The 118,661-nt window shown below is 37.4% G+C and overlaps 3 protein-coding genes across 17 annotated transcripts; 1 reads left to right on the forward strand and 2 right to left on the reverse strand.

Annotated features, from left to right (window-relative positions):
- Positions 1–2,971: 2,971 nt before the first annotated feature.
- Positions 2,972–97,218, forward strand: LOC138140334 (latrophilin Cirl-like). Of its 11 annotated transcripts, XM_069061288.1 has the most exons (16): positions 2,974–3,493; positions 31,785–31,867; positions 52,004–52,103; positions 87,716–87,908; positions 89,693–89,799; positions 91,259–91,588; positions 91,639–92,298; positions 92,531–93,123; positions 93,176–93,341; positions 93,392–93,606; positions 93,661–93,764; positions 94,025–94,069; positions 94,252–94,420; positions 94,490–94,705; positions 95,183–95,449; positions 95,701–97,218. In XM_069061288.1, the coding sequence occupies exons 3-16, from the start codon at positions 52,016–52,018 to the stop codon at positions 96,445–96,447; spliced, it is 3,900 nt and encodes a 1,299-aa protein (XP_068917389.1). In that variant the 5' UTR covers positions 2,974–3,493; positions 31,785–31,867; positions 52,004–52,015; the 3' UTR covers positions 96,448–97,218. The 11 variants fall into 11 exon arrangements, 9 of the variants coding, with proteins under 9 accessions (XP_068917394.1, XP_068917389.1, XP_068917387.1 ...); XR_011162487.1 differs by lacking the exon at positions 31,785–31,867 and having other exon boundaries at positions 2,972–3,493; positions 94,490–94,850; positions 95,701–95,899; XM_069061286.1 differs by lacking the exons at positions 31,785–31,867; positions 89,693–89,799 and adding an exon at positions 89,475–89,581.
- A 295-nt stretch (positions 97,219–97,513) lies between these two features.
- Hcf (Host cell factor) lies at positions 97,514–111,225 on the reverse strand. Of its 5 annotated transcripts, none has more exons than XM_069061296.1 (13): positions 110,801–111,225; positions 109,509–109,657; positions 108,833–109,388; positions 108,156–108,301; positions 107,970–108,107; positions 107,306–107,504; positions 106,508–106,687; positions 105,843–106,447; positions 102,162–102,351; positions 101,172–102,112; positions 100,955–101,113; positions 98,573–98,765; positions 97,514–98,512 (listed from the first exon to the last, which is right to left on the reverse strand). In XM_069061296.1, exons 1-13 carry the CDS (start codon positions 110,958–110,960, stop codon positions 98,421–98,423), a joined length of 3,708 nt encoding a protein of 1,235 aa, XP_068917397.1. In that variant the 5' UTR covers positions 110,961–111,225; the 3' UTR covers positions 97,514–98,420. The 5 variants fall into 5 exon arrangements, with proteins under 5 accessions (XP_068917397.1, XP_068917398.1, XP_068917395.1 ...); XM_069061297.1 differs by having other exon boundaries at positions 101,172–102,100; positions 102,162–102,357; XM_069061294.1 differs by having other exon boundaries at positions 102,162–102,357.
- Positions 111,226–112,965: 1,740 nt separating this feature from the next.
- Positions 112,966–115,307, reverse strand: LOC138139766 (elongation factor 1-alpha). Its single transcript, XM_069060232.1, has 3 exons — positions 115,149–115,307; positions 113,918–114,681; positions 112,966–113,758 (listed from the first exon to the last, which is right to left on the reverse strand). Exons 2-3 carry the CDS (start codon positions 114,668–114,670, stop codon positions 113,123–113,125), a joined length of 1,389 nt encoding a protein of 462 aa, XP_068916333.1. The 5' UTR covers positions 114,671–114,681; positions 115,149–115,307; the 3' UTR covers positions 112,966–113,122.
- Between the last annotated feature and the right edge of the window lie 3,354 nt (positions 115,308–118,661).

Genomic DNA, 118,661 nt, shown 5'->3' on the forward strand with positions numbered 1-118,661 from the left:
TTGGACGGAATTGAACAGTCAACATGTGTACTTCTTCTGTGGAGGGCTAAATCAGAAAGTTTGCCGTCACTATTAACTCTGTTGGGAAAATCGGGCCTTGATTTGTATTAGGGATGTTCAAATCCTAATAATAACAATAAATGTAACAAGAGCGTCCAGGTGTTGTTGAGTATCTAGATCACGGATGCAGCGTCTCTGGAGGACCTCCAAATTCCCTTATTCCCACTTAACCTGCCGTCAAGAGTTAAGGTGGATATATTAAAGAGCGTAAATGTCGCAAATATCGTCTGACACGTGTTTGTTGTGTCTTTAGCGTTCTTTCGAACAAAAAAGACATGTAGAACATGCGAACAAGAGTAATAATAATACCCAGGAATAAATAACGTTAGGGCGGATTTGTGTGCACCTAATGAAATATGTTCGGGGGTCGGATTTGCATGTGGTTTTTTTCTGGACTAGCATGTTGATTCGTGCGTGTTCGGTTTAGAATGTAACGGATAGTTGTTTATGGACAATGGCAGCGGTGTTGTGTTGTGATTTAATTTTTTAAAGTAGGCGTTCGGGTCTAGCATTTAATTATTAATTTAACGAATCCCCGTCGTGGTAATAAATAATTACCGAGACAAACCTCCTGAGTTTTCTCTAATCTGTTGTATTATGACTAATTGCAAGAGCAATAGGGAAACAGTTATTCGGAAAAAATCGACAACTCTGAGGCAAAAACGAAATTAGTTGTGATTAAGCACCTACATTAGGGCGGCGCGATCATATTTATAAATTATTGTCCTAATAAGAACTACTTAGAGATTTTCGCAATTGTTAACGGCACATTCACAAGTTCGAATTAGTGCTTCTAACTCGATTACGATAACGTATAGGATACGGTTCCCTAATTGTCCCCCTACTAGACTACTTCGAATGGCTCTCTCGATACTAACTTCACTTGCCATTTTACCTAACTAGCGAGCTAACCCCCGACTCTGCTGCAAATTTTAACAATTTTCTCTCGACCGTTCTGCTTCTACAAAAATATTTAAATCGATTGACAGAACGAGACACATTTTCTGAACTATTTTCGAACACCAGACGGATGTTTTCCAAAATGAAATTAAATTGTCTTCCATCATTGTTTAAATTAATATCGAAAATTGTAAAACTGATTGGGGAGAATTAAATCGATTGGAGCGGAGTGCCCTATCAAAAATTTTATCCAATGAGGCGTAAGCAAAACTACGCATTAAATATAATACAACAGAATTTAAATCGATGATGAATTTATGTACTCATAAATGGGAATATGTTTTGTACATAAATAGTATTACAGTATTGTGAATTTTCTATTTTAGCTCATTATTTAAAGCTGCTGATGTACGAAAACAGTTACACTGTTTCGTTTGTTTAAATATCAACAGAATTTGAATGAACGCATTGTTAGTATAGTTTAGCAAATTTGACAAAAGTGGAAATTAACAACAATTTAAATAAAATCTCGCATTTTCATGTGGACTATTTTATGGAAAATACGAAACTAGTTTATCAAATACAAACTAAAATGTATTACTCTTTGTACACACAGATATTGTAGAACAATATTAGTATATTATTGACAAAGTAATTTGCATTTGAAAATATTTTTTCTCCGACTTAAAAAAACTGTACCACTTTAGTGAATTTAACTCGAGCATTATGCAAATACTTGCAGCAAACAATTTAAATAGTTTCGCGATCTAGACTTTAGAAACATCAAATTTTGAATTTATGTTTTGATGATGCTTGTCTTTCTAATTGTAGAAAAAAATATTGTACGGAAGTCGTGCATAAAGTGCTTTTTTTCACTCATGGGATTGCCGATTGTAAAACTTCCCATTCGTGAGAAAAAGTACTACTTCATGCACTTGTTGCATAAATTAAAATTATTTCATTTTCAATAAGATAACGATACAAAGTATTCGCCCTACTTTACGCGATGGACGTCGGAATCAACCGATTTCGTCCCTACAGAAAACATTTGGTCTAATAAAGAACAAAATCAGACCATCTAGCAATTCCAACAAATCTGACTTTACTACGTTCACTACTAAAGATAAATAATGTCCCTCCGAATGAATGAAAGTGTGCGTGCACTTATCGGAGTCAAGATTCGGTGATCGATAAAAAAAATGCAACACGATTGGAAATAATGTGATATCCTGATATCTGTGCGTACATATTTTATATTTAGTCGCATTGTTCTGTTAATCTGCATAATAAGTTAGGCAATTGTACATTTGATATAAATGTAAAATAATAAATTAAACGTAATTGTTTTAGAGATTTATTGTTTTTTCTCGATTTTCATATTGCTTATAAATAATCGATTCTGCCGCAAATTCGGCCAGTTTATTATTTATTGTTGAGCCATAACTAACCGCAAAAATTTGTATTTATTAAGTTACGACATGAAAAAACGTGTTAAATACAACCTTAAATTCCACTTGCTCATTCACGGATTTACTGGTACGTAAAGAACATCGAGCAACATGATTTTATCCGTTTCGAAGGACCACATAAAAATTAATTGAAGCAGCCAAACATGCATGATGATGATATTTGTTCAGTTTACGCTATTTTCGGCCATTGTTGTCAGCTTTATGTTTTACACAGTTTATGGCGCTACTAAAATTCAGTCGATTATGTATTTTCCACCGTTTGAAAGAACAGCATCGCGAAAGAAAAAGTGAGCGCATTTCTACAAGTATAGTCTATTTGATAGACTATTTGGGGCGGTGTAATCGCCAGCGTCGAACCGAGTGACAATTAATGTCGACGGCTCGAACCGCGAAGTGGTCGATGTTTCGCGTGATTTTTGTTTTCGCTCGAATTATCAGCCACAATTATTTTTACGTAGTTTATATTACGAATTTCCCGGTTTCCCTATTGGAAGTGGTGACGTAGTAGTCGTGCGCAGTTCGGCGCCATTCGTTGAGGGAATCCGATTTGTGAGATGTAGTTTTAGTTGAGTTCTTGCCGCCGCTGCAGTTCGATGTAAAAGCGTCCAGCTCGCCATCAGTTCCAACTTGAACGCAACATTGCCAACATTTGCACAGAAAAGTGTTTGAACTCGAACCGACTGGAAATTTTTCACAGAAACGACACTCCACACGGACACTCTACTCGATGTTTATATGACAGCATAACATAAAACAATTGTACCAACGTTGTTTTTTAGTTTTTGTGGTGGCAGCGAGTGATCATCCCCGAAGTTTACAAAACTTATTTTTGAGTTGCGGATTGTAGCGGTGGTTATAAATGGGGTCGTATTTAATTGTGGTTGTTTATAATGGATTGTTTGCTGAGAAATAGTCGGCAAATGGAACTCGCAGCGAAGTTTTTAAATGCATACATTTAGAGAGTGTTTTCGGTGGTTTTCAGTGTTTTATGCTGTGCCTTGTGATTATATACAATATGTACACGAGAGTGTTTGTGTGATAAGTTGCCGAGGACTATATTAAAGGTATGTTTACGTTTCGTCTTTGCCGGTGCTCGTCTCAGCTCGAAAATCGCCGAATTCTCGATTCCGTCTGATTGACGAAAGCAAGCCGAGGCTGCACCCAACAGGACAGAAAATTATAAAAATTACCGTTCACGAAAGTTCTGTTGCCGGCATCGAGTCTTTCAATAATGGGGAAAACTTCTTTTAATCTCATCATCAAAGCGGTAAAATGGCTGCCGTCGGATGGCTTTACCTCAAGCAAAACACTTTTCTTTCCAACTTACCAACCTTTTGTCCCACATTTTCGAAATTACGCAAATCGCTTACCACTCATCCATTGTTGAACTTCAAGCTTTCTCACTCTCGTCGCTCAAAACAACGACTCTATTGTCAAAAAAATATGTTCAAATCACTAATGAAACTTGTATGTCATTATTTCTAGTCGTTGGGCAATTTAATGAACGTGTTCGAATCTTTTAGATGTTGGTGGTCCCTTTTGTTTGTATCCGAGAAAGCTCATAACATCATATAATTAACATTAAATATTGCGGGACATGATATTTCTTCCACTCGCATTAGAATCAATGACAGTCACATTAATTTGGACAATTTTTCGTTTTCTTTTTTTTTACTATCGTCACGAGGGGGCATTTTTATTTGTCACAAAATCCGAGAGGCCATAAATATGAGGCATGGCATGGCTCAATATTATTTTAATTCCCAATTATTTTTTTGTTTCGTCATCAGTTATCCTCGCGTCCCTACACCAATTACAGGAAAATATACAGATACGAATACCGGAAGTTGAGATAAAAGTTTTATATTTTTTTAACCGGAGATAATTACATGATGAGGTTAAATTAAGGTATTTTTAATTTAATCAAGGCAATAATTTGATAGTTCAAAGTAGAAACATGTTCTATCAAGCTGGGATCTACATAGAATGGTGCAGACGTGGTTGAGATCAAGCCGATGTGGCAACACAGCTTCAGACGCATCGCTCTTTTGTTTTTGATACAGGTAGTCTCACTTTCTTTTAATTTTTGAATTGATTTTTTTTTAACACATTTTAATATCGTCCGGGATACAAGATGGTGGTTCAGTTTCGACGCCGGGTACCTATTGGAAGTCGTTCCAAACGAAACAACCCTAATAATTTTGTGAGTTAGTCCAATTTATTATTCCGTTTGCGCAAGGAAAAAAGATCAACATTCTTATTGTGAAAACACAGGGGTACGTAAGATTTAGAGTCAAGAAAAAAGACCAACAGCAACTCGTGAAAGATCCACCAAGTTGATTCTGGTGGATCATAAAATAAACAGTAACAAGGGGTTGAAAAAGTGTGTTTGCTTTCTTATTGATATACCAATTAAAGACACTCCTCTGGGAAAGCTGGAATGTCTGTTTAGTCGATTTGAGTGGATTTTGATATTTGCTGCAAACGTGAAAAGTGGGGTTATCTCTTGATTTTATCATGTTTTGTGGGGAGAGGGCAATAAAATTGTCCCAACACGTTATGATAATATTCGGCACATGATGTACATAATATTATGAAAAATTTTAATGATCTACCGAGAATTCAGACAGGTAGCTTGGCAAGTCTTGTATGGACAGAAAGAAGCGCTATTTGTATTAGTATTTAGTAGTAAACGATCGTGCATCAAAGGGGTCGTAATTGCACGATAGTCGTTTGAACTTTTTCCATTATTAATTGTTCGTGTGTGTCAATCTCGTGTGACATTTGTGCGTAGAGTTGTTTTTTATTCAAAATAATCTCTATTAAATATGATTCGGGCCGAAGTCGCGTCTTCCATTACAAAAATAGAATGGCGACGTGAGGGTATAAATAACACAGCAGACATCCGAGAACGTTCTCAATTATTACTACTGTTAAATGCACTTTTATAAATTATTCCAGCCGAGAATCCTCCTACCGAAATTAAAAGCAACGCAGTCCGACCTCTTCACATGATGGAAATCGCGAACCGGCACACAGACCACAAAACGGTTGGAATTCTACCTATGTGGAGTGTCGAAAAAAAAACTACCATGGAGGATTCGAGGGCGAAAAGAGGACGCCCGCCGCACTTGGAGTGGCCTCCAAAGTGCACAATTTGGAAATACGCACTGGCTGGCTACTCACTCCCGTTTCGATTTTTTCTTGGAATATTTATTATTTACGCGTCGGCCATTCTCTTTGTTCCTCTTGCGGCCGGTTGTCGTAAACGTATTTTCACGTGCTCAGGACGTTCAATAATGTTGTAGGGTGGCGGCGAGGGTGCGACGCTCTCCCGAAAACTCCCCAAGGAGGAACAATTATTGTCACTTTCATAATTTCAGCAGTGGAAAAAAGTGCGATTCGACTCCCCAATAAGTCGATTGAAGAGTGCCGGTGGGTGGTTGAATTATAGATCATGGTCACCCGATACTCGGCGCAAATAGCATCCGAAAGAGCTATTGCACAACCCGTCCGTGTTAATAAATCACCAATAACAACGTCTTTACTGAGTTATTAGCTGTTATACAAGAAGAATCGTTTCGTAAGGTGACAATAAATTCCGTGATCCAAATTGTGTAGGTTTGGAATAGTTCTGACTGGCTGTTCTTGCAAATTAACCGAATTTTGCGCTCCGGCTCAGGAATATAATATGGTCATTCGGTACTAGGCGCTTAATCTGTTACGCAATCTTCGCGTTTTAATAAATTGCCATTAACAATGTCTCCATTCAACTATTGATGGTGTTTCGAAAAGAATTGTTTCGCAAACGAACAATAACTTCTTTCATGCCAATCGTGTGGGTCGGACCGTTTTAATAACTCATTTCGGAAAAATTAGTATTAAAGGACAAGTCGCGATCAGTACCTGTTTGGAACAAAAATTCGTCTAGTACTAGTTGTTTATAATAATAATAATAGTGAGGTTGTACCAACTTGTCGAAATTAATTAATAATTCAGCATTAACAGTGTCTCTACTGAAATCTTGACGATTTTAATTCAAGGATCATTTTACAAGTTGACAATAAGTTTCTTTCATCAGACTGCGTAGGTTGGAACAGCTCTAATAAGTTGTCTTTGTATTAAACAAGCTTTAATTAGAGCGCTTACCATTTCGACTACATTTTTTGCTATTGCTCGTTTTGTACAAGCAATGAAAACAAATTATAGCATTTCCACTTGAAAATTCTTTCGAATGCAGTTTTTATTATCCAGTCCAGACCATCGATTATAAATCATGGTCGTCCAGTGCCGGGTGTTATTAGTACCGGAAAAGAGCCATTGCACAACTTGTCGATATTAATAAATCAGTAATAGCAGTGTCGCCGATGAAATTCTAATCGTTTCAAAGAAAATATTTGAATGATTTGAATAATCACACACAGGTTGTGATAATTTTTGTTTTGTTTTGAATAAAGATTTTTGTGTTGGTTCATAACGACGACACGGTCAAATCATGATAAGCAGTAGGAAAAGAATGTTTAGTTTAAAAATACAAACAGTAGAAATTACACAGAATGCAATAACCGAAGAGTAATAAAAGTGAGATGTCTTCTGACAGTCGCAAGTTGGTAAGTAATTTTGAAATGTTGGTGTATTTAATTTGCCTTGAGCATTTTGAGTTGGTGTTGTTTTTGGGCGAAACAGTTGACCGTTTCGTAATGAGAGCATGTTTAGCTGTTTACATTCGATACGCGAAGTACTGTTGTTAAAAGCGTCCAAGAAAAATATTTTGCATTCGCACATTCGAGACCGTAAAGGTAAAAATTCATATTTCAGAGAGTTAAATTTTATCTTGAGGTTGATTGCATGTATTGCGCTGAAATTTAAATATTTACATATTAAATACACCGTGGTGATAAGAATCAGGAGTACTTTACCTATAAGTTACAAGTTGTAAGTTAAACCGCCATTCTTTTTCTTGTTACAGTGACAAATGATTTTGTTCTTGTAAATTTGAAACAGTAATTCAGGCATTTTTCGTTCGATCGGATAAAGAAATTCTTGAGTCATTTCGTATAAAAAAACGAGCTGCCATTGTGACAAGTAACGTTAATGAAATTCGAATTTATAATCCGAGGAAAGACAAGGATATAAAATCAAATTATAAGTTTATATACTTTTTGAACCTCATTTACCAACTGTCGTACTGTCGATGGCATTCTGATGTTTGAATCACCGAACTAGTGGAGAATTTTCTGGTGATTTGCATGCTTTTAATGGCGCTATAGCACCTGTCGTTCTCCGACGTCTTTAAGGTCTTGTGCATATTTTTGCGAATTTTCGACCGTCAAATTCGGTAAATAGCGTGTCGATAATATGCGTCGAAATGAAATATTCGACGTTATTTGTTGGTGGTGTCGGGGAGCGGATGAGCGAAATTTGAAGGTGGTGTAAATGGCACCGAGGTAAACGACAGTCACATAGATAATGATTTTATTATTGTTATTGGTTCGATTTCGCAAAGTATTTATGCGCGCGTGTAACAAAGCAACAAAAGCAAAATGGTGAAATTTTATCATTGATTTCTCCTTCACTGATTTGAATGTATACTAATATCATCTTTCGAATGAGTTGGCATAACTTAAACGTGCATATCTAGGCAAGAATCGATTTTTGAGGCGTTTTCTTAGGACGGCGATTATAGGTGTTGTGAAAGGCGAATTCCTTGTAGCGCATTGATATCAAATTAATCTTCAATAGACGTATTGGTTTGCCGCCGGTAGCGCCGCTTTTACCACATGCACGACCAAAAAGTACACATCCGACGAAAAAATCGACGAGGCTCGCTTTTTCCTGAAAAATCGCTCACAATTATTTATTTGTTCTAAGGGGGAAGTCCTCCGACGAACAAAATACCACCATGTCGAAGCTTTCCCGACAAATATTACGTCATTTACGTAATCTGAACTGAGGCTGCAATTATCATGATGTAACGCGAATCGAACATCACCCGCAATTTGCATCCATGTACCATATCAAGACGTAATTATTTTTTGACTCGTCGATACTGGTATCAACGATTTTTGCCTTCTGAGTGACAGTTATTGTTTGTTGATCCATTGAGCGTCGACATTTCGATTTCCAGATAAAATTTTATCGTTTATTCAACTTCCATATTTTAAATAAATTTTCTGACACGCATTCTATTGATTTTTACGTTCGGAGTGCAATTTAGATTCTGCTTTGCCACACATTACGGTTTTCATTTTATAGCATTAAATTTTTATTCGTTTATGTATGTCACAGTTTGCCCAACAAAATGCCAACGCGGTCAAAAATTTTTAGTAAATAGTTCAAGCTTTCCACCAGCGTTGTCAAACAAATTCGATTCCATGCGAGAATTTTTTCACTCGTCCAAATAAATAAAAATCAGATGGAACCAAGTGTGGAGAATGAGAAGGATGCATCAATAAATCTGTTGCCCTTGCCATAGAAAGATGGTGTCTGTTTTGTCTTACAAAATTATTTTACTCTTTTATAATTCAGATTATCTATACCTACATAGAAGTCCAAATTCTTAAGCAACAAAATTAGTACAATTTGGGAATTCTACTTTATCATATAATCATTCTCCATAATACGTTCTGTGTTTTTAAAGGTTTCGAAATATGTATGTATATTAAATACAATTGGGGCTTTACGGATACTTAAAATATATGTATACATATATGTAATACGCATACAACGTTCTTTATAATGAACATATTGTCAATTTGATTTTTATTTTCTTCTACGATAATTGTTTTTATATTCGTGTTAACGTATTATTGTCTGTTCAATTTAAACTTATATAGTTTTTTTATGTAGTTGTTATGACGTTGAGTAACTAGACTTCGGCACCACTTTATTTTTTAAATAAATAATTATCTGTTATAATTTTTTTTTATATACATATTCGTATATTCGTGTTCGCGCCAAAAGTTCGGATGCGTTTATTTCTGGTGTTTTTAACCTTACAAATTTGAAAATCTAAGAGTAAGCGGCACACATAGGTAGACGTAATTTAGAATAGATGTCACGTCATGACTCCGCTTCCAGCTACCCCAAGGCACCCACCCCCACTTCAAGATTTTAGTAAGAGCACATCTTTTTGGTTCGTCTGTGTAAAAAAAGCGGCAGGTTACAAAGGAAAGTTTGCGAGATATTATACTTTGAAGTTTAAAAAAATTAATAATTTAATCGATCAAAAAATTAAGTTCACTTGGTTAGAGCAAAGAAAATGAATTAATAAAAGCCTGAAAGCCTAAATAGGACAGAAACATGTATTATTATGTTGTTAAGAATAACAAACAAAAAATTAATAAGATTTTTGTTACAAGTTCAATATACAAATTAGGTAATAAATGTTGGAATTTTAATGGTATTAAATGTTGAAAATTGTCACCGTTTGATGTTAAAATAATAGTAGTCGATTCTCAAATTTATTTTGAACATTAAAAAAAATCTGGTGTTAAATTGGGCCAATTTCATTTCTCAAAAAGTCCACAAACAGATTCACTTTTTCAAAGTAAAATGTCCCAAAACCTTTTTTACAGAAAGGTACTAAAAATGATGTCGTGTTTCATAATCCGTCATTAAAAATGTAGAGAATTTCAAATTTGTAAGACATATAAACATATTGGAACTTTTTGCAAATTAAAAAAAATGTTTATACAGGGTGATTCACGAATGGTGTCTGATTTATTTACAAAAATATAATTATTTTGACACGTTTGATTGACACTCTTGTTTCATTTTTCTGAAATCGGATTACTATGATCACAAAATTTTATTCAAATTGAAAAACAGCGAAGTATTCTATGAGAGAGTAATTTATGTTGCAGGAATAAAGGCGCTAAATCAGACACTATTCGTGAATCACGTTTTACTTAGGAAAAAAGCCTAAAGCCTAAATGTTTTTTTCTACTTTGGGTCTATATGAAAGCTATTACGACACGCATTTTGCGTGCTATAATAGAAATTTGCGTATCGAAACATACTAGTGCAATTTACTTTTTCAAGGTTGGCATGACGAAAATCAAATGTCAAATAACCGTCAAAACAAAACGAATTTTAATGTAAGTTGTTGTTTCCGTGGAATATACAATTGTTGCAAACATTAAATGTGTCTTGGCCAGTTAGACTAATCCCTGGTAAATTGCTGTCCACAACATTTTGGTGAAAATTGCTTTTACCGCGAACTATTGTGCTTCTTTCTGGTCGTGTCGTCGAATGGCGCCTTGAATCTTTCAAACAATGACATTTATTTTGTTGCCAACCACTACAAAATTTCCCAAATTTGAAAAATGGTTCATTTTCGCTTAAAAATGGTTTAAAAGGTGCAAAGTAGAAAAAATAGTGTATGAATGATATCTCGTTTATAAGGCATTTTGTAGCACTTGCTCCTTTATGGCACTCCTTGCAAGCTCGTCTTGCCCTAAACTCGTGCGTGCTACAAAATGCTTCTTATAAGATTCATATCATAATATACTACTTTTTTGAAATTATTTTTATTATCCAGAAGAAGCCATCTTCTATAAAACGTTTATAAACAAAGTGTTGTCTTGTTTCTACTTACGACAAAAGTCTATCAATATTTCAGTTAAAACTAACGGGTTTCCAAATGAAAAGTTCATCAAGTTGGCTACGATGATTTTTTGATGAAAGAAGAAGCGAAAAGGGGATGATGCTTGCTTTGACAGATGTCAGTTGTGTTTTGCGAGTGTAACGTTTTTTTCTGTGGAATTATAATAAATCAACTGCTCACAAGTAAACAACATTGGTTTTTTTTTTTTTAATTTCACGATGGTTTTCATTGTGAAACATAAAACTTTTTTAATCGAAAGTTATTTTCGAAACGGTACCAAAGTTGGGGGAGTTTGGGTTTATTCGATGCAAAATTGTATTGAAGAATTTTAAGCTGAATTTCCAAATTTTACTGTAGATTCATAGAGTTTAAGAAAACTTTGGACAGAGCTGTAAATTTGTTTCGTGGAACTGGTCTTGTTTGGCGAAAACCAGGCAGTGAAGCAGTTCGAAAATCCACATACGAAATTGTTGCTAATGCTCAAGATATAATGGAAAATGCCCCAAAAACATCAACATCTACAGTGATTTTAAAATTGTCTTGGTGTCCATTTAATGCTTTCAACATAAAAAACACATTTAACCTAAAATTTTACAGATTATACATCGCTGCGACTTCCGTCAAATTAAGAGGTTTTCTCAGTGTTACCAAACATGTACAGTTTGTCCAGCGAGAGATTGGTTGACATAAAAATCACTAAATTCTACGTAGAGAAAGTGGTACCTAACGCACGTAAAATTTGAAATACATATATCCTTCAAGCAGTAAACATTTTTGCCCTGAAAGTATGCGCTAATTAATGTATTCTAGTGCATTTTGTAGTGTTGGGTTACAAGCCTACAATTTTAAATCTCCCAATCTCTCGCTGGACGAAGTATAGCTAGAGACATGTCCTTCTCTAATTATAAACCTTTTTGATAACCTAGCACTCACATTACATATAAAATAGATTTAACCAAAATGTCACTTCTTAACGTGGTCCTAACCTAACCTTTGTCATTGATCTTCTAAGCTAAGACATATTTCACAATGTGAAAAATTCAAAGGCATTGATTGATTGATTGGTTACTTTTCATTTGAACACTCCATATTGTAACTTTATGGAAATAAAGAATTGACATAACCTATCTTGTCAAGTTGTATTACAGAAGCGCCTTTTTCTTTCAACAATTCAACAATTTTCAATAAAAATTATCATCCGTTTTTTTTTCACTTTTTTTCGAAATTTTTTTATGTCAAAAAAATATGGACTAAAACTGAAGTTGAATTGAGTGTGCACTCAAATATATAAAAAATTTAACCAAATAAATTCACAACACAGCAAATCTTACTCCAAATAGAAATCTGTAAAGATTAGCCAAAAAAAAATTTAAATACTCTGTTGAAAATGATAATTTTGGATAATGCACTGATGTGACACTATTTCGTAAACAATTTTGAAAATTAGAATTTTATGAAGACTTCAACAAAAACATTAGTCCAACCAAGGGGGTCGGAATTTGGGGAATTTGTTGAAAAAGGCCCAAACAAATATTTATTTTCAAAAAGTCATAATTTATTTAAATTGGTTAAGAAGTTTTTTACGAGAATTTATTTTCTATTTGTCATAAAATTAGACAGGAACGAATCGAGTACATAACTTTCATTTTTTATTATGTTAATTGCCTTGCATAATCCACTATATTCCAATAGTAATTTTCAACAATCCATTGTATTGATTAAGTTATTGATTTCGTAAAAATAGAATTGTGGAAATTGTTGAGTTTTATATGGTTTGCAGCACTTGTTCCCCATGTTGTACTCGTCGCCTTTGCTGCACTTACTGCTCACGTTGTACTCCTCGATCACATTTAACTGGACGTGCACTGTTAACGGCGTTTCGTTGTTTTTCGATGCCGCTTAATGAAAATAGAGAAATAAGAATACTCGAGTTAAATTTTTTAAATCTAACACCGATAACACAGTTTTGTAGAAGATTCGATTAAGCCGTGAATTTTTTGTGGACTATACATTGTATGTGTTTTGGTAATACTCTGTGGGGAAAATGGCTGAATGTGAGGTGAAAATTAAAAGAAGAACTGAAAGGAAAGAAAAGAGGGAAACGGATTCGCGTTAGCAGGGTGGATTGGGTGCATTGAAGGTGCGAGAAGGGAGCTAAGAAAAGAACAGCTCTAATTAAAGATTTAAAAATGAACAAGGAGGAATGCAAAGAAGGGGTATGAAATGCAAAATGACTTAAAGAGTTAGGGTTAGGGGTAGTATGAAAATTTTGTTGTGGAATATTCATCTGGTCGGTAAAATTGTGGAAGTTGGGACGTTGAAGGTGGTTTGGATAATAGACCGGGAGCCCGAACGAGGCATTATGATTAAAAAAGTAATATTTCAAGTTAATGCGGCTTAGCTTTTGTCGTGGTGCATTATGTATCAGATGCAGTTTTGGAGAATTAAGAGGGGTTGGCGACCGTAATAAAACGAGACGAGTTGCAAGTTGGTCTTTGACGGAGCACCACCATCAGCAAGAGCTAACGCACGAGCTCTTAGCATTATGGATAAGGTTTTCCAGATTTTATACGAAAACGATCAGGATGATAAAAGGAAACGACACAAATTCGAGTCGGAGAAAGAGATAAACGTATAAGTAGGCGTAAAAGCCAGTAAATGAGATTCGTTAAAACAAAACTCTGAAATACACGAGCCATCAACTCTCGTGATCTACAGCATTAATACAGGCTAGCCTTTCAGCCCATATCCATTAATAAAGGTAGTGCTATCAATTTTAAATGTACGCACACATTAAATACAAAACTCGAAATTTTAATCTGTTTTTGATACCTGTATATGATTCGAACAAGCGAACAGCATTATGCTATCTCCAACTCCATTAATTCTGTCGAGGTGAGTGTTCCGACTCTGCCAAAACACGTATGGGCGCGGAATGTGCGCCCAAGGCACTGACACTCAAAATACAACCCTGACAGGCCCAGCCCCGCTTGCAGGATGCGCACCCACCCCCAACGACAGTCCGCGTTTGGGAATTTTTCAAACCGCAACGATCCACCGCGGTTTTCAAAACAACACGAACCACCGCCAAAACCTCCAAGTTCAACCGACCTTAGATAAACACAAAAGAAATTACACGCAAAGAGTATGTTTTCGGCCAGAGCTGATCCCGCCAACGTGAGACATAAAAGCTACTCGTTTTTGCACTCGAATCGTTTAAAACTCGAATTTTTTCGCTGTATTATTTCAGTTTTATAATCATGCTAATGGCTTAATTTTATCGAGAAAAAACTTACACGAAAATATATATTAAACTGAGATTAGAGTGCGGCCTTGGACACAAAAGTTGTCGCTAGTTCACTGTCCTGGCCGAAATTACCGACGTTTTTATTAATTAGTCGGTGATAAATTCTTACAAAATTTAATTGAATTGTTTCCGAAACTGACGTTTCGAATTTAAGTAGCAATGCATGTGGTCTTGAACCGCTGAAATATAGCACTTTTAGTTTTGTTTACAATTCATCGAATACATGTTTGTTTTAAACACATTTCCTTTACAACTGACATAAAACGAATTGCTTATATCACTTGATAATCTCACCATGAAACTAAACTTGATGTTGTTTTCTCCATAACTGATGCTTTTCTATCGGTTAATAACAGTTATGTCACAAATATTTTATGATATACGTCCCAAATAAAATGTTCACCATATTTGTGTTTGTAATGTATTTCAAATCAATTCTGTTCGTTTGTTGCACACAAAGAGATAATTTTAAAACAATGTTCAGCTAGACTGAAAGATATTGAACGAAACAAAATTACCACTCCAACGAACGAATCGGAATTTGCTTTTTAAAATTTTATAAAATTCTCAAAACAATTACATATATTGTATCCAATTTGATGACACACATTTCATGTCCATAATATTATTTTTATTTATATAACAATTATTATCGAACGACGACAAACTCGAGTAGATAACCTCTACACTTTCATTTTGTACCCTTCATATTAAAGCGATCTAAAAAATTCGCCGGACTTATTCTGCATGCTGTACTTACTGTCGTCGCTGCACTTATTGCCCGTACCGTACACAGACGTATGTACACGCAATCGATCGCATTTAATTAAATATGGATTATCTATCATGTTCCGTTGATTTTTTTATAAACCTGACCGGAAAAAATCTGAGATAAGAATTTAGATATTTATATAAAAATGTGTATTCGGCGAAGTGAACATGTTGTGTGTTGTACGTAATTCATTTGAAATATGACAGTTCGCGTGTACATTAGCAATGTTTAATTTCGCATAAAAGTGTGTTTAGTCATATTGAATTCCTTGGTTGTCTAGATTTCGAGCTAATCACGAATAAAAGCATTGCTTTTAGTTAAAAATTGCGATTTAGAGAAATTAAAACAACTTTTAATTAATTACGTCCTCCCACGCAACGCGGATCTCATTAACAATCCCCATAAAAAAATATTACTAAATAAACACTTATCTGGGGGCCCCAAACTTTTAACGAGTTTGCACACGCCTCAAAAGTGAACGCTTTTATACAGGGCGTTGAATTTTTTTTTTTAATTGTTTTATTTCTCCACGACCGGATTGCGGACAAAAGTAATTATTTGTGTATTAAATAATTGATGAGTGAAGAGAGAAAAAAAAATGGATCGACTTGACAGGTCGGGGTCCGTTATAAATAATTTAGGGTAATCACCGGTTAGAAGTATAAAAAGCAATTTTCACATGAAGCTCTATTAATTTCGTCATTTTTTCAGATATTGTTTGCAGATTGTTTAGTCATCATCAGGGTCATCACCGTGTAATACAATTTGGCCGGTGAAAAAACTTAATATCTGTAAAATAAGTTTCGAGTGAAAATTTTTCATCCTTAAGCAGGCTCCTGTCCTTAACGCCATTTTTTTATTCGATCGCTGAGAAGTCGATTCCGACCACCTATGTGTCAATAAAGGTCCTGGAAATATTACCCGTGGCGTCTTCGTGTTGCGATAAATAAATCATAAGTCGTCCACAATTGCACACCCTCTTATCTGGTAACAGAATTTTTATAGAAAAATTTAAATTTCCCCCACCGAACCACTTAAAAGTTTCCATTTATTTGAAACATGTACAACTCCGCCAACTTTATAGATTGTAAAAGTTTCATTTTTACTTGCGAGATTACACAGTAATTAATTTCGCTAGAAAGGGTTTACGTTATGACGCGATTTATTCTCTTGTAGACTTCAAAATGTGATCTTTAACTTCGAGAACTAGACCGAGTTTGATTGGAATCGTGTCGCAATTTTGGGCAGAATGAGTTTTGAACTCTTGCAAAAATCACCACACTATTTCCAACTTTGCTAGTTTTGTCATCTCGACGAACTTCTTCTCGTCTAATTCGCGTTTTTGCGATCTGATTAAATTTTTTGTCGATTGATGTTTGATCGCGTTTAGACTTAGACAACTTCTAATTCAATAATGCGTTGTTTAATGGAATACCCCAGTTTCGCAACAAAAACCAGTGGCATTCTAACTTTGACTTGATCGATAGTTGTTGCGACTTGTTTTACAACTAATTAGTTATTTAATTGATATAACATGCCTTTGACAACTTGTTACTACCGTATATAACTTTGATCTAATTTTAGGATGGGGTAGTTGCACGATACACCGCGACTCCGATAAAATTGCGTCTAGTGTTATAAACTCGGAAAAATTTAATAGTCAGGTGAATGAAAATTCCGCCTTTTATTCTCTTTGAGAAAGAATATTGTGAATAAAATAGGATTACCCGATGTATTTGGACTTGATTTTAGAAGTTTCAACCACAAATACTCTTTTATTTTGTCGTTTTCCCTCTTGTACTTGAAATGGTATTTTTATCACTCCTGTCTAAAAATGAATTTAAATACATCTTTCTACGACGTATACGGAAAAATGCAGATCTGTTATTGTATCATCGTACCAATATATTCAGTTTATTATTTATTCAACAAATGGGAACAGATGAAATTTCGTTCAATAATGAAGTAAATGTTGGTTCTAAGTGCGGGGGGCGTAGTCAAGTCCACCTATCCATTTCAGGCCAACCTAATAATTGAATGAGTCGATACATTCACGGTTTTTTTTCCGAGAAAATATCAACTTTTTGTCTTGATGGCTTAAATCTGAGGCGTACTTTGAGAGAAACCACTTCCGAATTCATGAAGTAATGTCAGTTTTGAAATCACCAAACATCACACAAATAATTCGTGGAGCAGTGCAAGTAATTTTGAAAACTCCTACCGGTTGCAGTGTACTTTCTCAATTAGTTCACATCAAGAATGCTCTTTCAAGGAGGAAATTAGTAGAAACTTAACTCTAAATCGAAATGTAATTGCCAACTAGTCTGAGAACAGTTTTAAAATTAACGAGATTAATAAAGAGAGACATCTATCTAAAATGTGGAGTTACGCACGGAGCTGAACTGGATCCAATTTTGTACGTTGTAAACATGTTAATTGTTACAAGAGTGTTGTTTTTATTGGTGGTGAAAATTTCATAAGTTCTGTATAAAAATACATCAGGATGTATTTTTAGAAGTAGGCAAGAACGGTCTTTCAAAACGGTCTCATCTCAAAACAGCTGACACCAAGAGTAATTTGACAAATGTAAAACGTTCTATATTTCAAACTACATATTTCATTCGGTTTGGTGTGTGTCATAACTGTTTCAAAATCAAGCGCGTTGTGAAAGGTACTGATAGCTGATAGAGTACTTTGCATCTTTAATTTCTTGTTGTTTCTGTCTGATTGGAAGACAAAAACTGCAATACCAGAGAAACTGGTTTGTGGAGTAATTTCAAATTTTTGATTTTTTTAATCGGCCGAGTACCGTGGTACTAGTCATCAAGGTTCGTCGTCTAGGAGATTTCTTCGTTTTCTGTCGGTACAGTGGCCAGTAGACAATGTAAAAGTGTACTGACCCACGAATTGTCCGAGTCTCGCTTGATTGGTACTTTTTCGGTGACGATAGACCCACGTGGGGGTGGATTCGCCAGTGACCTAGAAGTTCCGACACTAGGCAATAAAAATATTGTTTATTCGATATTGATGAAACAAAATGATCGGTCACTTTCGGACGTTCAACTCTCATTTGAGCCGACTAACCGGGCAGGTACTACGTTAAGTTGCAAGGCCGTTGAAGTGCGAGAGTCTCTCTCTTAAACCTCTTCCATTCCGCTTCGCCAACATTCCATCGGTGAGGCAAAGCAGAAAACTGAACTACCACTAATCAGGAAACATAAATAATGCCGTGAAATTTCAACCAAAACGTTTTTATTTTCGGTACTACAACAATTCTTCACTTTGTGCAAACTTCATTTCGTTACAGATTTTTTTCACCTGGTCGCTCTTTGTCTTACGGCAATCGGATTTGACTCACATACGTAGGAATGTGAATTTTTCGGATTTCATTTTGACAAGTACCGATCGGGATTTTGAAAAATGTTTCGTGCTCGTATTGTTGTCGATAAAACTGCTTTTCGGTGCTCGCAGACGCGGTCTCGTTTCGTTTCGAGATTTGACCGTTCCGAGTCGGGAAAAAGAGTTATTTATAAACGGTGGCGGCGCTACAAAGGACGATAAAATTAAAATTAGGCCTAAACGGTTATCTTGGGTGAAGCCCCATATGGACTTATCACATTTTTGGGGTCGAGCCACGGGACCGTGCCCAACGATGTGTATTAAATAAACAAACAACCGATAAGTTTCTACATTATTATTGACACTGTTCATCGATGACGAAAATGCATTTCCCTGACATCGCTATTGATATTTGCCCGATAACGTGACATTTAAGTACACAAATATGTAGGTGCCGGTTTATTTTCAAGATTATTTTAAAAGCTTTACAGCGTATTCTAACGCCCACACCTTTTTCGTTAATATATAAAAATTACCGTGAATTTTATAGAACTCGCCAACTTATTGATTTATTATGGCCGTTGCATAATTTACATAACCACGATAAGATATGACTCTTTGAAACGGTCCACCAAAATTTCTGACTCCCAAGTGATCCGTTACAAAATCCGTTGTTTCATCTCGACAATCGTTCCTCTCCACAAATACAAATTTAAAAATTACACCGACTCACTTTTGCCTCACCAGTTATACTCTCGTCAAAAACTGGTAGAAAGTGACATCGGTCATAAATCTTTGGACACGGCTCTAAGAATAGACTTCTGAGAATGTAGGTGCACGTGCTGCGACCCTTAAATCCAAGGGATTCGGTTACTATAACAAAGTTATTTTGCAAAAATATGAGATCACTTCAATTTTGTCCAGATTATCCTTCAGCACATTATCGCAGCGATATCATTGGACATTTAACGGTCCTTTTACAGTTTCTTAAAGACCATAAAAATTTTCTTATTGACGACGTCATATAACTAGAGCACTTCATCCCTTATGTGCAGATCTTTGGTTTGAGATCGGAGTAAACGACTCTTGTGACAGTCTCGATTCACCTCTTATTGATAAATCATAAATTGCTTGTCATTCCTGAATCTTGTGTGGTTAATTTTTGTCATCACTACCACTTTTATACATTCACTTATAATATTAAATTGTGTAATTTGCTAAAATGTTTGTTTGTCAATATTTGTCCGCAGTGCATCAGTTTATTTGTCGACAAACAATTTTGTTCTACCTATGTTAATCCAGGAGAAGATTAGATTTTGTCGATGGACGATTTGCACTTTTGAATGAGCTCATCTCGAGTCGTCACACCAGACCATAATACCTTTGAGTCAAGATTCAGAATAACTTTGATGCGCAAACGGCATGCTTAAATCGCATGTGACAACTCCGCACCATTATCTTCAGCATTACCTGTTTCCACATTAGAAAGAGAAAGAAACGGTTGCGGCTGTATTGAAGCGAACAACATTCTCATCGGAGGTTCCAGAAATTTCAAACATTTAATCCTACTTCACAGACACATTACTAACATTTCTGTGTTAATAAGAAAAAAAGTTCGTTTTGTGGTAAATTAAGAGCGAGAGGCTTCACTAAGGCGTAATTTTGGCAGAGTTTTTTAATAACGGAGGCGGGAGTTTAATGATTGGGCTGGAAGTTATCGCGATGAACTCGTATGTCGTGTTGTTTTATGAAGTAGTATTGTTTTTGCAATAAAACGAATCAATTTTACGATCAGGGGAGCGGTGTTTATTTAGGGGCGTATCAGAATGATTTTTCGATTGAATGGTGACGGGGACCCTTAGGTCCTGGAACAACAGATATATCTTCGCAGTGAGAAGATTTCGGCTTCATAATATATACATATCAGCCATCCTCGTCTATCAGACCACCGACTTTGCATTGGCACGTCTTCTAACAAGGCGACTGGCTTTGGTCGAATTTCGTTGTGTTAAATGCCAAAACACGGCAGCAATAGATTTTGACAGGTGGATGGAAATTGTGAAAAATTTTTACTCCACCAACCCGGAACTAATTTAGTAGACGTGCAAACAAAGTTAATTCACCCTTATTGACACCGCATAGATATCTTGCCGATAAGCGCTGATATTGACATGTGTGCATAATCAGTTGTTTTGAAAATAAATAAGTAGCGATGGAATTTCATCCAATTTGAAATAAACGAGACACAGTATCTGTAGATACCTGACGGTTTTCAATATTTAAAATTTCCTTTTTAGATAAACCGTTCTGTTAGATTGCGGTTCAACAAACCATATAGGATCTGTATCACCACGGTCTGGTATTTTAATACCTTATCGATCATGCCTCATCTCAATTCCAGATTTTCTCAATTATGTAAAACCATGCAGTGACGTCCTTTCACCATAACGCAAGCCGGTCAATTATTTTAAGCATATCTTTGCGTTTCAGGCTAATAGGCATTCATCATAAGCGACTTTTTCGCATTTAGATCAGATGAAAGTCCGTCTGATTATTTTCGCCCATTTCGAAGACCAGGAAATGTAAAACAAACATTCAGGAACCATAAAATGGGTTTTATTGGACGTGTAAGAAGCGCGAGATGCCGAATGATTTATGCGGGACAAAGACAAAAAATTGTCGACGAATGTTTTGAAATGTTTTTCGAACAGATGAAAACCGTAAAATTAATTACGTCTGACATGAATGTATATTTAATTTCAACTTTAAACTAATAATATTTGTAAATTATCGACCTGTTTTAATATCTTTTAATTACTTGGATTCCCCACGGTACGACTGAAATTCTTGTCAATGTCTCCACTTCCAGTTGATGTTTATTTTTGTATTATGCCACGAACAGTTCGGAGTGAAGGAATTGTGTTGTAACTCGCATTCGTACAAAGGAAACCCTATTCTAACCTGGAATGGTGCCGCCCATGTAATAATAACTTAACACTCGTAGGACATCCTGTTATTTGGGCTCAATACAAGCACATTGCGTGCCATTAGCCAAAAAATGGCCGACGACAATCCAGATTAAAGCTTATTTAAAAGCATGCCTTAAAAAATTACACACTTACACGCCTCTTCGGTTTTATTATTTTGATGCTTGCCAGCTTCACCACTTTTAATTGGTCAAGGAGCGGAAGTACTCTATTTTCTATTTACAACCGCACCAAATTGAATAAACGTATCGTTTCCGTTTTGGCCAAAATTCAACCAAAACTGTTACAGATTCGACGAAACAAAAATCATAATTTATTCGCAAACATTCCACATGGATTTTCTCGTGTGACACTGAAGAAAGTGACACTTTCCAGTTTTTGTGTTACAAATAGTCACACTCGAATTTATTCAATTAAAGATTGTAATATGAGAAGTCGTAAAAAATAAACGCTCGACACGGGCGAGGTCTTCTAATAAATTTTTTTATTATGCAAATTTTTCGCCAACATAATTTAACGATTTGTTCGGTTTTTACTTTTTTATAATCGAAAACGAAAGTCGCAAAAAAGTTGTTGGAAAGTTGGACGTCGAGTCGACGACACGACCATCCCAAAATCGAATTCTTTTCCAAACGCACGCTAATTTCTACAAAATGCGATTTGATTCGAAGGCGGAATTGATAAATTCAGAGGATTTTTTCTTGGCCGGCTCATCGATAATTTTGCGAAGGGTGCGATGGATGCATCACTCGTGGAAGTGCAATCAGCAAGTCTTATTTAATTTAGTCAATTTTATCGCATTCACATTCGAAATGAGTCGGAAGAACTGGCGCCAATTTCTTTTATGACATATCGAATCGTTCGTATAACTTATCCGAGACAAGAGGGAGGATCCGGTAATTCGATTTGCAGGTCCCGTTTTAAGGGAGCCTTTGAAAAAATAAACCGAATCATACGTACATACAATTTTGTGATTTTTAAGGCCCCCCCTCGCGTCCGAAGCGGTGTCAAAATCGATGTGAAACTGAAGCTCAAAATGCCAAAGTAAGTTAGCAGTGGGGCAGCCGAAATGTCAATTTAGAGCGACTCTTTAGAGCCGGAGCATCCATAAGAGGGTCGGCGGCATTGTGAGGACTTTTATTTATAGTCGTAGTAATAAAATTTGAAATATGTTGTAGATTTTGTTAAAAAACGACGTGAAGAATCACGCGAGCACGTGTGTACCTTTCGGAGCTCGGCGACAAACTAGATCAGTTATCGATCAGGACGGTGATGTGATTAATCATTCATAAAATGATAGATTCAATCGGCGATATTTAAATTTTTCTCCGACTCTCCGAGATAATGCACAAGTAGAAAGTTCTTAATCTTCGACGAGATAGATGTATCCAGAGATATAAACGATTTCTCTTTTCGCATTCTTTTATTGTCTAACACCCGGAGGAATAAAATTTGAAATGTGCCGTAAGTATTGTTTGAAAAAACAATACCAAGAAATTTGACTCGAATTCCAGATGGCGTCCGACATATTAGATCACGCCACTCGTCAAATTACAATTTTTCCGATATCCAAAAATCCGCCAATTAAAATCGTAACGAGGTGTCAAACAGCAGAGGCGACATGAAGGGAGAGAAATTATCAGAACGATTATTTAATGAACACTCTGCTTAATCTGTGAGTGGATAAACCTGTCCACTTCATTTTAAGAGAAGCTAAGAAAATATTGATAAGTTAAAAGTCAAGGGAAGATAAATTTTATGTCCGAGAAAACACAGATAATGGATATAACGCTCAGCTAACTTTAGGGATTGACTCCTTAACTGTGTATTTTTGCGAAAATTAAATTTCACTAATAAAAAATACTCTCCAGGTCGATTTCAACTGAAGGATTTCGAGAGAGCTTTTTAAGTGGTGCGCTTAACTGTAAATTCACATTTCCGCATTCTTGTTGCATTTGTTTATTGTATGCAAATTTCTGATTCACGAATTAACAAAATCTTACCGCTTTGCATTTTTCCGATTGGAACGATCAAATCGAATGGCCCTGCTTTTCGAAACACAAATTTCGATCGTGAAATCAATACATTTAAATCGGGCTGGGAGTCCAAACCAAATTCCCACCCCTTGTTGGGACCCGATTCGAATTTAAGTTTTTTTTGCTGTGTCAGTTCGGTTCCCTTTTATCATTACACGCGGTAGCGTTTGAGTATATAATTTAATACCAGAGAGTACATGCAATGCAATAGCTATAAAAAATCATCTCCTGTTGGTTAAACACCTACATGCAAAATTTTAAAACGATACTGTTCTATTTGGCAACATCGTAATCAACTCAGTTTTTCATCGTGTCTGGTGTTTTTTCGAAATACCTCCATAATTAAATATCAGAAAATCCTATTAACTTGCGCATGCCGAAAGAGTATTAAATTAAAACTGCGCATGCAATCTAATATCGTTGTAATGAAGAATACAACATACATTTTATAACCAGTGTTATTATTAAGACAAACATGTTTGTTATGTTACACTAAGTACCATAAGATTTTGACAGTCTAAACAATCTCGTGTTGAGCAACATCCAATAAAACATGTTCATTTATTGAGACTAGAGCTGATCGAAAATATGTAAACACGGCGGCACCAATTTTGTTGTAAATTTATTATCGCACCAGTGTTTATGCCGACGTGACGTTAAATTATTATTTTTATTTAATTTGGATGGACTGGGTGTGTTCTGAACGACCATGTTTTTGCCATTGTCGAACCGGTGAAAATTTCAGAGGGTGAGGTAGAGGAACGGCCTGAAGAAGACATAAAGCAAAGTACTGTTATGTATTGTGTATTTTATGCGGTCGGGGCACCGAAAATATATTTGGAGTGGTTAGTATAAAAACGTTGGGGATGCAGGTATGTCGGTGTACCTGGGACAGATAATACCAGAGCTAAGACTTTCAATATCGGCTGGTTATAGCTCAGATAAAAACCGCAGGGGGCACTATCTACCCTACAGGAGAATTGTAAACAAAGCCAAATCCCGGTCAAGATATATTGTAATACTTTCGACAACCTAATTTACCCTCGACAAATGGGAGAAGTTGAGGGATGATAGTTAGTCGAGAAGCTTCTTGTCGCTTAATTATTTTTAAGTCGCGTTTGATAATTTCCAATCGAATAATTGCGATTCGATTCGGTGAACGGATTTGAAAGAGAAAATGCCTTTTAAGCAACTCCACTATCGAGGTCCTTTTAAAACCCGGACAATATGTTATCGTCTAACATATTTCTTTAATGAGCAATTTCGAAAGCATTACTTATCTCTCCAAATTCCTTTTTAATGGAACTCGACCAAACCTTCACATTATTAAATATCTGGACGAGGCTTTTATTCTTTCTCGTTGAAAATCTCGATACTGCTGCTACCATTATTAGCAAGAGCACTTGTTAAGAATTAATAACAAGCACACGACGCGTTTTCCTCGTTCTGATCAAATATGCACACAAAATGGACACTCACAGTTGCGACAGCTCCACACTCTACAGTTTGATATTTTCGGATAACAAAATATTTATCAATTCTAAATTCATTATCGCACCTGTCGTACTGCAGCAGGTTGAAATTTCACTTAATTTTAAAAATTTGTGTGTCGTTAAATCACATAATTGCACAATGTGACTCTATTAGCCTGATAATCGAAGATAATCCTGAAAAGATGTGATTATTACCGTGCGTAGGTGTTTACCACGCTGAGAAATTTATTTAGAACCCTGGTCGATACCTCGTTGACTCGAATAAAATATTAAATATTTATTAGTCGTAGTGCAAGAATCCAGATAATATCAACGTCAAAAGTGGAGTAGAACCCTAACCTTAATATTTAAACAACCCCTGCAAATTTAATGTAGCCTCGTTTTTATAATTGAACCGGTAATTTATTACAACTTTGCCATAATATATTTTAGCGCATTTTCGTGTGGAGCACAATTACTGTTTGTAAAACTGGAAATGGTATTTTTAGTTCACTTTCATCGTTCGTTCGAAATTCGAATAAATTTTGCGGGAAACTTTCGTATTTTTGGAATGACACCGAAACTGTGCCGCACAAATAGACTAATCCTGCACAATTGAAATAATCATATTTGTGGAAAGATTCCCATCTGGCCTTAATTTAATCAAAACGCCGCATTTCTCAGTTTTCCGCTTGCATACTTTGGCTTCCATTACAATGCTTTGACATTAAAACCGATTTTATGACATTACCGACGCAATCTAATTCCATTCTAACTCACGTGTATGCAAAACAATTAAAACACGACATCGCTTCAGCGGTGGTATTCGCTCGTCAATTAAAAAAAAAATCCCACAAGTGGGACATTTACTTAAATACTTAGTCGATTCGCTACACCTTGATAAATAACGCCGTTAAACTTGACAAATGTACAACTATGGACAAAATTAATGGCGATTTGCCGGTGATTTATCTTCGATATTGCAAGTGCTACTGTTGGAGGATATTCGTTTCGTTCAGATCCATAACCCTTTTTTCATCCTCCCGTATTTTTTAACCGCCGCATTTTTCATATAATAAGACCGTAGAATTTTCGCGATCAAAAATATTTTTAGAAGTGAATAACGCGAAGAGGACAAGCTTCAGTTAAAAATAATTCGAATTTTTCCGAGTGTCACTCGACTTTTTTCAGATGTGTTATGCGAGTCAAACTCGTCTGTTAAGAGACAAAGTTAAATTTTCTGTTTGAAATAGTTCCATTAAAACTACACCTAAAAGGATAGCAGCATTTGTTTACTATTATGGCTAGAAGAGGTGGAGTTTCAGTTGACAGTTGGTGGAAGCCGAACAGACGTGTCACATGTCCAAACAATATGACGAAGGTTTCTATGCTAAAAGTTCATTTTTAGATTACACAGACCAAGAGTTTTAAGACGTAAAATTAAAATGAGATAGTGGAATGTGAACGTATTGATTTGTATAAATGCAAATAAATAATATGTATGTATCAGGATGTGGACAAAATCGGATCAAAATCGTGGTGTTTGTTTGAGTGTGAGTGAAAAATTGTCGTTATTACCGTTATTATTATAATTAGTTATATTATTTCACGTCACGTGCATACATCGTGTTTACATTTTTTTAATGCTGCTCCAGATTGGAAAACTCTTGTGCTTTGATAAAAGCGACTTTTCGCTTTGAGCGGATCAATTAATAAAATGTCAGAGAATCAATTAGGTGTTTCAAAAATATAAACTCGTGATCATTTGTCATAAAGGGGTGGAATCTTTGAAGGGAAAACGTATTTTATAAATCTGACTAACGAGTTCTGGAATGATATGAGCGGGAGAAGGGGTTTGGAAATCGTGTTTTTCCAGTTTATTATTGATGGCGTAATTGTTGGAAAAATCTATCCCGTTGGAGATTAATAATTCTGACAAAAGCATTGTGTTTTGGCGTAAATCATCGCCCCGAGTTGTGAACGTTCGAAGATCGAGCGTAACGAAAAACGGGGATCAAATCTGGAAGTTTTGACGCCTCGTCAGAGGTGAGGATAAGACGTTCCTTCGTCAAGGTTCATTAGAAATATTTTATTCTATAAGAGCGCAAGTTTGGGGTCTTGTTGAGTGTTTCCTCTTATAATGCCCCTTTCATTATTAACTAATCCGCTGACGTGCAGTCTACGAGAGATGGAGAAAACCTGAAACCCCGTTTTATTTCACCACGATCAATGTGCCTTGCCCCCGTGTTCAACATGCCCTATATCTCCGGCGTCAGTTTGGCCGTATTGATTTTTCACACAATTTTTATTATTATCATCAACCCCCACTCCGTATTGTTGAGCGAAATTTGCAAACTCACCCTCCTCTCCTCGATCTAAAAATAAGAATTACTCTCTCGTCCCGCAGAAATAAACCTGACATTCTCACATTTATACACTTTTTAGTGTATTAATACGTTGGTCAATTGCCCAATGTATTAATATCCATGCCAAGTGGTACGTGGTACCACTTTTTCAATGAATTAGTAAAAATTACTAAAATAATTCTAAATTAACTCCGAAAAAGCACCGACACGGTCTTATTTTAACTTTGCAACAACATATAAATCTCAGTGTCCTAAACAATATGGTGCGGAAAATGCCGGGAAACATCGAGGGACTCGGTGTGACCCCGGTTTTGTGCTACATTTTTATGTCGCTCTATTTAACTTCGTTCTCAATTTATTATAAAGCTACATTTTTCCCGAAATAATTTTACAGCTTTTTTAAACCCTCCGGCTAGGACAAATTCACCACGATTTAAACAGGAACGCTGTATTGTTGCATTTATGACCCAAAACACTTTTTATTCAAATAGTCACACTCCTTTTTGGTCTGCTTCCTTTAATCGCTCCCCTAAAATACGACCGCGAACTTCTCTTTTTCAACTAAATTACTTCGAATAATTTTTTGTTTGCACATGAGCCAGAAAATGGGCAATAAAGATCGTTAAAATAATCACCTACACACGAAAGGAAATTTAATCTCTACTATTTCTGGTTAAAATATAAATGTTTCCTCTGTTCTTCTCCACCGTTTGTCCAACACACCAACAAATTTCTCATCACCATGCAGGCTTATCTGAATTTAAAACGAAAAACAACGTGGATGGTTTTTCTTGTACATATGTACATTTTGGAAAAATTTCAAGAAACGATCAGATTAGTTGTGCGAGGGGAGGGAGGAAAATTTAGTGGTGTGATGGTATTGATGTGCAAATTTCTTTTCATCTGGAGGGATTGGGTAAAAAGTGAGTCGGTGTAGACACGTGTGGACAGGGTTGTTGGTTGTGAGTGTTTTGTATGTGAGAAAGTGAGGAGTCTGCATAAAAGGCTTTTAAAATGAGTCTGAATTGTAAACCGAGAAGAATGGTAAAGGAATCGAAAGGTATTAGGTTAAAATATACATTTTTGCGTTAGAGCCGTGTAAATATGTAAATGAAGCGAATCAATATTCAGTCGAAGCTCAAGAGCAAGGAGGGTAAAAATCGTAATTATAAGGGAGCCGAGCGCATACAAGTCGGTGAAGTTCCCGATGCAGGCCATTTAATCCGCAATATATTAAACTCGAATGTTCACCAGCGACATAAACCCTCGCCAATTCCGCTTTAAAGTCTCGCAACCCCAACGTTGCAAGCCGAATTTTGACAGCTCAAAGAGTGCACCGACATTTGATGAGACGTCGGAAAAACTAGAAAATTAGGATTACGCCCGGCCGACCCGGAAATGGTGTCTGGAGGGGACGGTAGGGGTGTAACGGCCCCCGAACGGCCATATTTTAAGAAAAGCATGCAGTCGAGTTCGCGCCACATTAGCCACTTATCTGGCCATCGCCATCTGCTCATCTGGCGAAAGAATATAAGACAGCGGTGGCCGTCGCTATTGAACGGAAACTACGAGTAGCCGAAGGGCTGACTACCCTCCACTCGAAAACCTCGACACCATCCGACGTCACCGCACTAATCTAGGTTTATAGTCTAATATGGCCCTGGCCAAGGGCGCTTACGCCCATTCCCTGTTCATCTGTCGCACGGAATTTGATTTGGGAATTGGTGAATGCTTTTAATTTTATTTTTATCTCGCCCTTTCGCGCGTACTATCGAGTTAGACTGGTTACCCTCCCAACTACTTTTAATCTGATTTTCCTTTAAAACACATCCGACAATTAGAAGCGCAAACAAAAGTACTCGCAGGACTTAAATCCGTTCCCAGATTTTCGCCTACGCCTCGACTAACCCTAATTCAATCGACGAACTACCAAAAAACACACTCAGCTGATTAGTTTCAACCAACCACTTCAATACCTACCCCCACATTTGTCATTTTACACGTTCAGACATCGCGCACCAGGTGACATGCCCCATACATTTTTTTATATACAATTAATGCCCCTTTTTTCTCTCCAAACAATAATCATTACAACACTACTGAAATATGCACAGAAAAAACATACATACATACGTACATACGTAATCCTCCCTTATCTACTTTTTACGGTGTCGAAGAGCGGAGTTAGGATTTTCTCCACTCTTTTCCGTCTTGTGCTTTAACTTTAATTTCTCTCCAGTTCTTATCTCTTTCTTCCAATAGTCCCCCAATGTCGTATTTCCACGTTCTTGTAGAGCGCCCTCTTTTCTTTTCTTGCCGCTTCCTGCCTTCCATATTGCTTTCATTTTTCTGTTATTGTCTATTCTTGTTATATGACCTAGCCAAGATAGTTATCTTCTCTCAATTTTTTCTTGTATTGGAATCACGTTTAATTATTTTCTGATGTCCGTGTTTCTTTCTAATACGGTCTCTTCTGAGACGACTGAGAAGGACCTACTACACAACAAACTAAACGTCCAAAGAAAAACACAAGGAAACATGTACCGGTACAATAAAAAAATAAAACAATCAGAAAATTTTAAGTACCTTGAAGCAATACTGAACGCGCAAAATAGCTTGGAACCGGAAATATTCAACAGAATAAATAGTGCCAACAAGCATGAAAAATGTTTTTGCAAAGAAGAAAGAAGTATTAGCAGACACAAAGATTAAAATATGTATACGTACCGGTTTTAATGTATGGTTTTGAAACATGAACAATGAACGAAACCCTAAAGAGCAAAATCCATACATCCGAAATGAAATATCTAAGAGCAGTCGCAGCTACGCAGAAAATATAAAACCAAAATTGAAAAAATTCCAAAAATAATTTCACATTTTCAGGCATGAATACGAATACATCAAAAATTAATTTCAAAGTAAGTTTCCAAAATATTTTATTCAAGTATTTAATCTGTGCACTGTTTGTTTCAAAGATTTTTATTATTTGGTATCCAGTTTGGATTTTTTTCTGACTTCCTTCAAATTTTCTAACTTCGATTTTTAAAATAAACATTTTTCGAACCGCTTTGGAAGACAATGTTTTTGAAAATAGTTATTTGTGTATCAAGGCCAAAAAGTGCATCTTTTTGCCAGACTCGGACAAAAGGCACTTTTTGGCCGAGGTGCACATTAAATTTTTTAGGCAACCGCACGAACTACAAAGCAAAAGATATCCTTGAAAAAATTACAAATTCATTATAAATAATAATTAGTAATACATACATTTTAACTACAATGGTGCAACAAGAAGAAAATAACTAAATACATACAGTGAAAATGTCTTACTTGCTTTCTTTTCACAAAAAGTGAAGAAATATAAATGTCGACTTTATGGTCGACATTTTCAATGTTATACAGGTCTCCAGATTTTTTCGGAAGCAAGTCTTGTTCTGCAGCTCTTGTTTCGTCTGTAATGTCCGGCGGCGTATCAGTCATCGGTTCGTCAATTTCACTGTCGCTATCGACTCCGTCAACGTTCATTTTCTTACTTTTTCCACCAAATGACCACTACCAGAAGTAAACGATACAACACTTGCAAATAAAACAATTTGGTTAGGTAAATTTAACTGTCAAATTTTCGGTTTCGTTGTTAACTTACTAAGTAGACCAACAGATGGCGCCACGGTCCATGCCTTGAAAAGTGCGTCCGAAAAAGTGCATCCGAAAAAATGCGTCCGAAAAAGAGTTACTTCTTGTCCGCATGGGAGTACGTAAAATCACCCTTTTCATTAAGGATGCCTAAAAATTAATGTTTATACCACTTGGTAAAACGGTGGGGGCATTTAAACCGAGATTAGCAAACATGGATTTGTCAGTGCGGTTAAGTTGTTAATTTTAGTAACTCACTCGAAACCTTAAAGTATTTTGTAAACCGAGAATACCAATAATGTGTAAATAATTGTTTCGGCATAATCCGCAAAGCGGAATGCTAAATCAGAAAGTGTCCCCAAAGTAAACTTGTGCATCTGAAGAGAGAAAGCAGAAGGATGGAAAGTCAATAATCTCTCCTTCTATGCGTATATCTCTTAGTTGTTATTATATTTGGGAGTTTCTCGATGCGTTTGTCGTCAGTGAAAATGCGTTAATTTCTCTCGAAGAAATTTTGTAAACGATGTTGTTTTCTGAACCGATTTGTGTGTTCGACTGTCATGTTTTTGCGTCTGCGAATTTATGGTAAATCGGACCAGAAAACTATTCATGACAGAAACACAAAAGTCAAACTGATGTTTATCTGTGTCAGCTAGGAAGTGATGCTGGAAGGTGCAGAATACGAAGCGATTTTCGAGAGTCGACAAATAGACGAGTCTGTCTATAGATATCATTACATATTGTGTTGCCTTATTTTGCTTTCTGCATTCGTTGACCTTTGCAAAAAAATCTCCTTTTTCTATTGTGAGCTGTGAACTAAAGCGGGCGTGTTTTTCAGGTAAACCCAGCATCATTAGCGGCACGGCTTGAGGAAGGCTCCATGTTAATTGTTATGTAAATTAATAGGAAGTAAATTAAAAGGTATCGTATAAAATATTTGAAATTTATAAGTACGAATTGTTTCCACGTACAGATGTGTATCATCGGTGTAGATTTATCGTGGCCGATTTTTTTCAAAGTAATGATATTTAATTATCGTGGCCATCCGGATTGATTAATGGAGTCGTACACTCGGCAAAAAGCACGATATAATTATGAAAGCACGGAGCGGAACTAAAGTACGCCACAGGATTGTTTATCCGAGTGTGGTTCTTAATGCATTTTTTCGCAAATATGCGTCGTCTTGCCGTTGTTATTTTTCGGCGTTTTGGTGTAATTAGGGTGTCATTAATTTCGGCGATGGCAGCAAGCTTCTATTTATTACGCCGACCACATGTAATAATGTGTAGCGTGTGTGATGCATGTGGTGCAAGAGGCGCAATAAAGATTATCGAAAAATTCCAACATCGGGGAGGGTCCCAGCGTGGGAAAAATTTTCGAAACGAGATTTGCCTTTTCTTGTGTTTCCCCCGGTCGGATGGGACGTGTGCGGAAGTCGGTATCTGCACGACGACTCCGAAGTTGGAGCAATCGTCGCGTTCGGAAGTTGCGGTTGAAAAAGTGTCGCCGATAAAATTGTGTATCGAAGAGCGTTAATCAATATGGAAATAGATAGCTCGTGTAATAATGCCTTTACATGACTAATCCCTATTGTAGGCCAGTTAAAGCGGGATCTGAAATGGCCTTTGTTAAGCCCGAGGGAAGTCGGTCTGTAATGGATCCAACCGCATATTCTGCAATTTGAATTATAATTGTGTGCAAATGCGAACTTTGGATGTTTATACGAAATTGCGAATAATACCACAAAACAAAAACAATATTTACGCATAATTAAGCTCCTCTAACCCAAGTTAAACACTACACACAATCGAATTGCCAACTTATTTCGTCGCTAATCCAATTTTTAAACGCTCAAATTCACTTTGCCGACTCGTATTAAAATTTTATGAATTCTTCACTCCGACGCTTCCGAGCTTTCGACTCGCCACGCTTGTTTCCGGGAGTACAAGGTTCCACAGGCCGGTCCCCCAGGTACCTATTCTTTAATTGTGGGCCAATAACTTGCACACCGTCCTCACGGTTCCATTTTTATTGGGGTTGTATTTCTTCGCGTACGCACCCGTCCGGTGGACTCCCGCCTTAAGCTCGAAAGCTCCTTCTCTAAATCGTTCGGCTGTGATTGAATTATCGACGTGCTTAGATTTTAACCCTGGTGGAATTTTTTGGCTTATCGATTTCGCGTTGAATGACCCTCTTTAGCCTTTCTTTGTGTTCAAGTACCGAAAATATTATTTTATCAATACTTAAATTAATGTTCTGTCTGGCGGTCGAGCGATCGTGAAAATACATGTGTCGGGGAACGACTCGCCTTGCCCAGCCTGGAGGATTCTTATTAAGTCTTCGCACATACATAAATAGTGTGCAGGTGCAGGTGTTTCCTAACAGGTACGTCGGACGTCGAAGGGTTCTGTTTGTGCGTGGGGGGTGGGTTTGCGGTGTCGGAGGGCGTTATTTTGCGCGTAGCTCGTGCCAGGCTATTTAGTGCCGAAAACTTGTTAACAAGGTTATTACAAGTTTTCTCTTTGGAAGTCGATTTAGTGATTTATAAGAAAGTGGATACATATAATGAAAACCTTTTCTTTCATAAGGTAATGTAATTGAAAAAGTCCAAAGCTTGACAGTATAAAATATAAAGGTATTAAAGCAACCGGTTAGTTAAAAGAGGCCTTAATGAATTTGCCTCGTATAAAGCTCGCCATAAAACACATCCTTTTAATAAGTTATACGTGCAAAACCAACCCTGCGAATCTTAGTCTGTTGTATTAATATTAGCTCGCTTGCAAATTACAAATACGTGTTGTGAATTTCCCTCTTCATTTTTGTCTCTTCGCATAATTACAAGCAAATTTTCTTGAGTTGGGGATCTGCAATATTTGCTTTTTCAGAATTCGCATTGCTCACTTCCGATTGTAAAAATGCCGTAAAACCCTCCACAACATCTGGAGTATTACAATGTTATCTTTATAGTAAGCTGTTAAGGATTAACCAACAAATTCGTGGAAACGATTCAAAAAGCTCGCCTCGAAGGGCTCCTCGCCCGTTCAGCTAAATAACGAATTACAATATGAAAAGAACGAACGAGACTGACTGTTCGTTGCATTTCGTAAAAAATGCACGAAACGTTGCACGACTATTTGTTTCCATCGATCTTTTCGAAATTATTCAGTCTAGATTGATTGAACTAAACTAGAGCGGCAATACAGAACCAGTAGATGTACGAGACAGTCGTTTAACAACAATTTTCATTTAATTCTTAAGCACTAATTCCGTCGCACTTTGGATTTAATGCAATTTTAGTTGACTATCCGCATTGTGGAACATTAACCGCTTAATGATAAGAACTTTGCAAGTGGTACTCGGTGATCATTAATTAGAATTAAGTCGGAACAAGTTTATACACCCTTTTCGATATACTGTCAGACATTTATTAAAAGAACCATTCGCGTTGTAATCGGAATTCCAATAAACCCAAAATGTCCTCAAATCACTCGATAGATAATATATTTCAATTAGCTAGTTGTTTGAGAAATTCCGCTTTCGGTTTTGACCGATCGCAAATGAATTCTGCTCTTGACGTTGTATTTTCTGCGACCACACTAAATAAATGTGCAAATGTATTTTCCGTGTTGTTTCGAATCAGCCTTGACTAATTATTAGCTCATTAGTAGTGTGCGAGTTGGTGGATGATTTTTTTCAACTCCTGTTTGCTCACTGTGCGTGTTTAATGTGTCCGACCACTTGGAGGAATTTATTATTGACAGGAGTAAATAAAATCGCGGATGTTTCCGTAAGATATAAATTATGGTCGGTTTGGAGGGCGAGAACTTACCCTAAATTCTGTACATATGTCGTCCCCTAAATGACAGAAGTGTCCATAAAGAGCACGTTTCCCCGAATCCAATATCAATATGCAGTATCCGAAAATCGGCATTAATGGTTCTTCGTAAATGACGTGGTCATGATAATGCCGTACTCCCTGTAGACTTACATTTAAACCTCTCCCGTTCCGAAGCCATTACCTTCACCGGAACCATCGGCAAAATAGAAACGGAAATAACACTGGAAATTAAATGGACACACTTAGGGAAGAGGTATTTGCTCACGAACGGTACAAAAATAATTGTAATTGTAATTATTGGCATGGGAATATAGAATAATTCGGGAATAAATCCGGCACGTCACAATGAAACAAATTCCGTAACTCTTCCGGGATTTTAGGCATTTTCCAGAAAGTAAACAGCCTAATGGTATGTTCAAATTCTCTCCAGCTTTCATCTCTTCAATCATTTTTTCATGAACTACTTCATCTCTGCGTTTCATAAGCTCATATATCGAGTGCGCGATTGTCACACTATACTGAACACGTTTAAAATTCATTATGTGACATTAATCTTTTAAGAGTGATTCTGTCACATTTTCAAACCTGTCGCCGCCCCCAGACCACTCTTATTCCGAATTCAGACAAAAACTTGGCGGAAAGTTACGCCTGAAAAATCGACTCATTACATCTAATATAAGGTCCACATTGTACACCGCGATATTAAACTAACCAATCATAAATCAGTTCGAGCAGCAGATCGCGATGAAAATATTCCTTTTTTCGAGTAGAATTCGAATGACTTCGTGTTTTCTGTAACTTCGATTACTCTCGAGGAACTGTATTTAAATTTGTCGAGTACCAATACTTTCACGTTAGCACAAAGCCAATAAGAACGAATTTTGAAAGCGAAATAAATAATTTATGAAATAAGTATGATTGTTGATGAATAATTTATAATATTTGTGGATACAGTCGGATTTATAGATTGGTCGACCGGTGACGCACTCTAACGAAGAATAAAGTCGTGAATCATTTTTCGAATAATCCATAAATACCGGTCGTGTTATAACTATCATTCCGGATAAACTTGTCTCAAAATTAGAACAAAATCCGTGATTCCATCCCCACGTCTAGTGTGTTATTAAAATTCGAATGAAAATTGTCACCCTCGACGAACCGCACCCTCTTTCACTCCTTCCACTCTGAGGGTGTAATGATTTTGAGACGGAGGTCAGCATAAATATAGTTGGCCCGACTTAATCCGCGGGATCTATCCTGCGGTAAATGGCCAGTGTCCTTCATTCCTTTGCACCAATAACTCATCAAAATTGCCACTTTTCGGCCGACGCCACTGGTAATTTTTCTAAATGGTTAAGCTTCTTGACACAAACCGATAGTGCGCTCTCTACCGGCATCATTCGAAACTTACGACCTGGAGTATTATTTCTGCAAAAACTCCACACAACACTCTGTCACCGTATTTGTATCCACGCTCACCAAAGCTTCTTCGCGTCCGTGTGGGTCACTTTTGACCCACGCGTAAAGTCCGCGTTTTGGTGTCACGTGTCACGCAAAAAGTGCAGGAATACTCGTATGTCCGATCTGAAGCTCAGTTATGGTTTTCTTCGGGTGTTGGTAGGGGTGGGGTCGATCTTGACCCCGCACTTTTTGAGAATAAATTAGGATCGTTACAAATTAATGTGTGACACGAAAATCTGTTTTTGTTGTGGAAAAATCTTAGGTTTTGGTGGGTTTGTTACTAGGCGGTGCGGCTGGCGTTGTGTAGCTCCTAAATTATGAATTATGTACCTGAGCCCACAAACGTCATTAATAATTACGAACAGTCGTCTTATCCGATTAATTAACCAGCAATATAAATCCGTCGTAATTCGGATCGTTCGTGTTCCTTAATCCGCAATTCGAATGTGTCGGGGCGTCGTATTTTTAGCAGTTTCGTTTATTGTCCGAGAGGCGTTAACCCCGATCTGCTTTGAAGTTTCGAAAGTTGAAATTTTTTCTCACCTAACCGAAATGTTCAAAGTTTTTAATCGGCGAGCATTAAGTTTTATTAGCCAAACATCATAATACTGTCTTGTTACAAAATGTTTACAGACATAAAAGCAAATATTTAAAATTCACTGTTATTTCACGCAAATGCGAAATATTTCGTTATTCACAGCGTTCGCTAATTGTCCCAAGTGTTAATCGTTTTTAGGCTATTATTAATTCAAGCAAGCGGCAACCGCATCATTTCAAGAATAACAAATCCAATTACATCACCGACAGAATTTTGCCAAACCGTTTATGTCAACCCATTCAACTGTAGTTCGCTTATGCTCGAAATGGAGTCACAAACGTTGTGACGACTGACGCACTCTTCACTACCCTTATCCTATTAATTCTGGTTTGTGCTGCTACTCTTTCCAACAGGAGTAGGATATCTGAATTTAACAAACAAGAGAAATAAATATATACCTAGTAGTGACTTGGAGGAAACGTCCAAGTGTCCATCTGTTGAATGAAGGTTTTGTACCGAAATAGATCGAAGCTGGCGTATTCAATGGAGCCGTCGTCGCCATCGGTCAGAATTTGGAGTTTAGAAGATGGTTTGCAAAACTAGTCAGATCCAGACAATACAAATGTGACGAGTTGTTAAACTAAGATTCGTTTGGCAGTATCTGTTTATATTGACCAGGTTGTTGGCAAAAAGAGGTGCGAAATGTGTAACCCTTCGGCGGAAGGTGGGAGCGAAACAGGACAATAAAGGATAAAAAGGTGATTTATGGTTATTTCCTTGGTAATTAATTAAGGAGTCGTGTGGTGGATGTGCCATAAATTCGGTCATTTTTCGGTGTATAATCGTCGATGAGCGGGCAAGTTATCGATCAGGAGATAATTGTTGTAATTAAGAGTGTTTTTTAATGGAGGCGCGGAATAATCGCGAGTCCTGTCCCGGAATGGATTCGTCTACGAGGAGCAATTAAGCACCGGAGCGAACGAGTTGAAAAACGTTCGCGAAAAGAGTTGAGTGTCTATTATGGCGCTATCTGGAGTCGCAGGCAGGAGTAGTGTGTACGAGCAGGGAAGAAAAATCTAAAATTACCCCAATTCGAGTGACTAACAAATATAACAATCGGCTCATTCCGGGCCTGAAGCTTATCAATGCGAAACAGCGGCAAGGAGGGAACCTTTATTATTCGCATAACAATGCACGGCGCGCCATACTGTGTCTAGGGCGACGATTTATGTAAAAACTACAGGAGAATGGATATCAACCCCTATTTATCTTTCGAATTATAACTGCATATCATGTGGTGTTAGTCATACACGTGCGGGGACTGTAAGATTATCAAGAACATAATGTGTTTATTCGCCGCTTGTCATCCAACGACATGCAACATATGGCTTCCCGTACACGTCGTTAACCAATTCCTCTTTTCTCGCAAAAATTCAAACATCACACCGACACAAAACCAACACCGCCCCCCTAATCGCCGAAGAGACAATTTACGTCGCCGCCATTTTCGAGACGAATCTGCACCGTCCCGGTCATAATTAGAAGCCTCGGTGGAAACAATCTCGGGAAACGAACAGGATATTTAAATAACACGTTTATCGAGTAACTCGGACGAATTCATTTTTTTAAACGTATCCTTTGAACGAGTTCCATCCATATAGAGCATTACGAGATTCATTACGTCTCGTGCAGCAAACGACTAATTACACTTTTCTTGGTGGAGAAACGAACCGGATAAGCACTTTCGGATTCTCACCTTTTTTGATCGCTACAACAGATGAACAAGTTTTTTAATTGAATCGCGAAATTAATTTGTTCTTCACGAAATAACAATCGCCCTTAATGCACAACCTAATTCAATAAGCACGCGCAATTTTTATCTTCCTCTCTCGTATTTTAACAAATTTGACTTACAGAGATGTTAAAATTGTACACGCACAATCGATCGAAGAATCGAAAAATTAACACGATTCAACTTTATGCAAAGTTGGAACGAGACGAAATTGTACACCTGTCATGGTAAAATAAAATCCAAATTTGATCGTTGTCTGGAGCGTAGATAGTGCGACTATAGTATGGCAGTGTCTCCGTATTCTTGTTCTTAATAAGTTTGGTCGATTTTTTGTGTCGTAAGTTAAATAGAAGTTTTAATACGACTTTTAAAGTTGGACCTTTATGAAAGAAGCAGATTTACTTGTAGGATGGTGGAATACTTGCTTTTAAAGAAATAAAATGATGTTAAAATGTAAAAGTTGTTAATAACGTTGAAATGAAGGAAGTTTTTTTATTTTGTACAAGTTGGTATAACTAACTTGCCAGACCAAACAGGTCTGCAGCTCACCCCACGAGTTGGACGAAGGATCGCTTTACATAGTGATTTTTTCCGGAGTAATTGTCGGTTTTTAATTTTGTTTCCTAGTTTCATCAGACTTGCAACTGCTCACCGACAGGAAGTTAGTTGGTGGGTGATAAAATCAAGCTCGGGTACAACAAGGGTGGCGAGCCGTGGGGCGCCGAACAGATCTCCGATTTATACTTACCTCTGACATATTTATGGCAATCCTGAATTATCGTCGAAAAGTAGTTTGTTCATCTGGCGAAAAAGTGAAAGTATCGAACGGCGACGGTCCGGTTGTCGGATACGCCACTGGTTGGACGTCGTCCAATAATTTGTTAATCCCGTCCTGCATAAACTATAATGTTCGTGACGCCATTGTTGTTTTTAGTCGCTTAGTTAGCGCCATTGTTTGATGCCGAATGAAATGCGTCGTAAACGAATTCATTTCCGGACGGGAATCGTTGAAAATTCGTGCAAGAGCGACGGCAAAGAATCGAAAATGTGTACAGACGGGCCGTGAAACTAACACAGGTAGATTCAGAAGGTTGGAATTTGAAATTCCATCCACCTGGAGGCGCAGTTATCGTCTTTCTCCGTTCGGTTTACAAGAAGATGGTTCAGGTTGGTGCGGTTGAGTCAGTTCTTGTTGTCGTGCTGTAAAGTGTGCTTCGGCTCCGGTTGTCTGGTGCTGACTTTGGTGATTTAATATTGTTTTTTATTTTTCGTTCATTTAATATGGATAATGCTTTATAAAAGTAAGTTGTCGTTGTAATTTTCATATTTTTGCATAAATTTGTGTAATAAGAAAGCGGTATCGCGTTACTCCGACGCCGTCTTGCCACTTAATGACTTTATGATAGATCCCTCCCTTAGTTAGAGAAAATTTTGGCGTTATATATATTTAAGACAGTTTAAATGCATCACCCTTTTATCTCGAAGAAGGCAAATATTAATTATCTCGACGAGCACCAGATATTTAATTAACATCTGTTATAACACTCAAAGAGTTTTCGGGAATTTTCGCGAGGTAAAGCCGTGCTTCGGTTGACCACAATGTTCTGCAATAAGTCAATTTAAGTTTTGCTCGAGAATTTGTATTTGCAATTTGCAATATCCTCGCGGCGCAATTACCGAATGCAGATGCTCCTTTAAGGGACGCTTTAATACTCACACCCCACACCATCCGCCTCGACAACCCCAACATGAGCGTCGCTTTGTCGCCGAAATATTACAAATATCGTTTCATTATCGAATGAATCACCACCAAGAATAACTCTACCGCTTACATAACCGACTCTTCATACTTACACACAATTAACACAGCAAAAGCCAGGAACAAACGTAACAAAACTACTCGTAAATTACAATTCGCCGGTGCGGCAAAAGGTCACCAAGACTGTCGTCGAGTCTGGTGGTTTTTTTTTCGTCGTTTTCGAATAGAATTTTGCCGAGACCAGAACAAACAACACGGAAGATAACCTATTGAGTATAAACAAAGAGAATCGGTGAAGCTTTAATTCAGATGAAAGTTGGTTGAGCAGCGTTGCGCTGCTGAATCAATTTATTCTTGTATCTTGAAGATTAAGCGTTTCGATGGCAAAAAGAAAAGTGTGTGCGAGGAACATTTAAGATAAATTCAGGAGTAAGACAATACGTATAAATCTTGCAGTTTAAATCTATTTTCTTGAGGAACAACAAGAGAAGTAGCACGTTAGCGATGTGTTTGTTGTGCAGACGAAAACTAGAGACGTTCATTATTTTGACGACGGCGGCGGTTAAACAAGTATTTCTTCAATTCGTGGGGTACCGGTGAATGGAACGGACGAAGAATGCCTTGGCACCGGTCCAACTCGACAAGACAAGGGCGGAAAAAGAGAATAATACTAGAAAAAATAAATCACGATCGTTAATGAATCGGTCGGTCATTAGCTCAGCTCATTGTTGCTTTGGAAAATCGAAAATGAAGAGATGAAAGGGGTAGAGTAAACGCGAGATAAAAGGCGCCGCTAATGTCCACAATTGCAAGGATTGCATGTATTTGCCAAGTAATAATAGCAATACTTGTGTCCTGGTGTTTTTGCACATGTCGACATTAAAAATCACTTTGTGGAGTTTTTACGCGAAAGTTGTGTAAATTTTGCATATAAGTGCGAAATAATGCCTCGAAATTTCCCTAATTATTATAATAATTCGATTATTCTATATGTGTGCGGAGAAAATTACTGGATATGTCTACATGGCGTATATAAGAAATTATTAGTAAGTTAATGGTCGCATGGCACGCCGAGGTGCATGTGCACAATCATTTGCCAAACAATACACGAATAATTTTCTTCCTGTTGGTCGTTACTTTGATTTTTAAATCGAAATCCACCCCACGAGAGCTGATGAGCCATTAGGAGGGACCGGCTTGATGGAGGGAAAGTGGAAATTAAATAGTAGCCACTTGCCGGCTGTCCCACTATCGTTATCACTTGTTTGTCCTGGTAATATTGACGACACTTTGTGAACACCCCGTAATGAATGCCCTGCTCGCTTTTATTTATTTAACTATTCACCCCAGTGCGTACGGGGTTCGATCCCTATCGATCTAATGCTCACCCACTTCACGTACTAAAACATCCTGAATTTTTTAAGATCGACTTGAAAACATGCCTCGAACGCTGTCCTTTTTTCTTATCTGATAATTTCATTTGTTCCCGTAGTTTAACAAGCACGCGTTTGATTCTCACCCTGAACCGTCAAAACGTTTCCCAAATTTTTCTTACGACGGTTTTGGTATTTACGGCACCACTAAAAAAATAAAAGAGATGTCGAACAGTTGTTGCTTACTCGAGCAATTAGCGTTAGCTCGGTACTGATGGGGCTTGATGTGAGCTGTCTTCAGATTGGACATAAGTGGTGAGCCAAATGAGATTGATAAGTGTACACGAGTGGAGTGCTAATGTTACCACCGACAAGGACATATTATCGAATAATTAGACGGAAAAGATGTTTTGGGAAAGAAAGTGCTAAAAGTACAAAAAGGACACACAAAACTGAAAAATATGTACAAAGTTGAAATTTTTGAAAGAGAAAGTAAATTTCGAAAAACTTTCAACGAAGAATTGAAACAGAAACTGATTTTTTTTTTAATTGTAAAATGCTCATTCTGTTATGCGAGTAATAATAGTTATGATAATAGTATTTTTATTGCCCGAAAAAACATGTAGGTTATTGTAATACAAATAAACAAATAATAATGTAATCATAATATTAGACAATAAAAAATCGACATGGGATGTAATCACGTAATTACATTGGCAAATATGAAGTAGATGATTAGTTGTAGATAGACATAATGCAAAAGTTATTGTGGTTGAAATACAAATGGAATATAAAGGATGTTTTTTAAATTTGGCATCGAAGTTGGCGTTGAAGAGTCGATTGTGAATGAACCACTCTTCTGAAAAACACCGATTTTTCAAATTGCAGATTAAAAATACAAACAACGCAAAAAGTGAGGTTAGATTTAAACAGCTGATCAGAGTTGTAATCCGGTGGTGCGTTCACAATCGACTCTTCAACGCTAACTTCGACGTCAAATTTTAAAAAACACCCGTTACAAGCTGTAATAAAGAATACATATTATTAATGCTTGCTACCGATCAGCACCAAAATTATATTTTAGCAGTCGTGGGTCATACCGGACCCGGATTGGATAAAACTATGATTTACATGAATGTGTTACACAAATATGTTAGAAAAAACTATCATGCTTCTGCGAATATCAATATTGAGAAATATTTCGGCAATAACAATAATATTGATCCATAAAAATAACAACAAAATTTTTGAAAGAAAATGTCTTAGATTGTGTGACAACCGGCAAGAAAAACAACAAGCGAGATGAAATTCTATTTAAACCAATATCTTGAAATTCTACACTCATATCTTTTTGGTACATTTTTTCACAAATAAAATGATTTTTCGTTGAGAAATAAAGTTGTTTTCGTTTTCCTGTCAGGATTCTTGGAACACAAAGCACATTGTTTTTTTTTGCTGTTAGTTTTAAAATCTACTTTATAAAACTGTTTACTATTGAATATTCAGTATTATTTTTGATAGCGAATTGATAATTTTTGCAACTAGATACACATGTAAGCAAAAGATCAAGTTAGGTTTTATCATAAGTGCTTATTTTAGGGACAAAACGTAACTGAAATTTAAGTGATAATTTTGGAGAGCTCCAAAGGCAAATAAATATTACATGAAGTTCTTCACCTGGTGTAGTCTATTCGTACACCAAGGGTGGATAATAAAGTGTGAATGTGTGCTTCAAGAACTCTTCACAATCGTTATTAAATGAATTGTTGGGAATAGGAAATGTCAAAATTTAACTTTTTGTGTGACCGGGGTCTGCAGTGACCCAAAGTGGGGGACGAGTGTTAAAATTGGAATGAATAAAATGTGATGCGATTTGGAACGCTGTGTGACATCACGTGTGAGTCTTAGATGTACGTACATTCTTTAAGGTGGAAGAATTACAAGGGTCAGTTGATAGGGATAAGGAGAAGTTACGACGTGGGGTTACTTTCCGGTGTCCGTTCCGCGTGCGACCGTAGTAGTAGTCGGTCGAAATGGGAGTTTTTCATGTGATAAGTGCGCGGTAAATATGTATAGCATTTGTAGGTCGTGGCACAAACAAGTTGTTGTGTTATAAATATGTACAAGGAAGCGTGAAGTTTTTGTTTTGCTAATAAAATTTATGCATTTCGCGTGTTCATTCATCCGTCGGTCCTGTCCTGGCGCAGGACCGGCACGTGAAGGTGTCCATTCGGTTCGATTTTTGTCAGTTTGTAAACGTGTCGTCTCCTTTCACGATTATCGGATTATTGATTGGTAAAATCGCGGACCGAGGCGCAGACTACACATTGTTGCCAATTTACACAAATCAGATCGCATGCTCAAGCAATATTAATCACGGCACCTCGACGGCCTCCCACCTCCACTAATACCATCCCCCCACGGTTGATCGGCCACCCCTCGACCGCGTGAAACAATTTCAGCTCCCGCACCCCCAACGCTTTTTAAGTTCATTGATCAACCTGAAATTTGAAATAAGCAAGGGTCGCGTACTCGCGTCAGAACGATGAAATATTGCCGTACACTGCGGCGGTATCGACGACGCGTGTGGAAGTGGTGGAGGGCGCTGTGGCGATTGTATTCATGTAGGTTCGAATGTAAACCACCTACTAGACGATAACGCACCGGTATAAAATAGAACACGGACTCGTTACAGATTTTTCCGTGTATGATTTAAGCCCAAAGATAACTTCACGTTACACACTAGAACGAATTTTAATCTGTCGTCGGACGGTTCGATCGCGTTTTACCCAATTTCATTTCAACAACCGCGCATTTATTATTCATATCGTTTCGATGCTTCAGGGGGTTGTAAACAACAATTAATCCCTAACTGGACTAACCTTTTCCGTCACGGATGCCGTTTGACCGCAAGAACTCTTCCCACACCGCAACATTTTTAACCCCATTACTCTTACTTTTCGCACACATTTTTTTTTACATCTTGCGCATTTATCCCATCACACGTTACATCACCCCCCGCACACGTTACGTTACCACCAGGTTTCTCTTATACTCATTAATCACCATCCATTTATTAACAACTCCCAAATATTTTACAGACTTGTCACCAATCACTCTTATTGCACTACACGAACTGTCTCTCCCTCACTACATCATTTTAACTCACGAAATACCCCTTCTGCATTATTTATCACAAGTTTAACTATCTAAATCCATTAGGACAGCCATGACAAGTGTACACACAGTCGATTTTACTCATATTTCCCTCGATACTAACGACATTATGTCGTGCTTGTTTGGTTAAATTGTCCACTTTGAAGTACACACTCGTCTCCGTCCACTACTACTCTCAAACTCACTCTCCACAAGTGTTTTCAGACCTCAGGACTTCAATCACCAATTTTTCTTATCCCCAAGTAGTACGTATAGTATTTGCGACACGCCGAGAAATACTGCATTTCTCAGCATTTCAAAACCACTATTCCTACATATTTTTTTATGAAGGTGGAAATTTATTACAGGCAATAAATAATAATGCAGCATTTACCGAGTTTTTCACGTCGAAGTGTTAAAAATACAATAAAGATAATGACTTTTGGTATGCTAATGAGCCCGAAAATCGGTCAGCGCACTGTGAATGAATCTTCCTTTCGGTTATTGTTCCTTTACTATTTTTTGACAAAGTACAAAGTATCTGCCGTCAGTATAATTGTCGTGCAGCTTTGTATTTAGGGAAAACAATTTATAAACGAACAATGGTGAGTGTTTATAGTTTTTATGGTTATTTTTTGTGTTGAGAAGAATGAAATTTAATGAATGCCGCTAGCGTCAGAAATAAAATCAAGATGTAATAATAGCTTAATTTGGGAGAAGTTTGAGAACTGGAAACGTTTTATGCGACCTGAATATTCCATGTTTAAAATGTGGAGAGCAAGATAATACAATAAACTGATAAAAATATAAGACGCTCTCGTCGAGTGGAGGATGCGAATATAAAAAAAAAGAAGTGAAGGGAGTGTGGATTTCATATTTTTTCAAGTTGTTATGTATTTGTCTGGAATAATTGAAACAAAACGCTGGAAGCAATATTTTGTTTTAATATGGGAGGCCCGGCACGTAAGGTTTTGTTTTGATTAAAGTCGCATTTCGATTTCAATTACGGTTGCGAATTATTGAGAGATGAGTTTGAACGTTTCTATCGAGTACAATTATACCCAATAAATTCGCGACATTTCCACTAATTTCCTTGTCTCTGATTCGAAATATGACAAGCATCGTACGTGACTCGTCGTATCTTATTCTAGTGGAAATTGCTAATTGACCCTAATTAAAATCGGTGTATTCTCGTCTCGTGTGCAGGATATTTCTTAATTGTTTCAGTACATCATGGATATAATTAACCGCTTTTTTTGGCGGCACCGGCGGGAATGCCGAAACGAGGAATCGATCGAGGAGATGTTCGCTTAATAAATAGTTGATAGGAAACCGTTTAGGAGAGTCGAAGGTGTTAAATAAGTTAATATTAGTTGCGTGAAATCGAGGAGTTACATGTGCGTCTTGTCGTTACATGCATTATAAAGCGCGTTTGTTGAACCGCTAAAGTTGAATAAAGTAAAGTTGCGATTGCGAAGAAATGAATGTATGCTTTTTATCGACAAGATCGTCGAAGTTGTATAAGAGTTTCACTAGAGGTAAATTCGTATGAAAGCCTCTTTGAAGAATGGCTTCACTTATTCTCGAGAAAGCGCTTCAATATAAAACTTCACTGCTGCTTTTTATCATGTATCCGTTAATTTATATACTTCACACCCCACACGCTAGACACTGCCTCCCATCTACTACATCTACTCTACATTTTTCATATTTCAATTCTTAGGAAAATGGGGACTCCTTTTTCATTTTTTTCCGTTTATAATTTATTCATTTAAAATTGACTAATAGCTGAAGCAAAAATTTGTCTCGTCTGGTGTACACCCAACTCAACCGAATTGGAAAATAGTTGCGATCAATGAACTTGAAAGTTATCTTCTGTGACTCATCTATTTTTTATTTGGTGTAGATGAAAATCGTTTAAAGAAATGTATTACAAAATTCCAGTAAAGCTACATCCATACAGAATTTTTTCCTGAAAAATTAAAGAAACATTTGTATGTGAAAAATCTATTCCATGTGACTACTATACAGGTGTCCTCGAAATGCATGTCAAAAAAAATCGGTAGTTGGTGACGAAGAATAGAAGTTAAATACAAAATTTTTTTCTACTAAGTATTTTTGTAAGGCATTGAAAATTTGCTCGAAATTTCCAGTTTCTTTTTTCTCAATTACTTCAACTCACTGGCGTACTGGAAATTTCCAGCAAATTTTTAACGCTTTACAATCTCAAAAACAAAAACACTTTTACTAGATTTTTTATTTATGGTTACCTTCTATTCATCGTCACCAACTACCGATTTTTTAAACATGCATTTCGAGAACACCCTGTATATGTATTAGTATTTAAAAACTAATTGAGGGTAAATTGGTTGTATTACACATTTCAGCTAGAAGCTATATTTTTTAAAATTGTGTTCCTCATTTAATGAAACTGAAAATCAAATGTCACTTTCTGACCGAGTTTTAGAAATTTCACTTTCAAGAAAACTGTAATTTTATATTTCAAAACAATTTCTTATCAGTTCTTTTCTTGAAATAAAAAGGAATGTTTTGAAAGGTAAATTATTCTTAAGTAATACTTTTAACTGGTCGTTTTTCACCTTTATTACTACCATTTCAACTAACGTTCACTGGATAGAACTTGAGCTGAGTGCACATTTAATTTTTTTTAAATTCTACTCCCTTAGTAGGTTCTTAAAGACAACAGTTCAAGCTTCAACGAAGCAACGTTCAATTTATATGTATTTCACTTGCTTTTTTGCAAGTTGTTTGTTTTCTGGCATTAAAAATTATAAATAAACAATTTTAACTCGATTTTTAACAAAGCCGAATTCGTTTGTCATTTCAATACAGATATTTATTTTTGTTTAAACAAGATACCCTTCAATTAATAGCGTTCTGTCAGTCAGTGTTAGTGATCTACTATCATTTCAGCTAACATTCGCGCGGCCACGGTGGCAATAGAACTTTGGTGGAGTGTCCATTTCAAGAGTTTCTTTCACATTCAGTGTCTTCTTATTCTTCACAATTACTTCGTGTATACTGATTTTTAAAATTAAAATTCGTTTAAGTTGTAATTTGATGTAGTATCGGTTGAGACAACGTTCGGTTGATCGGTGTGTCACATTGGAGTGGATATTGGCAACATTTGTATCGCATGGTCCCACTAAAAACCTTGTGACGAGTATATCATCTGATTTCTGACAATGCAGTACATGTTAAATAGCCACATACACACGGTTCTACACGATAAGCTTGCACGCGATATAGCGCTAAAATGCCGCCCTGCAACACTCCTACATATTATTATTATATACCTATTCACCCCGCCAGGCTGCTTCAATTATAGTATATAAATATATACCGTCAGCATTTTCCTTATGCTAATCCCCGTGAAGCTTTCCTATCTATTGAATATGTCAATATTATATGAGATTTTTCACATATGTTGATATTGCGAAAGCAGAATTTGCTCCTTGGTGTGGTAGAATTTCCGAATATTATTCTTATCACCGTTGCTCCTAATGGACTCGTTGAAAGCAGTGCCGTACTAATTGCTTGCCTCATGGTACTGACATTACTCTTACCTGTATTAGCCTACACCTGGGTCGATTCGGAATATTTTAGCATAACTTTTATGAATTACTCTTATTGCAACGCATGCATAACTCATTAAGCCGCCCTTACGTTACGCGTAGACATGAATAAATTTAACAGGATTTCTGAATATTTACTTGGGCGCCGGGCGATTAAGAACACGCTTAATTAAATGGCCGACCGAGAGAGGTTGTAACGTTCCTAAATAAAATACGTGCAAGTGAGTTTCCACTTCAATCGCGTAAAACTGTCCCGAGAGATGCTAGGATGTCGCAAATACTAGAAAAAACTCGACTTTTACCCTAACGAACAAACGAGGGTGTATTTCGATAAAAATATGTAGCGGATAGACAAGTCGTGAGGTCGTCAGAAAGTCCAAATCCCTCGTGAAGAACTGGAACGATACTACATGCACAGAACATCGCATCACGTACTAGACGTACTTGCTCAAACTAAATAATCGTTTACTATTTCCAAGGATCGCATGTTCATTATCGGTGTCATCATTTTGCCACCAATAACATCCTTTCGATTATCTAGTCATTATGAAAATATGCATCAAATATGAGCACACCGTCGACTCATGTACATGGAATTCATTTATGTGTACAGTAATTAAACCTTGTAATTATGTTTGACTTGTCATAACCGCTTTTTTATTCACCATCCGAATTATTTATCGTCGCTCGCCTATCACCACGTACGTACAATTAATATTAGAGATGTGTGCTATTGAATTTCGATACGGCCCAAGTTACGCTGACGACGTGGTCCCCACGTTGAATTAAATAGTAACAAGGAAGAATGCCAGCTGAGGCTTCGCGGTTGACTCACTGATGGGTGAGAACCGCTAACGGAAAGAACCCACATGTCGATCAAAAACAAAATTTTCTGTCGACTGATTTTGGAAATAATTTATTCATTGATATTTGCCGTCATCGGATCTTACCTACCTCAGGGTTCTATTTTGGTACCCATACTTGTGTAATCTACGAGATTTACTAACTACAGTTTGTTACAGTAAAACTAGGTTAGTAAACATCTTGAATGAATGAATCCAACATTGATGAAACATTTGCTTTAATAAGGCATATAATATGACCATTTCAAAATGGCAGTAAATACCGAAAGTGGAATGCATTAGATCATATCTTCTATTTTTCTGATCCATTATTCAATTCAATTTGTCTAATACATATGTACTTTAATTTAAACCGGATTTGGATCGAATTCAAGACGAGACCCACCTTTTGTATTTTTCGCAGATTTTTCAAATTTTCAAACAGCTTTCGAAAATGGTCGTAGAACAATAATTCTAGATCGTCTGGAGCCTTTTTTATCAAGTTCTATTATTTATATATACATATATATCTACCACTTTTACTTTTGGTTTGAATCGCTTCACACTGGAGGCAGACAATTTTGAAGTTTCAGACAGCTTTATCAAAGCAGCTACCACAATAAACTCATGATTTTTGAATTCTACAAGTTTAGACTTGTCCCTATAGTTTTCGAAGAAATAGCAAAAATGTGCTAATTTTTCATATGATTTTTCCAGAATGATCGTAGAGCAATAATTAGCAATCGTCTGGAATCCTCTCGTCAAGACTTGTTACTTAAACTAATTCTACCTTGATTCGTATTGGAGGCAATTAGAAATGTTTAAAGTTTCGGCTTGTCCAAATCTATTTTGCTCACGATTTTGCTCATTATTTTTATACACAGAAAACTTTCAATCTAATGTCTCTTTAGTTACTGCAAGGTTATCATCATTGTGGGAGTATTCTCACTTTCTGATAAAACCTTCTTTTTTGGTTGTCAGCTCCTCAGAGAACTTTTACCACTCTTATGCTAAATGCCTTTTACATGATGCTCGAGCAGACCAGAAGAGTAGTTACAAACCCAAAGGACTCTGATCAATAAAAGGAACAAGGCTGCATTTGCTTTTCTTCTAAAAATTTCTTCGGTTGCTTCGGGTGATGTGAGATTATCATGAAGATGCATTGTCTGATGAAAGTTTCTCTCTTCTAACCACTTTGAAATTACTTTAGCAAAATCCGTAGTACCACGCCACCTGCTTAGCATCATAGATGTTTTACCGGCAACTTTTGAAGCTTCTTTATTTTTACTAAACCAGATTTGTCACTGATTTCTTTATCGTTCCGTCTATAGGACAATCAAAATTCATTCAAGAGACAGAAGACAACTCAGCTCTGCTAGCTTATATCTTCAAGTCAGCGTTCAATGTTTCCATTGATCTTCATTTAATTCTCTGAAGACCCATTTTCCTGATCTTTTTACCGATTTTGTTGGAAAAGAATCCTCACTTTCAACTCCTTGATTCGACTATTGTTCTGTTTGGTCTTTTCCCTCTTCTTTCTCCAACACTGTCTATATTTAGTCACGCAACTTTCTACTGTTTCATGAAATTAGTTGCCCTAGATTTTTCCTAGTCTGACTAGCTGATATCAAAAAGTAACCTAAACTTTATAGAAACTAGTTCGTCATCAGTACAGCCAATGTTAATTTTTTGATCCACGGTTGTAGAATTTTAGTTGCGGCGTTAATCGCTTGTGAAATCTGTTAATTAATTTTGTGGTAATTGTTATCATCAGTAATCTGTTCGCTAGATTTAAAGCAACAGAATATTGGATAGTATACATGGTGGCAGAATAACGAGAGTGGTTTTCACCTTGCGTGGAATAGTGTGGAACGAGAGTAGAGGTTTTTATAACAACAATGCTTGTTGACTGGAAACTTCTAAAACAACTAACTGAAACAACAGAGATGGTCGTGATTAATTTAATCGTCAAATTTTGATTAGTCCCGCTGGTAAGAGAGAATAGTGACAGTGAGTTAAAGTTGGAGTTTTGCAAACGCGGTGTTTTAATCCATTAGTGCAGATAGACCGAAGTTATGAAGATATTTTAAAGCTTAATCACGCTTTATGGAAGCAGTCGTAATGAAAAAGTAGCTCGTGGAAGAAAGATGTCATTAGAGTAAATTAGGAAAGAGCGTGATCAATAATCGATTAATCAGAATAGTGGCCCATCCCAGCTCTAAACATGTCACTTTGTGTTTTCGTCGACCAAAATCGACATGATCGGAGCTGACACAATTCGCGAATAAACGCATCGTTCACAAAGTTGTCATAAAATTTTCGCCCCATAAAAACGCCACGAAATAATGAAATATATTTGCCGGCGGTGCAGTATGTGGCTAAATATTAATATTTTTTTTACATGAATTTTCCTAAAAACCAGTCATGTTTCAGTGTCGCTACAATAACACGACACATAGATTGCGGCCGATACGGAACCGTGCTATACATTTCTATTATTAAACATGGAACTCGGCATAAAATTATCACGGAAAGAGTAATTATACATAATTAAAAAAACAGATATTAATTCATGTAATTCGTAATCGGTTCGATGTAAATTTACACACGATCTCCCAGATATTTATGTAGCGATCAGACGCTTTGTTCTTCACCCGACGCTTTTTCGTTCTGCAGTTTTTAATGATGTTGTTTTGTTTCAGGGTGACGGTGCCATGGCCTGGCATGGGAAGGTCCGGCCCGGCCTGCTTCTTCTCCTTTTCTCTTTCGTTGTCATATCGGAGGCAATGGCCAAAAGTTTAGGTAAGTACGTCTCTCCGAGCACAACTCGCGAGAAAGACAAAGTCCGGTGTTGTTGTTATCCCAACAGTAGCCAATTTACACGAACTCGCTGCTGCATACACTACACATGTAGAGTATCCAAGCTCGTGTAACGTCTTTGCTCACCCTACCGTACTTTACTCATTAATTTTCTTAAGCCTAAATGCACTTTATCTCCCTTCAAAGTAATCATATCGTTATAATTCAATTTCCCACCCCACACATGATGCTTTTACGGCCAAACTGAGTATTGATTTTGTTAATTGGCTCAAATACAAATTTCTCTTGGGTTTCAGTTACTCGCCGTTAACTACATTTCGTTTCACAATTCTTCCTTTCTGAATGGATGTAATTGCTACCTTATATAATACGAAACCTTACCTAACTCGGCTTCGTTAGTTCGTATTATCCATTAATTCGGTTGGCCTGTTACATGCGACTGTCGTGCCTCAACTTAGCCAGTTACACATGCAGAATCAAAACGGAATTGGTGGATGAGCCGGTTCCCTTTTTTGATTTGATGCACTCGAAAACACGTTCATTTCTTTGTATGCATTATGCGTATTGGATATTCTTTATTTCATAGCCCAATAAGTGCATACAGTGTAATCTGTTCTCGGATGTATTATCGATCGTTGCGGGGGTTATATTTAAAACAGGCATCGTGAAAATTAATTACGCTGCGCCGTTACGAGGCCGATTATAAGGAATTTATTTACACTCTCACGAATTTTAATCTTCATAAAAAAGATATTTATGTGCGATTTCGATAAAGCAACTCATTTCTTTTTATTTACGAGCCAGAAAGACAATTAATAAAAATTGATGGGGGGAAAGGGGTGGCGAAGGATGGCAATGTTTTAATTTAATTTCGTGTTTGCTCGATTTAGCTTTGTAAGTAAAGTGTAAATGACATCGAGGATCATGACCAGCCGCATCTCCCCTTGCAACACGGCGAAGAGTCGACGTTGCCAAACAATCGATAATTGCACCCGGAGCACTACAATACCGATGCGATCGATAGCGAGAAAAATAAAAAATTTCAGCAGTTGGTTCGATCGTTCCATTAGCGGTTCGATTTTTGAGCGAGTCGGAGGGATTTTTTTAATCGTGGGGTGGGAGCCGCCCCGAGCGAAGGTGAAGGTTTAAGTAAATAAGTGAGTGTCGAGGCGGGAGAGCGTCGATAATTGAAAAATCCAATAATTGTGAGTGTTGTCGGCCGTTATTAAAATACATTGGTTTAGGGGCAAATTGGGCATTGTTATTCCATCGCACGAACTGTCTCCGAATTAGGGTTTGATGTTTTAATTCCAGAAACGGGTCCTGTTCAGTCGCATGAAACACAAACACTCGTCTAGGACCAATAACACGGCCTTAGTTCGATACTCCTGAGCTTAAACTGTAATTAAGTTGCAGTACGTTTCCAGCGGAACAAATTGCTGCATTCTCTCTTACCGTTGAAATTAAGCGAACCATATTTTTTTCTGTTACGGCATGCTATCAAATAAATTAAATTATATAGGTTTTTCCCTTATCCCAGCGGCAACATGTTTCCACACCAACGGAAAAACATTCCAACTTTTCACCACGCTCGGACGCGACTTTCTTTGCATTCTTACGCCAATCGGTCAAACTCCGGACGGACTTCGACTCCTAGACCGGACCTGTCGACACCCTCCCCCGAATATTGTTTCGTTCGGGGCGAATCCCTTCGAGTCGAAGGGTCCCGTTTAATTTAATAAGAAGGGTTATTGCCTCGTCAGATTGACAAAATTTTTTTACCAAAAACCTTATTAACTCGAAACGTTTCCGGCGAGAGTGGCGCATTATGCGATATTACTCCGGCTAGATCATACCCGGAAGAGCTAAGGGTCGTTCGTATTGTTAGGCGGAAGGGATTTTTCGCAATAATAGTAACTTGTTTATCGTTGTTGTGCGATCAACCCTGCATAACGACATCCAATCACATAAATTGTAGTTTGATGTAAGATTTTTTTCACAACGCAATTTTCGACGATCACTTTCTCCAATAAATCGACACCATCGCGACGATCGTCAACAAACGGCGCTCGTCGCCTTTTCATTATTCAAACTCTTTCCAACTTCCCTGGAAAATATTGAAAACATTCCTAATTGAATGTTAACATAATTTCCACCGCCGATAAATAACTCTGATAAAAAACTTCACAATCACGAATACAACACCGACACATGACTTCCCGGTCCAATGATTTTTTTGCTCGCCTTTTTGCGCGGGATTGACGAAATTGCATCAATTTTGCTACCGCATTGTCCTTTGCTTTTGGACACCGGCCAAGACCTTAATTCATCTGTAAACAATACAGGCGTCCGGTCCTTTTTCGATCGGTTCATGTAATACGTGCCTTGCGATTGCCCCGACTTGAAGACGCTTAATCTGGTCCTTTTTTATTGTTATGACCCGCAGACTCGTAAGTGTTCGAACCCGAACTCCGATAGAATCGAGATTTGCTCGTTTAATTATGGTAGTCGGCGATCAATCCGAATCCACCATCGATTATACACAATTTCCAGCAGACGCTCGACCAAATTTTAAATGAATTTGGAAATTCCCGTCCGTTCAAATATCACCGGGAACTTCCTAACGAGCCGAGACCAAATGAAGTTTACAAATATCGTGTGACAACTCACGTGAAGTTGCAAGTTTCACGGTCAACCTTGTCATCCAAGAATTTCAAAAAATCAGACGCAACTTTATAATTTATTCGTCCGACGCGTCGAGCTTTTTCCAAACTCCAACAACCCCAATTAGTTTTTGGTTTGCACGAATGATGGCGCTTTTTCAGGTAGACATTTTTTTGGCGGGTCATTTTTAACGAACAGATTTGTGCACTCATTACGACTTGCACTCTCACGTCAAAACGACTAATCCATTTTCATGGATCGACTGTCGCACGCAATGTCAATTATCTACGACGATGATACAAAAATACACATTTCCGTGTGGTAAAAAAACGATCAAAGTGTAGACGCCGACGTAGAAATTTTTTTTGTCCACGTATGACCACAGTGGTCGCGTAAATTATTGCAGAAAGTGTTATCAGCTTTATTGTTACTATCGAATGAATAATTTATCGCCGCCGCTAATGACAATCAATAGTGGTGGAGGTAATAAACTAATAAACAAATGCTATTATCAAATGAGGTATATTTTTGATCGAGTGTGGTATTTGCCACGGTTATTGTTTGGTTGATGTGCCGAGAAATCAACCTTTTCTGTTTGGAAAGTGTTAGCGTCAAGATTTTTCCCTTATTCGTGCTAAGCCAACAAAAACTCCATTTATTGTAAAAGACTATATATCTTTTAGATATCGTTCTAGTTTACTTGATAAAATTCTGCAACTTTGTGAACTTTTCTTATACTTTTCTAAACATATAAAAGAGTTGGCACCTTTAAAAGTATAAACAAGATGTTGAACAAACTTCCAGTCCGCGTCGGACGTTTCCACTCGCTCCGATATTATTTGATTTATAATTTGGTGCAACAAATACACTTCTGAGCCAGCAGAAGCGTTGTCCAAGAGCGGAAGCGGTCAAAATTGGACCGTCTGAGGATTCAATCGCGTTTTTGTCATAATCCTTGTGTCTCATTTTTGAAACGCTCGGGGACGCGAGTCGAGTGTGTAACGCGAAATTCCTCCCCCTTATCTATTTCATCATCATAATCGGAGGAAGACGATTGAAAATTCACCAAAGAGACTGCAACTGCAAGAAGTGAACACACAGGTATCTTGTGCTACGGCTCAACCCTACAATCGGTCGTGCTCAGGTCTCTATTGATTTTCTAGCGACAAGGGTTGCTTCGCTTTGCTGCGGGGGATGTTACATTAGAACGTTGCAACTTGCACCGGCCGTTCATACAAGACAACTTTCCACGTTTCCTTTACTCTTGACCCAATCTACACAACACTCGAAATGTCAGATTCGTCCCACCATTTTCCCAAACCCCGACCGCCTTTTATCAATATTCAATTAAAATCGAATTTTTCTAGCACTTTCTTTCAATTTTCCCCTCGTCTTCTCGTAATCACATCAACTCCACTTTGCTTAATTTTAATAACTGCAAAGGAATTGCGGCGGGGCCACTTACGCCGCCGACGAACAATGACTCGCTCTCGAATTTTCTGATTAAAATTGAAACAACATATTTGCCCTTCTGTTAAAAATGTAATATCTCGTGCCGTCTCCCGTTTAAATGGAATTTTACAGTAAACATTTGTCATACATGTAAAGCTATGAATTTGCATTTCCGGTATCACCGGTTTCTCCAAAGTCGTAACTGTGCGCCAGAGTCAACTTGGCGCAAACATTTTATTTTTCTAAATCTAAAAGAAGCAAAAATCTAAAACTCCGGGACTCGCCCCTGAGAAATTGGATCGATAAAAATGATTGAGGATCAGTGTCGTCGGTGTTACGTTTGTGTTGTAATTGGGATAATGACAGTAATAGAAGGGGTGGTCGATATCGTTTCAAATTCGACCGAATATTATTGAATTTATACAGTTGTTGAAATTTATATAAGGCGATGGAAGTGACACAGGAACGTTGTTAGCGCCGTGCAAGTGTTTATAATGGGGTCGTATTTCTAAGTTAACACGCGAATGCTCCGATACATCGTGTGAAGAAGGCCTTACAATTTTTAATTATTTACTAAACACTTCCCGCTCACAAATGTTTAGGTTTATCTATTTTTGAGGTAATTAGTGGACATGATGCGACAATAATGGCGATCGATGACAAGTAATTACCGTTAAGTGCGGTCAAAAGCTGGTTAATTGTCGATAGAAATAGGGACTGTAAATCGTTACTCATTACACTTATTGCGTCGGAACCGCTGCATTATTTTAATGGATTATCATGTCAAATTTCTGGTAGAGATAAAAATTTGATGAAGCAAGTAATTGATGCGAATTTAAATAATAATTCCGGAAGCTTCCGCCAAGTTGACGTCGGTGACCGTGAAACTTATTATTCCAGGCTACGCCACTGGAATAATTAATCAAACTTAATTAAAATTTGACAAATCGGTCACCGAATACGTTCGAAATTGAATTAACAGAAGACAATTTTGGAAAAACAACGCATTTTTGTTTTGTCGATCGTGTAAGTGTTGCCGGCTAGATATTAATTGCCAGTATCGGTTGCAACTTTTAATCGGTGTTTTCATTCTAAAAAAATAATAAAACCGTCGAGTTTGTTATGAATGTTTCCTTTTATATCAGACCATGTTGTGAAATAGCGTTTTGTACACATTTATATGTGCATCACGTTTTCTCCGAGAATTTATCTCACTTCAGTGCACAGTTACCGGATGAATACTGTACCTATTTTGCCAAACTGATTTGATTGGATCATTTGATCGAACTAAACTACGAATTAAGAGACCGCCTAGAGCTGGGTCTAATAATAAAAACTATTATAACCCTTCAATCTACGCTGTAGCTAATTCCTCGATTTCTAGTGGAGAAATCTACAACAAAGCCATCACGAAACAATGTTTTTTTAATCTGAACTACACAAAACGGGCCATTATGTAGAAAAGTTCTAAATAATATTTGTAATGAATCAATCATCGTGCGGTCATAATGTTTTACCGTTGTTTCTAAGTAGATATGTACGTACTTCCATGTGGAAAAATATCCGATGGATTAATAAAGGATCAATGATTGTTATGGTGTTTGAAGAACAAAGTCAAACAAGATAATTTCGATAAATTGATTCTAAACATATAATAAATCACATTAATGTTTAAAGCTAACAGTAACTCTAAATGGAAGCTACTCTTACCAAACAGCAATTCAACTTGTCCAACGACAGCCATTTTTTAGGCCATTGTTTTGTATTATTAATTGTCACTGTGTGCCAGCTCATTCCCGAACATCAATAAAATTTAAGGGCCCTTATCATGCAATATTTAATGACTTTCACTTTAATTATACCCATTTAAGCCCGAGCGCAACGATTTCAATTACTCCATTTTTCACGGGGTGTAACACTGTCTCAACTCTTCGTTGTTTACAACTGAAAGAAACCAGTCGATTTAATTAATTAAATTTAATCGAGGGCGAAACAGACCGATATTTGTTCCGTCAAGACCGAAGTAAGTTTCCTTCTTTCAATTTTTTCGCAACCTGTTAGACGAAAGTGAAACAGACGCATCTGGAACTTCGTACAATTACGTAAAGCTCGAATAAGCGCCGACTTGGTGCTCAATTGCCAATAATTTAGAGGAAAAAAAAACATCCCCAACAAATACTACAAATATATTCGCAAATGAAGGCAGTGTAAACAATTTTTTTTAATTAAATTGAAAATGGAACGAAATCCGATGAAAACCCAACCCGCAGTTACAAAACATCGAAGATAATAACCGGTCGATGTTTTTTCGACAAGATCAAAAAACATTTACACAAACAAACGAAAATAGTTATTTTCATATGAGTAGCAGGTATGAGGCCGAAATTTGAAGCACGAGGCGTTAGCCGAGTGATGTAAAACAGGCCGAATACCTGAAAAGTGGCAGCGCACGAATATTGAGTAACGTTTTTCGTGTTCGTTTGGGCAAAGTCTTAAAAAATATTAATTAATTGTAAATAATTTTGAGGTTATCTTTGACATATGTCAAGTTAGGTATATAACCGAGAAAGTTTATATATTTAGTTACATATCACTTTCCCGCTTATGTATCTCAGGAAACGAACATGAAAAATTATTTACTTTAATTTTCATTTATGTAGTTGCCGCTTGAACTGAAGCCGTAGGTCTTTGTGAATCGATACACTTACTTAAATAAATCAATAACAATCAAACCACGTTACAAAATGCTATCAGTGGAGTTAAACGAAGGGCCCGTTTATGCTTAGAACAAAATGGTGAACATTTTCATCAATGTTGTAACATTGTGTAATAAAATAAACATTACCATTTTTCTCTTAATCCCTCGAATCCTTAATTCGCCATTTTCTTTTTACAATTGTCACTAAATGTGACATTTGTCGCGATAGTTCAAAACTAGTAAACTAGACATGCCTTGACAGTTCCAGCGCCAACTTTAATAACAAATTCAATGGATCGCACGATATTAGGGTAGTTACTGAGTAGAGTAAAAACACTTGCTGTGGTAAAAGTACTTAATATATGTAATATGACTAATATGTAAAAGAAAAAGCACAATTATTGTGTAATTGTAATGTGTTTTTTATTCCTGTAAAATCGGTTGAATTTTTAAGGCTGTAGAGTAAAATTTATACAGTGTAAAGTTTTTATGGTGATGGTTTTCTGCGACACTTGCTTAAGAAGGTGTGATGATGAATTTTAGAAGTAGAATTAGATTTTTGATGTGTTCGAGTAAAATTTGATTTGAAGATTTGTGGTTTTTTAAGAGCATCTGGTGTTAAGGTGCGGGTTCGTGATATCCGTCAAGTAATGATAAAAAGAGATTGATATCGTGAATTGCGAACAATGCAGTAAAAAGGGTGAGTTTTTATGTAATATAGATCTTGGGATATATGGGAAATAAAAGTGATATTCGGAAACGAAGCTAAGAACGTTAAGTCGGGGTATCTGGGTTTGATGGGTGCGCTCTTTTGTCATTGTTATTTAAAGTAGTAAATGGGATCTTTATAAATGGAATTGTTGGTAAAAAGTATGAGGAGAACGAAAGCGTAGAGCTATGCATCTGTCAGTGACGCATGGCCTATTTCATTCTATAATGGCCAAACAGTGCTCATGCTAGTTATCCGGTGCAAAGCTAACCCGATATCGCCCCCGAACTGTTTATTTTCAATCGCCATTTCCACCCCTTTTCTCCACATCAGAGCCAACTCTATGAGCCCGTGTTACTACCGGTCTAAGCCACTAAGCTCTAATAGGCCTTTCGGAAACACTTTACAACCTTTCTTAGCAGGAAGTTTATACTTGTTCGACCGTTCACATGTTTTTTAATACTCTTGTTACTAAGTCCATACAACGTCTTTATTGCAAACTCTTCCATGGATAATATTGTGATACCTCAACAATAGAAGAAGCAACGGACGACCAGAATGTGCACTTAACCTCTTTCCACAACACACTCACCGTAATTGCATTCTAACTCTAACCATTATACGAGCCAACCGACATTCACCCAAAACAAATTGTCGAAAAATAATTATCAGGAATTCACAATTTTATATACCGATAAAACGTCAATTCAATTTTTGACGTTTATTCACGTCCCGAACAACTCGGATATCCATTTTCATCATGTTGTATGGCATTCTTGTACGATTAAAGTAACCCTCTACTTCAATATGCCAAATTGAAAAGTTGACGTTTTACTTTTTTCGAGCACAAAATCCACTTAACAAACTTCCAGTAAAGTTTTATTATTCAAATTTGGACCACTTCACGAACGCATGAACCTAACAAATTAAATTAATCTTAAAACCGGAATATTTCCCTTTTAATATTAACAAACTAACAAAAAAATGTCATTATCAACAATGAGAACGATTATCGTTGTGATTCGCACCGGTTTTAATTGAAAAAATTATGTAGTCGAGCGAGACGAGGAATTTTTGTCGAAACTTTACTCTAATGCAATTACAATTAGCAACTTCAAGTGGAAATTTTAGCATCTTAAACCTAAACTGTTTTGGCTTTATCGACAATTCATGTAACATCGTAAGAGAGCAGTAAATGTAATTTCGAAGTAATTTCTTAGGGCATTACTTATGTTTATTGCCTTAAATGTGTAGCCATTTTGAAAGTAATTAAGACGATTGGAAAGCGCCATCAATACCGGGAGTTTCCCCCGTTGTGACAAAAATAAAAGCGACTAGTAGTTCTAAATTCGTTAGGTATTTTAATTGGTCGACATTATTTATCTGCAGTAAATTCTTTATGGCAAATTCAATTTTATTGTAGCCACCGGTCGAGAAATCCAACTCTGTACACCTTCACTACGGCATGTTTAGATTATACACACGCAGTATATATTGAAAGTACTTACATTCCATACATGGTACGCCATTACCGAGTAGAATCTTCTTAGCAAATGGCTCTAAAAACGTCTTATTTTGAAGGATAGGTATGAAGAGTACTGTTAGTACTCGGTAACAAAAGGAACCGTGCCGTACTGCAAGATGTGGTCGAGTACTTACTTGAAATGTAACGGTACTAAAAATGCTACGTTGTAACGGCTTAACCATGATCCATCTCACATTTTCGTTTCTTATTTAACGTGGTGGAATATTGAAATATTGACGGTACTGATTTATTTTATCGATCAAATCGGAGCCGTTCATATCTAGGTCGAATATGAATTTAGTCCGATCTAAGTTTTTATGTAAATTGGTAATTAAGGTGTGAAGAATGGCTCATTTTTGTATGGGTTTTATCATCTTTGACCGAGCCCGTGTAGTTGAGGCGAAAATGCCCCCGGGACGGGTGAAATGTGAGTAAATGAAGAACGAAACAAGGGTAAAAGGGAGAATGAAAACAAGAAATAGCCAAGTGAGAGCCGTGAGACTTGTGGTATTTTCAACCGTCATTAAATCTCCATAACTTTCTTAATCTCGAGTGTTTTGTAGCGATTGTAATTATTATTACCTTGCCGATACATTGTAGTGGAGTTCGGGCCGATTGTGTTTACCACTTGGCCAACTCACAAAGTAACTTTGCCTAATTAATAGCTCGAAATCGGCCAGTTCTCAATGCAAACTCGACTAACTTACGGATGTGCTCCTTTCCGGGACAATTCGCAATATTCGGGAGCCGAAATTCGCACTCGGTCGCTCCCGATCCCAAATCCAATTAACATTTTTCGGAGCGCCGAAGGACAATATCATCGAGTGCTGTTATTGTGGGACAGTTTTTCATTTATATTCATTGGTTCCTACGTAATTGCGCCACCAATAGGAGAACCTACGTACGCATTTTCATCTTAATAGATTTCCTAACAGCGCCATTTAGAAGAAGACTATCCCATTTCCATATCCGACTTGTCAGTTAATGACAATCACACAACCGTCTATTGTGCTCCAAGAACCAATCTCGCGCCAGACCCGAATTTACCCATATTAATCACGAATCAATTGCGAAAATTCCTGTTAGAGGGATTATCCATTTACAAACTCTCCCAAGTTTCACTCTCAAAGAACGCTAAATGCCAACCAAAAACTCAAATCCTCTTCCGGGACCATCAACACTCGCTGCCGACCAACTTTGCTAACTCCTTTTGATCCCCGCGAATTACCGTAAGGTCATTTTTGTAACGATCATTTTCAAAAAAGATCCTGAATTATTAATGCGTTCTGGAGTAACCATTATTGCAACGTAAGCATGGAATCTACCACAACTCCTTCCCTCGAATAACTCGAGAGTGAGTCTTATATTAATAATGAACGAATTGTTTTAAACAATTTAAAATTCACCCCTCGGTTTTATAGAAAATGACGTTATAAATTTACAGCGATAAAAGATACTCCGGAAAGCGTACACGAGGAAGGAAGACCAACGGAATTTTTGTGTAGATAATCTCTGTCCAATTAACTGACATTTATAAAATTTGTGTTTGTTTATAAAAATGAGGTTTGCGTTCATATTTTTGATATCCATTGTCGGTGTGACAATGAGTTGGAAAGTCATAGGAAATGCGGAAAACTTTGGATTAATCATCGTTTGTAATAAACAAAATATTGACATTTGTTGGGGACAATATAATGGGTACAAACATCAAAAATGTGTGAATAGAGGTCGTTAGAAGTAAAGGGATGCGATAAAGATCTAATATTTCAATAGTGTCAAAGTGAGCATAAAGAAGCATGGGAAATTTGTTTTCATTTCTGTTCGTCGAATTACGTAACAAAAACATATTTGATTGACTTAATTCAGTAATTCTCAATCAGCACTTTGAAAAAAAAATAGTGGTTTAACCAGTAGTACAGATCAGATCAATTTATTAAAATTTATTTCTCTTAAAAAAATATATATTAGAAGTAAAAATACAAAACATGATTCACCCATTTGAAGTATTTTTTTTACAAGAAGTTTTTATCAACAAATTTTTATCAAAAAAAAAAAAATGCAGTTCTATTGTGAACATTTAAAACTTTAAAATGGATACTTAAAATTTCAGGAAAATTAAAAATTTTATCCAGAAAAAAATATTCTACTTCTATCCTCGAAAGCATTTAGTTTTGATACACTAATTAAAAACTTAAACCGGAAACAATTTTCAATCGAAATGGGTAATTTCATTCATTTTTATAATAGAATTATTAATTATTATTACATGTTCCTATGTATGTACTTGGTTGTTAAAAATTAACAGTCGTGTTAATTATTAGATTTCTTAATATACCACTGCTTATTTTATAACAAATAACATTTTTATGTATTCCCTTAATTTAACTACCCCCTGCATTATTTCACTAACTATATAAACGTAAACGTTATCGCTTTATGGGTTTATTATGTTTTGTTTAAAAATTTTTTGAAAAATTATCGATATGATCTGATATTATCAGTTAGCAACCAAAAACGGGAATGATTTATTCATATTAAATATCTCAAAATTAGTTTTTAAAAAATCATTAAATCTTACAAGTTTTAGCACTTCACGCATATTTACGTATCTATTATTATTCTTAGTTGAGACTGCTAATAAATTAATTTTTAGGCACCCTTAATGAAAACCGTAATTTTACATACTCACAAGCGGACGAAAAGTAACTCTTTCGGACGCTGACCGTGGCGCCATTTGTTGGTCTGTTCAGTAAGTTAGCAACGAAATCGACAAAACTGATTATTGTCCTGTCACCATAAATGATGTAAAAAAGTAATTGTATTGCAAATAGTTAATTTCTAGTTTTGTTGGTACGCTCATAACAAGTACTATAAAAAAATCGTTAATATGTATTAATAAATTTATCTATTTGAAAAAGGTAGATACAAAATAAATTTGTAATTTTCCAATGATGTGTTTTGGTTTGTAGTTCGTGCGGTCGGTTAAAAAATTTAATGTGCACCTCTGCCAAAAAGTACCTACCTAAAAGATGCACATTTTGGCCTTAATACACAAATAACTATTTTGCTTATTGCTTTATTTAATAATGTTGCCTTATCTACTAGTACCTATGTACTTTTTGATTTGAGAAAAAATATACATTTTCTATAATTAATAATTTACTTCTTTCATTTTTAATTTAACAATTTTGAATCTTGTCGATTTTGGTTTTTAAAAATTTTGTATAAGAAATAAGAGTTGTGTAGTATTTGTTGTATCTCTTCAAAATTCCAAGTTCGAGTATTTCGTCTTTATTTTGTTGTTTCCGTGTAAAGTGTGTTTTTTGGGAACGGTATATTGGAGGCTTGTCCGGTCGTGAGGGTTGAAATCAGTCCGTCCGACGTGAAGAGTGGTTGCGAGGTTTATTTTAGGGAAAATTATCAGAGACGTCATTGAAATGGGGCAATATCGTCTGATATTGGGAAGTAATATGGAAAGGCGTGTAGACTTTTCGGGTTGGTGATCCTGCGAGCGATAAAAGCAGTTTACGGGAAGGAAATCGATGAAATAGCCGTCGTGTCTAATTAATTTAGTGTAGTGGCCGTTCAGTCTAGCAAAAAGAATTAAACATTAGCGCTCTTATAAGCCGTTTACGCACCGACGGTTTCCAAGAGTGTCGGTCGAGAGGGTTGTATAGATATGTGTCCGGTCGGGCAAATCTTCAATAATTAATAAAACGTCATCGGGATCAGTTGTGCTGTGATAAAAATGAAGGTGATAAATAACGAGGGTAGACGAGGAATGCGTCGATTGGATCCCGGGGAACGGGAAATGGATAAATGAGTTAGTCATAGCCAATGGCGTACTGAATATCTCCGACGGAAATCAATCTTTGATTACCCGGAGAATTTCATACCGTTTTATTGATGTTTTTTCATCGAATTAAATCAATTTCCTGCACAAATCACACATCCGACGTGTGCGTCGAATAATTGGCCCCAGGTTGACGCGATTATAATTCGGCGTCGGCGGCGAGAAGGGCGCGATTTAAACGGGCCCTATCGCCCGTTCCGCCGTTTCGGGCGCGTTTTTCACGCTTTCAGACTAATGCGGGACGTTTCGGTCGTTTTCCCGATCGAATCGATCACGACGATGCACCCTTCAAGTCGTTGTTGCGACTTAATAGAGCGAAATAGGTAATTCGACCGATATGACTGACTGCGGCCTGTCCAAATAGCAGAATCATCTCTTTTCAATCGTCAATTGTGTTGGAGAATGTGCACCATTAGCACCCCATTGTCGTTTAGAGTCGACCTACGCGTGCAAGGGCCCAATCCTTTTATGCTAAACAACCGTTGATTAAACCCGATCCGCCAAAATAACAATCAACCAGAAAACAACACCGCGATCTGGCATGTTGCAAGTGACACTTTCTTTTCGGGACGTTGATGCGGATAAACCGAATCAAATCGAAATGTCGATGACAGTTACGTTCGATACGACCAAAAATCAAACAACCGATACGTTTCAGCTCATCAAGATGTAACGAATTTAAATACTTCCAAGCGCAGCGGTTCGATCTAACAGACACGTTTAATTCCGCAATCGTTCAAAAGACTTTCCACTTGTTCACTTCGTCTCTATTTCCCAACTTGACAAAGATTTTTTCGACACACGTTCAACTAAAAAATGCTGATTTCACCGACGTCGATTTGTTTGCCCAATTTGTTTCAAAATTTTCCTAATTGTCTGACAGTTTCATTAATAAAACCTAATGACAATAACATGTTTGTTCTGTATTAAAATAGTTTTTGAAAAAAAAAATGCAACAAACATCGAACACTTGATTACTTTTCTCTCTTAGTTACGTGGCTCAGGACTGGACGATATTGAATATTTTATACCGAAATGTACGGAGTAATCGATATGTGAATATGAAGGATATACAGTGCGGATGTAAATAAGAATAAAAACTGAAGCGTGCATGTACAAAGATGGCGCTGGGGGAGCTGTCAACTTTGAAATTTTAAATAGCAAAGAGAGTCATGTGTACATCATTTGAAAGACCTTTCAATTATTTATCCAAAAGCGACTTGATTTTCAGTTTCGTCAATTCGTTCTGGAATTACGTTCGTTTCGATGTGGTTTCATAGACATACTAAATAAGTTGTTTCACTCTCGTATTTAAAGTGACTTCCGAACAAAAATATAATTCTGGAACAACTCGTGAGTTGAATACAATTGTAATAAGTGGTTAAGGATAATAAATAACAAAACAACAAGTAACAACCGACTTATCGCGGAATCAGGCGATTCAAAATCAAAGAAATTCCTTTTCGAGAGGATTTCCCTTGCCATTCAACGTGGAAACGCTGCAAGCATTCGGGGCACTTTTCCAGATTCCGCAATATTATCGGAAATTTTTGTATTATGAAACAAAAATGTTTATGTAATTGTGTTATTAATACAAGTAACAATCTTTATTGAAAAATAAAAAAATGTCACTACAACATGTTCTCGGTACACTTGGCTTGGCAATAAAATAAGAGTATTTTGACATTCCATACGCACATCCTCGAATATTTTTGCACACCCTCGCAATTCTCTGTAAACCTGTGAAGAAAAATCGAGAGATATTAAATTGGGATAACGAGCTGGCCATTCGTCTACCAATCCATCTGTTCAGATATGCTTGGTGCAGGTCTAAAATAGTGCGGGGCAGTTTCATCCTGGTGGACAATAACGTACAGTCCAACATGTGTCCTAATGGCATTTTTGTTGAAAATATTTCAAATTAAAATTTGTTGGAATTCTAAAATCAAACTACCGTTCAATGGAGAATTAAAAGGTCTTTCAAATGATGTATGTATGTATCTTTTTTGCTATTAAAAGTTGACAGTGCTACCAGCGCCATCTTTGCAAATTCAGGTTTCAGTTGATGTTTTTTTTAAATTTAGTTTTGTCGTATGTCTCCATCTTGCTTGATGCAAAAGTTAGAAGGTGGGGGAATACACGTTTGCACTGTATGATAATTAGTTACAGCCCCAATTATGTACTACCTAGGGAGTAGTTTTTGGATTCGTGCAATTGACAAATTGTTGTCAACGCGTCGAAAAATTTAAAGGGTGGCAAAATATGTTCTGAATGTTTGAAATGATGTGAAATATTTGTGATGTGCAGTTTCTGGTCGGAATGAATGTAGATAGATGTGTGGGATAATGAATCGGTGAAAAAATCCAGTAGTGTGTATCGCATTGTGTGCGTTTTTTGGTCACTCGATGGGGCCATCGTATCGATAAATCGCCGTAGTTGGTTTGTGTAGTCTTGCGGACTTTTATTGGTCCGATCGGGGCAATTTGGTTGTTTGAAAATAGAGAGAGACCATCGTGCGTTATTATTGTATAACAACAAATACGTGGGCAGCGTGATAAGATCGATCCGATGCCGGGGCGAATTCGTTAGTATTCCGTGATATCGTTGAGTTTTGAGGAGATGAACGGCCGGAAAAGACCGGTGTATCGTTGTCGATGGAAAAGATTAAGTAAAACACGGACATATTAATCTGGTTTGGTCGAATTGAATGTGCCGATGATTTCCTATTGGCGCTTTAGCAATTTCCCCGCTCATTAATGCGGCTGATAAAATAAGCCGGCATCAATCAGTGTCTGACTTCGCCGTTTCTCTCTATGCATTGCATATTGATTGGACGTCCGTTCCTAGATTGTGGCAAAGATGCCGTGCACGCTTTCCACTTGGTCGTCATCCAGAGATGTGGCCAGAATTGCTGGCATTGCTTACGTGTCGTGCACTCCGCACGTCGACATGCCAACGGAACTAGTTTCGACCGACACATCAAAACGTCATCGCCATCACTCTCCGGCATCACCACCACCACCACCACCAGACAAAAATTAACGCGACCACCATAGCGGAAACCCCAACCACCGAACTCACCCAGACTCGAAGATACCGAACGGGATAGATTACACAGAAGCCTCTCTATATTCAGGAAGCACAACGGGGGGATTTTCTATCAAATTTAATTAATTGGAATTGATATCCTGACGGTAACAGAGGTGGTGTAATCAAAAATAGACAACATAGGCGAAAAATAACTAGTCAGGAGGAAGGTACTTGTGAACGAACAGATTACAGATGTCAAATGTACTTTACAAAAACTAACACACTGCATATAGACTTTCAATATTCAGATGAAGGAGGTCATAAAGTTACTTGTAGTATTGTTAAAGTTTGAGACACGTTCAAAGCTAACTTAGAAATGACTCCACAACGTACTTATCTTAATTTCAGAGGAATATCTAGTCAAGAACAGAAACAATTATAGATTGCTTACGAAAAAATTCAGATTTTGTCACCATGATTAAAAGAAAAAAAGAACAGTACTTGTTTGGAGACTGCTGGTACAGTGAAAGTCGCTTATAACGACGACCAAGGGACCGGCTAATCCCGTCGTTATAAACGGACGTCGTTACAGAAGACCAGTATTTTTTAGTGAAAAAATTAAATATAAGTATGCGTCTTATTACAAGAAATATAATTATTCAAAAAAATAAGTATAAAAGCATATAAGTAAGCTTCAAATGTTGATAGTGGCTCAAATTCTACCCCACTCGAGTAAAAGAATATTGTTATTGTTGCATTTTTATATCGGTAACTTTGAGAATCGCATAAATGACAATACGACGGACCAATTGGACACGTCACACGCGGCAGCATGATTTTTCTTATCCACACGTCGTTATATCCGGCCTGACCTAGAGCTCAGCAGGACGTTAAAAGCGACTTCGTCGTTATAGCCGACGTTCGACGGACGTTATACACGACATTAAAAGCATTGCCGGACATAGGAATCCAACCAATTCTCCAAGATTCGGTCGTTATAAGCGACTTGTCGTTATAAGCGACGTCGCTATAAACGACTTCGACTGTAATAATAGGTATCTAGATAAAAAGAGGCAGAACAATAACAGAAAGAGAAGATATCAAAACTGGAATACATACTATTGAAGGATTTTCAAAGACCGCACTGGACAATAGAAAAAGAACTTTTGAAGACAAAATCCAAGAGGTTTGTGTCTTGGTGACATCTAGGTTTTTGGAAACCAATCGTTTCTAAAAATAATCGTTGGTTTGGGTACAATTTTCTTAAAATCATAAAAATCCGTGAAAAAGAATATTATTTTGTGATGAACTAAACTAACTGAAACAGAATAATTTTGGTGTGTTAAATATGGACATGACACACTAATGGTGGCTGTGGAGTTAAACCAGTTAGACCATTGAGGGTGAAATGCTTTAAATCAAGTGCAAATGCATATTTTTATTATTCGGAAGTTCCAATATGATTTAAATACAGCGCATAACGTAAAGGCGCTTAAAAGACGGTTGATAAAAGTAGTACACGAGTGACCCTCTTGGGACTCTGATCTATGTCCACTTGAAAATGTTTGGAAACATGTTGAAACAGTTAGTCATTAAAAAAAAAGTTTCCAAGTCGACAGGAACTTGGTACATTCCCTTTCAGATTTAATGTTCACACCAAAAAATAAGATTTCTTATAAAATATTGATTTTTTCCCCCCAGAAAAATCGAAATTATTTTTAATCTGTCTTCTTGGTTTGGATGAAATATTTAATTTATTTACTGCCGATTTTATTAACGCGAATAGCTGATTGCAAATATTTTTAATCACCGGTTTCAATTAACGGACCACTGCACCGAACCAAACCACCACCACATATTTTTATTTAAATAAAAACACCGAAATATTTTGTAATCACATAAGCCGATAAAATTGTTTCAGGGAAGCTCAGACCACCTTTATTTGCAACTTAATGTAATATGAAAATCTATAGGAAGTTATAAATTTTCTGGATAATAGCAACGTCCGGGACAAGCTTCTGCTCATTACTTGCTCAGAAATATTTCGAAAATGTCTACAGAACCGGTGTCCCTGCAATGTTCAAATAATCTCGAGGGTCTAGTAATAAATTTCCTTGTTGAAGCGTCTTATTTAGGTCAAATGCAAACTTTTTGATTCTCGACGTCATTTTACAAGAAAATTACCGCTTCGTGCACGTTCAGCCGCAAATATCACCAAATTTTATTTTTGTAGGAAAATTTGTCAAAAGAAAAATAAACTGCAGGGGGAGCAGTTTTGGATGTTGATGTTTTTTTGGAAATTCGTAGATGCGATCCGTTTACAAGAGGGAATCAAACAGGAAGAGTGAAAAACATAGTTATTTTCATATGAGTAGCGCTGTCACATTACTTTTCAGGCATGAGGCCGAAATTTGAAGCACGAGGCGTTAGCCGAGTGATACAAAACAGGCCGAACAGCGCACGAATATTGAATAACGTTTTTCATGTTCGTTTGGGCAAAGAATTAATGGTAAATTTTGAGGTTATCTTTCAAGTTAGATATATCACCGGGAAAGTTTATATATTTAGTTATATACCACTTTTTCGGTTATGTATCTCAGGAAACGAACATGAAAAATAATGGAATGGTGTGCAGCGGGAGTAATAAATAGATAAATAGTTTTGTTTGCGAAGCACCCCTAAAGGTAAATTTGGTAATTTGAATAAAATTGAAGTACACGATTTAGTCGGTATTAATTTGTATTGTCTTGTGTAGGTAATGAAATTATGTTATTAAATTTAATAATCGTCCAGCCGTAACATCATAAAAAAGAACATGTTTTCAAATACAGTGTTTCAAGCTATATTAAAACGCTTAAATTCCAGTGCACGAAATTACATAATTAAATTCGTTTTTATGCTCGTTCCCGTCGAAATTCAGTAAGCACCCCCCAAATTATGTATTGAGTGGTACTTGTTAACAATTTTCGTTTAATATCGCGATTTCAAAAGACAAATCGCTTTAGAATGTATTACCTGGTCCAGTAATTTCGGATTGAAATTTAAACCGAATAGATCGCGTCCTTTGGAAGCGAGTAATTTAATTTTTCCGAATCAAGTTGAAAAACGCAACAACGCGATCCCGAAGCCGATTTGCGGTGTCAGTACGGAAGTGATATATATTTTTTTTTCAGTCGGTCGGTAATTGGGTTCGGGGCGAGTGCAAAATGAATAAATAATTGCGTTAAAGACTGTCGCTTAGTCGAGCAGCAGCGCTACTGGATGAAATTGTTTTGATGCTAACGACGTAAACCCTTTTAAAAGTTGCGAGGGTAAATTTTATGTAAATCGCCGCCGATTACCTCTGTAAACAGTTTCGCGCGTGCATAATACTCGAACAATAAATTTATGCACCTCGATTTTGAGTGGCTTCTCCGGCCTGGGGGTGAAACGGGGGTGGAGATCTCTGCCACGGGAGATAAATCAATACTAACACCCCACATCACTTTACGGATGGTGGCTATTTCATCGTCGAAAGCGTCACATTGCCGGCCCAACCTCCAATTTATTTATTTTGCTATTAACCCAACTTCACTTTCACTATTATTTTATAAGGCCATTCCCTATTATCGCGCTTCACCATGGCCCTCTGCTCGCCCACGATCTTTGATTATGTATATACTCCCTTAATTGGATATACTCCGGACGCCAAGAATCCCAACAACGGATTCAAATCCCCCAGGAATTTATTCATTCTTTGATTCCTTTATTTGTTTTCATCCCCAACAGAAAATCTTCCACAAACATCTACTACCCCTTCCATAAACGTTTATTACACACCAACCAATTATACCCCTCTCTTCTCTACCCCCTCCCTCTCAAACACAACCCCCTCCAACTCTTTAATTACTATTAGATCTCCTGTATTCAAGATTTCACATTTCGAGGGGGATCATGTGCATTGGAAAATCGTCGAACGATTCCTCCCCAGGATTATGATGACTGTCCCAAGTCGGATATTAAGATTGTGGTAGCCCCACAATAGCCTGAAGCCGTTTCCGTCTTTTACCGTTCCAATTGTGACATTCCCTTATTTTTCCACTGCCAATATTTATTTGGTCCGTCTTATATAAGTTTACAGGCGTTTACTCTATTTTCTCCGATTTCCAATTATCGAAAAAACGTATTCCATTCTGAAGTTTTCTTTTTGCATTTTCATGCTCTCATATCCGATGTAGATCAAACAATTCGTTTTATCGCCGCGTAAAAACGGCTTTTCGTAATATTTGAAAGTCATAAAAGGCCATAATCACCTCCGCATTAGCACATTCATAAACAACATGTTTGGGTTGCACCCTTTCGCTGACCATATTTGTTGCCTCCGACACGACGAAAGCTTGTCACTCTCGTCTTGGGGCGATGTTCGTCGTTCCTTCACCAAATCAGATTTTCCGAACGTGATGATTATCGATGGGCCGGTGGACAGGTGGCGATTTTCGAATCGATGACGTATTATTTGCTCATCGAACAGGCGGCCACTGCTAATGTAGACGAATTGACGGTGTGAAAAAATGTACGGGTCCCTTTTCAGTGCCTCGTATTATTTGTTCTCCGCCTTTACAAATGCGAACGACCATAATCTAAAGCCGAGTATTCACACCTGCCTCCATACAGACGCACGGTATGCGATTGTTCGTATGACCTCGCTTGGACTAAATATGTCTCCTCGTCGCTTTAATTATGGCGGCAGTAAAGGTTACGGCTTGGGAGCAATGGGGACCGAATTGCAGATGTCTGCCAAAATTATTACGACTTTGTCACCCATTCAACTCGTTTATTTGCACAAAGTAGTATGACATATTATAGCAACAATAATATGATAGGAGATCTTTAGTCTCCGTACCGATACAAACGATACACCATTCGATATCAAGCTTTGTTTTTTATTGCGAATCCGCAAAGACGAAATTACAGGATTTGAAGAGCTTTTGCTCGTTAGGAACTCTTAGTACCGACCGTAGTAAGCTCAGAATATCAATTTAAATACCTTCCAGACAGAGATAAATAGCACTCGACCATACATGAAAGAAGAATTTGTTTACTCTTAAATCCAGCTTTTGGTGAATTTAAATCTGACAAACTCCCGGATATCAACTTTTGCAAAAGAAAATATGTCCAATTATGTTGTGGGAAAATATGAGAAGATTCAAGAAAAATGTTGTATCCATTACCAACACAACATTTCTGAATACGTATTAGTTCTCGATAGGGACACATAGAAAATCGATTATTCCTTTGAAGTAACAGAAAATATGATGTACTAATAAGCTGGCTGCAGTGTATGTGTCAGTCAAAGAGCGTTTTGAGAAAAACTAACTCTATCGTGTCTTCCACTTTCCAAAGCTACTACATAATTTAAATCTGTTCACTTTATGACAAATTTATAACGATCACATCTCAATCTGGAAGTTTTAAATACATATTTAGAAACTACTATTGTTAGATGGACCAAGAAATTTTTCGTCAATTTCAAACATCGTGGGTCTAAATAATTTGCTGTTTGTTTATGAAGCTGAGTTTGTCCGCACACACGAAAGAATCAGGTGCTAGCTCCATCCACTATATCATATTAAAATGTGAACAAGAGAGGTCCGAGTGCAGAGCCCTGCGGAGCATTATGCAACAATTTGAGTATGAATTTGCAAAATTTAAAGGCACTCTGATGCGTTAAAATGTTATGAAGAATTTTTTAAAATACTTTCTAGGCAAGACAGTCGCAGCTAAACAAAAAATAGTACCTATTGGTCTTTGTTTTAAATTTTATATTTCTTCATTTTTTGTATGTAAGCGTCACGGTTAAAGATTTAAAGAAATTAGGGAAATTTTAATTTGCGAAGAGGAAATCAGCGGATGTAAAGAAAAAAGTGTGTAGAAGAGCTTTTGCTCTTTAAAAATGCTCGGAACGATACGGTACAGTAGATATAGAGCAACGGTCGATCGCAAATGAAAAGAGTTATTAATGAAGGGGAGATTAACATTCTTGTTTAGTTTACTTTGTGTGGGCTTCCGGTTTTCCAAAAAAACCCTCTGTTTTGGCAACGTATCAGTACGTGTCCTCCCTGTGGCACATTCTCACTCCAGGCCATTACTTTTCTTATAAAAGACATTAAACATTTTATGTGTGGATGGTCCTCTGGTGCGAATTCGTCCGGTGAAATTTCGAAATGGTTGCGATTCGACGCCGCCTCAATAAAGCAATGACTTTTTATGGGTCCCCGCAGAGCACACACAACTGCTTTTCTGCGCACAGCATTTAACTCTCGTCGACCGGCCCCAAGAAATCCGTTCCGTCCCGTTTCCAACAAAAAAACGCCGAATCCATAATTATCGTCGATAAAGAAAAGGGGATCCGACGAGGGCAATCCCTCTCTAAAAAGTATCAACATTTTTACCTATTTTGTTTACACCCCGACGACTCTTTGTCCACCTAAGAGATATTTATGGGCGACATTTGCGAGCCCAAAGAAAAATGATCCGGCTGAAATATTTTCATATTATACGTGGGGCGCATCCTGCACATCGGGAGTCTTACTCTTTTTCTCTCGCGCATCAACTCCTCAATCAGACCAACTTCGTGGAAGTTCTATCGCCTCGTGAAAAACTTCAAATGCCTACTATTAACGCGGCTCTAAAAGAAATGCGTGCTGCTGTTACACCTTTTCTTCGCGCCGCACGCGGACCCTCGTCATTAATAAGGATGTTCCTCCAGTTCTGACACAAATTGATCGCCTACTCACATCCAAGTCGAACAATTGAAAAGTTTCATTAAACAGGACTCATAGTTGTTTAATTTCTTGTCGTAATGGCTGTTCACCGGGGGCGCTTCTCTTACTGCTAAAATACGAATACATCGTTTCGCATTCCAAGATGCGAAATGAAACAAACGTTTTATTTATGAGCAACGTACTTAAGGCCCGTATTTATTGTTAAGTTGCTGTTTAAACAGTCGCCGGTTTCTTCCTTTGGAAACGTCTTTCTGCTGCGGAACGAGTTCTTCCTGCATATCTAGCGGTGATACATAAAAGCAATTTTTATGGCGGACACCATCCGAGCATGCGCCTCTATAATCCCAACATTTTCTACAACTCTAACAACTTGGAATAATTCCACGTTCTCAAGATTATGTTGTCAATATGGATTCTGCTTTGGGCAACACTCTTAAATCGCCTCCAAATCTCTCCCGATCAAATTATTCGAGCGTTATTCACGAATTTACATGATTTATTTGTCTCGACTGATAATTGAGATATCTACCGCCCGATCCGTGTATGACCGACGAAATGATGTCGTTCCTGGTCCAGAGGATTTTTTTTTTGGGGTGGTCCAGTCACTCGTAAAATTTTAACAGCCTTTGTTCGCTTTCACCTAGCGAATTAGGGTGAAATTCGAGTGTCGGACGAGCGACTTCTCTTGGTAAAGAAGAGCCCAATTCCCCCATCCACAAAAGTCAATACCCTTCAAACACTCCACTAAATACACCTCCAATCCGCACCGACAGCTTGTATAAATAATGTATGTGTTTATATAAATTGTAGTCGGTAAATAGATATGGATTAGGAAAATGTAGGTAGATCTTTTTTGAAAAAGTAAAGCTGCAGAACGACGCGACGGGGAAACTAGAAAAGTAATTTAAATTGGTCGGGTGGCCTTGTCGACCTCTGTTGTGTCCCTCTGCCGTAATTAAAAAACTCTTAATAAGAAACATCGTTCCATGACTCGATAATTCTCTCGATTTTATTAAATTTCGTTAAGTTTTTTGCGTTTTAATTAATTCATTTTTGTTTATTTCCGTGAAAGTAAAAGACGCGACGCATAATACATAAATAAAAGGTCGCGGCGGCGTCGGTATTGGGTAGAATTTTTGTTCGGATAGTCGACGATAATGAAATTATTTTGGTCCGGGGGCGGCTAGTTTGTAAGTAAATTAGAATATTCAGTTATGCACTTGGTCTCCCATTTTAATCAAAGTTCCTTACATAATGCATCGTCCACACGTATCGGGTGCGAGGCCGGCTTTATTTCGTCATGAATTAGCAATTAGGCTGTGGACGCACCCCACCGCCGCCATCACCCCGATCCTCGATTGTTTCACGAGTCTAACTGACACGTTCAAAGAGTACCAATCGTCCACTTAACTACCTGTCATTATCAGATGATATCGGCCCTTTCGGAAAAAGATAAAATGATCAAAGCCCGGTTGAAATCAAAAATGGTCCCTCGGCCGTCGGCATTAAACGCCGATGGAGGAATTCAGTGTTGCTTGCAATATATCGTTATGTTTTCATTTCATTGAATCGTGGAGTAGGATCGGGCAAACCGGTCCAAACGCCAACTGTTGGGCCAGGCGACGTTGCCAGGTCTCGGGCTAGGATCGAGCTCTGCCCCCACACCCCCCGAAACCGCTCGCAAACACAACGCATCACGCGATTAATCAAACCGTCACCCCGTCACGTAAATTCCGCAAAATCGAGGCATATACAGAGTGGACCAGTTTTTGACAGTTGCGGCCGCCATTAAGCCGCGACTAATTAATGACGGGAGAAGGAGCTAGCTGTTCGAGTTTCGTCGTCGAGGAGCTGGGTCGAGAAAACGCGAGTGGGGTTGTAAATTCGGACGTAAAATCTTTATGGTGTTCTTGCGGATCATAATAATAAGCAATGTTCCACCCGTATGATCGCAGAAAGTAGGTATAGTCGAGGATAATGCACTGACACACCGCTATAGGTCGGTCTGTGTCTGTGATTGGTCCCCTCACCGCCACCCGATATGTCACTTGCACCAAGACTTGATATACAGCTACTGTTCCTACGCTCTTGCTCCTATTATGCTTCGAAGGTAATCACGGATTGTTTTTGATCCGACGCGAATGCGTTCCACTCCAAGCGCTCGCTAATCCTTTCAACTTGCAAACTAGGGATGAATTCCCATTTATAAATCAACTACGTAAATTACTTATTCTTAACAATGAGACTAGTTCTTAGGTTTCATCGAGGCAATGCGGACGAGATAAACACAATCAACGCGAATCAACACCGTTCGTTATGCCACTACAAACTCGACAAATTACATATGAAATCTACTGGAGAACAACGCAGGGCCAACTGAGACGCTCTGTCGTGTGATGCGCCCGATCATTATGAATTTCACTAATGTGAAAGAATGTAAATCGCGAATAAAAACGACACGCACTAAAATTATTGTTTTCACTTTAAGAAACTATGAGAGTGACACATTTTATTTGTGAAGAGTACAATAATGTTAAAATATTAAAAACAATTTTTTTATTCGCATACGTGTATACATTATGTTGATTTAAATTTTAGTTATTTCAAAATTTCCAAATTTATTATAACAGGATGTGTATAGTGTGGACACAAATTCAGCAACAAATGTGTTTTGAAAGTCTTTTCAAAACATGAAAAAGGAATTACATACATCATTGGCCCTCTAGTCTGGTATATATCGGGTGTTCATTTAAAATTATCCTCAAGGTAGGCGTTGACACAAACACAAAGAACGCAAAAATGAGGTTAGATTTAAACAGCTGATCCGTGATCTGTAACGCGTGGTGTGTTCACAATCGACTCTTCAACGTTTACTTTGAAGATACATTTAAATGAACACCCGATACATCACATCTAGATCTATTGTCAAGAAATTTCAAATACTAATTTTTGAAATAAGAGAAAAAAATTCAGTGGGTGTTTTTAAAATGTATGTACTTTGTTATGTATTTGGATTAAATAAATTAATTTTCCACTCCAAGTCGTTTGCTCAAATGAAATATTCATTGTTCTGTTCACACAACTTTGACGTGTTACCACGGTTTAAAGTTGACTAAAGAAAAACAAAAACAAGAACAATTTTTACCTAAACATTATTTAATCAACAAATTAAAGTATATTCTGCGATAAGGATTGATAAAACATTTTTTTTCTATTTTGCACCTATAACACAGTCAGCATAACACTCAAACGGGTTTCGAAAAGGAGGTCTTTTCGATACGCGTTTCAGGAACATTTACTTAAATTTGTAATGTTGGCAGTGACTCATAGTGAGTGATCACGTGATCACTGCACTTCACGACACTTTAAATTCAAAACTTACAATTGTTCGTCTATTAACCAGCGTTACCAACCCTTATATTTGCCAAATATAACTTTCCTAGCATTATGTTTTGAACTTTTTTTAAATTTAAGGGGCAAAATAGAAAAAATATTGTATTATACTCGTTTTATAAGCCATTTTGTCGCACTTGTTTGCTTTATAGCACTTATCGTTGCGCTCCTCGTGTGCGGCAAAATGGTGTCTTATAAAACTCGTATAATAAATTACTATTTTTGCTTTTGAAATATTTTCTCTTGCAACAAACGCTTGTCAAAACTATTTATTCGCCAACTAAAAGTCTAAAGTGCTAAATACATAAACTTTACAATATTATTTGCAACATACGTGAGAAGACACCGAGAGCTTCCAAGAGCTTTTTCATCAAGTTCACGAATTCATCTTGGCAGCCACATTAAAAAGTGTGTAACGTAAGTTCGGATATTATTAAAAAACTTTTTAAAACTACCACCGAATGAAATTACTTAAATAAAATACGTTTTAAATTATTTGTAGCTAATATGTACCATTTTATGAATAGGTAATTGATTACATATTTCACAATATTGTACATACCTGAAAAAGAATTGGGGAAAAGAAGTTAATTAATCAATATACAGAACCTAGACCGTGACGATAATACAAGTATTGTACGTACATTGCAGATCAATCTAACTTTTTATTTTATTTATTGACACAATAAAATAAAATATTTTATTGTATTATACAATAAAATAGAATGCCATTTGATGGAGCATTCACGACCAAATGGAATTTGTCGCTTATTCACGACCAAATGGATTTTAATTAAATTTTAGTTATTGTGCATCATTCAAAAATCATTGCTTACATAGATACGTACACATTTTGAATGCAGTGACTTACATAATGTACCAAGTAATGGAAGAGTTTAAATGCAAACCTTATGATCTAAGTACAACGCAGTTCCGATGTTATTACTAACGAAATTAAAAAAAAAAGTTGATATAATAATTATTTCTTTGTAAATTGGGCGGTGAATTGAAGTTCTCTTGCGACGTTTGGTGAGAGCGAATTATTAGAAAAAATTCAAGTGTAGACGGATTTTTATTTTTGGACTTGCACAATCTCGCTCCTTGTAAAGATAATGAATGTGCAGTCACTATGTGCACTTCTCGTTCCTTTCTAACGTTCTCGGGGTTAAGAAGTGAAGTCGAAAGACACGTATGTGAACGGTACGATCCGCCGATAAAATATGTGTTATGTCTCGTATAAATAAAATTGGGTGCAGTTGAATTAAAGTATTAATTAATAATAAATCAGTGTAGCTTTCTCATTCGACGAAACAAAAACTACAAATCACGCGCTTTCGCAAGATCGCCTTATGCTCAATACAATAAATAACAAAACCGTTCGATCGATAACCATAATGGTTATTAATAATATCGAAAGGCACACGTTTTCGGCATTTTGTTTAATTCCACATTCCATAAAAAAAGACATGGACGTCGTTGGAGGAATCCGTCGATATAATTAAAATGGAGAAAAGAGTGCGTCGAACGGTTCGATTGAGACGCTACTTTTAACGGAAACGATAACAGATGAATGGAGTTCGATCGGTCCATAAGCGATCTTTATGTGTTCGATTCGATTTACAATTAATATCCTCCGTTCGTACGAAAAAGGAACGACTCATAATTGTTTCCTATTTTCACTATGAATTATCTTTACCGGATTTAGGTGAAAATACTGCGCAATTTATTTGTCAGGGAGTTGAACGCGAATTTACCGCTCACCTACAAACGTTTCTCTCATAATGGGTACATTTTTCTTCGAAAGCTACATTTTGTGTAGTTAATTCCAGAAATTCTTGGCATCTTGTCAATACAGCGCTCTTTTCTTATTAATGCCACCATTTAACAGATTTATCTAATTGATAAAGTTGGCAGACGCGCTGTAAGTCATCACGTCGTCCGACAACACGAACTATTCAACATTTATCAAAAACACTAACGGATTTATGATTCCAGCAAAATAATATTTGATTACACTTGGTCCTAACAACGTCGTGGATGTGCCTGCGCAACGCCTCCCACGGGACGACACTCACACCCTCCATCCTGCTAAGAAAATTGCGTTGATTTCCGGATTGAATCCGCAAACACGACTCCCGACATTCTCAAATTATTTTTCCGACTGCTCCGCCCCGCCGAATATCGAACCGGAATTTTTTCGAAAGTGGCAAATTTCAATTAAACCGGATTCCGCGCGCGTTTTCTTTCCGACCGTAGCCTTGTTGCGAAAACAAAACGGGGCAGAGTCGAATTTGGAAAAACGCGCACCTGTCCGATCGATTCTCTCTCCATTAATTGATTTAATCCGCGCCTGCAAATCTGGAAAAAGCGAAAGGTTTTCGTTTGAAATTCTTGGGGGATTCGCGTACGGTGCTCCTTGAAATTGAATTTTATTTCGCATTCATGTTAGGTAAATAAATAATGAAGACAACAGCCGAGGGTACTGATTTGTAATTTCAATCGACTTCCTGTACCAACTGCCGATAAGTCAATATTTAATTTTTGAATTGTTGGACGTCGCGTCACGTAGTTCTTTTGTTTTCCGGTGCGTGTGCAGACTGGAAAAACTGTTGTTAATAAGGCGAACAACAATAGAACTGCTCTTAAATATTATGTCTGAATTAACGTAATCGTGTCAGATTCACCGAAATTATCGTATTCTTAATTGCGTTACATTTGCATTCTCGCCATATTATTTATGCTCAGTGGCCTTATTAAATCTTCGGTAATTCATATCCAACGATCTGATTTACATAAAATGTAACTTATGAATTTATAATAGGCAAAACTCCTGCTCACACACTGGAACAATTACCGACAATTTCACTGTTTTTTTTTACGGAATTGCCGTTTTATCAACGCATTCTCAGACACCCTCCTAGGTGGATAAACAGGATATGGTTAAGTGCTCCTGAGACGCTGTCAAAAACGCATCCAATTCGAATTTACTGCCGAGTAAAAATAACAATCTGAGTGCTCTTATTTTGAATCTGATTCGAACATATTAAAAAAGTGAGATGGTTCGATCGCAAATATCGTACGTTCGAGATCGAACTAATTAGTCACTTGCTCGGGTCCGTTCTGCAACGATTGGGTAATTAATTACGTGCGACTAATTTAATTCAGAAGAAAACACGTCGATACAATAACATATCGGCCGGGTTCGATACGGGTTCGGTTGTTTTCCATTATATCACACCCTGCGAGCTTTTATGCCTTTTAATTACATCAAGATCGTTAAGCGATTAATCCGTTTGTTTTCGTACGAATTTAATAGAGACGTTCCGGGAACAATCAACACTATTTTGTTTTCCACCAACACCGAAAGATCACTTATCTTTAATTAGTCACTTACTAATTATTTAAATATTTATGACACTTGCCGCATTAACCAAACATTTGCTCGCGCGTATTTCCTCCCCTCGTTACGCACCATTTCAAACAAAGTCTCTCACTCTCGCATGTTATCTTAATTTATACGCTCGGAATTCTCAAGAATTATTAACATACCGCGGTCGGTTTGGCCCCACCTCGAAATGACAAAAATTATAAGTGGACGAAAATTTGAAAAATTCGAAATCGACAGGTGGACAAGAATGCATTTCTCAGAAAGTGCAAATAATTTAGGTTATTGGCACCGCGTAAAATACACTCCCCACAACAATTATCGCATAACATAAATGTTTATACGTGTAAAATTTGAACTTGAACTTAATTTTTTTTCTGTGTTATCCTTCCGAGAATGAAATTGTATAAAATCCATATTGCACATCATAAGGAGTTACAGTCATTGATTAATTCACTCTAAAGTATGGTAGTAAACGAGATGGTTCTGCAATGTCTTGCATACAGTCAACAAAAATTAACACAAGCAGTGCAAAAATCAATTATCATTCCAATATAGGATTGAAATCTTTTTAAAGTTTAAATTTAGTCGATTTATACGAAATATTTGCAGACCATTTGCTATATACTTAAAAAACAAAGTCATGCGATAATTGTTTTGCGGTGTGTATTATTTTCATCTATTTCAGAATACACAAATATGCTTCTAGGTGTCGATACGATATTTAGTTTGAAAATTGAAAAACTGGGAGAGGTTAACAGAAGTATGTACATTATTTTGGAATAGGGTTGACCAATTCTCTATTTCTTTGAAATATCTTTTCAATTTTGTGTAATTCTCGTCTTTCATAAATAGTGTCCCACTAGATTTCTGTAGGGTTTAAATCAGGTGTTTGTGAAGTCCAACTCATAAAACTTTTCTCTTGGTACAGTTATACAGTATGTCACACTTAATCTGAAGACAGCTTGATGTTTTCGTTATTTTTAGGAATAGAAATTTAAATTTTGCACACTCGTAAAATTTCATGAGGTGCAACTCAACTCAACTGTAAGTTTATGACTTAGCCGACTGCGACCTCATAAATAGAGCCAATTCTCGATATTTTTGTTCGGGATGGAGATATCAAAAGACGTTATCAGAAAAAGTTGTTCGCAATACAATTTTCACCTCAGCGTATACCGAATTTCAACATAAAATTCGAATTATAATTTTTTAAATGAAGTTACAGTGCGAGTTTTAATTTTCAATTTTGAATAGAGTGCGTAGAAAGGGAAAAACTTGAATTTCACTTCAAAGTTAGCGTTGAAGAGTTGATTGTGAACGCACCATTCATCAGTCTGCAGAGTAAAAACACAAACAACGCACAAAGTGAGGTTAGATTTAAACAGCTGATACGTGATCTCTGATCTGTAATCCGTGGTGCATTCACAATCGACTCTTCAACACCCACTTTGAGGTGAAATTTTGGGAAAATAGGCCACTATGATTTCAAGAATGGGTGCTTTTTAAAAAAATTTAAATGGAATTTATATTACTCGAGTTACTTCAAAGAACAATAAAATAATGTATTAGGCTGTTAAACTACAGTAAAACGTCAAAGCTGTGTGGACAGGACAAAATCGTTAATTGTTTGATGACAATGTATTCACAAGTGACAAAATTCGTCATCAATTTCATCAAAATATGCAGCAACTGTTAGCTTTGGCAGATAAGCAAACTTCCTTTTCATTTCATCATAATATTCATAATAATGTTTTCAAGAAAAACGTTAAAATAAAAAAGTGTGCAGTGGAAGATTAATTTTTAAAACAATTTAACGGTTCTTAGAATGGTCGTGATGTCTTCACATTACGAAGAAATTTCTAGGTTAACAAACATCTTGGTAAAAACTATTGTCGACATTTTTATTTCATTATTACAAATGTAAAGTGTTAAATATGAAAATTTTACAACGACCATTGAAAAACCAACCAAAAACTCGTCAAAACCTTTTTTCAACGAGCACTTTATTCTAAATTACCCAGCGCATAAAATTTCTTCTTTGAGTCAATTTTGACAATTTTTAATTAACAAATTGGATCATTCTTTTGCCAAAATTGTCGTTGGTTTGTTTGTTTTTTCAATTCTTCGTGACTCTTCACCCGATTTTTTTCCACCTTTTAACGTGTTCTTAGATTGAAGTTGAGTCTTAACAATCTGTCGAAAGTATAGTCCTTTTTCGTGACAACGACCAAATAATCCACCCTTCTCTAATCTTATTGTTCTTGAAGGTTTTCCCACGGCCTCTACTCTTCCAATTTTCTAAGAATCCGAGTTGCCGTCACTCTTTGCTAATCTTTGCTCATCTTTTTCTTGAAGGAGGCGAGACCGATTGACACGAAACCTCTTCAAAATCTGAAAAATTATGATTCACCGAAGTGCACACTTCTCAAAGTCCTTTCCTGACTCGTTACTCTATAGCGACTCATTTCTTGAATAGTAATTCAAAAAAGTAGTCTTGTTTCTCGATTTAAAAGTATGTAATCTGCTGAGGAAGTGGAGTCACATTCTGTGGCGTAGACGTAACGTGCAGAACAAAATAACTTTGAAGTTTTTGCGTCAGGAAACTGATACGATTTTGTCCATTGGTGCGAATGTGACACCTGATAAAGTCGTTACTCGACCGACATGTGTGGGGTAACGAGATTTTGCTTCATTAGCGATCACTTGGTGAAATCAGTGTCCTATGAAACGGCCACCGCTTGCAATTCCATATAAGCTGACGCACTCCGAGATTAGACTACACTTGCACCTCGAGCACAATACGACCGACCACGTCCTGTAAAAAAAAAAATCTAAATCCGCAACACGATCCTTTATCGCCGGTTGGAAAGGTGTCGCAGATAGAGGGAGCAATTTTTCCATATCGTGGAATTTGCGAGACGCTGCATTGTGCCTCCCAGTGCCCCCCCCCGTCACAAATTCAACATACCTGAAATTACAAGTTGTGACAATTTCCAAGATACATGAGCTCCAAATTTGATCATAAAAAATAGTGACAAGGAAGGCAATGCCCTAACAATTTCTCATATAAGACGTGCTTTCAGAGAACATCGTAAAAATTTAAGTGAGGTAATAAAACGTAGCTTTCACGTCAACTTTTATAAAATTCTTGTTCTCTTCTTGTAAGTTACACATTCATCACTTAATCATTTATTAAATTTATTCGTTTTATTCTATTCGCAGTCGGATTTATCGTCGGGGCGTTCGGTACGATCAAAAAGTTGGTAGATTACGTTAAGAGGCGCACCACAAGGATCCGTCAATAATCCCTTGATGCTCGACCAGACTAGTTGATTAGTTAAATTGTCAAAGTTAACTTATGAAGTTGAGATTTCCGCTTGGGAGTATGTTTAAGGGGTGTGTAACGTGTATAAAACAGTGTATTACACAACGTCGAAGTTGTTAAATACAAAAGAACGAGGACGGCGATGCGGTAAAAGCGGCCAACCAACTTAAGTCGAAGCCTTGGCCGAGGAATGCCGCTCACAACAGGTAATTACTGAACTAGATGCACACAATGTGTGAACTAACTCAGTTCTGTTCAGGTCTTTTATTAAGAAAATTTCTAAAGACAAAATCCCACACAAAGAATACTCTAAGCAGGCATTTTTTTTATCTGATAATTTATTAAATTCATCGGTGAATGGGGCGACGATGCATTGATTTACTGCCCCGAAAAATGACATTACGCCTATTAAGAAAGATTTTTTCATCGCCATATGCCACAATAAATGTGTCAACGTGGAATGAGATGTGAGCGACTCCCTGAATGACTGGTCCTTCTATTAAACATCGCACAATAGCGTTTTAATTGATCAAGTGGTTGTAAAACGGCACAATGAGCCCGTGGAGAAAATAATCAATCGCGGTATTGTTCTAATTCTTTGCGTAATCCTCACTCCGGGAGGGAAAGATGAGTGACGATCGCGTGTCCGGAAAAAAATTACCCCCACGACATCGTTTCAATTAATTTGGCATTTCGAAATTTGATTTCCCCAAATCTGGTGGTAACCTAGAGTCCGGCGAGATTTTCTCGTGGCTGTAATTTGGTTAGCAGCCGCACCTACAATATTGGATTTGTACAGATAAACCGTTTCGACCTTGTGGGACCTCGTCACCCACCACCGTGATAGACAATTCAGATTTCAACATTTGCCTCCCACGCGGGAGGGATCAAACAATATCGACAACGTTTCGACATTATCGCGCTGACATCCCGAAGGCGAACTCGGATACGATTTTCCCGCGAAAATATTATTTATAGAGTCGAGAGGAATTCGACGATCCTGAGGAACTGGGAGAAACTCGGTTTTCGAGGTGGTCACGTATGCACCTATTAGCAAGTGCAGAGAGAGAGCGAGCCGAGAGCCTCCATCTTGTCCTGGCGAGACCTCACTTCAACTAAAAGGAGAGTAAAACAGTGTAATTAGCCATTCAGAATTGAATAAAGCGGACTTTCTGCACTTACTCGAAGTCGAGTGCCCACTCGAAAAGAATGGAATTTGAAATAGTTTGCTTGCAAAGCCACTTCGCAACTTATTCTAATTCCCACCACATGTGTGCTCCATCGGTTTTTCCCCCCTAATGAAAATTTACTTACTGGCTAAACGCGCCTCTGTCCCGTTTTAATGGCATTTTAATGACGATTGCTCGACAAACACTACCTTTTACCCACTTTCGCCCCGCTCAAATAAATTCGCAATAAATATGAATAAATCGACGATTAAGGAAACTATACGTTTTAATTATATTTATCTTAAATTATGCGTTTTTAAATTTATCATTCCGATAAGCCGAACTGGGAAAACCACTTTAATATTTAAAATTGTTTCTGGTCGGACGATAATGCATAGAACCGTCGTTTATTAAACGATAATTATTTATAAAGATGATTCATGATTTCACAAATTATCAAAACACTCGATGGGTGGCGGCGAATTATAAAAGTCGCCACTCGGGTCACCGTCCAAGATAAAGCCAGGGTTATCGAGCCGCCCCCGATTACAATACCGTCAATATTATTATTGCTTCCTTTTTAAAACAATCGATTCATGTTTACAACGGACTCTCCCTCCGAGAAATTGTTTCTCGTCCAAAACCACCTAATGCATTCGTTATTTCACTGCAGCAACCTACATCTCCATTATTTAGTGGTAATTAGTGAGTGCAATTAGGCGCATTTAAAAATTCAACGGCCACGCTAGTTTCGCAAGACAAGTGGTCGTCATCAGGGTGTCGGATTAATATTGGGCGGCGACGTTTCAACCCCACCACCAACACGAACGAATTTAAACATCCCTCGCCTCGATAAAGTCGACTTTGAAGGTAAATTGACAAGTGTCGAGATGGAGGAGATAAAAGTAATTTATTTGGTAGCGGCCAGGTTTCGATATAATTTCTTGAACAATCGTAACGCGGTCGAGTAAATTGCTCGTAAACCGATAATAACAAACTGAATATTATGTTTTAATTAAACTGTGTTATCGTTTTCTCGTCAGCTTTCAAATTTATTAAATTGAATTTTGATGAAAACAAACAATTATGTCGCAATCCCTTTTTATCATCTGCTCCTGGACTGGTGTAAACTCTTGGCGGGAAGCAATCTGGAGGTGGTCTTTGTTGGTTTTTCCCCGAGTCTCGGACGTGGTGCTGTCCCCTTTCGAAAATTTCCATCTGAATTCGCTTTTATTTTTAGACAGAGGCAGTACACGTCATCGCCGTTGCATTCTCATAATTGTTTCCTTAATGACTAAGAGGTAAATGTTGCAAACACCTGATCGAGCAGATCTGTGCACATATCATACGTTAATGCGAAAAACATGTCAAGGATCGTTAGTAACTCGTCGTAATTTTAGCTCGACCTTTCGCAAAAGAAAAATCACTCCACTCCACACATTATTATATTCTGAATGATCCCACCGGTTACGTAAACGCATAACACGTTACGTGTCCGCAAAGTACAGCAACACGTGAGTTATCACTGCAAGGCCGCGTTTGCGGCGACTGCACGACTAACAAATTCGTTTCCTTTAAATAGATCGGAGGAAATGTGACTCTAACTTTGACATTTTATTTTCAGAAGTGTACCGATACGAGACGGCTTACGCGTGCGAAGGCAAGACGCTCAAAATCGAATGCAAAGAAGGCGAATTGATAAAGCTGATCCGAGCTAATTATGGTCGATTTTCGATAACGATCTGCAACGACCATGGCAACACCGATTGGAGCGTGAACTGCATGTCGCCCAAATCGCTGAGGGTGTTGCATGGGAGGTAAGAATCATCACCACTACTAACGCCATCTCCGGGTCTCCACCCTCGTGACGGATGTCACAAATAAACAATCCGAGAATTAACAGTAAAATTAACTAGGCGAATCAGCATTTGCTTGCTCGGAGAACTCCACGCTCCACTGCCTGATCAAAAGCGTTATACTCATTACCGTTTCCAACAGACGGATAAAAAGTGTAGCGCTTTGACAGCAGCCTAAAAAAGTGTGGCGTTGTTCATTCATACAGATCTCGTGTGTCAAGTCGCTGCATAAAGTCGCGCTCATTGTCAGTACTTCTTGGTCCTCTTGATGATACACTCCAATCGAAGTCTCTCGACATATTCTTCCGTCAATTTTTATTTTATTATACCACTATGTCGCAACCATAAATCTGTACAGGATTAATTGAATGTTTGGCTTTTATAGTGATTCGCAGGCGCCATTTTATGGCGAACAACAAATAAATATTTTTAATTGCGTCTCACTATCGGAATTTTTTTATCTGACTTGATTAATTATTTCGAGCAAGGAAAACGTTTTTATTTACTTTTTTCATCGTGGTGCTGGTTACGACGAAAAAAAACTAGAGCTCCAGGGTACGGTTCGTTCACTTCTAAAAACATTGTTATTATCGTTTTTTGTAAAAATTTGACGTTTCACCATTTTGATGTCTGTATTATGCTAATTGAATTTGATTTTTAATTAATTTGAAACTCGCGACTCACAACTTTCTAGTGAAACTAAATGCCTCTCTCGTTTTTTCTCGACACAAATCAATCCATTTTTGGGAAAAGTGTTGTTTTAATCGCTTCGAACGAGGATTTTTTTCTGTTGAGATGTCGTTTTCTTTCCCGGCCAGGAGATGGAGTCGGTATTTAAGCTTGCTCTGCATTCTTACTAACACTTTTGCGTTCTAACTCCAAATAAAATCCGCCTGGAAGGTGTACAAGAGTGAGATACAGATGGATTTTATTTTGTTTGCTAACGTTAGCACCTACAGTAAATATTTGTGTCATCATTTGACTCGATCGACGTTCAGAACTTACAAAAGAAAATGGAATATGCAGCACTTTTTCCTCGATACGTTTTATAATAGATTTTGAACAGAAGCAACGAAAAGACCGTCACGACGACCGTTCCAGTCCAACTCGACACATTTCTGTTGATGTTTTTAATTTGTAATTTAACTTGTTAACATTTGTTACGTGTACTAACTGAATTCTTTATGTGGTTGTTATTGTCTTGTAAATGTGAATACTAACAATTTAAATGAAATTGCTTACAAATATGAGCAGCGTCTCATTAACTCTGTGTTTTGTGTGCTTCCTCGTGTCTGCCAATATTGTATGTTATTTGGTTTCATATGGGCCAATGTGGGTGTCATATTTATTCATTTACGTCCAGTGAGTCAGCTCATCGCTTTTGACAATGACGTGATTACGTTCAAAGCGGACAAACTTGTGCCTAACAAAGATTTTTCGTTTTTTTTTTTAATGCTGAAACTGTGTTGAATTAACAAATTAATAATGGCATGTTTTGAAGAGTCGGGTTTTGATTTTCTTTTTCAGATGTAATTTAGAAAGAAACTGTACTGTTGAGGTGGACAGTGAGACTTTCGGTGGTGATCCGTGCCCCGGAACGAATAAATATATTGAGGCACAGTATAAATGCGAGGGTAAATTATGAATTTTGTTTATGTGGTGATTTAACAACATACAATATTGTCAGAAACGAGGAAGCATTTAGTTTAATGGTGGTTGTATGTTTAACGGGATGGTTGCCTTAGGTGTACCCATTATCAGAACTGCAGCATCCTAGCGAGCACAAGTATGTTCGGAGATCCTTGTCCTGGCACACACAAATACCTTGAGGCCCATTACCAATGCCTACCTGGTAAGTTAGACCCGACGCATTACTGTTTGTTCGACAAGATTCTACTCGAATTACAACATGCCTCCATAAAATATACCTTATTCGAGTGTTACATCTTAATCTCCATGTCCAGTTTTTTACACGGCTGAATTACACGTTTTACAAGATTTCCAAGCAAAATCGCGCCAACTCTTAACAATACACCAGCTAATTCACTCACAAAACGATATGCTTCCTCGATTTCTTACAAAATCACAATGGCACACAATTTTATAGAGAAAAAAATCCAAATCCGATCCGACATTTTCTCGACCGAGACACGAAACCGATCAGGGCGCGCTCTACAAATGATTTACCGTAATTACAGCCTCAAAACATTTTGACAGTCGCTGTAATAAGATCAGATGGTTTTATTTATTCCCCGTGAAGATTTATTTTGTGACAAGTGTTATTTATAGGTTTTTTTTTTTGGTAAATGTAGTGGCGTCATCCGATTGGAGGAAACGCGAGGCGAGCCGTGAATAGGTTCAAAATCTCGATGTGTGGCAACATCTAATTTAGCTGTCAAAATACTTGTCAAAATTGACCATAATTAAAGCAGCGAATCTAAAACGTGTATCATTAATGTAAATTAATTGAAATTATACACTAGAATTGACGAAAATTATAGCAATGAGGCGAGAATTCCCAGAAATTTTTGTTTTGTTCGGGGTTTTTGACAGTTACTGAATCACAATACCGAGTAACAAATCAATCAAAAAGAATTAACCCATCACTTTTTTTTTTGTCCAATGTCCAAACCTAAAATCCGTTTTTGAAAAATCAAGTCGCGAAACTTTTCAGTTTTAATTCGAAAGTTTAAAGTGCACGTCCAGGAACTTGCTAAATCTGCTTTGCGTCGGAAAATCAAAATTTGCGCACGAAAGCTTATTCATTTTTAATTGGGCATTGATTGTGATCCGCTTTCGACTAGACCAATTAATAAATTCCACCAAACGATCCGTCTGTTTTTAGACCATCTAAATCGTTAATTTTGTTTAAATTTAACTCTCTTATTTGCGTAAACTCATTTCGTTTTCGATTCGAACAGGCGTTAGAATTTCCCCCCAAATTTATCGATTTAACTGTGAATAGAATTCATCATTTCGTTTTGCACATTTTTATATGACTTTTCGGCGATATCCATTTGATCAAATTTTCTGCAGCAATAAATTTCTTATCATTCGATGAAAATATCAATTTCATTCAGTCTCGGCGGGAAAAAGTTGTGATGGATGGTAGAACGAATCCATTAAAATTTTTCAAACAATCCTGGTTGAAACATATTTAATAGAAATATTTCTAATCGATTTCATTGATAGTTTTATAAAATTGTGTAACGAGGCTCTTAGAGCAGTTAAGTGTGATCAGGTGAGTAAGAGTGTAAGTACGATTGACTTAAGTCCTCCGTGTGGATTTTAAATGACGAGATGTTTCGTAGCAACGACAACGACTACCACAAGCCGGCCCAGCCCTCCTTGGTTGATAACGTCTCAACCTCCAGTATGGAGCACCGTCAAGCCATCTGCGCGGTCGCCGCCTCCGCCTCCGAAAGTTTCAGCGACACCGCCACCGAGACCTGCCACAACAGCGAGTCCGTCAACAACGACGTCGACTTCACCAAACCCTCCGCCAGTCCTACCGAACGAAGCGGACAAAGAAGACGATGAAGATCAAGAGCCTAACAAGAATTTCCACGAGCCGATCAAGCCCATTCCTGACGAAATAACAACACTGCCGTACACCACTCTGACGCCTAAAAGAATCACTTGTAGGTCTCACCCCACTCTAGTCTTCTCCGCTAACCCGATCTACTTTTAGCCGAAAGTACTTACCCCAACACTTACACCCCTGCAACTAGTCTACTGCCATCCTGGACCAAAGACTCAGAAACAAACGGTCGCTGCGTTTCCAAAACTGTCCGCAGCATCGTCTGGAACTGGACGAAAGTCAACTCGACAGACATCCAACCATGCCCTGGAGGGACCACCGGTTTTGCAAAATGGAAATGCATCGAAACTAATTCTTCTCCGACTTGGTATCCAGCGACTCCGGATTTGAGCCAGTGCCGCTCAGTTTGGTTGACCAGCCTGGAACAAAGAATAATGGCGGGGCGGGACCCTCTAGTGTCCATAACAAACGACCTGGCTCAAGTTACTAGCAGCAAGACTTTGTACGGAGGCGACATGATGATTACTACCAAAATCATACAAAAAATGGCCCAGAAGATGTCTCAAGACATTCAGACGTTCCCAGACACGAGGCAACGTGAAGCTATAGTTACCGAAATGTTGAACGATGTGGTCAAGACTGGGAGCAACTTGTTGGACTCGTCGCAACATCCATCTTGGAGAGATTTGAGCTACAAAGAACAAATGAGAGTCGCAACATCTTTGCTTATAGGTCTGGAAGAAAACGCTTTTCTCCTAGCCGATACGGTCATGAGGAAGAAGACCGTCGATCAAATTGTCAAGAATATAAGTAAGTCTTAACGATATCGGTGATAATGTAGATCCAATGAAACTTGTCTTCCTACTACGTATTTTTCCCAAAACTTCATGGAAGATGAATATCTTCTTTCTTTTGAAATTGTTAATTAATTTGTGACAGACGCGCGGATCATCCATACCTCGCTTCTTCCATACTACACTATTTCCACGCTATTCACAATACATAACGATAAGTGTCAGATTTGATGGTGTCTCGTTTTCAGTGTTGTCTGTGCGCGTCTTGGAGACTAAATCGGTCACCACCGAAGTTTTCCCTTCGGACAACAAATGGTCTGCCAGTAACGACTCCATCGAACTGTCTCAAGGCGCCCTGCAGGAAAACAGCGACGGGGGTCTCGTCAGACTGGTGTTCGTGGCGTTCGACCGATTGGAAGAAATCTTGCAGTGGCAGCCTGACTCGTCCGAGACCAACAGAAACGTCACCAGAATGCTGAACAGTAAAGTTATTTCGGCGAGCTTGGGTAAAGGACGTCATATTCAATTAAGGGAGCCGGTCAGACTCACCCTCAGACATTTACAAACGGAAAACGTCAGTAATCCGTCTTGTGTCTTCTGGGATTACAGCTCTAGTGCTTGGTTGGAAGAAGGGTGTCGCGTCGAAGTCACCAACAGATCTCACACTGTGTGTCTGTGCGACCACTTGACCAATTTCGCGATTCTTATGGACGTCCACGCTATACAACTCCCGGTTCCACACCAGATCGCCCTAAGAATCTTCACTTTAGTCGGATGCATAATCTCCGTAGTTTGTCTAATTCTAGCGATAATAACATTTCAGTTATTTCGAGGCCTCAAGGTAACGAACAATTGATCTAGCACGTACCTGGTCTAGACTGTCTCGTTTTCAGAGCGACCGAACAACAATACATTGCAACTTATGTATCTGCCTCTTGATCGCTGAACTAATTTTTTTAATAGGGATAGGCCAGACTGAAAACAAAATTGTGTGTGGAGTTATAGCTGGTTTCTTGCAGTACTTCTTTTTGTGCGCTTTCATCTGGATGTTCTTTGAAGGTAGACGGTTCCACGGCGTGTTTGATGACGTTACAGTTTTGCTTGCGCAGGTTTTCAACTCTATGTAATGTTGATTGAAGTGTTCGAAGCCGAGAAGTCCAGGGTGAAGTGGTACTATTTCTTAGCTTACGGATTACCCCTCGTGATTGTTTTGGTATCGGCGGCCATATACCCACAAGGCTACGGAACCGACCAACACTGCTGGTTAAAGACCAACAACTATTTCATCTACAGTTTCGTCGGACCTGTCATCGTTGTACTATTCGTAAGTGCCGAATTTAGTTAAGTGTTTTCTGGTACTAATTGATCTTGGTTGCAGTTGAATCTTATATTCCTAGCGATGGCAGTTGTGATGATGTGTCGTCACGCAAGCGCTTCTGTCTCTATTAAGAACAAAGAGCACTCGCGTCTCGCCAGTACCAGGTAAAATTCATTAACAAATAGTAACAACATTGTATATAATTAATGTTGCACAATTTGGGCATGGTGTAAACCAACTGTCGTAGGTTTTAACGTTTTTATGTTGATTTTTAATATAAAAACAGTGGTCTGGTTATGGTTATATAATAAATGTATTTGGTTGGACTGAGGTTAAAAGTGTTAATATGAGAAACAGTTTGTGGTTTGGTCTCGATTCTAATATAAGTTCTTCTTTCTTGCATGGCGATCTTATCCTATGGTAGTGGAAAGGAAGAAAATGCACTTCAAACCAAATTTCAAGCTCACTTGTAAGATAATTTTCTTTATTATCTTTCTCGCTGTCAGATTAGATTTTGATAACCTATTAACTTACTTAATGCATGCAGTTAGTTAGTAGTTAATTAGTTAGTTAGTTCTGCATGAATTTGAATAACTACGCTTGGAGACGTAATTTTTCGAGAATGTTGTTTGACACTTTTTGAATTTTCAGGGCCTGGTTGAAGGGTGCCATAGTGTTGGTGTTTCTGTTGGGATTGACGTGGACCTTCGGCTTTTTGTACCTCAACCAAGAGTCGGTCGCGATGGCATACTTGTTCACGTTTTTGAACTCGCTTCAAGGATTTTTCATCTTTTCGTTCCACTGCGTCCAGAATGAGAAGGTCAGTTGTTTTTGGAGATGCGGAAGTGTTCGTGTACTTATTAAAACGTATGTGTGTGTATGTGCGCAGGTTCGTAAGGAATATCGCAAGTTCATCAGGCGCCATTCGTGGTTGCCGAAGTGCTTGCGTTGCTCCAAGCCGGGTGGTGGCGCTGGCAGCAGCAGCGGAAGTTCCGGAATGAACAAGGAACGAAGAACGAGCATTTACGCCGGTTCGAATGGCAATCCCTCTGGTACAAATTCACACTCGACGGATAATTCCGTGCTATCTCCACATGGAACTAGTGTGGGTACCAACAATATAGTCATCTCGAATAATCTTAATAACGTGCGTCCTACCGCGCTAGTCCAGGTTCTAACTAGAACCGATCTCAACAATGCTAGTACCACCACTACCAACCACAATCGACTGCACAATGTTTCTCAACAAGGTACTACCCTGCTTTAACCATGCAGCTCTTGTCTATTAATGTAGCTTTCTTCACTACGTTCTTCAAGGACGAACACGTCAACCATCACTTAATTCATCCTGTTTAGTTAGTATTGTGGGTCGATCCGTGTAATCCATCACCTAATAATGAACATTCCGAGTTGTTTGAGCTGCTTACTAACTCGCGTGTGGTGCTGTGGTGGTGCGTGCATTGCGCGCCCCCTCTTGGCATGTTCTCTCTGTTTTATTTTTATTTGTTTGGTAAGACTTGGTTTTACTAACGCTTCCTACTTGCTTACTGACGACGATAGGTGAAGGCGCCCTCTGTTACAGTTGCAGCGAGAATGGAACTCCCGGAGTTGCACCAACGTGAATCGCATAGGCAGAACTCCTGTGCCCACTTCTACTTCGGGCAACACGACTGCTACTCTGTGTCGCCCAGCCCGAGACGGCACACAAACACCCCCACCCGTTCTCGAACCCCCAAACACCTCCACGCTACCTTACATTCGTAATTTTTATAAAAACTCCACGGTCACTCCAAACTTACCCAAATCTGCCTCCACATGGGGTCCTCTTCACAAGCCCTTACACTGGAAGGTGCGTAGCACGCCCCGCTCCAGACAAACACCCTTATCTTGCTTTTAGAAAGTTGAGGGGGGCGCGTCTGGGGCTGGTCCCGAGTAGAAAGCCTGCATGGTGACGTTAACCCGATTTTCCTCTGTCTGTTCTTATATTCTTTTGCTTGATACTACTTACTACTACTACAGTTACTATTATTACTTAGTACTACTAATTATCGTCAGAGCGTTGTTGGTGGTCGCCGTTTGATTGATTTTTGTTTTTTGCAGAACATTTCTTTTAAGTCATATAGTCGTGATTCGGGACACGGAGGATCAGAGCAAGAGGATTCGCCCAGATCACACACAATCGTAGCCGACACTAGGCTGAACAATGCCAAAGATGTTCGTCGCCAAGCATACGTTTCATCCGATTGCAATCAAGCCATCATCGAAAACAACGTCCAACTGAACTACCCGGACTACAACAGGAGACACGACACCATACCTCACCCGAAGCACCTCCCTCTACCCCAAAGTCTGCAACCTCACGGAACTCGCAAGAAGAATGGAAATTTCTCGAAACCTGGCGGCAACCACTGGAGTCACCACACTTACACCGAGATATACGACGGGAGATCCCCCAGAGGTCTGGCTCCCGAAGACGACCCCGTCTACGAGGAGATAGAAAGGAACGAGATACAGGTCAGCGACATGAGCGATGAAGACGGAAAGAGACAGAGCGACATGAGTCGGCAATCGTCGCGTTCGTACGGCGATCATCGCCCGTTGATCCCGTACAGTCCCGGAACCGATCGGAGCATTCTCGAAGCCGTCAAGAAGGAGCACAATCGATACCCCCAGGAGATGGAGAATTACAGGATGAGAGCCAACATGTACAGAGGTGACACTGTGAGGTCCTTAGCTGCCGTCTTAGATGGAGAAACTGTAGTGTGCCATTTAGAACCACCCGAGATGTACCCACGTGACCCGTATACGTCCCGAACTCTGGTCCTGCCCCAGTATAGTGAGAGTTAGGAAACTGCCATTCGCAAGTGAATATCTGTGATCTTACACATGATCAAACTTTTCGGTCATTTATTATATTAAGTTAGTAAAGCTCAGCTTGATTGAATGAAGGAAAGTGATAATTTTATAATAGTGAACTATTTTAATAAAGTATTTATGTGAATACGAATGTCTATTAGATGTGAGTTATTCCAGTCAACTTGTTATATGTTAATAATTTCTGTTTTTGACTGTAAATTATTCTTTTTCTGTTTCCATTCCCTATTTTTAATGACTGTATTCCAGTGTTAGCTCGACAGAGCACTGTCATCGATATATCGTAATTTTAATGTAATATTCTCGTCTCAGTTCGGTTCCAGACAATTCGAAATTCTTCTCGGTTTATCTTGTAGTGCTTCTTAAGCCGTAACTTAGCCAGCACAGATTGTATATATAGAAATAAACAATTTCTAATTAATATAAACTCGGCACTTCTCCCTCTCCAAAACTTATTTATTTATTGTATTTAACTTTTGAGTTGTGAAAAAACATCAACTGTTCGATGTTTGTGTTGTCGAAATTATTTAATTAGTAAAAAATGTATTTATGTTATATTGTATATATTGTATAGAGCTTTGTACATGTTGATTGAATGGTACGATATTAGTCAGGCATAAATTGTTATTATTGCTATGTCCATTAACACATAGCTAAAATAAACAATACACCATTATACAAAACAATGTATTAAATTTTAAAATTAAATCACAAAGTCTGACCAATAAAATTAATTTTCTTGTAGATTATAGAACTTTCTATACCCAACCTCATTTCCATCAGAACTAACAAATATTGTATTAAATGTATAAAAAGTTCAATAAATGGAAAAAACACAACTACTAGTTATTTAAAACAATCTTGCCATATTTTTTCGCACATTTTAAACGTTTTTATTCATTTATTATCATCATAACATAACAGATCAGAGATTTGTTTGAACGGCGCCGTCAACAACAAGGATAAAAACACCGAGCTCCCACTTAACAGTTCTTCTTTCAGCAACTGTCAGATCAGATCTCTCAGAGAAATCACTTCGTTAACAGAATGATTTATTTTTGCAATATAAATTTTTTACAATAGTAACAAACTGAAGAATATGATATTGCTATATGTATAGATAAAATAGTTACAGAAAAGTTCAATTAAAAATTATACATTTCTGTTTCACGTAAAAGAAAATATTTATTGAACATCTTGGAAACATCTCATTAGGTTCCGCGATATAAAGATCGCGACGTTTGGCCGCTCAATAATTTCTTTCGTTTTATAAACTATATTTTAAAAATAAATGTAACCAGAAACGAAATGAATTGTTTTTAATGATTGATCAATAAATATTTACAATGTCTGTCTGTTCTAGTATAGGTCTACTTGTTACAATGCAACTAAATAATTTAACATGTTAACTGAATAAACAATTCCATGTTAGCAAGAAAGAAAGAAAAATAAGTGGGAACAAAATGTGCAAACGTATATTGTGATATCCGCAATTGACAATTTTGTACTACGGACAACATCAATAAAGAAATTCCTAAGCCTTACCTTATTATAACAATCTACAAATAATACAAGATCTTCATTTTTTAAAATGTTTAAAAGCTGAAGATTTTATAGTAAAAAATAGAGAAAAGTAGTATTACACAGTCAACCATTCCTTTTACACTGTTAATGCTTGCTAAAAGATATCGTTAGCGATATCGCACGAATTTATCGTAAATAAGTTTTGTTACTACTTGTTATACAAATAAAATAGGACTTCAAGTCACTAACACAGTTTCGTCTGAAATAAATACATTTTAGAATGTTTTTCCTCAAGTAAATAAAACAGGAATTATCAAAGACAAACTGGGGGCACGCGAATGACAAAAAAAAAAGATGATAATTTAACAGCCCCGTCTGTTTGTTTAGTAACTAATTCACTCCTCACAGGCATTCTTTTCATTTTAATTCTCATCTTTTTCATATTTCATTTTCTTGCTAAACATGGGACGTTCCTCTTGTAAACGCTTCGTGGATTTATTTGTGGTCTGTGAATCTACGAAAAAAAAACAGCAAAAATGAGCGACGAACGTGAACCACACTGATCATGACCTACCTTGCAACCACCTTACTTGCGTGGCGGGTCCGTAACCTTTGTCATTTTTGGCGGCGATTCTAAATATTATCGCCGCTTTTGTAGACGTATCCAAATGGGCAGCAGCCAAGGTAGCATTCGGGACCACGCAAGAGTTGTTCGGGCCGCAGTACACTCGCACGAACGCTAGTTGCACTGGAGGAGTGGCTTTCTCCTGAAATTGATAAAACTCGTTAAAAGTTGTTCTTTGAATGTGGACGGACAATATCAATTGCATTTACGAACATCATAAATTGAATAAACGAGGTGACAAAATGACAAAAATCTGTTAAACGCCCATTCATTTCATAAAATTTGTTTTGGAATTATTTTTTATTCAACGATAATCAAAACACTTTCATTAATCACTAACTCATTATGCAGTGCACTCAAGTTTTTTAAAAAACATTTTACATTACGCTAACAAGGTTATTGAAAAACGTCAAGTAAAAAAAAAAATAAAAAATACTGTGCAGACAAATACCGCGTGAGCAACAATAGCTGACTTCCATATCGCCACCACAGTTCTCAGCTATTAGGATAAACAAACCAGTTTTGTAGTGAGTTCTAATAGGGAAGTGCCAAAGTTTTAAAATTTCTATCGGGCTTCGCTGAATAAAAAGTATATTCGAAAAAATTGTAATTTCAAAAAGTGTAATTAGCTGTGCACTTGTCAACTCAAAAATTTGTTCTCATGTGTAGTGCCTTCGTTTTGTGGAGTTGTTGGCTGTGCTGTGTTGCTGTGTTCTGATCATTTTATAACTGTAAGTCCAGAAATCTCGTCTGTTATCGGGCCGGTATTGTTCAGAACACAGGTTTACAACATAACCTTGCCGGTTTGTTTACCCTAATAGCTGATAGGGGTGGGGATATGGAACTGATCTATTGCTGTTTGAGTTGGCAATAAATCTATGGTGTCTTTTTGCGTCCATTCACATTTTATCAATAAAATATTGCAAAAACCCAGACGTTTAAATTTGAAATTTATGTCAGCTGTCAATAATAACAATAAAAAACGGAAATATACTCCGTACACCGATTGCACGTTTTTTGACATACACAGAGACAAGTGTCTACGTGGTAAAAAGTAGAATAGCGCCCAAAACATTTGTTATATCATTCATACTCGAAAACTCAATAATTTCAACAGTTTATAACAACCGAAAACACTTGTACTGAAACTTAATTCGGACTGACAGCTGTAATTCAGTAAAGAACATCATAGGCGTAGGATTACTACACTCGGGAATTAATCTGCAAAGCTACAATGGTTTCCTAAACAACGTGAAACAATTTACGATGGAGAGTTTAGTACTTTTCACTGCGTTATGTTTTGGAACTAGAATTTAAAAACGTGGAATCTATCAGTGTACGGTGTATATTAGACGTTCACGATTGTTTTAAACACGCAGCAGGCCAAGATATTTTTTGTTACATTGGCGTCAGGTCCTATCACATGACGTTTCGTTTTTATAAATATTCGTTTTGTCAATTCCTTAGTTGATTTAGTGCAATTCAATTATAACCTAAAATAGATTTATTATGACAAATCACAATACTGCCAACTAAATATTTTCATAGATAATCCGAATTTGAAACAACTTTGAAAATTTTATAGGTACAATTCAGTCTTGCCAATTTCAAGTAAAATTTTTATGACCAACTAAAACAGTTATTGTTGCTCATGCGGTATAAGAGTGGGTGTTTTTTTTTAATTTGGCGTCGAAGCTGGCGTTGAAGAGTCGATTGTGAACGCAGCACCGGATTACAACTCTGATCGCTGTTTAAACCTAACCTCACTTTTTGCGTGTTTTTAATATGCAGTTTGAAAAATCACTCTTTTTTAAGACGAATGGTTCAAATTTAAAAAAAACACCTTTACAATTAAGAACATTTGAGAGTCCAGTTGGCCATGAAAAACGGAAGTCGATCACATCTGTCAATAACAACTGACAATAAATTTAGATATCTTGATAAAGACGTAGAGTGCGATTCAAAGCAGAACAGGACATCACGTAGTCTGCGTAGAAAGGCAATTTCAGACGTCGGCTCAGTCCATTGTTTCAAGGGAAGGACGTGTATGACAGTGGCGGCGTTAAAAAGTAAAACTTTTCCTGTTTTTACGCTTATTGTTGTCTATCACTTGTGTACTACTTGTGTTGTGTAAAATACAAAAACCGTATTTAAAATTCAAATAAGTAAATAGTAATTATTTGATACGCCACTGGTCACTTCAACGGCGCGCATCTTAAGCTCCGTCCTTGTCCTGTTCTGGTTTGAATTAAGCTCTACGTATCAATCTACGACTCAACTTTTGTTATTGTGTGCATTTAATTTCTTTTAACATAAAACACTTGCACTTACTTTTCCGCGTACGGCAAGATAAACAGAATATTCCAAGATATCTCCTTGATTACTGCTGGGGGGTTCCCACGAGAGGTGCGCACCGTCTCCAGATTTGGCTATTTTGATGGCGGATGGAGCTCCTGGGAAGCCTGGCAGACAAGTCTTGAAGGCAGAGACCTGTCAAAAAGTATTTTTAAATGAAAATGTCTTCGAATAAGAGTCGCACGTGTCGTACCTCGCTCCAGTCGCCGATTCCTACTGAATTGATAGCCGCCACTCTAAATTTGTAGGCAGTACCTGGTTCAAGTTGAATTCTTGAATATCCAGACAAATCTGGCAAACTATCAACTGACAAATCGGAAAAATCGTCCAACAGAAAATAGCTTAGTACGTCACAACTGTTCCCTTTAATGAACCCGACCGTGTGCCATAACTCCTTGTTAATCGCTTCCGTAATATTATTCACAGTATCAGTCTTCTTGTTTTCTTTTGAGTGGTCTAAAGCGGCCGAGGCTAAGGCAGATAAGGCGTCGCCCTCTTCTTTTTTCACTTCATCAAGGGCATTCTCTCCGGATGGTTCTTGTCGTTCGGCGAAACCGCCAGTTTCTTGACCGCCGGCAAAGCCGCCACCCAACTCACCGTCCAAATTAGTGCTCTCGAACTTGTCCTCTTCGTTCTCTTCCATGCTCTCCTCTTTCAAAGACGTCACCTCCATCTTCTCGCTGCCGTCGCCGATGGTGCCGTTCATCGATGTGGCGTCCGTCATGTTCTCGTCGTTGGTCGCCTCTTCATTGTTCTGATTGTGTGCCACCTCCAGCGAATCTTTGCTACCGCCTCTCAGGCCCATTTTGTAGTTGAAAGGCTTGAACGGGGGCATCGTGAGCGTACGCAGGGAACCGCCTTTCAGACCCAGGGTCGGGTTGATGCCGTTGTTGTCGAACAATATGGTTGTCGAATCTTCGCCGGTGGGAGACTCCGTCGCCGTCGGTGGCGGTTCCACGTTGTTGTCTTCCAACTGCCTGATTAAGTTCTGCTCCGCGGTCTCTCCAACTTCTTCGGCCACCGAGACGTCTTTCACGGGTTTGGGGTCGATTAAACCCGCCTCCGCCGCTAGTGCCGCCAACGCCGCGTCCGTCGTCGCCGGACCGTCGAACGACGAAGAGGCTGTCGGGAAATCTTGGATTACAACAAATTACTCGGAGGGTGCGAAGCGTGGGCTACAAACCTATTGTAGCTGTGGGTTGTTTGGGCCGCGATACCACCACCAACTTGGGTTGTTCGGCGTTGTTGGACGAAGCGATTGTCGAAGTCACCGGCAGTCGAACGATCTTGCCCAGACCTTGTTGAGGTTGCATCAGCGTAACTTTGTTTCCGCCGGCCATCTGCACGGTGACCGGTTTCCCGCCAATCATTACCTGTTTCTAAACAAATTGTACTCTGTCACAATTTTTAAAACATTTCAAGTATGTACTACCTTTCAGGAATTAGTCACAAGATGGTAATTTTAAATTGAGAAATGCAAGATCTTATTAGACAAGGTCGGGTGTAATAATTATATTCACGAAAATAAATTATTAAAAATTCTACGTACAAATTACAAATCCAAATGCAACAGTAGAATCATTGCAGACTATGAAAAACAATTTTGGTCAAACTTCTCCCACTCCGAAACGAATAACAACTGGATTAGTGGATTGTTAGAAAGGTAGAGTCAAAACGAAAGATGACAGGGCGGAGCTTAGGATGCGCGCTCTGCAATTTACCGCTGGCACTGGCGTATCATACAATGGTCAGTTTAGGGGCAAACAGTTAACCAAAACTCATTTTCTTCATGAAAGAAATTCTACACCGAGATCATCTACTTTTGTTGTAGAACCTCTTAACAGAATGATGAAAACTATCTTCATCTCAGAATTCTCAGAACATTCCCCTACACCCTGTACAGCATAAACAAAAGAAAAATCTTTTGACTCCACCACTGTTATATACGTAAGCTGAATTCAAGTGATTTACAAATTCCACATTCGTCTTCTGCGCAAACCACGTGATGCCATGTTTCGTTTTGACTTTACCTCTACACTTCTACAGCGCAATAGCGCATCACCATCACGTAGAGAACGCATTTGCATTTGATGTTTCAATTTAGGTTATGTAATTAGATGACCCTTTCTTAGTCTGTGTTCTCATTTGTTTCTGCTGATAATCGAAAGGGGCCACTACTGATCACTCATTTAAATAAATTAGTTATTCCAGAATAATCAATTACATTGAAATTGAAACACAACTTACACCACTCAATTCTTTGAATCTACATTATGGAATCGACGCATTGTAATAACCCCCAGCTGTTTTTTTAATCAAATAACCACAACACCGCCATTTACAGCCAAAATAAAGCTGACATTGTACACTTTTGACGTAGGGTGAAAAATCTCATCATATAAAAATTGAGGTTATTAGAGATATTAGTAGCTCGGCATGTTAATAAAGTTAGTAACAACTATGTAATTAGAGAGTTTAATAAATGTCTTACTTTGCGAGGCATTTTTAATAACACGTTCAAATTTTAGATGCGAGTTTGCGTACTTTGACATTAAAAATGACAAGCGTTGGCCAATAGATATCATTAAATTCCCTAAGTTCAGTAAAATTTTATACTTGCAAACCTAAATCAACAGGTTGTGGTTCTTTGATTAAAAAATAGACTATACGGTGTGATCAAGAATGACTGCGTCTGTTGGTAACAATGAAATTTGGCAAATTTGAAAATTACAATCAAAGGTTCATTTTTGTAATAGCATAAACGTAACCGGCATAACCAAAAATGTTTTTAATGTCGTCTCAAGTTAAAAAATTCAGTCAGTGCGAATTACGAGACAAAAAATACCAGTACTTTTCAATTGTTTCATTGCCAACATTGTTCATCACATATGTACATAAGATTTTGGACGGACTCACGACCAAATATGGTTTTCCGATGCATGAGATTTTTAAATATTGATGCTTTTTATGAATTGTTTTACTTTTTAAACAATTATACAAAGTGATAATACCGAATTTTATTTTTAAATGTTACAAATTTACGTTTGTAGCAAAATGTTAATTTTTAGAAAACTGTTCTATATGTATTTACATAATTTCTTTTTGCCATTAATCTTTACTCTCATAAGTCTCATAACTTACCATTTTGTCGCTGTTAACGTCAGATATCTGTCAAATAAACCAACAAAACATATTGCAGTGTTGTAAATAGCCGAATAAAAAAATGTTCTTAATTGTACGGTCCTTCTTGATCACCTTGTATTTTTTAACATTTTTTCAAAGCTCGCGATAGCGAAATTATTACCGAAGTAAAAAAAAAAACATGATTCCGACTCTTCAAACTTGAAATAAAACTGGGCGCTGATCCATCAAATATCGTAAATATATTTTTCAAATTATGTATAACGAAAATTAAAGAAAAAAGATAAAAGAAGCGGTGCTTTAAGCTCTCAACAATTTTAAAACAATATTTTTTTATTAATTCAATTCATCGGCTTTGTAAATATGCATACTTTTTGTAAACATTTTTGTTATTAATGTTTTCAAGACTTAAAACAGTTTCTGCAGACTCCTATACGATGTTATATAAAATTAATCACAATCGTTTCTTTAACAGAACAGCAGGCTATTTTTTGAAAATCTATTTCGAATACAAAGAAAATGAAGTAGAGCTGCGTGAGATCCTTAATAGTACATTATTTAACTCGTGGGCCTTTCAAACGCTCGTTTCACTCGCATTTTAAACTGGCCCACTCATGCCATAAAGAGCCCAATTTACACAAGAACGGGTTGAATACGACTTTATTTTGTTCGACGAGCTCCTTAAAGGCTCCAAATCGCTTAAAATTTTCAAAATTGGCTTGACGCTTTGTTTTGACAAGTTGTGAGATTTATCAAAATTCGTTCACACAGGGGAAAATTCTCACATTCTGACTGTGTCGAACAAAAAAAATTATTTAAACCCTTAAAAACAACTTTAAAATAAAATTATGTATTACCGATTTCTTCTACCGTTCAGTAAGTACATACACATATTGTTTTTAATGATTTCCCAATTTAATTACTCCGACACTGAACATTTTCCAATAGGGAACCTATAGGTTTTTACACGTTTAAAAATATATATAAATATCTAAATTTTCCATATTTTCGACAAGAAATTTTTCTCACAAACAAAACAAAGATGGCTAACGCACAAACGTATGAGATTGTTGAAAATAATTTAGACCGATCAACTATGACAATACAAAATTCTTCATCAATTGCATCTGGAGTTTTAAGCAACTACATTTTTTGCGCACACTTTTTTAAACATTCATTTTTCCGATACTAAATTTATAAACATAAAATTAAACGCAAATAGCAAACAAGTACAACCCAACCTTTCTACTTTTTGAGAAGAAATTTTTGTTACAAAGAAGATAGATCGCAGTGACTTAACAGAGCACAGTGAAAAATATCCTCATCCACCAACCAAGCGTTTTATTATTTTACAATCAGCTAATTCCACTTCCTACCATAATATGGCAGATCTGTGAAAAATTTCTCCGCGGAGAGTCAACACAAACCAATGTCCTTTAATTGGTTGTAGGATGAAGGTAAAATACGAGATTCCGGCAAGTAAAATTGTTTCAGAAAAACTTGCGCAACACACACAGACACAAAAAAAAAGCCTTGTCGGAATAATGCTTGACGTAATCCACCGAGCTGGTGGGAACTGTCGAAACTTGTGGAGAGCTTAATTTACTGTTACTGTTTTTAATCTAGTGTGCATACTTACTTGTTTGAAAAGCTTAAAGACTAGTATTTTAAACAACACGTTCGTCAAAAAGCAAATTTGCACTACAAGTACTGGACAACTTACTGTATTTTTCGAGATGGTTAGTGTTTTGGGCGACCCGACGACTGTCATGGGCATCGACAGGGTGATGGGTTTCCCGATTTTAACACCTTGTATTCCTGTAATCGCCGAGGAGGACGCTATCGGTTGTACATTTACCGTTGTGGACTTGACAGCAGAAACTGTTTGAGCATTAGTGGCGGACTGCATATTTCTGATGCCGCTATTCGAACTGACAACAATGACTTGTTGGTTGTTGATGGTCGGTATCTGTCCGGTTGCGTTCTTCGACAGCATCAACTTTCCGGTCGCTTTGTTCATCTGTATCAGATTCGACGGTATGGCTTTGACCGTTGTCAAGACTTTACTAGTCGGATTGCTCGGCATTATTTTGACTATTGTGTTTTTGGGTTGTTGTGGCGATTTGTTCTGTACAATGTTGCCGGCTTTAGGTAGCGTCGCCAGAGTCATGCCCGTGCTGGTTTTGACTAACGTGACAACCTGCTGCTGTATGCCGCTCTTTTGTATAATACTGCTGCCTTTTTGAACTATCAGCGGTTTGCCCGCCACTTGTGATGTCTGCCTTATTATCGGACCGGTCGTGCCTTGAACCCGCACGTTCGGCGAAGCTGGAAGAGATTTCTCACGTAAGTTTCACCATGAAAAGGCAACCGCCTTATGATAATCACCAATTTTGATTTGAGATGTTTGTGGGGCAACAGTTATTTTTTGGGTAGCAGCAGCTGCTGCAGCTAGTGCCTGAATGCCTGACAACATACTAGCTTGTGTGGGATCAGTATTCACGGCACTCTGTGGAGGTGCAATTAAGAGTGGAGCACATGCTGATGTATTTTTCACCGCATTTCGAACTATAAATAATAAGAACACTGGTTATTTCAAATACAAAAAAAAAAAAACAAGATTCTTCGAACGAGTTTCACAAACTGAAAAAAACTGATGCGAATACTCCGATCCACGTCGAACAAAACTTGGCGCCGAGTATGACGCATCGTTGTTTCTTCGTTTGTTAAACTCCTCCACGTAAAATAATAATAATAATAATAAAAACAAATTTACCGCTACTTGCATGGCAAACCAAAGCTGCGCGCAATCACGTCCAGTAAAATTTTGAACAAACACCAAATCAAATCAAATCAAAATAATCATGCATGAAACAATAGAGAGAAAGTACCAAACTCGATGGATGAATGACAGTGAGTACATATTAGAAAAAAAAAAGAAACTCCAAAATACAGGTGTCCCAAACACTGATCTACAGGCCAACATCATAGCCACTGAACAAGTCGTCAAAAAAATAAAAGGTAAATTACCGTGTTCTTGTTATTTATCGATGGCGGGACATTGGCCTGTCACTGTTGAACTTTTGTTATTTTTCCCCACATTTCGCGTCACCAAATCAATTATTATTTCTAATATGTAGACAAATTTCGGTTATTCGTCGATACGTTATTTACTTGTCATATTACCTTTAATTTGTGTTGTTGTTTTAGGGGGACTACCAACTTGATTTGTTTGAACGATTGGTTGTTTAGGTTGCGTCACTGCCGGCGGTACTTTGGCCACTGGTGTTGCTTTGGGCGAAGCCAATAATGGAGGCACTGCAGGCACTGGTTTAGATGCAAGATTTGATGCAGAAGAAGGCGTTGGCAAATCGTATTTTTGAATCTGAACACAACATGTAAATTCACTCCATATGATTGTTTACAAGACAACGACAAGAAAACCGCAATCTTACACCCGGACAGTCGGAACAAATACTAAACTAAGAATAATTACTCAATTGCCAATTTAACAACGTAACCTTTCTCTCCAGGACAACATTAACCGAAGAATCATCCACGTCAACTCCAATAATCGAAATTTCTACAAACCAGGATGTCCAAACACGCAATTGTTTTAACTTGACAATTTCGACGTGCAGTAATACCAACTTAAACCGCAAATAACATAACGGCCCGATAACATTGTTATCAAATCGATCATTGCGACTCTCGCTTAATTTAAATTAAAACAAACGTCACGACAAAAATGTAATATATTTTAATTTGAATCCAAACAAATGAAACAAATGAGACAAAAGAACAAATTAAAAAAATAAAAAAATAACTCCCGGCTTCAACAAGTACGCACCTGCAAAATGTACATCTGAATAGATGGGGAACCGTTCCAATTGACTTCTAACGAGTGAGTTCCCGCTTTTACTAAAGACACTCTGCTCGGAGGTGCGGGCCGGTCCACTTCCAAATACCACATGTCTTTACAACAGACCTGTCCCAAAATTTTATTAAAGCACTATGCATTTTCTACTCATACTACCTGATTTTTCCAAGCTTTCCTGTATCCGTCTCGTCCAGACCAAATGTAGAGACGCGTACTTACACCGACTGAACAATGCCCGGCCCTGGCACACGGCACGTTTTCTTCACCTGCTTCAATATTGAGCTGTTCCCAGCTCATTGTTTCTGTAACATTACAACATTTCAATTTTTAACCATTAAAACGCGATGCAATCGTCATGTGGGCGGCCAGCATTGATTAGAATTATTTTTATCTTTTACGGTATTAAAATATTGACAGAATCACCCCCACAACAAACACACACATACACATGTAACAACACTGTAACACGACGACCGCAATATTTGACACTCTCGGTAAAATTACTTTTTTTTCTTTCCACAAAATGCCAAAATATGGTGTTCTTTAAAAGTGATAAACAACAATAATGAATTTAATACCGCAAACACATTTTGGTTTTCATTTTTAAAGATAACGCTAATTCGACAAGACTACCACAAGACAAACTATTTTGAAAGATGAAATTATAAAAATTTACGAGAAATCAAGATTTTCTCTTCCGTAAGGCTTTGTAAAAGCATCGATTAAAATTGATTGAAATAGATAGCAACTTATGTAAATAAATATATTTGTAATGACTTTTTATACGGATTTTGAGTAATTGTTGTAAATGCCCGTCGACTGATTTATCTTACCTAAATTCAGGCAAGCCATGGTGCTCGTACATTTCCATTCTTTTTCGTTAGTGGACGTTTTAACTTCGTCAGCTACTACAGGCACCCAACCGCCGAAAACGAACATTCTGTGTCCTATCAGCGTGGAAGTGTGAAGCGACCTCGGCAAAGGCGTCGTTCCCGATATTTGGGGTTTGCTCCATGTGCGGGTTTCAGTCTCCAAAAACCACAAATCACCCAATCTGCACCCGCTCATTCCACCGTAAATAACCAGAAACGACTTGTTATTTTTCTTGTCGCAGTACGCGACACCCGTGTGAGATTCCCTAGGTGGTGGCGACGAACCGCTTGTTATGGGAATGTCCCATTGAACGGGGGAGGTACGTATATCCAGGGTGTATAAATCATTCAAGTATCTCGGCACATTATTTTTTGGATCGGCACTATCGTTTGCTAAGCCTCCGAATAAGTAGACTTTGTTGTTCACTAGCGTGAAACTGTGGCCCAATCGTGGGCAAGGGGCAGGACCGGATTTAGGAGGTTTCGGTTTTAATCGACGCCATTCCCATTTTGATGCCTGATTCAAACACAAATTATTAGCAATTCAATGCGAAAATTTACCATTGTAGTGGCGACCTTCAATATTTAAATAACTACAGTTTTGTTCGGAAAAATTGATAAATTCGCAATCGCTCACCTGAAGTTCGAAAAGTTCGTTGCTATATTTTCCATACTCCACCATACCCCCGAACACCAAAAGACGCGTCCCGTCGACCACGAAACCGTAAGCGGCACATCCTGGAGGGACATCACCTTTTGTCATAGGCACGAACCATTGATTTGTTGCTAAAAAAATAACAAGAACTCAATCAAATATTCCAAACATCAGCGCGTTCTTATTATGCAAAGTATACATTAATTATTTCGTAACAAAATTTATACTGAAATAAGGCAAAAACAATTTTTTCTTTGTACGCACAATTCTAAAAATTGTGTAATCATAGAACATTAAAATTAATCCTTACTCTACGGATTTAAAATTTTAGAAACTTTGAATAAAGAAATTATTAGCACAAAAAGTGCGATACTTCCGGCAAAAACAACGCCAACCTATAAATATTTATGAATCAAAAACTGTGTCCACTATTTTAATCGCTTATTTATTTATAATTTATTTGTAAATTTCGTGGTAACAAGACTTGATTTTTTTTTTCAATTTGTTACAAAATATTTAAGTCACGTTTCTGCACTGTACAATTCAAGTTTTAAGTGATGGCAGCTTTAGCATTAGAAAGTACTTTTCTCTTTTGCGTTTCGGAATAGATTTTTATAATTTTAAATAACACGTGATGTGAATACAAAATTGAAGAGCGATGATAAAATTTTGATTTGCACTTTCTCTGGTAATTTATTTTTGGGGTAAACAAACGGATCAGCAGCCATTGTTGACATTTGACGTATGAAAATGTGGTTATGTGACAAAAAAAAATATATGACAACCGTGTAAACGAGGATGACTACGGCTGAATTAACACGAGCGCTAATTAAGCTGAAAAGATTGTCGATAATTAGGGAAAAATGCGGTTCAATTAAAATGTGCACCTCGCAACAGTGTTGAAATTTCTGAGGTTATTATAGAGGGGGAAGGAGCTAGGTTAGCGAACTTAACCTTTAACAGAGTGAGAGCGGTCAAAGTTGTATGAAAAAAATTTCACTAGTTGGGGCAACCTGTGGGACTGGTGTTTACGCGAAAAATCGCAGTACGGTCCTTGTAGAATGTTGATGTTTGCGGCCATGTTTGTTTTTGAACCGAACAATACCGAAAAAAAGACATTTGAAAATTTTTGGGTGACTTTTGAGTGTTTCGGGATCGAGAGGGATGCGGTGCGGGACGATCGGGCGAGGCTGTCGCAGACGAAGCCGCCGCGGGGGGTAAATATAAATAACAACAATCCCCGCGCCATATTTATCGGGGTAAGCGGAACATACCCGTGTTATAAACATGGAGTTCGTCGACGATTCCTTCGTTGCCGCCGCCGAAAACTACCATCAAATCTTTGATGGCCACAGCGCGGTGTCCATGTCTTGGTCGAGGTTGAGGGCCAGTGGTATTAGCCACACATTTCCACTGTAACGCCTTACCCGCCATTACGTGATCACATTGCACATAACCATCCACAAAGCCAATCGCAGCAAGTTTGCGAATTCAAACGTGGACACAGCCGAAAACGGCCACCGTTTTAAACACACCGCTATCTCACTAAGTAACCCCGGATCATACAAACAACACTGTTTACAATGAACTTCGACTATGTCTATCAAAATAACTTCCCTTTACCAACTTTAGCGGCAAAACCATCGAAAAGGTTTTCGTCAAATCGGCTTAGAACGAACGCGTAGAAACACTCGGTCGGTAAAACAGGAGAAGCCAACCCGCAGCGCCCTCTACCATCGTACAACGGAATTCACATCAGGTTTCTAATCCGGATTGCAAATACTATTCGTGCAACAGCACTTAAATCGACACAAAACTTAAAATCAAAGCTGCTAATGAAATTAAGTACTATTATCACGCGATAAGTATAAACAGTTGTACTGCTGATAAAAATCAAATTGAAGTTGGTCCGGGCGACATCAGACGGCGAAATATGAAATGACGATTCAGAGAATGAAAATAGAATGCTCTACTTGCGGATCAATCCATCCTGTATAAAAAAGGGGAGTCGGGATAGCGTCAATTGGAACACTAAACAGAGGCGTACTTGCATTTTACATTGTTTTTGGACAGTCAAAATTGCAAGAGGGTCTTAAATTAACTGACACGCCAAGCGTAAACTGTTGAAAATAAAATGAGTTTTGAATGTCGTAATAATTTTAATTTGCAACACCAACAAAAAGTGTCTAACTGCTATGGTAAAGTTGACTCAAGTTGCAAAAAACCAATTTGGATTTGCAACAGCAATTTTATGGCATTAGTCGTTTGAAATTACTTTAAAACTGTACTTATATGGAAAATATTCAACCCAAACTATGATTTTCTGGTCCCTTTCTGCCCTTATCTAGTTCAAAAATATGAAAAAAATGCTGTTGCAAATGACAAGTGGTTTTTTGCAACTTGAGTCAACATTATATGTATTTTTAATTTATCTGAAGTAAACTGCATACATCTAAAGTTGACTCAAGTTGCAAAAACCACTTTGCATTTGCAACAGCACGTTTAAGGCATTAGTCATTTGAAATTACTTTAAAACTGTACTTATATGGAAAATATTCAACTCAAACTATGATTTTCTGGTTCCTTTGTGCCTTTATTTGGTTCAAAATATGAAAAAAATACTGTTGCAAATGACAAGTGGTTTTTTGCAACTTGAGTCAACTATACACCAACGATTTAAGTGAATAAGTAAAATTTGATGTAAAATGAATTTAACCGAACAAATAATGTTTGTAAAACAGATTATACGTCAATACTTAACCAATATGTAGGGGTTAATATTTATTTAAATTCCTAAAACTTTTCTATCTTCATTATTTTGAATTTATTTATTCATAGATATGTAATGTTATGCCTCTTAAAAAATAATCCGTCTATGAATCGATGCTTTACCTTCCTCTTGAAATTCTTTTTTGTAGAACTTTGTAACGGTCTGTCATGTTCACGTGATTTTCAATAAAAATTTTTAACGTTCAGTAAACTTCTCAGAATGTCGGTTTAGTGCAGTCTGCTGATGAAAACATATTGTTCTGACTATGTGAATCTAGATGCACCGTTTAATCCTCTTTAAATATTTATAATGCATTGTCGTATCTTTAATATGGAAAACTTTGATTGAGGTTGCACTAAGATGGGATGACATCAGACAGTACCCAAAATTATGTATACGTCTGTTATTCGTTTCGATATCAATTATTCATAAGTACCAAGATAACTTAACTTCAATATACCGTAACAAGTACTAAAAAGATGGTTAGAAATTATTTTAGTCCGGTTCTGTTGTTAACACTTTGATAAGGGTTCTTGAAATTAACGGTAGAATAGTAACTTCACGTGACTCGACGATTGAAATTTTGGACTGTAACTTTAGATGGTTAAGGGCCATGATTAATATCCTTCCAATCTAAAATCCAAAGTTTTCGAATCAATAAAACCCAAATTTACGAAATCATTTATTAGTAAGTAATAAACATGGAAATGTCAAAACTGAGGAATTATTCTATAAAATCACAAGTTATCAAATAAAATATCTTTAAAACTCCAAATTTATTGAAAACTGAACATATAAAATGAAAAAACGGAGTTCGATTTTAAAATTATTTCTTCTTGGCAGCCTTTTCTGCAGCTTTTGTGACTTTACCAGCACCGGCGTCTTTGAAGCTGACGCTCTTGATAACACCTACAGCGACTGTCTGCCTCATATCACGGACAGCGAAACGTCCCAAAGGCGGGAACTCCTGGAATGATTCGACGCACATGGGCTTGGATGGTACCAGATTGACGATGGCGGCATCTCCCGATTTGATAGCCTTGGGATTCTCCTCAGTGGTCTTGCCTGAACGGCGATCGACTTTCTCTTTGATTTCTGCGAACTTGCAAGCGATATGGGCGGTGTGACAGTCTAGAACTGGAGTATAGCCATTGGAGATTTGGCCTGGATGGTTCAAAACGATGACTTGAGCTACGAAGTCAGCGGCGCCCCTGGGTGGGTTGTTCTTCGAGTCACCGGCGACGTAACCGCGACGCAATTCCTTCACGGACACGTTCTTCACGTTGAAACCGACGTTGTCGCCGGGAACGGCTTCCTGCAGGGCCTCGTGGTGCATTTCAACAGACTTTACCTCAGTTGTGATGTTGGCCGGAGCGAACACTACGACCGTTCCTGGTTTCAAAACGCCAGTCTCGACTCTGCCTACAGGTACCGTTCCGATACCGCCAATCTTGTACACATCCTGTCAACAAAAATACATTTAAAACAATTCAACACCCAACAATTCCAACTGGTCGCAAAAACGGTTCAGAAAAGATTAAGCCTTTAGAAATCATCGAGATCATGAAATTTGAATGTCATCATTATAGGAAATGTTTTGCGAAATTTGAGAGAATCTTACCTGGAGCGGGAGACGGAGGGGTTTGTCGGTGGGACGAGTTGGTGATAAAATCGCGTCCAAAGCCTCGATCAAGCACTTTCCATCAGCTTTGCCTTCTTTACGTTCGATGTTCCACCCCTTGAACCAGGGCATTTTTGTAGATGCCTCCAACATGTTGTCTCCGTGCCATCCGGAAATCGGGACGAAAGCGACTGCGGCCGGGTTGTAACCGATCTTCTTGATGTAGGAAGACACTTCTTTCTTGATTTCTTCAAAACGAGACTCGCTGTATGGGGGTTCGGTGGAGTCCATCTTGTTGACGCCGATGATCAATTGTCTTACACCCAAAGTAAAGGCGAGAAGAGCGTGTTCGCGAGTTTGTCCGTTCTTGGAGATACCAGCTTCGAACTCGCCGGTACCGGCGGCCACGATCAAGACGGCGCAATCTGCTTGAGAAGTTCCTGTGATCATGTTCTTGATGAAATCTCTGTGGCCGGGAGCGTCGATGATGGTGACGTAGTATTTCGCTGTTTCGAATTTCCACAAGGCAATATCGATGGTGATACCACGTTCACGTTCAGCTTTCAACTTATCCAAAACCCAAGCATATTTGAAGGAGCCTTTGCCCATTTCTTGGGCCTCCTTCTCGAACTTCTCGATGGTACGTTTGTCGATACCACCGCATTTGTAAATCAAGTGGCCGGTGGTAGTAGATTTACCAGAATCTACGTGACCGATGACGACAATGTTAATGTGAGTCTTTTCTTTACCCATTTTGGTCTAACCTGCAACAAACACTGCTTCAAAAATAACGGCCACGACGACCCGATCACGTGGTGCAATAATCAAAAATCAAGTAGGCGAGTCTGTCAAAAAGCACACAGAACAACGGAAAATCACACAGTAGTTATTAACAAACAAAAGCATTATAACCGTGAATCATGAACGCCGAACCAATATCCAACAGGTTGATCGACCACGACTATCAAGATCCTATTTCCGCAAGAATTTCGCCGATGAATGTGCGAAAAATCGAAATAAAACGTTAAAACATACAGAAAGTGTGCATATCGAGCGAAAAGCGTAGTTAACAACAGCGCTACTTGATTAAATTGAGATTCAGCATATGGCGGACATGACCGGAATGTATCTGTACACGTGGTGATGGAGTATGTTTTCTGTTAAAAATCAAATAAATACGCGCCCGCTGCGAAAAAACAAGTGGAACAATAATACAAACGAGTGTACTTACGATTTGGAATGGAGTAAATGCAACAGTTAACAAAATACCTAAATAATAGGAACACAAAATTTACAACTTAACGAAGCGGCAACCACACCGGACGACGAGCAAGTCAAAAAGGAAGAGGCCCGCAAGTTGCGCTCTTTTCTTTCCCCCCACACGCGACGTAGGCGATGGCGCGGCGGAAGTGCTACGAGAGTCTACGAATTACCGTTTCAAAATTACGCGCTACTTTCAATTTTAACCGATTGTAAATATTTAGATTAATTGTTTATTATGATTTGGTCGACGGAAATCGGGCCAGTTGGTCGAATTCGATTTTAATTCGCACGGTGCACCGGAAGTGCAACACTTTTTGATTAATTATTCGAAATTTTCCACCGTGAGCTGTGCGAAACTGTATCCTCCGACTAATGACTAATTTGCGATTCATAGTCATAATAATTGATAACACGATATTTGAAATAATTCAAGTATTGCTAAACTGGAATATTACTGTTTATTTAACGAATTTCATTAGAATCAGGCATTTTTATAATTTGGAATCCGCTGTTTCCTGTCTTGTGCTAATTTCCGATTGCCACCAGACTTGTAACGCCCTGACGCATACATAATTATTTCATTTGCATTTTATTTTTATTGTTTAATCTCACTAACTCGTTATTTACTCGTCGATGAGTCTCCTATTTTACCATCCGTTTATCTTCCATACTTTGCAAAAAAGTGGAAGACAAACAAAAAATGCAATTCAAACATTTCGATTTTTGATGGATAATACATTTATTCCACAAATATTTATTTTTATTTAACATAACACCAACATCCGAACACGTGGCCACGTGTTAATGGTAGACAGGTATTTGAACTTTTGACCCAATTACTGCATTTTCAGGCAACAAGTTTTAAACCTGTCCCATCGAGAACGGGAAATGTAAAACATGCATTTTTTAACTTTCTGCACCCTTCATATTAATAGCATTTTAGGGGTGATTTTGAAGCATTTAAAGTGTTGGATCACATTGTACAATACCAGAAAATATTCGGCCAATGTGTCAATAGAAAATAACTAGAAAAATACATTTCATCATTGTGCTCGCTCCAAAATATATGTCATAATGGGGGTTTAGGTGTGAATTTCAGAGTTTCTGTAACTCGACAATTGTTTATTTCAGTTAGAAGTGATAAAAACGTACCTACTTACATATTCAAAAGATTTGAAACGGCTGATAGCATAGATATTTGATAATACGGAAATGTTTATTTTGTGTAACATTGTGCAACACGAGCTTTGTGACTAATGGGTAATGATGTGAAATCTTTTACTGAATTTCTTATTTCAAATTTATTGTCAAAAGAAATGTTGGTGTAACTCGAAAACCTAATTCTATTCAACACCCTGAAAGAATGATTATTTTTTTAAACAATTAAGTGATTATCTTTTATTAAATTTTACACGGGACAATTCCAAGTGAAATTTCCGATGAATTTGCAAATAAAAATTATTTTTATATTTATCTAAATAAAAATATTCTTAATGGCGTTAGTCATGACAGTAAGTTACATATTGTAATGTTTCTGTGCATTGTTTTGTAACTTGAGTGTACAGTATTCTTAATGAAATAAATTTTTATGATAATGCAAAAAATTCATTGATATTGGCAAAATTTACATATTAAATTGATAAACCGTATTGTTGAAATTGTCTTATCAGAAATGTAATTATTGAATCTGAGTAGCAAGGGCAGTATCAGAATCGTTTTAATAATATCCATTTTGATTTTAATTATGTCGATTTTATTTTTTATTTTATTGGCGGCACTTTAGAAGTTGCGAATTACATGGCAAAATCGACAAAACTATAAATAATTCATGGAGTTATAATTGTTAGATCATTTTTATAAAAATAAAATACGAATATAAGGAGCTATATTTGTCACGATAAAATTGATAATTTGCGAGACCTAACAGAGCTGAAAGAGATATACATATCCATGTGTCCTGTGATAAATAAGTATATCAGAAGGAAAATTACGAAGTCACTGAAGCCATGCTGAAAGTATCGTATTAACTATTATGACGAAAAATTGTTTAACAAATTATTTGTCATAGAAAGTTTTTTTTTATAAACATAACGATTTATGTTAGAAGAGATCATGATTATTAGATTCAATGATAATAGTTCCTTCTTTTGGGAATTTAGTAAATTGTACTCGAATCTGAATCTGTTATTAATGTTATCAAATTTATAGATTCTCAATCGATTATTTTTCAAATACCTAATTTTAGTTTTGAAAGTATTAAATCCCATTTTTAATTGAAAAAAAGACACAATTTTTGACTTTTCTGGTTCACTTAAATTAAATGAACTTAGAGAAATTGTACTTGATCCTGAATGTAAAAAAAAACTGGTGTAGCTTAAATAATAAATAGTTTCAGTTACAGATAATAAATTCTTACGTAATTCCACGGTTCCCTCTAATAAAGTCCTGCAGGTTTGTTAACTATTTATTAGGAAATATAGCTCGAAGAAGCCACAACCGAGTAAAATCAAGATTTACGATTTTGTCCTCTAAACCAATTATCTCGAGCTAGGTCATTATATATTGTCTCACATAGATAACAACAATTTGTACATAATTTACTTTTTACTTGCAGAATAAATAAATTAATGTGTCCATGTGACAACGAAGATGTTAACGATTTTACAATTGTGATTGTACGGTAATAATGATGGTCTTAAGTATGATTAAGTTGTTAACTCCTACATCGATATGATTTTTAACAAAGTGGCAATTTGCATCATAAAGTTTCAGATCACGTGAAAAATTAATCCAGTAATTTACTGCTTAATTTATTCGTACATACAAGTATTCGCCTCTCTGTTTTGCATTTGTTGTTTTCATCTCTGTCTTTAGCACCCTTGTAGCAGGCTATTTATTTATATCGTTGCGCCATGAGTCCATATTTATTTAAATTAAAACAGAATGATAAAATGCTGCAGTAATGTACCTACAAACAATGAACATTTTCCCTCGACAGTTTAAAAATGTCAATTTGTCATATTTTTGTATATTTATTGTCTTTAAAAATTATAAATGTATTTTTGTTTTGGAAAGAATAATTTAAATTTAAATGTAAATAGCTCAGTGTTGCTGGGCCTAACATGTATATTTTCGAAGATATGGATGAGAAAATTATTAGTTTTTATATTATTAAATATGAAACTTGTATGTAATCATTTTCCTACATCTAATTTTTCTGTAAAAGATATCAAAAATTGTTGTTTTGATACAAAGTACCTACCATAATACATAATACAAATAATGTACCTATGTTATTTTATTTTTTCTCATTTAAGACATTTATTTATTTATTTATTTGCTACAAAACATATTTATCATTTCCCTCCACCACCCGGCGGCACGGCAATTTTGCCGGAGTACATACACTATTACGGATATTACTATCAAGTAATAGTGCAGTGCTAATCAAGATAATTACCTACTGGCGTCTCACCTACAC

This window comes from Tenebrio molitor, chromosome X, assembly GCF_963966145.1.
Source record: "Tenebrio molitor chromosome X, icTenMoli1.1, whole genome shotgun sequence".
Classification (NCBI taxonomy): Eukaryota; Metazoa; Arthropoda; class Insecta; order Coleoptera; family Tenebrionidae; genus Tenebrio; species Tenebrio molitor.

Coding starts and splice junctions, on each gene's coding strand:
- LOC138140334 (XM_069061288.1), top strand. CDS start 52,016: ATGGCCTGGCATGGGAAGGTCCGGCCCGGCCTGCTTCTTCTCCTTTTC. Junction 87,909..89,692: donor CTGAGGGTGTTGCATGGGAG/GTAAGAATCATC, acceptor TGGTTGCCTTAG/GTGTACCCATTATCAGAACT. Junction 93,607..93,660: donor CTGTCATCGTTGTACTATTC/GTAAGTGCCGAA, acceptor TCTTGGTTGCAG/TTGAATCTTATATTCCTAGC.
- LOC138139766 (XM_069060232.1), bottom strand. CDS start 114,670: ATGGGTAAAGAAAAGACTCACATTAACATTGTCGTCATCGGTCACGTA. Junction 113,759..113,917: donor CCCTCCGTCTCCCGCTCCAG/GTAAGATTCTCT, acceptor TTTTGTTGACAG/GATGTGTACAAGATTGGCGG.
- Hcf (XM_069061294.1), bottom strand. CDS start 110,960: ATGGCGGGTAAGGCGTTACAGTGGAAATGTGTGGCTAATACCACTGGC. Junction 109,658..110,800: donor ACTCCATGTTTATAACACGG/GTATGTTCCGCT, acceptor TTATTTTTTTAG/CAACAAATCAATGGTTCGTG. Junction 98,766..100,954: donor ATCTTGCCGTACGCGGAAAA/GTAAGTGCAAGT, acceptor TATCAATTTCAG/GAGAAAGCCACTCCTCCAGT.